Consider the following 144179-nt stretch of genomic DNA (forward strand, 5'->3'; position numbering starts at 1 on the left):
TGTAAAAGTAGCATGTTCCTCTCGCAGGTCAAAGTGAAAATAGGTAGTTTAGTAGTTCCTCTGGGTCAGTTCCCTACGGAAGAGTAGGGCCACACAATGACATCTCAGTGAAAAAGGTTGAACGCCACTGTAAAACCATTGTATTTCATAAGTTAATTGTGTAGTTTTTGTTGAACGTTAATACAAATATAGCCAAGTAGAGTATTACCCTCAGAAATGTATTATATTATAAGTTAATTCTTAGCACTGTAGCATGTTTATCTTTTTTGAAAATAAAACAACCTTGTGACTCCTATTCATGGGAACCACTGAGCTACACCCATTTGCAAAGCAAGATTACCACCTAGTGGCCGACTGTGTTATAGCAGTCCAGTTCCTCCTCAGTTGACGTTACTCTCTTGGTTTATGAACGCCTAACTAGGAAGAGATAACCAGATGTTCTAGTTTTCTCCCAGTTTTATCATGTGTTGGAAGCCTGCATGTTAACGCAGACCAGAGGTGTTTTTATGGAGGTCTGACTGGGGCATGAGTCCTCATCCCAGGGTGGGAGTGTTTTTGTTTAGTTAAACTCACTCACACCCTGGGCCCATGTCCAGCAGGATGACAGCACCAGCTCCCAGGGTTAAAGGATGGAATGAGGCGGAGGAATGATGGTGGGCTGAAATGAATCCCCTGTCGGCAGCCTCTGCTCTCGTATTGTTTTAAGAGGAGTCGTCTGTGTTCTTTGAAAATTATTTTCTGTTGTTGGAAATCAAGATTTTTGGGGTAACAGCTGGGTCTGATCCCAAATGTCATTACTTTGACCTTTTACACAGCTTGACATCTTATTGTTTGATAGCACTTTCTTCATGGATTAGATCAGCGATTCCCAACTGAGGAAAGCCCACCGCTTTGCCTATTAACTCATCTAATTCAACAAAACAAAATGCTGTGTAATATTACAATTTACATGGCAATACTAATAATACAATTGTGAGATGATGAGCTTTAATAAAGTGAACAGAAGTTAAATTGCTTAGCAAAAAGTAAAGGATAAACAGTTGACGTTAACTAAAAGTAAAAGGATAAGCAGTTGAAGTTAACTAAAGGATAAACAGCGGAGACCATGCATAATTCTACTTCCTCTTCCTGTTTGTCTTTCAACAACATCTGATCAACATGCCTTCATTGTGGATGTCAGAAACTGCAGCGAAGCTGAGAACATGCACATCTGCTTTCTGTTTACCCACATCATCTTGTCCAACAGGCATTCCTGGCTGAAAGGTGGTTCAAGGGTCTTTTCACATGAGCCTTTTAATGCTGGTTGGCATGATGAGTGGTTTTCCTTGTTAGTCATGGTTGCGGACTGTAGCTCAGCAAATGCCATCGATATGCAAGTGTCATCACTGAAGAAGTGCTCTCCGTCTATTTTCTCCGGTTTCTCCATCTACCATCACTTCATGCTGATTTTCTGCTTTTAATCAATTTCCACACTCTATCAGTAAACATGCTTTTTGGGTCACAGTATGAGCATTCCTCGCTTTGAGGACTCTTTGAGACAGCAGATACAATTGCCATAGTAGGATTTGCTCTTTTTACACATAGATTTCTTCATTTTTTTGTGTAATTGCATTGATAAAAGATAAAAGAATAGACTTTTAGGATATTGTCATTTAACAAGGCATGAGGCAAATGTAGCGTGATCTTAAACAAACAACAAACACTCACTAGGCTGTGCTTATCTTCAGTGGTCTTTATGTATAACTTCTTGACTCGTTCCTTTGGCTAAAAAGCCGAAGAAGCAGATGACAGTGTGCCTCTATGCTTCATGCTGCACGTGTGTAGACGAGTGATGTCCTTCACCTTACTTCCATCGTGGATGTCCGCGCATCACAGACTGCACAAAGCTGTCTTTCACCAGAAACACTGAACACTGTGCTGAACCATTGTGTCCAGCAAACATGTTTCTGTCTGGAATTGAGCATCTTTGAAACGGTGTTCAAAGGAAGAATGGCCTGACACACTCAGGGGCCAACATAATCGCAGCAGCACAAAGACATAAAATAGACTCCAAAATTGCTGTCGCCATTGTCACCGAGACATAATAAGCCTCGTAGAGAGAATGTCAGCTTTTATATTGTCAGCGCAAAAACCAAGGTCACTGGTGAAAGAACTCTTTGGTAAATAAACAAGAGTGATTTTACGATGTTTTAAGAAGTATTGCAGTGCTTAGTTATTTTGGCAGACGATGAGCAGGGGTTGAGAGGTCGGAAGGGTACTGATGGAGGCCCAGTGGTCAGCAGCACAGTATGAGGTTCAGTCTGTGTTTTTGGGGTGGTGAGTAGTGGTGAGCTTGTCTCTCTGCGATCCCATCAGCCCTGGGCTGAGCTCTTAATGCAGCCCTGACGCCTTGCTGGCGCAGGGGCCACGCTGCCTCACATCTGGAGCCAATTACCCTGGAGGGGCTGTGACAGAACCCCTCCTTCCACTGTCCAACGCAGCTCCACTTTTCACAACACCACTCTTTATTTTTTTGTCAGTCCCTCTTTCTTCTTATTTTCTCCCTTACCTTGCAAAAACACACACACTCTTCATTGAACGGGATTTATTTTAAAGTAATCAGCTGTTAAAGGAAGAGTATCAGGAGGCAATGGTAACTTTGAGATTGAATACACTCACCTTTATCACAATGCTGTTGTATGTCATCATCTCTCTCTCTCTCTCTCTCTCTCTCTCTCTCTCTCTCTCTCTCTCCATCTCTCCATTTCCTAATAAAGAAATGTCAAAAATACAATGTTAAAAAAAAGAGGAGTATGATCAGTTTGATCTGACAAAAACTTCTATGGCCTTCTCACTACACCGGGGTAGAATTTCTGCACAATATCACCATCTTAAGTCATGCTCTCCTGTGGTAGAGCCCTGGCAGTAAACACCACTTGTGAATATCGCACATTTAGTACCAAATCAGCTTTTACAGGTGTGATTTATGGAGTGCCTCTGCTCCCATGCAGGAGAGCCCCAGGGGTGTGTGTGTGTGTGTGTGTGTGTGTGTGTTTACATGTGTGGTTCAACATGTAGGTTTCTATACAGTCTTACCTGAGGAGAGGCTGGGGTCTTGTGACTGCAGGATGGGGGCTAGTTCTGCTGCAACCCAGTGACTGATGGATGTAATTGAGTTTGTGGTGGGGCAGGAGGCGTGGTGAGGGTGAATACTGGTCCCACAGGATTTCTCTCACCGGGGTCAAAAGAGTTGGGAATGGGCTTCGCCATATCTGGGCTATACACTCCTTTTCTGCGCTGCCCTGCTGGCCACTAATGCTTTGGTTCATTAACTGCAGCTATAGGGTGTACCTGGGCAGGGAGCCAGAGGATTGAGCTGTCCTGGGTTACACGGACATAAACTGGAGCATAGACTGTGAAGGGAACGGGGGAAACTACAGGTGGCTAAAATTAAGTCGTATAGCTCTGAAATATGGGAGGCTTTTGGTAGCTGGCCTTGTGCTTGTGTGCAATAAAATATTGTCATCTTGAGGCGATATATCAGAAGTATTCATGCCGCTGTGTGTATGTGTGTATGTGTGTGTGTGTGTTTTGGCATACACGTGGCTCTGTGTGTACATGTACACGTGTAGCCGACAAGTCTGTGTTCTCAGTTAGGTGTCTAGAGTCATGAGAAGTTGTTGCAGACTTCTCCCATGGGTACATAATTCAAGATTTGGCCACGACAAGCACTTACAGAGAGAAAGTTAAACAGGAATGAGGAGGAAGGGTTGCAGGGCCACAGAGTTGACAGACAGAGGATAGAAAAAAGCGGTGGACTGCAGGTACAAAGAAACAAAACAAATCATCCCGGACCGTAAAAGTGCCAGCTCTGGCTCCGGGGCTTTTTAAAGTTGATTCATCATAAGAGAGAGGCAAGCAAGGAGGATGAAAAGGGTGGGAAAACAGTAATTTAGCAGTCTTCTTCTGCCCTCTGCTGGATAATGATTCAAAATGCAAAATATCTTCTCATCAAATACGGTGAGCATTGGTCAACGCACGACTTCTCCCACATTAAGGCACACAAATACCATTAAAATACCGTGACGCTAAGGCATTGGGTTGCAAATAGTGAGATTGAACATACTAGTGTTTGCTCTTGTTGGTCGAGTGGACCGACAGCTCAAATTTCAGGTGCAAATGTTTCACTTTAACTCATCAGGTCCAACAGAAAATGCCAAACCTTTTCTGTGGATAGCTGTGAGTGTATTAACACTCCCCTATCTGCCTGCTTTATCATTACGACCTTCTCTGCTCAGAAAGGTCACGTCTGAGACGTTGTTTACAAGACAGTCTGTATCCCAGGGATGTGTAGGATCTGGGACCCGGGCTCTTTATTTATAACAGCTGGAGCAGAGAGATGTGGAGCGCTGACATTTGGCAGAGTGGGGTGAGAGGTCAAGTCTAACACCAATAAAGTGGGACTTTGATCATGGCATTTATGGATAGAGCAGGCACAGCACCCAGAGAGAGAGAGAGAGAGAGAAAGAGAGAGAGAGAGAGACACACACACAGAGAGAGAGAGAGGGAATGGCATTTAAAGGAGAAAAGAGAAAGGATAGCACTTAGTTTCCACTGCTCATTATTTCTTGCAACTCAGGATTTATTTCACATAGCAACTGGAATTTTTGTTTTTGTTTTTTTCCAATCAATCAATCTTTTGGTAAATATGTTAGGGGGAAAAAATGAAAAATGTCCATCACATTTTAGGACCAAACAAGACACTTGTTTTATCTGACCAAAAGCCCAAACTGCAAAACATTCAATTAACAAAGACAAAACAGACAAAAGCAAAAAAATCTTCACATGGTTGAAAAATTAATTAATTTCACTAAGCATGTCGGAACAAATCCAAACCATCAAAAGGGTTGTTCCTAATTTGTGATTGGCCAACTGCGTCTCCACAGCATTCAACGTGAACTCCCAGGATGAGAATCCTGTTGAAGGTAAATGCATCCTGGACAAAGTGATATAGACACAACTTCTCTTTGTCACACACAACCTTTGTCACTGTTTAAACTTTTTTTTAAATTTTTTTTTTTTTTTTACTAGAAATGAATTCTCCTTTAATTTCCTAAATGGATAAATCTGATCAGCTGCCTTCTGGGAGGGGATACACAATATATATTTAATTTAATTTTACAATACATTATTGTATTCACATACACCTTTTCAGCTCAAAAATGTCCCTCAAATGTTACCGTCAAATAGTATAGTAAAGTATGGGACAATATGTTAGTGGTAATAGGTCGTTAACAAAGAAAGCGTTCCTGTCAACGGCCACTAGAGGGCGGCATTTCCACACTCAGCACGGGACAGAGGAGCCATCCGATCGCAACCTTCAGCGAACGAAGTGATGCATGATGGTCAACGTAGTACCAGACCACTCTGTCTCAACCAGAGCTACAAACTCAGTCATGTGACACACCAAACCAACAGTGACAGGTTATGTATGTGCACGCCGCGTGACAAGTTTCTGCGGAACTTGTGCCTCCTCCTCTGCATGTGTGTGTGTGTCTGTGTGTGTGTGTCTGTGTGTGTAATGTGTGTTGTGGCTTCCTATTTACTGAAACTTCTTGAAACAAGTTCACGGCGCGCCAGAAGAGCAGCGCAGGTTAGATGAGCAGGTCCACGTTGAGTCAGGAGGGGCAACGAGGGGCAAAACTATGCATTCATGACGATATATGTGTGAGTCCGTGTTGTTATGAAGAAGGCGTGACATTTTTTTTTTTTTTTAAATATACCTTTTTGATATATTTATTTCGCTTTTTCAGTGTTATTATTTCCTTATTTCCGCGTGAGGCTAAACTAACTTAATCGAAATGAAGTTTAACGGATACTTGAAGCTTCGGATCGGCGAGGCGGTGGGACTGAAGCCGACAACCTTCTCGCTCCGCCACTCTGTCATCTTCAACAAAGCCTCCCCGGCCCTGGACCCCTACATGGTGGTGAAGGTGGACGACTTCAAGATCGGACAAACGGTCACCAAACAGAAAACCAACACGCCGACGTTCAACGAGGAGTTCTGCCTCAACGTGAACGACGGGAAACAAATCGAGGTGGCCGTTTTCCACGACACTCCGATCGGATACGATGACTTTGTGGCCAACTGCATCGTTCAGTTTGAGGACCTCATCAAAACCTCCAACACCGGAGAGACCTTCGAGGGATGGGTGAGTAAAAAGTGGAGCCTCAGCTGGGAAAACAATATGTAAACATGTTTTTTTTTTAATCTTTATTAGCCTAAGCATTGGGACTTGATTACTCTATTATTATAGAGCACATTTACCAATGAGTCCCCCTTGAGCCATCCCCACACACTACCCGGCCTACAGAGTACACAAGATGCACATTTGGGTTTGATCCATTTCATGCATACATTTTATTTGCCAGCTTAAGTTACTTTGCAGATTCAGATGTAATGTGACATATCATGTGCCATTCTGCAGCATGAGCATCTTTGTACTATACTTTAAGAAAGCTTTTCCTCTTTACACTGGTATTGTATACTTTTACTTGAGTATGTTTTCCACTTACTGTAAACTAGATCTGCAAGCAGGTATACTGGGTCCGAGCACCCTGATGTGACTCTGAACCAAAAGCCCACTGACCAGAAGTGACCCAGAGAACAGTGTCAATACATATAGGAAACAGGTGAAATAAATGGTCTGGGAACCTTGGCATGTGGCCCACTTTTCTCTATCTCTACCAATAAAGCCATGGGTTAATGACCTAATGGTTTTACTGGCCACAATCCTTGAGGAGTCAGGGCCTCAAATCCAATCTCATATTTTTTTAATCATATCTTTCTTTTCAGTTATTTCTCATCCAGGGACCGTTTGTATTTCCCCATATACCTTCTTAAAGAATACTATAAAACAGAATTGAGTTTCTCTCTATTGTAGTGTTCCCAATTAGAGCTGTGACACATGCTGAATAGTATTCAAGAGCAGGTTCAGGAAACAAAACATGCCATATAGCTCAGGGCGATGTTCACTACACGTGTCAGGGAACATTGCTCGTTGTTCCGCCTGAAACAATCAACACTGCCTTGTGTGCAGAAGCTCTGTGAAGGCTAACACCCTCACACATACTCACAGCGACACGTCTCAGTCTGGGCACTAAACACCGGACAGGGTGCTCTCTTGTCTTGCACTCATTGGCTTTGAAACTTTAACTCTGATCGTTGGTAAATGTGGTCTGGAACTATGCACTCCACTGCTGTTGCAGGGTGTTATGTTCTGCCGTACCACAATGTAGAAGTGCACAAACAGACACACATCACCTCAGCCTGCGCAGCATCTAAATAAAATTGCTCGTTAAACTGGAGTTTCCCTCCTCTTGCTTATTTTCATCATCTAGGACTATAAGCCCCTGCAGGTGTTGGAGAATGTAACCTGAGCCTGTTTGGACCCGGAGCAGACTCAGGTGGTGTCGACCATGTACCACAACACGCTCGTCACATGCAGAATTGTTTCTCAGAATTATCCTTCAGCCAACACAGCTTTCGTTAAAAAAAGAAGAAGAAAAAAAAAGGATCACCCTCATATTAGGCAGCAAAACACTTCATTTTACCAGAAAGAAGAAGTTGTGTTTCAGAAGTACATCAATTCAACAGCCTGTGCCAAAAGTTATTATAGTAAATGTAATGGGTACGATAATTAGTAACATTCTTAAAGTGAGTACACTTCAAATTATTTTTGAAATGTAAGATCCCACCACCAGACCTCACTGACCATCAAACGCTTCTGCGGTTCATCGCCTCACACATTTACATCGACTGTGCAACACAGGGTGGGAAAGTCTCAGTGGCAAAGAACATAATGTCAACCAGTAGTAAGTAATGTGCACCTAGCAGCATTCAGGACACTATAATCATACTTTGCTTTGACGTGGCAACAGAACAAAGTACAAAAAAGAGATTAAGAAATTAAAAAAACATGTAAATGCAACGAAAAGTTGATGTTTTGTTTGAGCAAGAGCTAAAAAACAAACATATTCAAGGCAGCTTTTGCACACATCTTCACCAAGACGCCCCCAGACGTTTAGGGGAAGTGGTGTGAAAGTGGAGCTGGGCTCGTAGTTTTCTCGAACAAGTAATTAGTTGCTTGAAGTTGTTTTCCGCTTGATCTGAACAGTTTTTTTTTTTAGCTTTGTAGCACAGAAGAAGTGCTCTGCTGGTTTGTTTCACATGTGTCTGAGGCACAAGCCTCCACACGCCCACACTGCTGTTTATCAGAGTCCCCACCTTCTGATCAGTGCTCAAGGGCTCACTGTGAAAATACTCTCGCTTGGCTCAAATCCAAATGTCTCTTTTCTCCCCCTCCTGTGCACACAGTCCAGTTTCAGGCACTTAAACCGTCGTTACTCATCTCCTTCTTTTAACTTTATTCGAACATTTTTGTCAGAAGTGACATCATGTGTCAGATATTCACCGTATGACATTTAGACACACAAGGCCAGTTTCCTTTGCCTCCCACCCGTCGACACTACGTTGACCCGTTCCTTTTGAGCTCTTTAATTTCACAATATGTTGTCAATAATCAATATGAGGGCATGTGTGGTGTTGGAGTTGTTTGTCAGACTTAAAGTAATGAAGTTCTTCTGAGATGCATTGAAACTGAAAGTAGGTTAAATATGGCAACTCAAGAAGCAAAGTGTGCTGCTTACTTGACTGGAAACTGGTTCTGTGCTAAAATTCATTCTTAAGTCAAGCCAAAGCCAATTTGGGATTTGGACGACAACCAATAACTTTTCCTCTATACGTATTAATATTGTTTTAAGAGAGCTTTGGAAAAAACCGGGACACTGTCCTTTAATCCTTTCGTATAGCTGAGTTGTTTCACCGGCAGAGAGAAGGTTCAGGAATGCATTGCAGCTCTTCAGCTCTTTCCTTGAGCTTGGCCAGACTAAGCAAAGAGGAAAAAGCCCAAAGATAGCACACATAGAGGAAGTCTTCACGGTGGAGTCAAACTTGCTGTCTAGACAGTACAATAAGAGACTGGATAAGAACAGGTAACCGAAAACAAAACAGTTTGAGGTGCGCGGAAATAAACTCACGAAATGAAAGTTTGACACTCAATGTGCCAATCGAGTTGCCACAATTGACACCTAATGTGTCACTGTTTTTTTTTGGGGCAGAAAGAACTTTCCAGGCGTGGGTGTATGTGTGGTATAAATAGAACCGATCTATATTTAAGTACAATGACCTAAGTTTCCCCTCAGTGGTTGCTGCAGGAAGTATCTCACTGTGTCTGCCCGTCACTGTCCATCCATAAGAAGACCTTCCTCTGTATGTCGGGCTTTTCAACGTCTACTCCAACATTTGCCAATCAGCACTCCCAGCTGAGCATCAGGTCATTACAACCTCGGCTACAAGCCCGACCTGCCAGACCTGCTTTGTTGCCTTTCAGCCACATTGTCCAAATTCCTCAGACATTACATGCACACTGAGGAATGCAAAACTATGCAGTGACGTATCTTCATTCTTCCTTTTGGAGACATGTCATATGCTATCTAATATGCTTGTTTTAGCTCCGCTATTATAACTAAACCACCAAAATCTGCTGTATTTCTGATTTGCTTTTTGTTTCATATAAAGGCGTTTTGGTTACATAGCATGATGAATTGGTCTTAATTGCGGTGGATGCCAATATCGGTCCATGCTGTTTCTGTTTGCTATTGGAGTGTGCAGAAATGTAATTGTGAGTTTGTGTGTCTGCAGATGGACTTGGAGCCAGAGGGCAAAGTTTACATTCATATTTCCCTCACTGGATCCTTCACTGATGGTAAGTTTTCTCCTGGAGACTGAAATGCAGCCCCTTGCAGAAACATCGCTATTGCACTTCTCCGCCTCTCGTACTTTTTCACACAATGTTGAACAGCGTTGACCATTTATATCTACTCAGTTTGTCATTCTCTTGACTTTTCTACTCTGTGAAATACTGCAGACTGTTTTGAATAGTTATCTGTGTGTTCATCTTTTAACCAATGTAGATGTAGCCATTTAAATTACACCAGTAAGAAGTGACTTTGCAGGTCTTTTGAAGCAGAAGTAGAAGAAGCTGGTTGCCACTTGGCCTCCATTAAGTTCTCTTTTTACCTGCTGAAATCATGCCTCAGCAGCCAAACCTTATGAAGCTCTAACATTTCATTTACCTGTTAAATATTTTCCAAATGCATTCATTTACAGCTTACACACAAAGGTCGTCCAGTTTCCCCATGATTTTTCATTTCACCAGCATTGTCTAAACTTTCAAAACCCCTCTGAAATAGCCTCTTTTTCCTTTTTTGGCCTCTGCAGGAATGTTTGTTTTCCACAAAAGCTACTAGCAGACTTTACAATTTACTCACCAAACTTTGGAGATAAGCTTTATGTAAATATGTTGAGTGTACATTCTGCATCCATTTTAAAAGTCCCTATTGTTGATAAATAAACTAGTTTCCTATTGTATGCTGGCCAACCTCAAGGGGTATGCGAGGAGCTGCAGAAACACTGAGCAACGAGAGCCAGCTGCCAAATATACAATAAAAACCAAACTCATGCGGATGCCAGGGAATGCTCCTTTCAGTAGAGCTAGGTGGTATGGTTGAAATTAATTAATTACTGATATGGATATACATGATCAAATGGACATTTTGTTCAAAATAAAGAATACTCATTAACATAATGTTTCATGCAATGAACTGCTCCACTGCTGCTTGTAACATCAGACAAAGTCTTTGGTCAAGTGAAACAAAAACGACAGAAAATATCCTGGCAGTCATTCATTTGCATCATGATAACACAGTATGTTTACATCGCTACGATACGATTCTACGGAAGGTTGATAAATAATATGTAATTATCGTGCTGCCTTGGTCAATATGCACTTTAAACTCTATTTTCATGCAAATATTTAAATAAAACAACTCGAAGATCTTTCTGGTTAGGGAAAGGCAACACATTAATGTTTATTTATTTGGATGTTTTACAGTAAGAAACTAAGCAGTTGTTCATATGATAGAATGTCTTCAGTGTACACAAACACTAACACGGTATTAATAATGTAAAGCCTCCTTCTCACACTTCTACCACACATGTCGTGTGCAGGGGGATGGCGGGGGCTCAGCAGGCAGGTTTCCGTAATGCATGCGGGGTTTTCCATCTCACAAATAGCTCGACTACACTTATTACGAGCTACAACCCATAGAGACAAACAATGCAATGTGCACAAGGTGATAGGATATGCACCTGCATTTGCACATAAGCGCACATAATATAGAGATATTAATTTGTTCCTTTAAAGAAACATGATAAAAGTTAATTTTTGTGTTTTTAAAGCCCTTATGGCATCTGGTCTAATAATTAGTGCATGGACTTGCATTTGTCACACACTCATTTTATATTTTAGCACAAACTTTTGCTCTCTTTTGTTTCTGTCAGATGACGCCGTAGTAAAACCGAAGAAGAGCTTCAAGCAGTTTACAAGGAAGAGACAAGGGGCCCTGAGACGCAGGATCCACCAGGTGAACGGACACAAGTTCATGTCCACTTTCCTTCGTCAGCCCACTTTCTGTTTCCACTGCAGAGAGTTCATCTGGTGAGAAAGTCGAGCTCGGACAAATCCCCACAGCCTGCACGTATCTGTGTGCACTGTAAACGGTAAACCTTTCTCTGTTTTGTAGGGGTGTTTTTGGAAAGCAGGGTTACCAGTGCCAAGGTGAGCAGACCTTATTTTCTCTTTCTGTCACAGGAACTTAAACACACAGACGTGACTTTGACACTGAGCTGTTGTTCTCTCTAGTGTGCACCTGTGTGGTTCACAAACGATGCCACCAGCATGTCGTCACTGTGTGTCCACGCATGAAGAAGCCAACAAAAGAACCGGTAAGAACTGCAAGAACTATTGTCACTACAGATCACAGATCGGTAACAAAGTAATCAGTGGTTTCAGACACTCAAGTATGTTTGTGCAGTTTGTGTGTTATACAGGATGGGCAAAAGATAACACACACATGCACACACACATCTGATTAACACCTGCAGTGGTACGCAGACTGCACAGGTTCCTGTTTCTGTGTTGATGGTCACTGAACTAGAACGCTATACTTTTCCACGCATGCTTGTTGTAGCATTTTCACATGTTTCTATAAATACATCTGTGCTTGTTATAGCATTGGAACATGCCATTTTTGCTACTATCTTGCTGAGCATTACAAGTTTCTCTTCCATTGGGACATTCAGAAAGAAGCAAATGCAGCAATAAACAGAAAGAACTATGACAAAAATAGAAACGTGCAGAAACATTTTTCACAATGCACCCAATGTGGCATTTTAAGCTTATTTCAAATATATACACACATGGTTGAAACTACTGCTGCAACACATAGGGGTCAGTTTACAGTATGTCTTCTCTCCACAGCCCATAAACCAAGGTTTCAGCATCAACGTCCCTCACATGTTCAACATCCACAACTTCAAGTCGCCCACCTTCTGTGACCACTGTGGCTCCCTGCTGTGGGGAATAGTCAGGCAGGGGCTGCACTGTAAAAGTAAGACTTGTGTCAACACTTGTCTCTCTAAATCCAATCTCAAATGTCCTAATTTGTCTATTATTGAGTGTTCCTGTCTGTCTGTGTGTTTTCTCTCTTCTTCAGTCTGTAAAATGAACGTTCACATCCGCTGCAAAGGCAACGTCGCTCCGAACTGTGGGGTCAACACTGTGGAACTGGCCAGTAAGCTGGCAGAGATGGGTCTGCAGGCTGGAGGACTCTCTAAACGCGACTCAGTGGTACGAATGCCGAGTCGAATCAGCGTTCATTTTACTTAAATGTGGCTTGATGAGGTGTTTTATGAGTGTACATTTACAAATGTAAGTACTTTTGCACTGACAGGCCAAAAATACAAGTCAGATGAGGGGACCAACTGACAGGAGGGAGAGTACGAGCACTCAGCAGCAGACTCCTCGACTGGGCATCTCAGACTTCACCTTCCTTCAAGTCCTTGGCAAGGGCAGTTTTGGCAAGGTGTGAATGACATAAGAGGATAACAAGAAATGCCCTCTGTAACGAAGTGATCAAGACCTGAGTGAACAATGAGGAAGATGGTAGAATTGGGAATATGATCAAGAGGCATTTCATTCAGAAATATTGAATAACTCTTTAAAAAATATTTTGTGACATGAAGCAATATCAGTTGTGAGTACAATAATACATTTACTTCAATAGATAAAGCTCATATTCTGATAAGATGTGCATCAAGGTGACGCTGAATTTGGAAAAACTTGTGAATTCTCACCTTTCCTACTGCATGTTGTATCTACAGGTGATGCTGGCGAGGTTAAACGGCAATGCTCAGGTGTTTGCGGTCAAGGTGTTGAAGAAGGACATCATTTTGCAGGACGATGATGTGGAGTGTACCATGACGGAAAAGAGGGTGCTGTCACTGGCCCGCTGCCACCCCTACCTCACACAGTTGTTCTGCTGCTTCCAGACGCCGGTCAGTACAGATTACGCACACACGCATTTGTATAACAATACATTAAGCTTTTATTGTGAGGGCAATCTGTGCATTTTGCAAATCAGCAGAGGTATTTTTTAATAGCAAGGTAGACCAAATAGTGTCTACCTTGCTTTCCAAATCAATGTTTCATATCAAGTTGTTGTGGTATAAATAAGTGTTGCTACTTGAGAAGAGCACCGTGTAACAAAGAGTGTGCAACTTTGCAGTAATATACAGTTTTCTTGTCTTAAAGGTATTTTGATAGTAGTTAACGTGCACGCAAGCACCTTGCAAAGATCATTTTCACCAAGTTGAAATACCTTGTGTGCCAGTTACTTTTCAGTATAGCACTTTTATAGTCACATGTGTATTTTTTTAGAATCTCATAACAATATATAAAATAAAACTCGTAATTTACAGTCCCTTCCTATGTTTTTATACGTATGCCTTACACAAGTCTTTATATCATCATTCTTCTGAGTGCTACAATACTTTGTTGGTCTTCATGTGGCATAGTTTCATTCTTACACATCCTCACACTATTATCAGGTCCATCAATAGGCAGAGTGCAGTGTATACAGTTGGTATGTGACGTGTAATTAGGACACAGCATTGTAATGCACACATTGGTCAGCAGATGGCAGCAGTTTCCCATTGCTGTGCTCTAGAAGATGTGAGAAAGTGAATTAGCTTGGCTGGCAGAGCTGTTCTTCCCAGCGGACAGGACACCACTAATCTGCTTTCATTGTTTGCATCGACACTGACCTACTTCACCTGGGATCAAAATAGAGTTGCACAAAATCAACTGGCTGATTCAAACAACCACAGAATAGCCTTTGCTCCACTACACATCATCTTTTACTTTTAGATGTCTCGTTGTCCTTTTTATGAGGATGTTGTCGATATGAATAACTTGTGTTGCGTCTGTGGTGAGGTGGAGTGGGCACTTTTTTTTTTTTTTTTCTTTTACCAAATGTTGCGTCCTTCCTGAAACAGCAATTCATCATCTTCTGCTCATCTTGACTATTACAAAGCTAATTACACCCTGTCTCACATTGCCAGACATTTAGCTCATCAAGTTGACAGAGGCTTGGAGAAAGTCTTGCAAAATACATTAGCTAGTTAAGTTAGAGGCAACCATTAATTGGCTTTAAATGCACACTCACAGAGGAAATGTCATCTGTGATTACTGTTTTAGAATCGTAATTTAATTGAAGTAACCGTATCAGTGAACCAGTTTTTTGAGAAAAGACGGTGTGCCTCGCATTTTTTAATTATACAACTCAATAGAGATGAACAACCAAGACACTATTCTAGTGTGGCGTTAACGATTTCCTCTACAGCTTCACAGCTACACCACACACAGTTCTGCACCACACACACTATTAAATGTTATGCATCTCGGGGGTAAATACCAGACCGCTCTAAACCGCAGAGCAGTTAATCGGAGTCAGCTGTTGCTGAATATCCTGATCTCTTCAGGGAGCTTAATGAGCAGATCTGTACATCACATTCTCCTGCACTGCTTATTTCCCCCCCAGGCTCTCATTTTTTAGATTACATATCGACCATAGCCTGTAATGAGAAAGGAAAGATTTATGGGTTTGATCAGTATTTCTTTTGCCTTACTGACTTTCAACATCAGTTAGTTGCACAGGAATCCATTAAACAGACGTGAAATGTATGAGAAGCAGAAATGTATCATCTTTTGAAACAATCTCGGCATGTCCATGGTCATGGGTCCTTGAACTGGATAATAACAAGGAGGCTAGCGGGGTTCGTATGCGCATGTGTAAATCTCATTCACTCTTTCTTTTGCAGGACCGTCTGTTCTTTGTGATGGAGTTTGTGAATGGTGGCGATCTTATGTTCCACATCCAGAAGTCCAGGAAGTTTGAAGAGCCGAGAGCACGTTTCTACACAGCAGAGATCACCTCCGCTCTCATGTTCCTGCACAGCAAAGGCATCATCTACAGGTCTGAATCAGAGAACACAAATCACACTGGGCTTTGCAGTGCCAAGTAAAGTACAACATATCAGTCCACTGAAAGGTCTCCAAACATTATGTAATAATGAGTCCTAAAATAGCATTTTTCTTTTTTTTTTACTTTTTCTTTTGCGTTTTCAACACATCAGAGCCATCCCTGACATCCAAATAAACAAACTAAAATAGCATTTTGAAGAATATAATATTAAATTAACTACAAAGAATCCTTGCCTCAAATTATTGGCATGACGCATTCTTTTTGGAAATAGGGAAATGTAGACATTGAATTGTTTCACCGAGATGATTGAATTGCTTTCTTGTTTTCAGACAATAAAATGTTGCAATTGCTGAATATTATTTAAAAAAAATCTTTATTAAAGGAGAACGCGACACATAAATCTAATTTTACTTCTCGAATAGAAATGGTCACAGCCTTCAAAAAACATCTCTATAAAGTCTTGCTGGATCTCATAACCCCTGATAATATAATCAGGTTTATATATAACGATTTGGGTTTGGAAACTACAAATTACTACAAATGGAAAAGATGTAGGCATTTATCAAACGGGGACAGTCTAACAACACTCTAAATTTGTATTATGGGCTTTTTAATATCCGTCATTTTTCAATCTTGACCCATATTAAGGACTTAATTCAGGATACTGCATCTTGTCCTCTGTTGCATCAATGTTGTCCATTTGTTTAATCCGTCTTTGGCGAATTTCAAATTCATGGGAGTGAAATACTATTTCTCTTGGATATTTAAAATGGACGTGTTAACTGTGCTTATCCAGACATGTTTTGCTCACTTCCCATTTCAGTTGAAACGTAAGTGCAGTTTTTGAAGTCATCAGTCATACTGAGTTTACAATGGTTTTATCTCAGCCTCTTCTCAAACTATTGTTATCCCTTCATTAATTTATTTATCACTAAAACACTCCAGGTAGTTTTTGCTTTACTTCCAGCCAAACACTTTTACTGTGCATCCAAATGTTCAATGTTAACTCATTGCCACCTGTATTTTCCTCAAGGCCCATGCCCTATAATGGCAAGCACAGTGTAACAACAGATTGACAGAGTTTATGCTGTAACATCATGGTTACAATTTTATTTTTGTGTGAAATTAACTTTAATTTTGTAACTTTTTTGTGTGTTTTATATGACACATTCTCCTATTCCAGCATCAGACATTTGAGTTAATGCTTTGAGACCTTTTTAAAATGCTGTTGCACGGGCAAGGAGTTGTGTGGCAGAGCTCGGGCTCCCTGCCAGTGCATGTTGACAGGAAAGGTGGCTTCATGTGAGCTAAATCCTGAGGTTCTATTTTGTGGTCCAAGTGTTTCAGCACCACTTAGCATGACTCTAGCTTAGGAGGCCGCACACAGTTTGCATGCTACAACTAAAATAACAAGCAGCTTGCGCATCAGGCCAGTGTAGGTAGAGCAGAGCTTATGCTGCCTCCTAAAATAAGTCAATGTGTTGTGTAATATACTTAACTAGATATCTCCCTCGATAAAATCTCTTTTAGCTTGTTGTGAAGTCGTGCTTTGAAGCTTTCGGTTGATTCAACTGCACGTTGCACGTTACCGTTCTCCTCGAAAAGAAGTTTAAAGATGTTGTTTTAAAGATCCTGTGGTTATTTATGACATACAATACATTAAGTTTTGTTTAGGACTTAATTTCAAACAGTCTGAACCCAGTGTGCTTGACTTTAATAGCGGTTTAGTGAGGAGAGTCTGCAGGAGGTGAACACATTGTCATGAACAGCTGTGCAATGTCATGCATTCCAGTACAAAAGCCCTGCAATAAACACTTTGTGAAACTGTTCAAGTTTAGTTTTGGTCCCCACCGCCATGTTACACAACAAACCATTTTTTAAATGCTTTAACTTGTGCTTTAATTAATCTTGTATATTAAGGCACTGCTACATTGTGATTAGTATCACCGTGGTATAAGCTTAAGTTGATGTTTATTTGTATAGATTTCAAAAGGCCTGATAGTTTATCCAGATGTGCTCTTACCCTGTAAAACCACACAAAAAAACATTACACCGTGTTTGTCAGACCTTCCTTTTCTCAACTGTATCTCTTATCCAGTTAGTTGTCCTTGCAGTGGGATAAAGTTCAGTACCTCAGTGTACATGTTTCCACTGTAGATACCAATCTGTCTGTCTGACCCACTTCCTATAGAAAGAGGCTCAAAGCTAAATGAGGTTTGTCTTTCCAGTGTGTTGAGGTGGGTAAAGGAGAACAAAAACACTCGTTGCAGTGTGTTATTTGCATAAAGTTGTTAAACCGACGAAATTAAACCAGGGTTAATTTCTCAGTGGACACATTCATACTGAAACATACACACCAATAGTACTTGAAGCCCTTTGGAGCATGAAAATGAACTGAGCAGAACTGCCCATATATCACAGACACCCACTCTAAACAAAACTTAATGTACTGGCCTCCACAGTTCTGTTATTCCTGGTGAACTAAGCACTTACATGCTCTTACTGTGGTCGTGTTGCATTAGCATCAGAGTTGCTCTTTTTCTGCGTGTTTGTAAGGCTGTGAGGGACAGTCACCATGAATATCTGAGTCACTGTTACACAATCGGTTTACCCTAGAGAAGAGCAAACCAGATTAATCCAACCAAACCAGTGTTGCTTGACCAGCCTGTTATTTTTTTCACCGTATTTGTCTGTTTGAGGAAGTCAGTCAGGATCCTTTTTTGTATGTTATTTTCTGCTAGAGAAAACAGGAAATTAAGTGATCTGTTCTTTTTAATTTGTATGCATCTCCCGGATTGTTCAGTTGTCTTCAGCATCAGCCCGTGCTATAACATAGTATCTTCTTTCCAGCCTGAAAAATGACCTTGCTTTTACAGTGGGTCACCTGGCCGTAGATTAGAGCTTAACTCCCGAGCCCACATTTAGAAGGTTTAATCTCACTGTTGGACGACAAAGCAACAGTTCACATGAACACAGAGGAGATTTTTCAAGAAGATACTTCCACTGATTTGACAATACATGCTATTTTCAATTTATTTTGAGTTATTATGATGAGAACTTGAAAAGTATAAGAAAACCAAAATGATTAACTTCTGCGGTTAAAGAAAATCAATGTTATTGATATACCTTCAAATCACACTTGATTTTAGAGGAAGACAACCAACATTGATAATTTTCCACATTGCAAAATGAATCAACAAAATAATCATCACTTTATCTTAATTTACTTCTAATGCATCTAATTACATCTGTAACCTGTAAGAATATGTTCCACCAAAAAACAATAGCTCAGGTTTTGTCTGAAAATATTGTTAGGAAGTCATCCGTCACTTTCTCCTGCTCGTTTCTTCCCTGCATATAACTAGAAACAATACCAACAAGGTGCATTGGAGACTGAGCACACACATTTTAGCAGCTGTTGGAGTCGAGTGGATTTTTGGTGGTTGATTTATTTCTGCTTGATAACAATGCCCAAAACAAATGTCTGATTTTCTTTTACTTTTTCTGTGTTTGTCTTTCAGGGATCTGAAATTGGACAATGTTCTTCTTGACAAAGACGGTCACTGTAAGCTGGCGGACTTTGGCATGTGCAAAGAGGGCATATTTGAAGGCGCAGCCACGGGAACTTTCTGTGGGACCCCAGACTACATAGCCCCCGAGGTCAGTTCCTACACCTGAACAAACATAACTTTAACGTAACGTACCTTTTTACACACACAGTTTGAGACCCATAACTACTCCTGCAGCCCAGGTTTTCTGAGTTCATCTGATGCAGTTCCAAGTCCCATCCTCTCTCCATCACACCACCTTACAATAAACAAACTCTGTGGTCACTGCCTGTAACTCCCTCCTGACTTACTGGAAGTCAGCATACTTGTGAGGTCAGACTGTGAAAGGCTCTGTAGACTTGACAAGTCCTGATCTCCTCATCAGAACGCACCTTTACAGACGTGCTTTGTTTTCATAATGAGGGATTAAGTGTGCCTCCTCAAGTTTGTGAGATGTTTCTCTGACCTTAACTGAGTGTGTCTGGATGTATGAAAGGGTTATTTGTTCTCCTCCGTGTAGCCTCACTGGCAACACGTCTACTTACTGAACCTCATGACGGGATTTTCGGTATGCTGTGAAGCTCTCTGTGCTGTGATGGTTAACTTGAATGGTATGCTGTGACATGTTTCCACAGATCCTGCAGGAGATGCTGTATGGGCCCTCTGTTGATTGGTGGGCTCTCGGGGTGCTCCTGTATGAGATGCTGTCGGGACACGCTCCCTTTGAGGCCGAAAATGAAGATGACCTCTTTGAATCCATCCTCAATGAAGACATTGTTTATGCGTCTTGGCTCAGCGCAGAGGCAGTAAATATACTCAAAGCTGTAAGTCCGCACCTTTTTTAAAAGGGTTCATCAACTTGTAGAAGTTGCCTGATGGATACAGCTGGATGAAAGCCAGCTTTTGCTGTAGTCTTTGTCGTTTGGCAGACATTTACCCTCCTCAAACTGCTGCTGGCTGACTTTTATCACAGCAGACAATTACAGGAAATGTTTATGAAGCTTTTTTTTAAACAGAAATACCGATAGTGGAAATAAATGAATTGCTCACTGGCCTTGTGAGAAAAAAGTCCCTGCATTACTGGACAGTGTAACATGATCCATCCGTGGGATATATTAAGATATCGAAGGTTGGAACAGGTTTGTTCTGGGTTTCTGTGATCAAGGTTTTCTATTTGTTGTCCTTCACACTGACTGACACTCTCTGATTGCCAAGTGACCATTGAGCTCTGCCAGCCAGCTGTTTGGCCCGGGTCTCTTACATAACTATATTAAGGCATGGTCCACTGCCCAGCCACAGCACCCGGGCTATAAATACAACGACACCTCCTCCCTTCTCTGCCCCCAGTTCTCCTCCTCTTATCCTTGTTGTCATTCCAACATGCTTCAGGAAGCATAGCACCGACCTCCCCTGGTGATGCGTTTCACTGCCAGTGTCACATGTTATGTAAAGATGAAGAGATTGAACGCCGCTGCACTATTTATACTGAGGGTTGATCCGTTGCTAGGTTCTCCTTGTTGCAATAAGCAAGTTCACGAAGTTCAGTTGAGTATGTTGACAATAATTACTTTTTTAAATAAGTGGAGTTTATTTTAGTGGTTTGTGTAAAGATGGTTTATAAACAGGTGGATGTTGATTATCAGATGAAGCTATAAATTAGGTCTGAAACTAATTATTACTTTCATCATTTAATGCATCAAATATCCAAAGACAGTATAAAATGCCCATTTCCTCACATTGCATTTTTTGTCCAACAAACACTCCAAAACCCAAATAAGTTTGATTTACATTGATATAAAATACCCCTATATTGCAGAAGCTGGAAGCAGCAAATTATTCATATTTTGGTTTATAGATGAATTATACATTTTCTGCCAGTTGGCTTATTGAACAATGGACTAAGGGTTTCAGCACTAGTTTCAGCATTTATTTCTGCTGGTGTAGTAGAGAATGGCCTCTTTATGTGCTAATGCTGACATGGCAGGTTTGGTGCTGAGGATGGCACAGCTGACATGTAGCCATGGAAAGATGGCCCCAAATTCAGTGCAATATATTTCCTCAAGTGTTGCAGTCTGTGAGCTCCTCAACTGATTGACCCCTGCTTGTTTGTCTCACACTCATTATTTCCACTTCAAGAGCCATACTGGTGTACTGGTGTAAAAAAAAGTTATATATATATTAACCCATTAACTCCAAATCAAGTCATCAAAGTCATGCTTGCAGCTGAAAATCGATGCAGATGAATACATAAGTATGAAACAGTTTCCTCCCCCAAAAAGATGTCTTTATTTTAACAGCCATATGTTACCTGTTGATGCAGGATTCAAGTTTCTGCAAATTAATTACGATGGTGGTCTTGCATCAATTGAGAAAAAAAGGACTAAACTATGCAAAGCCGTAAGCGGCAGGGTAGGGTACCTCTTTATCTCATTATCTCCCCTCGAGTACCGTTCCATCTTCGTCTGCATTTACGTCTCTCTAACTTCCTTTGTCTTTCTCTTTCTTTGTTTTTCTGAGGCATGTGGTGTCGTTGTCAGTTAACAGTGTTTTGAAACTGACATAGAAAGACCTATTGATTCTTCCGATGACCTCGGGTTAAGCTAGCCACTGTCACTATAGAGACGGCGGCCCGTCAGTTTGTTGCAGCATAATCTGAATGTCACCGCCAGCCCTTATGGGTGCACAGACTCCTCGTCAAGAGAGAACTTTCCAGAACGCATTTGTGTTTTCAGCTTCATCCCAGTGGCAAGTTAAAACAAAGTTTTTCAATTTTGAGTTTGTTTAGTTTGGACCTCTTTCACTGGATTTTACAACCACTACTCTGTTGCAGAGAAACAGACCATTGTTCTATTTCAACAACACCAGGAAGTTGAGACACCTTAGTTGCACTTGATTCAACCTAGCTGAACTCTCTTGTGGGAGGAGCCAGATACAGGGTGTGTTTGTTTTGTGTGAGTTGGGAGGCCAAGATTGCCTGGATGTCGTCCTGGCTGGAGTCCAGTTTGGCATTACTCTCCAAATAATCTGGTTTTGTCTAGTTGAATAACATGTGTCATATGTCCTCACTATGTACAGCTGATCTGCGGATTATTGATTGATGATTATTAATTGACAGATTTGTTTTTATTTTCTTATTTAATCTCTCTGAATTCATCCATCATTTGGTTTTCACAGCTCTTGACCAAAAACCCGGCCCGGCGTCTGGGCTGTGTGGCCTCAGAGGTTGGAGAGAGTGCTCTGACCAGCCACGCCTTCTTCACTGGCATCGATTGGGAGAAGCTGAATCGTAGAGAAATGGAGCCACCTTTTAAGCCCAGGATTGTAAGTGGCATGAATTACTTTATTGTTAGCATGATAGTGTGTGTGTGTATAAATGATAATGAGGACACTCGAGACATTACGTAGTGTTTGACTTTGTCCTCTCTTGTGGTTGTTACTAAAATCTTGCTGCAGATTAATAACTCTTTATTATTCCCCTCCAGAAAACACCAGAAGACGTCAACAACTTTGACCCCGATTTTACTCAGGAAGAGCCCACCCTCACGCCCATCGATGACCCTCTGTTGCCCTCCGTTAACCAGGACGAGTTTCGTAACTTCTCCTACACCTCACCTGAACTGCTGGAGAGCTAAGGTCTCCTCGTGGATCCAGCAGCCATCCTGCACGCTCACTCTTTTCAGTGTCTGTGGCTTTTTCTAAAACAGTTCCAAGTGGTACTTGCAGTATGATGCTGTTACATTCCCCAGAGACATGAAGGTGCCAATTGCCACGGAGGCAGTCAAACACATGCTCGACAAGAACTGGGGCTGGACCTGATGAACTCTTAAGTATTCCTATAATTCCCCAAAGAGTGGCATGTGACCATCTTTCAGAAAAGGACATTTAGTTTTGCGATTGGGACACATTCATTCAAGTGTCTGTGTGGAAATGGTTTATTTGACTTGTTGGTATGTTGTGAACTTGTTTGACAAAGGTGTACAACCTCAGTATTTTATTGTACATTTTGTTTTGGATGATTTTTGCTTCGAGTTACTTCAAATGAAGAAAGTACTTCTTCTTTTTTTTAGCACAATGGCGTACTGTTATATTTTTGCTCTCACGCTGTCCAGAGAAATAATGAGCCAGCCGGCCAGAGATTCCCAGAAAAGCCGAGCTGCCAGTTAAAACCTGGAAGAATTGAGCAGATTAAATAGTTTCTCAATGATGTGACCCTACTCTGGAAAAATACAAGTACTCACCGACACACACTCTGACTAAATGACAGTTAAAACAATCACAAGGATGATTTGTCGAAGTAGCTGCAGGCAGTTTCAAATAAAAGATGATGTTTATTTTGTGTTTATGTGTCAAACTCGTAAGAAAAACTTTGCATCAGTCTCAATGATTTTCCATGTAATCGAGGCATGTTGAGGATTATGCAACGTTTCATCTGGGGTGAAAGAAAGCTCTGTGGTGATTCATGGTGACTCGGATATCCAAAACTTTTGAAATTACGCCACACAGGGCCTGAAGAACAATACTAGTATGGTGTTTGCCAATTTCCATATTCAATTGAGTCTTGGTGTGTCTGAAGGTTTGACAAGAGTAACAGGAATCACTCCATCTGCTGCTCTCTGCTCACACACGTACACACATATTGCGCACACTCACTCTTTTCCTCTCAATAAATGGAGCCTTTGAAAGCTCTCCGGTCCGTGGGCAGACTGCCTGGGTAATGAGATTTCACACAGGGGCATTTTAAAACTTGCAAATTCCATAAAAGTTATTGAATACCCTCCTTGCTGAACACTTACACCACCCTCACTGTGAAAATAGTACGACTAGGAGGAGGTAGATGGGGAGAGAGAGAGAGAGAGAGAGAGAGAGAGAGAGAGAGAAAACTTAAAATGTAAAGTACAGTGTAACTTGGATCTCATCATGGTGGTGGCCTTCAACAGTTAATTTTGCCATCGCAGACCTAGAGACTAAACAGGAAACCACACAGCGTCATTACTGTTGCCTTCGATTGAAACAGGAAGACAATAATTATGCTTTTGGGACACAGAAGTGTGAATACAGTACAGTATGTGCTGTTGCTGACAATAACAAAAAGAAAAAAAAGACACTTGCATTGAAAAGTATATTGTGTTCCCTGTGCTTAGCTTTTAAAACGGAGATCAGCTCTTCCTGTTAGTTTCAAGGAGCAAGTCTTCAGGCTCCACATTACATCTGTTTATCTCCTCAACCCCATGTGATTGAATATTGTAAATTAGTGGCTTCAGATACAGAAATGCTTGTGTATAATCTGAAACTGGAAGCAGTGCTGCTATGTTTTTACAGCATAAAACCAGAGCTAATGCAAAGCTATATGTCTATTTATATCAAATAAGTGGAAATGGAGACCAATAACACAACTAAACTTTCCTAAGAAATCCTGTTGAACAGCATTTTTACTTTTAAATGTTTAACTTTTAAAAGTGCATTGAATTCAGGGATCTAATAGCATCCAACTAATCTTGTTAAAGCTTTCCTTAACAAAGATGGGCGGAGAGTTCTATACAAAGAATGGGACATTGTATTAAATTACTTGAGTTGTTTTTACCCATTACCTGTTTGGCAGCTTTCCTCAGGTAATGTCTGAATGAAAGGAAAGATTGAGGAGCGTTGTCTCAGCTTCTATTACTGAGACGTACTGATGGCTGCCAGCAGTGCCTCTTCACTGCTTGATTTAATCAGTGTTTGACCCTGCGGTCCTGCCTGTGTGATTGATACCCCGAAAAAGAGAAGAAGAAAAAATGACTCGGACGTTACCTAAGTGATTCCCTGTAGACATCTTAATGTTTCTTACTTGTTGGGCTTTTTGTGCAGCAATACAAAGGTCCAGAATCTAATCAGACGATGGCCATTGCAACAATAACGATGCAATCTTTCTTGTACATTTCAACATTTCTCTTTCAAATCATTGTGTTAATGTTGTTACACAGCACAGACTCTCATCAGTGTATTTTCATTGAACTCCCAAGACATAAGACAAGTTTGTGCCACAAAAACAATCTGCGTAGCTGTTCATAATTTTGCTCACTAGAAATATGTTACAATAATACAAATTTTACACCGTTTGCTATTGCAGAGATAACCGGCAGAGTTTGGTAGATTGACCAATAGTATAGAAAAGGGTGTGGCACCTTAGACAACTTCCAGACAATCGTAAAGTTAATCATAACAACTAAATAAACAAACATTATTTGATGCAATTGAGTAATCTTTACCACACAGGGTTGAATACAGACTCAGTCATTGCTGATGAAGCGCTGCTACTAGAGTGTAAGAAGCATATGAATCCCTGTATGATTTTCACTGAGTCACACTCTGGTTTACAGGCCTAAAACATAAACTCACAAGGTATAGCAAAGCTACTCATGACCTTTCTGGTCATGTATTTGTTTGTCAAATTCAGTCAAGGTCTGACACTTAAACACACTGAGGTGTTGTGCCACCCAGCCAGCAGGAAGTGACAAAGCTTTGCTTAAGTTTGTAATTTCCCACATGTAGCAAACTATGTGCCAAGTAAGAGGATGAATACCTGTTTGGAAATATAGCAAAGAGGACATTTAATGGGGAGTTAACCTTGCTGTGTTTTAAGAGGTTAGGAAATTAATTTCCTAATATTTTATATCTTATAGTGTGTCATGTTACGTATTAAGAGTTAAAAAAAAACAGTTTAGATTTGCCATTTAAAGAGTACTAAGTGAAAGCTTACAGCAGCAGTCGTCCCTGCAAACATGGCTTTTAATAGCAAAACACCCTCCAACCACAAATCTGGAGAAACATGATAGGGTTATTATTGTTAAATTAACACTAGACATAAACAGCACCCTTAGTTGAATCACACACTATAATCTACCTTTAGTCGAAAAGTACAGTTCATTTTTGGTTTGTTCTCGCTCCGCCAGGTTTTCTGTGCGCATCCTCGACGGAGACAAGCATGTGACTGCGCGCCCCCGCGGAGCCAGGGGAGGAGTGCCTCCAACCTAGCAGCGTGGCACTGTCTCCGAAGAAGAGCACACGAATGTGATGATTTTAGCGGATCAAAGCTTGACGCCTTTGACGAAATTCACACAGTGAGAACTCGTATGCGAAACGTTTGAGGATTTACGGATATTCACATCAGGACTTTGGTTTATTTCTCGACGGGCGCGGACACAGCTTGACACCGATAGAGAGACTCAACTCAGGTCCTTTCGTCCTGACATGGACACAGGAACTGTACCAGAAAAGAAAAGGTAACGTCGATGCTAACGTCGGGTAATGCTACGCAGCGGGCTATGGGGTTGTTTGGGAGCTGACTTAACAACTTTGGTGTTCAGTCGGGATGTGGTTGTGTGACATTATGCGCTTTATCTCGAGGTTCACTGCTAGTTTTGCGTGTTTGTTCGACAAAATGCGTCTGCTAACGACGCTATAATCGTTAGCAGACTGCTAACGTAGCTAGCTAGCTGCCAGAGAGCTCGAGCTGCTGACGTTAAACTGTTTACGTTAAACTGTTTACATACCAACATGTCTGTTTTATCAAATCTCCCTTGAAATTAAATGTGTCTTTCTCCGTTTTTGTTTTTTGATCTGTGTTGAGATCTCCTAAATATAATATCTACGTTGATTAAGTGTCTCACACATGTGTTATCTACAAATCCAACTTATACTAAACTATATAACTAATTATATAATAAGTGGTGCAGCTTGCGGTTTGTGTGTGAAGTGCCAGTTCAGTGATATGATCACGTGAGTAGTGGTGTGCGGTTTCTGATGAAATATTTAGGGTTTGATGAAGTTGGCCTTGGTTTGAATTTCTCTTTTCCTTTTCCTGGACTGGAAGCCGTTTATTATTTTATAGTTGACTAAGATAAACTACGTTATTATAATGTGTTTCAATAGAACATGGAAGAACTGCCATGTTCTATTGTAACTATTCTATTGGAAAATAGCCGGTTTCTTCACATTTCAATATACAGGACACGTTTGGGTAACGGCTACAACTTGCTTCTAATATTGATTAGTCTTTTGATTACTTCTTTAGTGTATACAATGTAAACACATTATGTTATCAGCGACCAAAAGTAATCTGACCAACAAGCCCAATACTCACACTTGATATTAATGAATATCTGTTCATGACAATCAAATAGATGTTTGTGGTCTGACTAATAATTGTACTTACTATGGTTTTGTTAAAACCATAGTAATGCATTAGTATTGACTTTAGAGTAGGATCAAGCACACTTGACTCTGCATCCAGCAGATTACTGAGGGCCTTTCTATCATTGACAGACAAACTAAATATGTGGATATGAAGTTATCCTAAGACTTTTGTACACAAAGCTTAATATTTGTAATATATCCGTCCTGGTTCCAGTTTGGTTGTACACTAACTGTACATATTAAGTTGGAGGGAAAGGTGGTTCCAATAGGAACAGCAGGTGCAAAACCCCCAAATCATCTGAAAATAAAGTCAGTCCTGAGAAACGAAATATATGTAGTAGAGGTGATCAACAGATGGTCAGCAGAGTCTTTATATCGGCAGGGAACATGGGGATCCTTTTGCTATCAGATGAGGGGGTGAAATAGCGGCAATGAAAACGTCACTCGAGTCCTGATGCAAAATAATTCTGTTGTCTTCTTCTTCATAGAGGAGGATGTGCTTTGCACCAAAGTTTCCTGTACAATTTCCTCACTGATTGGCATGGTGAAGTTGGTCTAAAATGAAATTGCAAGGTGTCCCAAAATGACCTTGTGTTAAAAAAGTTGGTAACGGAAGATGCCTTTTAAAAATTGTGAACTCAACATGGGTGCTAGTTGTTCCATAGAGCTTAAGTTTCATCCCCCATGCTAAAATCCTACTGAGGTGTTATTAAGATCTTGATAAGCGCTTGTTTAGTCTCAATAAATAGCTATACTGTATGTCATTTTTTAAAATCTTAGTAGAAATCAAGAGTTGTGGTCAGTTTGATGCAGTTTAAGCTGGTGTCTGTGAGGGGCCTTTGTGGTGTAATATCAGTCTCCTCTCTTAATCACGAGGGCGTCAATAGGAGTGGCCGAATGTGTGTTGCAATTCACTGCCTGGCAATTTGCAAGTTGCCCTGCTGTTCATTGTTCAAATACTTGTGTTCAGGCTAGTTAGAACTTGAAAATAAATTGGTGTCCCTTTGGTTGTATGTGCACATTTTATGAAAATAAGAAAATGTGCACTCAAGGCTTAAACCCCCCCAACAATCACACTGATGAATCTCTGCTTTCTATGGATGTTCATTAAAGTTGATTGAGCTATGTTTAAAAATGTAGATTATTTTTTTTTTTTACCAGCGAGCTATGTAAAGAAAAACAAGCAGTTTAAACTTTAATTGTGGCAACATTCTCGGGTTACGCTTTGCAGTAAGACGTTTAATGCCACATTTATCTGTGTAATGATGCATCTTTGTTCGCTCTTTTTATTAACGAATATGCCACTGTCATAATGGCTTTGACAAAGTGTTTTAAAAACAATGCTAGAAAGCAGGGATGATGCATTATGTCTTCAATATTCTGAACATTTAAAATTTGGAGTTAAATACATTTTCCATTGTCCTGATAAGTTGGACAATTCAACTATGTACTTTACTACTACAAAGGCATGTGTCCAAAATGTGCCCAAATAACATTTTAACTTTCTTTTTTTTTTTTGCCTTGAACTCGTTGACCATACCTAAATCTGGATTAATATTGGGATTTATGGCACGTTCCTTTTGAGTTTTCGGCTTATGGATGATACCACTGTCTGTCAACAAATAATGCTAACTATGAATAATGATAACTTTGAATTACCTTATGGTGCCAAATTCCTGCAAATAACTGTTTAAGAGATTCTGAAGAATAGACATTTTTTAATTTGCCTCATGTATTTTGAAAACTCTGAGCCACTATAGCTTTTTGGTAAACTGTAATGTAATTGGTCACGGGTTGAAAGGTGGTCAGCAATGTCGATGTTTAAAGTTCCAAAACTTTGATTCCCCCCTATCTTTCCCGTGTCAAAGGGGAAAACAAGCTTTAATGATTTTTATTTGGCTCCAATAAATCCTTTCCCTGCAAAATTTGATTTCTAGTCAGACGTAAAATAATCAAGCATTTATGAGTGTCTGCTATTTTAATATATATCACATTGTCATAGGTCAGTTTCTCCGAGGCAGTACGTTCCAAATATCCCTTTTCCGTTGAACACACTTCAGAGATGAAGCTTTGTGAATGATGACACATGGAAAGTCGAAGTAAGTAAAATACTTGATCAGTTGGATGCTGTACAATCCCTGTTGGCTGAGTCAGACTAGACGGAAGGTTATTAAAGTATTATTGTGTATGTTGCAGCACTTGTTGGATGAGTTGTAGTAGCCTTTGAGTTTTGTTGGCTAGGTGAATGAAATAATGTTGGTAATTTGAGTGTTTGCCAGGACCAGACCTCTCAGTGGAGACTTGTAGGCAAGAATCTTTTTTGAAAGTAGTAAATAATAATAATGATGGTCAACTTATTTATTAAGTTATATTGTATACGAGGACTACTTTATTTAAATATGTTGGTACTACACTAATGGCAACATCCATGAGAATTTCAGGTAGACCATTACTATGCTGTTCCCAAAAATGTTACACACTACATATATTAATATCATGCCACGGGTTCCTTTGTCTGTCAAGGTTTTACTTTCAGTGTTGCTTTGCTTTGCTTTGCATATTGGATGGAGGTTTTAGTGCTTGCCTGAACTGGATTGTATAATAGATAAGACAATGTTTACCGTGGCACTGCAAAGGATTGACAGACAGTGAGAATATTTCTCTAGCAAAATAGGTCAGCCTGTAGTGACATTATACACACGCAGCTCTGGTAGCATTCGCAAGGCCTATTTTCTTTTTATGCTGTGTTTTCCCAATAATCTCTAATCCTCTTCCTCACATCTGTTAACAATTTAAATAACATGTGTTGACATAATATAAGAATTCTTAAGAAATACAAAACAAGTCTAATTAAAGCTATCAGAACTGGACATGTGATTGTTTATTCAGTGAGGCATATCAAGCATAGGGCTGCTGGGCATTCATGACCATGTGCATTAATAGTGTTATGTAACGGTGGCTTCTCTGCTCGACTTTGTTTTAACGTCAAGGGAACTGTTTTGTTTTCATTGCATGGTTCATGTATAATACGTGTAAGCAGTTTTCTTTTACCCCTTAGTGGAAAACAACACTTCTTTATAATTAAGTATCACACACAGTACTGAAAAGGACCCAAAAGTAAGTGTTTGTATTAGACTTTATTCTTTAAACAATTGGATACTGTGTACAGATTTATGTTTTCAACTCAATCTGCTGTCTTTTGTGATCTGTATGTTTAAATAAGTAGAACTGATTTTACTGACTAAAATCCTCTATTGTAGTTATACACAGTGGCTCAGACACAGTCGTTTGTCATGTTGAATGCAAGATTCCCCCTGTATTCAGTGGAGGAGTATTGCAGTGGAATATTACAGCTAAACTTCATTTGAGCAGGATTTGCATAAAGTTGTCTGATACAATGTGTGTGCAGCCACTACAGAGGAAATCAATTTGTCTACAGGCCTGTACTAATCAATCACCTAGCCTCCAGTGAGACTACCGCTTATAACTAGGGATGGGTATCGTTTGGGTTTTTTCCGATCCCGGTGCTAAACCGATACTTTTAAAACGATACCGGTGCCTAAACTGTGCCTGAACTGATACTTTTTTTATTGCCAAGGAAATTCCTTTTCTTAAAATTGAACAATATATTAACTGTTTAAAGTATACTTTACATATAAATAAATAAATAAATAAATAAATACATGCAACACACTTGTCTTCAAACTACAGCTTCAAACCTTTTAACTTCAAACTATAAACAATATATATTTAAAAAAGAACAGACACAAGCATCAGGTGGCCTGATGGGATCGTGTGCAACAGAACTCAGACACTGTTGGATTCTACAAACTGCTGCTTTACTGGACTACACGTCATCATTAATATCAACTGGAGAGATTTGTTCCAACAAGCCGAGGACGGACGTTCAAAAGCTCGTGCTCGTGTCTCCAGCGATCTCTGTGTGTGCGCTGTGTGTGTGAGCGCTGGAAGCCCCGCCCCCTCTAGCCCCGCTCTGCATGCAGGCGGACAACAGAGAGTGGAGGAGTGAGCTCTGATCCGCGCTATTTTAATAGTATCGATACATCAAAATCCTATCGTTTTTAACGTACGGGTACCACGCTACCTTTTTAGTATCTATATACCGAGCAACATTACAGAGTAGTGTAAAAAAAAAAGTATTTAAATCGGCTCAGGCACCGGAGGAAAGCACCGAAATCTGCGTTGCTTTTCGGTCCGGTCGGTACCCAACCCTACTTATAACAGTGTGTGGGGTTTATCTGTCATTAGATCATCAGTAGCTTAGCCAGTGCACTTTCCCAGTGTCCCCTTTGTCAAATGGCTTGTTTGAATTTGTGATAGTTTCACCCTGTAATGATAAATTAATTTGCATGAATGCCGGTTGGAGGTAATTGTTGCAGTATGAGCCAAAAGTCAGATTATAAGAAAGGAAATGTGATTCTATACGGAAGTAGCATAACTCCCAAGATCAGCTTGCATGATGTCTGGATGTGTCCCGTGGAGTTGACATAAGATATTGTAAATATTTCCTAATTGTATTGCAAATGTGCAAACATGTGGGTGAGTGTATGCAGTTGTGGGTGTAATTGCAGTCTTGGTTGAAGCATGTTTATCTTACAGTACACATAAACTTACAAATCCCTGAGTGAAGGAAGGTTCTTGGCATATGGCCACCAAGAACCTCAGTTACACATATTTTGTCTCTGAGGCCATTTGTCATCAAATGGGAATTAAATGAGGAAGGAAAAGTATCCAGGAGAATTGTGGTTGGATTAAAAATAAATACTTACATTTTTTGTGTGTTTAAATTCCTATGTTTGAAAGTGGTTTCTATTTTGTGTTTGTTTTCTGCAGTTGAACACCCACCCTATAGTGCACCATTTGTGCTATGCGCAAACTGTTTTTGCACACACAAAATCCTCATATGTTTACAGACTCACAGATGTTTATCTCGGGTTTTAGGGTTGGCGCTGTCTAACAGATAAAGACCACACTGTAACTTTGTACCCAGAGGAGTTATTTATCTATATTTGATGGAAAGTTTAGCTCCCAAAGCATTCCCTTCTCCCTATGAAAGATCTGTCTGCAACCCTGCCAGATGATTTGATATGCGGGAGGGTGATTTCAGTCAGCCGGTCCATTTATTGTTGGAGAGCTTTAAATAACAACATAGCCTTGGTCAATGCTGTAAGTATATCACCGATCAATTTCAATTAGGTGTGCATTTCAAAGCCAAGGGCTTTTGAACTGCCATCTATTTTGTGGTGATGCTGCTTCAGTGTCATCTAAATGCTTTTGAGGTTATGGAGGTCGTGGTTCTGAGAGAGATAATGGCTGAAAGTCAGCAGCAGTCAGGTTGACTATTGTGATTATGTTGCACATTTAGATCATCTATTTATGTTAATGGTCATTATGAGAGATGAGTTTCCCATGTGCTCACCAATAAAAATAAAAACTCAAGCAGCGCTTTGCTTAAAAGCCAAGGTTGTTCCTTTGTTAGACATCAGTCAAATAAAGTGAATAAGGGAATTGTGTCCTTTTTAAAGGCTGCTGTTCTTCTCATTTTAAAATACTGCCATGTCTTAAGAACTTGTTTACATTGTGGTGAGAGTCCATTAGCCCGACTTTGGATAACTGCCTGGATAAATGGTTGATTTAATATGGGGTTAGGACAAGCAGTAAGAAGTTACGAGGCATGCTAATAGAAAAGCCAATGGAGAATATGACAGTTTGTTTGTCCTGGTATTGAAGGTGTCACTCATTCTGTGTTTGTGTGTGATCTCTGCGTTAGTGCCACTATGATCATTCTCTTCCCTGTAGATCCGTTCAGCCAGACTCATAAATGTCAGGGTGATTGGTGGTGTTGCATTGTAGCTTGGCTGTGCAGTGTGCACCAAGAGACAGACAGGAGAGTCCATGCCCTGCCTCCCAGCCAATCACTCTGAAGGGACGGGGCGGACTCCATGTTGTTTGGTCAACATCCAATAAGACGGTTGCAAATAGCCATTTATGTAAAGGAGTCTGACAGGGGTCCAGACGGAAGCTTGTCTGTGAGCTTGCTTGTTTGGACTCCAGCTGCTGCAGCCTCCCCAGTGACAGGACAGTGGCTGACCAGACACACTCAGTTGGGAAGGGGGGGGATGTCGGCTCTTGAAGTGTGTAGTGAACCCGTTTGTGGCATGGATTTGGCTGACCCACCACCTCTCTCCTGCAGGGTGAGCTCGGAGCGGAGGAAGGAGAAGTCGAGGGATGCGGCGCGATGCCGGCGTGGGAAGGAGTCGGAGGTGTTCTACGAGCTGGCACAGGAGCTGCCGCTGCCCCACAGCGTGAGCTCCAGCCTAGACAAGGCCTCGATCATGAGGCTCATCATCAGCTACCTGCGGATGAGAAAAGTGCTCAGCACTGGTCAGTATCTGTAGTTGTTGTACCTGTCAGTAGAGCATTTAGCTTACAGTGTGTATTTTCTTGTTACTTCTGGTCTCCCTTTGATAAACCCAATCAAAAGAATTTTAAAGGATCTTTTGGCGGAAAGAAATGACACCTTTAAACAAAGTGAAAGTGAGCACAGTTTTAGATGCAGAGGAAAACTTAACAAAACACTGCTAGATGGTTAAATACTGAGTCAGCTGATTAAGAAATTAACTCAGAAACAGATATGCTGTAGATCCCTTTGCAGATATACTGTAGTGTATTTTCTGTGTGTTGCAAGGTCCTGCCCTGCAAACATGTGCTTGTGACAACTTTTCATGTCAATTTCATGTCTTTCCCAACCTTCCTTTATCTCTCTCTCCTCTTCTCCTCCAGATGAGCCAATGACAGAGGAGGAAACTGAGCTTGAATCACAGCTAAACGGCTCCTACCTAAAGGCTTTGGAGGGCTTTCTTTTGGTCCTGTCGGAAGATGGAGATATGATATATCTCTCCGAGAATGTCAACAAGTGCCTCGGGCTGGCTCAGGTTGGTTTGAATTGACCTGCTGTGTGTGAACGTTAAAGAGATCATATATCAAATAGCATTAGATTTGTTGGGAAACGGAGTCAGAAGCAGAAAATGAAAAATGAAGGAAATAGTAGCACAATGTCCACCATGAGCAACTATAAACTGCTGCATGTACATGTACATGGTAACAGGACTGTCACTCTTTTCTCACACTCTGCTGCAGTTTGACTTGACTGGAAACAGTGTGTTTGACTTCATACATCCTTGCGACCAGGAAGAGCTGAGGGAGATGCTGGTCCACAAAACAGGTGAGGGATAACAACAACGAGTAGTGACACATTATAAGCCCTCACTAATGGGCAGAATCGGGCACACACTAGCATTCTGACAGGTCTGCCAGTGCTCCAATAGCCGGAAATCCAATTCACTCTTTGGCCCTGTGGCCATGTGGTTGTAAGAACAAGTTATTATTTCCCACTTCAGTCCAGAGGTCAAAGTGATTAGAGTTGACGAGTGTTGGACTCAAGCGACCTTTCACAGAGTACATCATTGGCACTTTTCCTATGTTGCTTGCACAACACATTTTAGAATGGCTTTGTGTCAATTGTTTTTATATAATTTCCAGTGAGTTAATTTAAGGTTTTCACTAGAACTTTTATGTGAAATGAATTTGACTAAAACACTTCAGTTCTTCCCTTTTTTTAAAAAAAAATGTACTTCAAAACATAATTTTATGCTATGCATTTTAGTCCACATTTGCTTTTCTGCTTGGCCTTTTAGACACAGAGCTATCTCAGCTACAACGGCAGGTAGCTCCACTTCCTTTATTTATCTTGCTGTTAAATGACCACAGTGCTTTATAGCCTTATGTATCCTCAAAATGCAAATGGGAACTCTTGGCAGTTGGCAGAAGTTTATGATGAAACACTGAATGAAAAGATAAAGTGGAGGCAGTGAACATCTCTTCCTGTTTTGTGATTTCAGGCTCCAAAAAGGCCAAGGAACCAAACACAGAGCGCAGCTTCTTCCTCCGAATGAAATGCACTCTCACCAGCAGGGGCCGCACTGTCAATGTCAAATCAGCAACATGGAAGGTAGGCGGAAGTGGGATCCGTGAGGTCAATTAAATGTCAGAAAATATATTATCCTTTTAATTCTACTAATTAATTAATTAATTTCTACAATATTTTAAAATACCATCAAATCATGAGTCACATGTAATGACCGTTTATTGTGTTAAATACCACTCCACACTCTCAGCCTGTAAGAGGACAAGTAAGCAGCTAGGAACATGTACTAGTAAAGACTTAAATGTGCTGATGTTAGAGTCATATCTGAAAAAGGTTGACCTGGAGGTGAAGAGTTAGAAAAACATGGATTTTTTTTTAGACAGATACAGACTGCATTGTAGTGCATGTCTACATCAGCAGTAATGTCTGATGTACAAAGGAAATAGACCATCATGATAGTCTTAAAACAAATTGAACCATTGTGTCTATTGATTGTTGGACATACATGGAGGAAACCTGCATTAGATGCAGCCATTACTTGAATAGGTTACTTGCATGAAAACGTGGAACTCAATTATATCAACAATCAAATATAATACACTTAAAACATCAGCTTTTAAATGTGAAGATAATGTATTTGTAAAACATGTAATCACAAGTTGAATAATTGGAAATAGTCAATATGTGTCGGTTAAATGTAATATTATTCTATCATAACTGATTTCACAGACACCCAAATTTAGTGGACATGCAGAGATACAATTTTACTTTATGTAAAGGAAAAATGGAGATGGAAGAATTATGCAACAGCTACCATTTATTTATTGATTTTCTTGTGACTCATAATTATGTGTCTGCTGCATTAGAAACATTTTACTCTGGAAATTATAATAAAATGTTATGACTGCCTGTTGTCGCGCTCTAGGTGCTCCACTGCTCGGGTCATGTCCGTGTATATGACACCCACACCGAGGAAACTCCCAACGGGACCAAGGAGCCACCTGTCCCCTACCTGGTTTTGATCTGTGACCCCATCCAACATCCCTCCAACATTGAGGTCCCTCTTGACACCAAGACTTTTCTCAGCCGCCATACAATGGACATGAAGTTCACGTATTGTGACGAAAGGTGAGGGTGCCCATCTGAGTGATTTATTAAGAAGCTCTACGTGGATTGATTGAGCTTCTTAAGCCATCTGTGGAGAGCCTGTGCTTTTACTGTTATTATTGCCAAAGCTCTCACTAGCATAGTCACACAGAGCCACCTAGTGTTCATTGTAGATACTACAGAAGCCTAGTATGCATGTCAGCAGAGGAATTGATAGATTTTGTTTTGCTTGTCCAGGATCACTGAGCTCATGGGTTATGATCCAGAGGACCTGTTGAATCGTTCTGCGTATGAGTACTATCATGCTCTGGACTCAGACCATCTTACCAAGACTCACCACAACTGTAAGCATGAAGAACAAGAGTGAATTCAATTAAAACTTTCATTTCAGCTGTTTTATTTTTATTTTTGCCAAGCCTTTAACCAAATGTCTAAATCTATCTTTTCTTAATTTCCTGTTTGTTTCTCTTTGCTCTTAGTGTTTGCAAAGGGCCAAGTCAGCACAGGCCAGTACCGGATGTTGGCCAAGAGAGGAGGCTTTGTGTGGGTGGAAACACAAGCCACTGTCATCTACAACAACAAGAACTCTCAGCCACAGTGTGTTGTCTGTGTCAACTTTGTGCTCAGGTACTATGAAAGCTCTTCAAAAAGTCATTGTTTTCAGAAGAGTTTTCTAACGCCAGTTTGTTGTTTTTTCTTGTGTGAAATGAGATAACTGAAGATCTGGCTTGTACAAAAAAAGATACATTACAGACTGTTTTTTTTTGTTATTTTTTTTGTGGTGGTATTTTCAGAGCCATTGCAAAATACTCAGTAAACTCAATCTCACGGCTGAATAACACTGTTACAGTGGCATCCAGGAGGAGAAACTGATATTGTCCCTGGAGCAGATCGAGGATGTGAAGTCAGTGAAAGAGGAAGAGGAGCAGCAGGATGAAGAAAAGGATGTGGTGGAGAGCAGCCAGCCTGTCCTGAAGGACGAGAAGAAAGGCCCAGAGCTGGATGTGATCAAGCGGTTCACGCCGGCACTAGAGGCCAAGCCTCTGGCTAGCCTGTATGACCAGCTGAAGGCAGAGCCAGAGGCCCTCACACTGCTGGCCCCAGCTGCTGGAGACGCAATCATCTCCCTGGACTTCAGCTGCCCTGGTTTGTGACCTCACAGCACCTAAACTTCTCCTCAGCAGAAATCCGAGTTTGAAACCATTCTTACCTCCCTTTGTCTTCCGGTACAGATTCAGAGATCCAGCTGCTGAAGGAGGTCCCTCTATACAATGATGTAATGCTTCCCTCCACCAGTGACAAGCTGGCGCTGCCTCTTTCCCCTCTGCCGCTCAGCGAGCCTCTCTGTGTCGCCACCAGCAGCTTCGAGGATGCCAACGCTAAGAGTTATGCTCCAGCCAGGCCCACCTCATCCACCAGCCACAACTCAGAGGTCAGACAGTCAATTGTTGTCATTTTGCACGTTAGACGATACACATTTTTCTTCACTTACTAATATGTTCTGAGAAGAGAATAACCGTTGACTTCTCTTTAGGCTGACGGTCCGCTGGGCTTTTGTTATCCCATGGACTCGGAGATGAGCTCAGATTTCAAACTAGACTTGGTCGAGAAGCTGTTTGCCATTGATACAGAGCCCAAGACCCCCTTCATCACACAGGTGATAATGCGGATTTAATTTCAGTTAAATCAAGTTAATTGTTGATATAATACAGAAAACAGACCTCTGTATTCTTATTAATTAAACATGTATTTCTCCCCTGAAGGCAATGGAAGACCTGGATCTGGAGATGTTAGCTCCCTACATCCCCATGGACGATGACTTCCAGCTGCGCAGTCTGAGCCCAGAAGAGTCTCTATCTTGTGGACCAGTCAAATCCCTTCAGAGTTCTCCAATCCATGTGCAACAGGACATTCAAAGCTATCCCAGCTCCCCATTCAGTGCACCAGGTAGTCGCACAACTTCCCCAGCACCACTTGCCGCCCCTCGTCCTGCCACCATCGTTGCTAAGAGGTAAAGCCTCTCAAGTGCTCCATATTTATTGCTTCATAAGGCTTGTTGGGTTCGCTCATCACTATTTCTGTGCCACAGGACCCCACAGCTGGACAAAGAAGTCTCGCTCAGGACCCTGGCAGCTCAAAATTCACAGCGCAAAAGAAAGCTGGGTGACATAAGAGAGATTATTGGACAGGTAAGTCATCAACAACCAATAATGGTTTATATAGATCTAGCTTTATATTTATAAATGGAGAATTTGAGTGTCTGTATTTGCTGATTTTCACAGGAAACGTTGCCCCGGGAACAAGTGGAGCAGGGCAAAAAGCTGAAGGCCTCAGAGTTGACCAGGACCATGCTTCTGCTGCCTTCAGGTGAATAAACTGGATTTGCAATAAAAAAAACTTAACTAACTCTTATAACTCTTAAATATCTTGTTCTTAGATTTGGCGCTTCGTCTGCTGGGAAGCACGGCAGAGGGCAGCAGTTCCATTGTCACCCTGCCACAGCTCACCAGCTACGACTGCGAGGTCAACGCCCCCTTGCAGGCTCGTCAGTCCCTACTGCAGGGAGAGGAGCTGCTCTGCGCTCTGGACCACGTCAATTCAATCTAAAATTAAAGGAGTCTGTGTTCACTGCTGGACTAGAGTGGACACTACAAGTTCTCCCTCATATTGTCACTCCCTTTCCAAGACCCCTAATCCTGCCCCACAGCCCTTATTTATGTAACTGTATGAGTTTGGTTGTAGTCTGGCTGATGTTTGTGCACCTCGTGATATCTGCAGCATTCCACCGTGGCAAACACCATAGCAGCATCTGGGTTTTGGTGCAAGGGATTCAGCGACATGAGATGTCCAATTTGTCTTTTCTTTTTTTTCATTTTGTTTTCTCTCTATTCCGGGGAATCTATCAGCACACAACGCCTCGACAGATGACCCCTTTTCCAGCAGGTCACCATAGATCCTGGCTCTACTGCCAGCAGTGTATTGTAAGCTTCAGTCGCACAATTTATATTTTCTTAAAAAGAAAAATATTACCAGCAATATATATTAAGCCTTTTTAAAGTCGTTTTAATGGGATTTGATCAATTTAATTTTTCCTCCCATACTTGTATGTTGTAGTACTCGTACCTAACAAGATGTCGTAAGTCCAGGTTAAGTATGAACATATTGTTTAGACCGTGGTTTGAATGTTATTTTCATTTAGCTATCCGTCTTTGACATAAATGCATTTAATTGTGTAGCAGTCCAGTACATGTCACTTTATTACTTTACTGTAAGTGTGTGTTACTGTACATATACCAGGGAAATTACTGTGTGGCTTCACAGCTTTGACTCTTACTCTCCTTTACTATGACATCTAAGAGTAAATGCTTCACTTTGTTTGCTTCTCATCATGGAGGATTGGCAAGTGAATTCATGTTTTGGTTTTTACTGTGTGTGACATACTCAAAACAGTTTTAAAATTAGTAGAATTTAATATTTTACTTGTGTGATCATCGTCATCATGGTAGCACTTTTGAGTTGTCAAACTTGTTTGCTCTGTTTAATGGTAGTAAGTTAATTACCATTGATCCATGCCATATTGTTGGGTCTCTTATGCTTCTTGTTGCCGTCCAACATTAAATGGCTTTAATAAAGTGCATCGTTTCAGGTTCAATTTACTTTAGAAACAATTCATTACATGCTACATGACTAGTTTTGCTACTTTACCAATGAAGAGGAAGGATTTTGTGGAGGTAGAAAACACATTTTGTTTATTGTATTCAATACCTGTGGAAACATGTGGATAAATACTGGACTGTTCATCCATTTTCTTAGGGGCTTGCAGGTTCACATTTAACAAAAGTCATCCAATACTAGAGCGCAATCTTACCCTAAAGCATGAACTAGTCATGTGACTGTCTGTCCCTCAGATTATCATGATGTTGAGAAATTAAATCATGCAGTCACTCTGTGCACTCTGGAGTCATTTGCAGTGGAAGCAACTTGTCTCCTCTCTGCACAACCATGGTGATTTTGTCACTGCTGCGGACGGCCTTGTAGAGCTCCTCTGAAGTGTTCACCTTCACGCCGTTAATCTCCACCACAATGTCTCCTGGTAGCATGCCAGCTCTGAAACAAGTATGACAGTACTGTGGGTTAGCGACATATCATACAAGTAAAATTCCTTGCCTACTGCAGTAAATCAACAATGTCCATGCAACCAGGGAAAAGCACCACCTCCAACACTGAAACTTCAAGAGGAAATAGGGATACTCCACCGCTCATCCAGATGCATAGTCGTTCGATCTGCTTACCTGTTGGCCGGTGAGCCCAAGATCACTTTGTGAATCATGATGCCATGTGTCACGTCTGGGAAGGATGGGTCTCTCAACTTCAACTCTACAATGATGCTGAAGCAAATGGGACCAATCAGAAACACATCTGGTTTTAGACACAGTGCTGCCAGCTCAGCTGTAACCACACTCCTGTTTAAATTGTGAAGCATTCACCTCGGCGTCAGTGTCAGCATCATGACACCAATGTACCGCCGCTTCGTATCTGATTCACCGAACCAAGTACCTTGAAGGAGATGCGCAAAAACAGGATGTGTAAAAAATAATGGATTTTATAAAAAAGAGAAAAGGTGGATGCTACAGAGATTATGGGAGACAGAAAGAGGGTGTGATGTGTAGCTTTTGATTCTTACTCTTCTTTTTTGCTGCTTGATCAAGAAAAAGTGTCACGCGATCAGATGGAATAGCAAAAGAGATCCCTGGAGTGACCTTCATGGTGTTTATACCAATGACTTCACCATCCTAATAACAGGAGACGCAACACATTCAGATAGCGTGTTGTGGCTGCCAAAAACATTTGCAGTATTAAACTAATGCAACTTTAATACAAAAATGAATGAGGTTCCTTGTAAGTTTACTGTTACTACATTAAACTAAAAAGAATATGCCTGGTCCAGTCAGGCATCACACACCAGGCAGAACAGGTTTGGTGACATTTGAATGTGATAATCAACAAGAAAACCAGCTAGTGACTCACCAAGTTAATTAGGGGACCTCCAGAATTTCCAAACTGCAAAAAAAATTGTTTACATGCTGCGTGAATATGAGACGGTGCTGAGGCACAGTGAACCCTCCACAAGCTGATTTTGTCCCCTGTTACATTGTTGTTTCTAACATGTATGTGGCTGTCTGTCCATCAGGCTAACTTGAAGTCAAAGCAACTATTTTTGTGTGTTAGATTTTGTGTACATAAATATCCTTTTAATAGAAATATTGCAGAATACTCACATCTATGGCTGCATCAGTCTGAATGTACTCCATGTTGGGATTGGACAGGCCCAGCTCCTTACCGCCTCTGTGTACTGAGCTCACGATTCCTGACGTGATTGTATTCCGTAAAGAGAACGGGCTTCCCATGGCTACCACGAACTCTCCTTGTCGAACATCAGACGACCGACCAAGGCTGAGCGTGGGTAACGGATTCTGGGATGGAGAGAAAGAGCAGTTCAACAGTACTTTCTTACAGCTCATTGGTAATTCATACTATCAAAAGAACAGAGCTTCCGATTTTATCAATGCCCTATCTTTCTTGCTGCAATGACCTGATCATGCAAGTGTACTGCTTTATTATCAAGATGCTTTATCATTCTGTTATTCTATCACTATCGCTTTTCAATGGGAAAAGAAGAAGACCATTCATTTTGCTATAGTGGCATTTCAGTAGACAGTATGAATCCCAGCCTTGTAATTTTCAGGCAAAAGATACACTATTTAACTGACAACACAAAAGTTCAATAGTCTGATGTATGTGATGACCATGAGACTGCTTTATATACTTTATATTGCACATTAAAGGGCACTTTTTGTCTTTTAACAGACACACAAGCTCTCTTCAGGAGATGTATCGCAAAGACCTAAATGCTCTACTGCGCAGTATGTTGAAAGTAATTTTAAATAAAATCACAAGAATAAAGTTTGAAGGTAATCTCATTAAAGTGGCATAACATGTTGCTAGTTTCTATCACATTGTAGGCTGGCGTGTTTTCCTCCTTTATTACAGAATTGTTTACATTACTAAAAAAAACATGGTTTTATTATGGTCGACCATTAGACATTCCCCTGTTTTAATGTTGCTGAAGAAATCACTTATTGGGTTATGTCTCTTAACTGTATTGACTTTTGTTTTCCAATTCTGTCAAAGTGATGAAATGTTGATAAGTCGGCTGGTTGCTTCCAAGCAAATGTGGATCCAGTGAGCTAAACAAATAAATGTACAGTTCATTTAGCAGAGATTGTTGTTGCTCACCCTCGCAGAGATTTTGATGGTGGCAATGTCTGCCACTGGATCAACATCTTGCACAGTGGCATTGTACATCTCTCCATTGGTGAGCTTCACTCTGACGCCTCTCTTGTTGGCCACAACATGAGCATTGGTTACAATGAGACCATCACTGCTAATGATGAAACCAGAGCCATTTGAAACTGGGACTTCTCTGCCTGAAAATGGGTGTCTATAAAACAGTAAGCAGTTGATCTTATTCAGCTTGAAAGCAAAATGTATTATTAAGAATAATCCGCACAGATGGGAAAACCAATATGTTATTTTAGCAATTGAGAAACAGGCATTTCAACAAGATTTGGTAAACAGGACCCACCTTAATCATCATGTTGTAAGATAATGTGCTTTAGTAGAAATACTTGTCATTCACAAACATTGGTATATAACTAGTCACAGTTTGCTTTATGTGATTTCAATGTATACTGTTTGAGTAACACTCATCAAAATAAGCTGTGCCATGATGATTATACAAAACAAACTTGGTGTAACAAATACAACAAATTAATTGATTTGACTCACCTCCCCACGATTTCAATGTAGACGACAGCTGGAGTGGATTTTTCGACTACATCAGCAATAAAGTTGTATTTATACCGGGGGCTGTCAGGTTTAAATGGAGAAGCACACTGAGCTGATGGCAGAATGAGTGCAAGAAACCGCCCGGATATCGAGGCTCTTCCGTCCTTCACCTCCTCATCTGTCTGACTGTCCAGAAGCGCCGCTCCACAGAGTCCCAAACCCACCGACACAGACTTGAGCAGAGGGGAGCTGCTGTTGTCCCGTCCACTGTTTCTGCCCCACTCCATCGAGGGCACCCTGTCCAGGCTCGTGCTTCTCTCTGCTCTCATGGGGCGACATATCACAACAGAGGACACCCGACTGGCTGTCCTCTCTGTCAAAGAGTTGAGTCCACGGCTCTGACACCGAGTGTGTCTCCTTAGTGCTGACAGAAAACACCTATTGAGAGGAGTTGCTGCCATGTTGCATCACTTCTGTTCCACCGATTCAAGAGTTTTTAGTCTGCTGAACAAAACAACACTTTATATTCAATTACATTTACAGATATAAATGTCCGTTTTGGATTAAATACAAGAGTCACACTGTTCATATACATAAAACTAATACCGCACGAATACGTGAATCCCAATGTTAACTACACCTGACAGACAGACAGCTACAGCTTAGAAATCAACAACCTTTAACCGGAAGTGTGACTTTGAGGTGCGCCTGCGCAGTACACTTCTTCTTCTTCTACGTTTTTCTTTGCACTTTAGACGCAACTTGTCGTATTCCTGCCCTCCACCGGACAAAAAATAAACAAATTTAGGAATTCAAATGTAAAAATGGTTCATAATAGATAGTAATATGGCTAATAAATTGCATAAAACAACTATTGAGGTTACCGCATATTTGAGCATTCAACTGCTTTCGACATTGTTTCTTTTCATCGTTTGTGGGGAACTATTTGTATATATTTATTTAACTTAATTAGTTATTAGATATTAATGAGGTAAGCTCCAGATCTTTTTTTCCCCAGTTAAATGTGTTTCTAAAATGTTTTAACACTTCCCTTTCGGGACTGTGAAAGGGTTACGCCCTGGGCGGAAGTGACGTTTAATGTTGGCAGTACGTCACAGGTTTCTAGCCAAACGCGGCGGTGATGACAAATTTGAAATTTGCGAGCTAGCGAGCTAGCGAGCTAACAAACGCCTCGAATGTATAGCGATCGTTTTTATTTTTCCTAGAAAGCATGGCGTCGTATCATAAGTTACTACATCATAGAACACCGTCGTTTGAATCTCCTGCAAAGGTGTTCGCTAAACTCAAGTTAAAAGTGCAGGGGAAAGGGATTTGCGCTGATTCGCCGATCACAGGCAATAAACCGCTGTGCAACGTCAGCGACAAACATGGAGCTGCTGTTTTTAAGTCACCGATGAAGAGAGCAGAGAGCACCTGGATGACCGAGGAGCTCACGGGGGACCAGAGGACTGGTTCCTATCACAACAAAGCACAGGCCTGGACTCTCTCGCCTATATCGAGTCCTCAGAAAACCTTCGAATATTCAGACATCAGCAAGCATGTGGAGGAAATGCCTCCCGTGACAGAGAGAGGACGTGGACACTCACCAAGAAAGAGAGCGTTCCTGGAGTCGACAGCTGTGTCTCACTCCTCTTCTCTGGTCAACAGAAAGCAGATCCGCACAGAGTTGCCTCAGATCAGAGACTCGGGTGGCTTCAAGGTAACCAGCAGGACTCCAGTAAAGGTACAGCCAGTGGAAGATGACTTTGAAAGCAGTGTGTTTGTGGAGGAGTGTGCTCCTCTGATGTCTCCAGCCTATATCTTCTCGCCCATGAGGGCGAGGTTAAAGAGACAACGTGAGCCGCAGGAGTTTAATAATGGCACCAGCAGCACAAAGGAGGTCAGCAATGGATCCAGAAGTCTGCCACAAGAAAGGAAAACCTCCAGGGCGTTCAGTGTGGACCCCAGCACATGCTTTGAGGGTGTGGGTCGTGTTGGAGGATTATCTGATGACCCATCCGAGGTGGACCAATTCACCCATAAACCTGTGATCCCATCACCAAGATCCATCACAATAAAACGTCAGATATTATTGCTGTTTTATTCTAAGTGAAACTATTTTCTTTATGTCATCATTAATGCGAACAAATGGACCGATTCCTCTTTGCTGTTTTGAACAGGTTGCTATGTTCCTGTGCAAAAATGTCCTCTAATGTCTCCATCAAAGATGTTTGCTTACATGAAGAGGAGGGAAAGTAAAACAAAGCAGCCGGAGGTTCATAAAGTCAGCAGCAGCACAAGGGATCTCTTTAATACAAGTGAGTGTGTTCTGAAGTGGACATATTTTATTCCAGGAGAGAGAAAAAAGTTTTAGCTGTGCATGTGTGTATATAGGCATTGTTTTCATTTGGATTTCTCTACATTAGGTTTGCATGACGCATAGTCGTGTTTTATGTTTTCATCTACTTTCTCCTCCATAGGTAATTTCCATCACAACATGGGTGAGATGGAGGACATTGCTTTTAGAAGTGTTCCAGAAAGTGTGGCTCCCGTCAACCGGTCCAGAGTCGAGTCAGCTGACAGCCAATCGGACTCAGATCCCTCTGAGGATGCTCTGAGCCTGGCTGTGTCCCCACAACCGGTGTTGTTTGAAGACTCGCTTTTACTCAATACGCCACGGATCTCCATACCGAAGAAGCAAGAGACTGTGTTCAAGCGAAATAAATGGCCCCAGAGCACAAAATTCCCAAGTGTGAGTGGAAACTTATTTTAAGATTATAACCTCTTGAATGCAAGAGGTATTAGAGTGCGATATTTGGGAAGATGCAAGTTTTTTTTATGTTGATTTATCATACAAAATCAGACCATTGGTCAATTAATTGTTTACATGTACATATTAGATAAAATACCTAATTTAAATGAATCCTAGTTGTCTTCTATTTGCTAATGTTGTCTATGGTTTCCTAATGTCCTCGTGTCTTTTCCGCTTTGGCAGGAGAGCGTGATTTATCTGAAAAAGTGGTTCCTGAGGAAGAATCACAAAGGCCTCTTTGTTGATGGAATCCACCAGTAAGTGTTTCTTGAGGGATCATGAACTGAAACAATGCACTCAAAGTTCATAATAACAGATTTTTTACTTTGTCTTTTCCACCCAGGGACGAAAAGATACCGTGGAACAGTAACATCATTGTGGACAGAGTTTCTAATAATGTTGTGAAGACTGTCACCGGCAAGGTTTACATCTTGGTTGACAAGATGAAGATGAGCCTTGACTCTGGTAAGACCGATTATGTGTGGGTAGAAATTTACCAATGAGAACATGTTTCACTTTGCCAGAAATAAGTGATAAATGCAACAAAGAAATGAAGAACGCTTGCACACATAACGTATGTTTATGTGACTAATGTGTGGATTAATGCTCTGTCCATGTACCTGGAACCCTGCAGGGTTACCCAATTGGCTTTTGAAGAAGTTTGCCAATGGGTTTCCTCCAGACTGGGAGGCCCTTTATGAGAAATTCCTGTCACAGTCCAGAGAGTAAGAATACTAATACCGTTCTGTTTATGCTGTTACAGATACAATACTCTTTTGTCTTTTGCTGGGGATGTTGAATATTTTAAAGCATGAGATGAAATGACCGTTTAGTGGTTGAAAATTATATTCTCAATGGTTAGTTATTTTTTTAAGACCTGACTTTTGTTGTGTTGCAGCGACTCCAGCAGAGAAACGGAAAGGAACAGTGAGGGGAGAGTTGTCATGTTGAAGTTGAAGACCAAATCTGAGGCATCCTCCATCATCGGCACTGTGAAGCGGCACAGGAAAACCGGTGGGTTCAAGTTAAATGCTTTCGCTAACAGCCTAACTTAATAGTCAGAACATGAATGTTCTCGGGCATGAATAATGGCGGCCTCCTACACCCGTTATTCTTTTGGTTGAGAGATCTTATTTTATTTCATTTTATTTTTTACCAGCTCTTTTTTTGGGCTTTCTGTTTGGGACATCATTTTAAAAGGAAGCGACGCAGCCCATTGGCCCATTTATATATTTACAGATGTATCCAGCCAGATGCTAATATCAGCATGCTTACAATGGTACTGCTAACTTGCTGATGTTAAGCAGGTATAGCGTTGACCATGTTATTCATACAAGTTAATGGGAATGTTATCTGTTTTTGTGTGTGCAAGTTTTGGACTTATTTCAATTTTGACCTTATGATGGTGCGAGACCTAAAGTCAGGGGATCAGCAAAGTTATTAAGATGTATCCTCTCGGGACCATGAATGTACTAAAGTTCACACAATCAAACTTTAAATTTGTGGTAGTACAACATTTATTAATTCATGTTTTGTAAGCTGTACTAAAGGACTGTTTTGCTACCCTGAACACTTCTTCTTCTCTCCCCTTCTGCAGATTCCTGTCTTTCTGCCTCCGTGTCTCGTCCCAATGTGTCCCGAAGTGGTCGCGTGATCAAGCCACCTCTGGAGTATTGGAAAGGAGGACGAGTCCTTCTGGATGCACACATGAATGTCACCATCCATGAATGTTACGATACCTCCATCTGCATCCCTGTAAGCACCTGATGTGGAGCTCATGAGTTGCATAATAATCTAATTTGTTTAACTATGTACAAACAATTGATATTTCTGATCAACGTGACCATGTTTAATTTCTGTATCTCACTTGAGGTGTCTAAAAGAGCGTCACAGAAACCTGCGCGTGTGCACCTGGCCTGCAGTGACGGTAAAGATAGTTTAGCTGGAGTCTTAGTATTGTGAGATAAGATACGAGGTGCATGCAGACAAACTGTCTTCTGTGTTTCCAGGCCGTCAGAAAAGTGAATCAGCCAGTGGCAAAGAAGGACCACTGAGGAGGGTCAAGGCTCCACTCCGCAAACGCAACAGCGCCAAAATGAAGCCTGAAAAGAAGCCCTCTTATTCACCTGAACCTCCTGTGGAGCCGCTTCACAGCCCAGAGGACTGGTCTGGCAGACAAACAAGATCCAGCCGAAGGGGTCCAACGGCAGAGAAAACATTGTATGTGGACACCGTCCCTCAAAAGCAAAGGGGACCTGGGAAGTCTTCAACAAAGAGGTCTAAAAAACAGACACAAGACATCACAAGTCCTTCAGTGAGTGTCTCGGGTAGCAAGCGGGCTGTCCCAGCACCCCCAGAATCTGATTATAAAAGATCAGCGTCATCGGATGATGGGGCCATTGGGAGAAAGAAGTCGGGGAAAGAAGTGCACAGAACGAGAGGCTGGAAAGGCCGTAACAAACCACGGCCAAGTTACGTATTTCCATCAAGTGAGTCAGAGCCCTCTGATGACAAAGAGGAGGAACTGTGGAAAAGAACCAGAATAACGCGAACAAAACATAAACAGATCCAACGCACCAAGTCAAAATCACCCACAAAGCCTTTGCCTACGTTAACACGGTCCAGCAAGAATAACCCCAAGGCAAACAAAGGCAACGCAGCGATTCCACAAGAGCCAGATGCGGATGAGTGGACGGAGGCGGAGCTTATGAAGCTACACGAGTACGTTTTGTAAACTACCTACAGAATGAGAAAGTATACTTTTGCATATTCTGGTATCATAACCTCACGGCCCACTGGTGTACATGTGCGCGTTGTGTTTTCTAGGGCTGTGTCCTACTATCCTAAGCACATGACAGGCTACTGGACAAAGGTGGCGAGGCTGGTGGGAACACGCTCTGCACAAGAGTGCCACTTCCAGCACACATCCCAGGGAACCTGTCTGACTCCTGCTAAGAGAGCGAAGAACCCCAAAAAGGAGAAGATGGAAGCACCAAAAGATCCAGGTAGAGAAGGCTTTTCGTCTGGGATGTAATTTCACCTTTTCTAAATCCACACCCCCAGATTGTATTCAGGTGACATCACTTGGGGCAATGTTTTCCGATTCTATCTGCCTGCTATCTTCTATATATTTTGTTATTCGTATATTCTGCACAGATCTGTTTCTGCGCTTGCATTAGTATTCTTATGCAAGAAAATAGTTGTATGTTCTAATGTGTGAAATGTGCTTTATGAAAAAGTTGACTTGGACACAGACTTTTCGTTTGTACAATTGGTAAAGTTCCACTTTAATTTGTGTGCAATATTAATGAAAGGGTTTGGCCCTTACGTATGATATTGAGAAGAAACTCAGATTAATTAATAAATCAGAGAGTGGACAAAATAGCACAAACTCCTTAATTCAATACAACCCAAACTACAGTCTGAAGCTGAACCTAGTTAAGTGTTAAACTCTCCTTTTTTCTGACAGATAATATTGTATATATTGTAGTTGTGATTTATTTGTGTTATTGTGTATAGTTTTTATATATATATATTTAAAAAAAAACTAGAATTATCTAAAAATAATAATAATTATGTAGGAAAAAAGAGGACGTGGTTAACTGCAGAGACTTGACGGCTGTTCTCTATGCAGTTCATCAGGTGATATCTGCCCGAAAGGGAACCTTAAAGAGAAAGCAGCAGGTGCGTCAGTTCCTGAAGACCATGCCCCGAGAAGACGTGGAGGACGGCTTCACCTCTGAGTACATGCAGAATAAACGCTTTGAGGTTTGTTTCTGTCTGTGTTTTCCAAAACATACTTTAATTAGTGATTATGACACCATACAGAATGATAATGATAACCGGTCCCTTCATGACTATCTTGATGCACAGATGCCCTCCTTGTGTCCGAGTGACCATGACTTCACATTGTCAGAAATGGAGCCACTGACACCCACGTCCACGCGTTTCCCCGAAGTGAAGACCCCTCAGTGTCTGCATATCACTCCTGGCATGATGGGTTCTCCAAACAGGTGAAGGATGTGGACTTCTGCGTTCTAGCTTGTAAGAAGTCGTCTCGGTACAATAAGTCACTTACTTTGTCTTGAATTCAAAAGGAGCAACAATGACAAGTACGTCTATCAACTCCAGAAGAGGATGGAAAAAAATCAGTTTAACGTCCTCAAACAGGCTCCTTCTTCAAAGGTACATATATATATATATTCATTTCTGAGATTCCTGTTATCTTGAAGCATGTGAATTACATTTTTTTTGTTGTTTCTTTCAGAACTTCACACCCTCGCCATCCATGAAACGAGCAATGAGAAAATGTGGTAACACAGGTAGGATTCCCCAGAGGGACAATATAACAAACAATATCAGTACAGCTAATACTAATTTGAAGTGTATAATGCTTGAATTTTATTAAGAGGTAGAGCTGTCTAACTTGATTTATATTATTGAGGCTGTAGTTGTATTACATTGTGAATGAGTTCTGTTTTTTTTCCACCACTGTATGGAGTTGCGTTTAGAATGATGGTCAGAAATAAGTTGAACACATTTCAAAAGCTGTACAATTCTTTCCTCTTTTTTTTTTTTTTGCTAGAAAATGACACCTTTCTCGTTTGGGAGATGTTCCCAGGAAACGATGGAGCGCTGTCTGAAAGCGGAGAGGAAGATTTTTACTTCTCAGACGACGACTGATTAGAGCTGAAATGTCCTATTGTTTGCAGTAACTAAAATCAATTCATGCCGTATCTGTAAATATCATTTTTCTTAAAAGCCATAGTCCCAAGAGTCAGTTGTTAATATTATTTTTAATAAACAGTCTGAAATTCGTATTGTAGTTATATTCTCTTTGTGTATATTATATATTTGCAGAGTTATCTATGTAAATGGTTCTCAACCTTTTTGCCCCGTGACCACTCAAAATGAAGCAATATTTTTCTAATAACCTAATCGCAGGTCATGGTGCTGCAGAAACTCCACCAAAGTAGGGTTTCCTTCTCAGGTTATTTCTTTTGAAGAATTTATTTTCTCACTCTGAGAATAGATTATTTACCATGTAGGCTTGGTTTAAAGTTGAGGACCACTGATCTGGAGCCAAACAATAGTGGAGATAAAAAATGTAACAAAATGACCTCCAAATTTCCCCGTCTTATTTTAGTGTCAAGTAGTACAAATACATTCTGAAACTGTGCACAATAAATGAATTAAGTCTTGCAAGTTCTTGTATTTTCTGCCATGATGAGTTTGATCATTTATGCCATACAATATTACTTTTGTTACGTTATACAGTTACTTCTTTGACACTTTGTATGACCATACTGTTACTTTAAAAAAATATAATTTCTTATGGCATAATGTTCTGTGACTTTTCATGATGTAATATAATATTTTGATTGTATATCGTGCTTTTCTGAATACTCAAAGACGCTTTACGTAGGAATCATTCACACACTGATGAGAGGAGCTACCGTGCAGGGTGCCACATCAGGATTATCAACCATTCATACACTGTATACATGTACTATACACTTACTTTTTATATTGCTTACTGCCCTATGATTTCTTCATGACAATTTTGCCAATTTTACTGCATTTGAAATTACAATGAAAATTGACAATTTTACTGCATTTGAAATTATATTTTGCATTCATGCATTTATATTTGAAATGTTTATGACAAACTTACAGCCACAACTTTTTTTCACGAAACTATGATTCTATGATTTTTATGACTATAATGATATTTAGTATGATAATACAATGTTTAAGATAGACTCATAAATACTTGGACCTGCTATACTATGACACTTGACATCTTTTAGACATATTACTGCGACTTTTTACAACATACTATACTATGAATTATTTTATGACAGTATTCCATGAGTTTTTTTCATATGTTTTTTTTTTTTTTTACATACTATGACATTTTATGATATATTATGACTATTTATGTAGTTGTATGTTCAGGACTTTCTGCTGTGCATCTCTTTACCATTTTATTTTATCTTAATAAAATCCAAATAATGAGAGAAAAAAAAATATTGGTTGCCGAGTTCAAGAAGCCACAAGGCTTCCCTACTTATCTCCGGAACCACATTGTTGTTTCACTTCATTTACATTGCTACAATACCGCATTTTCAGAGGGTTATAAGCAACATAAGGAGAAAAACCAACAATAAAAAAAAGAGGAAAAAACACAATAAGCAGAAAAACTAAATTAGTAGAAAGCAATCCAATTAAAAACAACAAATGCAGGTCACAAACAATTCACATTTCTTGGTGTTTTTGATTGGAAATGATTCATTATTGCTTGTGAAGTTAAATGACAAGTTATCTATATAAATATATTTATATATAAAAATAACTTTTTTATATATATATATATATATATATATATATATATATATATCTCTATCATGTTGACGGAACAAGCAGGATTTCGTCATGTCTAGTACTTCAACTTCACAACTATGAAATACAACTAATTTCTGTTTAGTAAATGTATACTGTTTGTCACATTTGATTAGGACAGTTTGGTGAAACACCATGTGGAAATAATACATTTTCTTCAGCACACTTTTTTGGATTGGGTGACAAAAACTAAACTGCATAAATGCCATAGGACTCAACTCATTTTAAAGTTTTCCAGTGGGTTTCCCCTCATATTTTTATTCAGACATATCATATCAGGGAAATATATAGAGCCTTCAAATGTGCTGAAAATAATTGATTAAAACCTGACAATCTGTTCTTGCAGACTGGAATATTTATTGGGTAAATGGCAACAGTTTGAGTTGTTGGGGATAGAATGGTCAATAGAGAGACATTGTTCACCAAGAGGATGATCATGGAAGCGATCATCACCTTATTTTAACTTTTTTGAGGTAAATTAATTAAAAATCAAAAACTGAAGTCTCTCACGTGGCATGAGTCAAGGTGATGCCACTGCCTTCAGGTTATGGCTGCATCGTTTGCCCTGTTGTTTGGGGTTTCTGCAGGACATGCTCGTGCACATTGGACCACTCAGCTCTGGTTAACGGGACCTTTGAGGACAGTCCGCGTGCCGGACTAACCCCGGTCCCCCCCGTCCACATCTCCCCAATGAAGACAAAGAAGAATGGCTGCTCGTGCTGCGTAACAATTTTAAATTTAGGTGGCTGAAATTTTCCGAATGAACGTGAACGACGATCACGTGCACGCGTGTCACGTGACTGCTGCGTCTATAACTGCCTGCCAGACGCCACAGCTGAGTTTCGACAACTGTATCAGCCGAGCACACCATGAACGCGCTGTGAGTGAGGCTTTCAAGTTCATAGTCGTGTATTTTACTGGAGAAAACCGGGGAAGAAAGTCTGATGACGCTGTTTGAACGCGACTTAGTAATGTGGCGCACTTTGTGTTTGTTCTTTTCACGGCTGTGATATATCTATCCAGGTCAGCCGTAGCTGCCAGCTAACATAGCAGGTTAAACAGTTCGCGTAACGTCAAGGCTGCTGTAAATAACAACGTGTCTCTTTTGTTATAAATGAAGAGTTGTCGTGTCTTTGTCTGCGGGTTGAGACGTGTGTGTGATTTGCCGTGACGTTGCTAAACCGGTTCATCGACTCTTTGTTTTGTTGTAACCCTGAGACGCATGGACGTACGGACATGTTTTGTTAAATATTTGTTCAGCTATTTCTATGCATATGTGCACGTGGTTTTTATTTTATTCTGCAATGTTTTGTTTGTCCTTCCACCAGGGTGACCTTCTCCATCCCCTTGTTGTTCAGCTCGTTGGTCTGGAGTGGATATCTGGAACAGGACCAAGATGTCTTGTGAGCAAATCCACTTTAAGAGCCTTTTCCATATGTCCCTCTCTTCATAAATCATGTTTGTGTCCCACCTTTAGTCAACCCTTTTTATGAAAGTTCAGGAATGTGAAGTGGAAATCTTTACAATATTCTTTGAAAAGGAATGTTGCAACTATTATCACTACAAGTTTGTTTTAGGGAACTATTACTTTGGTGACTTTTGTGTCCAAGTGTAGCTCCAAATCCAGTCCAAAAATCTGGTCCTGTGAAGTTTAATTTGTTTTTGAAAAATCTCAAACTGCAGTACAGAATTAAAAACACTTTAATAAACATTTAGAGTCTCTGGGTTGGTTAAAAATGGTCAAACTACTTTGTTTCTGAATGTTTGAATAATGGTTCAGTTAATCATAACACAACAAAGTCATCAATCCGTTGGTCAGTAGCTTTATATTCAGCGTCACAATGTTTGGTAAAGCGAAGCCTCCATTAGTGAAATGTAAATAAATGTTTAAATCTTTCCTCAGGATACCAGACGGCTGGACTCGTGCGGGTCGGGTTAACCCCACAGAGGAGCTGGAGCTGACCTTTGCCCTGAAGCAGCAAAACACTGACCTGCTGGAGGAAAAACTCAGACTTGTGTCAGACCCTGACTCTGCACAAAATGGTAGGGTCTTTCTTAATAATTGCCGGTAGTCTTCGCGTAACCCTACATATTTGGGATCTAAAACAATGTTAAACTGATGAGACAAAAGCCTTTCTAATAGTACATCCTGCACAGGTAAGCACCTCACCCTGGAGGAAGTGGCCTCCCTCGTGCGTCCCACTGATCTGACCCAGAAGGTGGTGCATCACTGGCTGCGGAGTCATGGGATCACAAACTGCCTGACTGTACGCACTCAGGACTTTTTACAGTGCACCATGACTGCAGAGTAAGCATATCCTTTTAGGCAACATTTGTTCTGCTTGTGTAACAGTAACTTGACACAGTGAAGACGCAAAAAAAAGAAAAGATTCTGCTCAAGTTCCCTCTTTGTGTAATCCGTGTATGATCTTATCACATGATGTAGTTCCCCTTTCTGTGGTTGTTGGCTAAAATCAATCTAGCATAAATCTCGTTTGTTTAAAACAAACAAAAAATAGCTTACCTGATAACATTGTTTTACTTACTGCCGGAAATGAAACAAAGCCACTCCTGGAGTATATTTAACTCTGCATACAAGCTAAGCCTGTGGTTGTGTTTTATTTTGTGCATTCAGGGTTGCAGAGAAGCTGCTTCCAGGGAGCAAGTTCCACCGTTACATCAGAGATGGCCTCTCTCTGGTGAGGTCTTCAGCGCCGTACTCTGTTCATGATGATGTTCACCAGCACCTGGACTTTGGTGAGACCCATTTCTAAAGGTGTAACCTGTTCAGCTCTCTATTTATGTTGAGATCTGTACATCTTTGCTGGGTGGATGACTTTTTTTTTCTCTTCTTTTTCCCCACAGTTGGAGGGCTTCACCGCCTCCCTGCTAAAGGGCAGGACCTCAGCAAAGCCTCGTCTAACAGGAAGCAGGCGCATCTAGGAGTGACTCCCTCCATCTTGAGGGAACGCTATAACCTCACAGCAACTGATGTGGGAACAGCTGAGACCAACAGCCAGGCTGTAGCTCAGGTGTGGCCAGCTCACACAATGTACACAACACAATAGCTCAGACACTATTCTAAACATCACTTGGTGCACTTTCTTACTTTAGCTAACTGTTTTCTCTTTCAGTTCCTGGAGCAGTACTTCAGCCCTGCAGACCTGACAGAGTTCATGGGCATGTATGGCAGAAGCTTCGAGCATCTGAGTAAGGTGGACAAGGTCGTAGGCACTCAGAAAACAGGAAAGGCCGGTATTGAGGCCAGTCTGGATGTCGAGTACATCATGAGCACAGGGGCAAACATCTCTACGTGGGTCTTCACCAATTCAGGTGACTTTGAATTTACTTTCTTTTCAGTTAAAAAGAATGGCAACATGTACAATTGCATTAAAATGTCAAAGTATCAGGTGTTGAGGTAAAATAGCATGAAGTAATACTCTTATTTTCTTAATGGTCCTTCAGGTCGTCATGAGTCTCAGGAGCCTTTCCTCCAGTGGATGCTTTTGCTCAGCAACATGTCGGACCTGCCCTGGGTTCACACCGTCAGCTACGGAGACGATGAAGACAGCCTGTCCACTGCATACATGATGCGCATCAACACAGAGTTCATGAAGGCTGGCGTCAGGGGAATCTCTTTGCTCTTTGCTTCTGGTCAGTAAGGAGGAAGTATGCTGAACCCATCCACATGACTTGCATGCAGCACACAGACATTAACCAACATCCCCAAACTACACTTGATATATATACTGTCAGCAAATTATGACTTTTAATGAGCTAATGAGCCTTTGTTTGTGTCAGTTGGTCTACAGGACAGTTACAGGCTTTTTGACATTGTCACTCTTGTTAAATGCAATGACTGCGACCTCTCACTAGTTTCTGGCTTTGTTTCTACTTTCATCTGGTTTGTTCAGCAAAAGAACACATTCCTGTTTTCAGTCGACACAAAAGACAATACGTCAACAAATTGGGACATTTTGACAACGGCCTGAAAGGGAGCAGACGGCGTAACCAAATGAGGCGCGTCAACTTACTGTGGCTTTGCTCCATTTTTATTGACGGCACATTATCACACTCGAACGTAAACATACCACTGTTGTTTTAAGTAAACACCTCAGCATGTTGGCACTGGAAAAACTAAACTTGAAATGCTGCAAGTGTCAGTAAAATCTGCTGCATACCTGCTACATAAACTATTGTTTCATCTTCAGGTGACAGCGGTGCAGGCTGCAAACATTTGGGTGGAGGCCAAAATTCCTTCAGGCCAAGTTTTCCTGCATCAAGGTAAAGCAGTTCTACATGAATGCACACAGGTTTCTGTGTGATGCGAGACACTATTGGCATAGGACTGCGGCAATTGACTCGTGTCTTGTATTGGTGTTATGGGAATCTACAAAGACGTGCATATTTTATTATGCATTCAATAATGGAAACAATTTATCAAAGAATTTATACTGCAGTAAGTTTAAATGTTGATTCAGTGCAACAGTTAGACATTTGTACGTCCTTCCAACCCCCTTCTTATGTGTTATGTCTTATAGCTAGTGCAGGTCTATTGTCAAAAGGTATGGGAAAGCATTAAACGTCTATTGCTCTAAGTCTATGCCCTGCCTCTCGTTCCCAGCCCATATGTGACGACAGTTGGAGGGACATCATTCAAGAACCCATTTAAGGTCACATATGAAGTTACAGATTACATCAGTGGAGGAGGATTCAGCAACGTCTTCAAGATGCCCGACTACCAGGTAATAATCCCGGGTCATCGGCTCTTATAGGCTCAGTTGGTGCCGTCGTTTATGCTGTGCATTTGTGTTCCTGCAGGCCAGTGCAGTCAATGGGTACCTGAAGGCTGTAGCAGCAACCCTTCCTCCTCAGTCATATTTCAATACCAGCGGCAGGGCCTATCCAGACATGGCTGCCCTGTCGGATAACTACTGGGTGGTCATCAACAGAGTACCTGTCCCCTGGGTGTCTGGAACCTCGGTAAAATGTCAAACTTGGTGATGTTTCTTATTGAATAGAGCATTACTCAATGTGACGGAACAGATAAAAAGCCATACAGTGACTATTATAATTCTCTTGTGAAAACGGAAAGGCACCGCAGTCATACAAAAACTATGTATCAAATCTAAACATGCAAGCAAGTTATTTACATTTTCACTGTCCAAAAAACATTTCTATGCAGTAGTTATCTATTAGTTTTAATGGCTCACTTTATTGCTTTTCTTCGTATCTCAACGATTGATCTCCCTTCCAGGCATCAACCCCTGTGGTTGGAGGCATACTGGCTCTGATCAATGACCAGCGGCTGCTAAAGGGCCTTCCTGCCCTGGGCTTCCTCAACCCTCGCCTCTACAAGCTCAAAGGACAAGCTCTGTTTGACGTAAGTTCTTACAGGAGTTCAATAGCTCAATCGTTATACAGTTGCCCCTTAAAGCTTATTTTCAGACTGGATTTATTTATTTTTTCGCAAAAAAAAAACATTTTTACTTAGTAGCCACTAAATTTGAGACACCTGTGTATTGAATCCTTTTGCAATTCAATACCAAAGTTCTGCCATAAATTCTACCTTTTTACCAAATTTTCAATGTTCAGTTTTTGTTCACGTGTTTTGTCAGAAATATGTAAATTGTATTATTGAGATGATAGTTAAAATAACTGTTGTAGTCGACTACATTATCCATTTATTAAGAGGTGCCTAAAAATGTGGTGGTCTCCCGATTTACAAGAACAATGGGGACAGAATATGGGGCAGAGTATTATAAATGCAGTTTGAACAGAGAAAATAAAATAACAGGAACCAAACTGAACGAGCCAATATAACTCAATTTGCAGTATTATCAATTATGTTTTGGTCCCCCTTTGCTACTGTAAGTTGAAGCAGTATGTTTGTACATTCATGACTGTATTATGTGAAAACCCTTTGTCAACATACCTTGTAGTCATGATCTGTTTCCTAAATGCTTTGCATCTCCAGGTGACGGAGGGCTGTCACCTGAGCTGTCTGGACGAACAGGTTCAGGGTAAAGGTTTTTGTGCTGCACCAGCATGGGATCCCGTTACAGGATGGGGGACACCAAACTACCCGGCACTGCTGGCGGCTCTGCTTGCAGAGTGAAAACCCACAGTGGTTGGTTTTCAGGAGTGAAACCATCAGAGTGGCGTCTGCTCTGGGAGCAGGTACTGTACACAAATCCAAAGGCAGGATGGAAAAATGCCTTCACTTTAGATGTATGCCGTTTCTTTTATTCAGTTAATTTGCAGTCAAACACTGCGTTATTCCAGCCTTCAGGATCGTTTTATCTTTTACTCTTATCAATACTCCAAAAGGCTGTTTCCTCAATTTTTTTAGATCAGGGATTGCGATGGTTTGGGATTTTTATTGCTACACTGCAGTTGCTGATTCCTGCTGTTCACTGCATTTTAACTGACCCAGATTTCTCTTAAACACACTTACAGGTAGCTTAGTGTTAACAGTGATCTTATGCCTTGAATTCATGCCGCTAGATACAGAGTAAGTCAAAGTGTGGGCTCTTAGACGTACACAGGGGCCTTTTTAAATAGGTTTTTATTTGAATACAGTGTTATGTTAAATTGACTGAAGAATCTTTATACCGGATGCAATATTTTTACCAGATCAGGCAGTCCAGCATAAAATTAGATAGGTTTGGTTTGCAGTAAGACTGAGATGGCCAAAGTGTATAATATTGATCTATTTTTGCCATACTCCTCGGCAGGGATGAGCTAGGCTCAAGTCAGTTTAATTTAATCACACATTACTATATTTGCATGCAATTTGGAAAAAGTGTGACGTATTTGAAATGAAACAGGAACACAGTTTGTGGCTTCAGATTACCAGGACCTTTTGAAACTTGATTTTACTTTTGTTTGTTACGGTTTGCTCTCTGGCTACAAACTAACCAAATGCACTGTAATGTGGGTTAAAAAAAAACATTCTGTTTTTCTACCCACCAGCATTGTTGCACTTGTCTTTAAACCATTGAAATCGGATGTATTTTAAGAGATTGCATTGTTTATTAAAGACCGCTGTTTACTTAGAAATGTCCGTTGATTGTTTAGGATGACTTGAGTATGAAGGCTGATCTGGATGCTTCAGGTTATAGAAATGCACCACATGCTTGTGCAAATTGAAAATGTAATGTAAATGTTTTTAAACAAACCTACCAAGCATTACCTAGTTCCTGTTTTTAATGAAAATATGAGTTGGGGCTGATATTGGTGTTAATACTGAAGTACAACTGGTACTTTTACTGATTGGAAAAATGGTAACATTTGAGATTGTAGCTGCCAAAATTAGGTCTTTTTTTCCTCTTAAAAAAGACCTTTAATTTCTAATGCAAATGTGACCCTCCCTGGCCTAATGTCAGACAGGAACAAAGAGTTGACGGTGTACTTGAACCATTGTTGCAATTTACCAGCTGTAAGATGTCACTTTGAAGCTGTTTAATTTAAGTTTTAAGACATGATACAATTGTTTATATATATATTTGCAGTGTGCTGAAAAATAAAAATCTGAATTTGTTTCACTTCATTGTTTCTCTAAGTAACCGAGCGAGGATGTACAGTGAAGTCCTTTAATCGAACTATTCTCTCAATGTTACCAGACAAGGAAATAAAGGGTGAATTACTTTAATCTATTATTGTACTGCTGAAGCAATCTCCAACACGGACATCCTAAATAAATATTAGCATTTCTAAACAAGTGTTCCCATAACCCTGTAAAAAAAAAAAACTGATGCTGAGTCAAATAGCCTCATCTTTCACGTTTTGAGCAGCATGAGTATTTTTATATTTAAATATTTGAAACATGAATTATATTAAGGCTGAGTTTTAATTGAGGACAGATGACACTTTTAGTGTTTGTAGTGCAAGGGAGAAAAACATTTTAATCGGTGACTGCTATTGAAAATCACATGGCTATTATCTACATGATTCTGATATTGCATTGTACAAAATGAATATATGCAAAGACCACCCAGACCCCTCTCGAAACACACTCTGATGAAGGGGAAAGGGAGTAAAAACAAACAGACCTAAGAGCTACAGGGACAATCAAACTACATACATTACCACAGAGCTTGTGTCAAACAGTGTACAATATGCACACTTGGGAAAAGTAGAAAATTGAAAAGGTGTCATCGCTGAGGATTGATGCAAATTTGACATATTGCAAAACCTTTTGAATGGCTTTGTTAAGGTATAAATATGCTTTAGGTGCAGATCCATGAATTAACATCTTCACAAGAAGAAAGCGTAAATTGTTCCATCCAGGTAGCGCCAAAGTAGGGTAGAGAAAGATGCCTGGGAGGGGGTGGGGAGGGGGGGGGTCGAGGTTCTCACGAGTTCCTTGTTCAAACCTCTGCAAGTTTATTAAAAAGTTCGAGAAAAGGTCATTTCTCAAAAACCTTTTATCTAGAGATAATACAAAGGGGGCTTCTTGTTTCACAAAGCAGGCCACAGGACAGTTTTTCAAGAAGCGGAGATACAGGTCAAGTCCTCCAGTGTAAGCTTACGTTGTTGTCGTTTCACTGGTTGTTTTTGGCTTTGGCGTGTGTGAGGATGTGAGACTTCAGGTTGGTTGACTGGGCAAATTTTTTGTTGCATCCATCAAAGGGGCACACATACGGACGGTCGCCAGTGTGAATACGCACATGTGTGCGCAAGTTAAAGTCCAGAGAGAAGCGCTTGCCACAGCCCTCAAATGTGCACTGGAGACGAGAGAGATCAAGTTAACGCTGCTACATGACTCACTGATATAATTTCAACTGCAGGTATCCACAAAGCAAATTGGGCAAAGCTTACATTTCAGGTATATACATATTCGTATCTTTCTTTTAAAGCACAGTCAAATGGTGCAGCTTTCCATAGAAGGAAAATAAAGTCTGACATGCCGAGAATAAAAAAAGGACTCACCTGGAAAGGTTTCTCTCCCGTGTGTACTAGTTGATGCCTCTTCAGTTTTGAACTCTCCACAAAGGCTTTGCCACACTCTGCACAGACGTGCACACGAGGCCCGTGGGTGTGCAAGTGCTTTCTCATCGCCGAGTTGTCCCTGAACATCTTGGTACATCCCTGAGCCGGAGAGAAACCAGATGAAGCTAATCAGTCAGGACATATTCAGTGTAGAGAATACGTGCATGTTCAAATAATAAAAACATACAATAGAACCGAGTAGGCTTCTGTTTATGTATGTTTACCATCTTTTTTTGCACAGTACTGTATAAGCTTGTGTAATAAAAACAGACCAATGCACTCACTTTATGTGGACAAGCTATCGTTCTGGGTGCATCGTCTTCTTTTACTTTTCGTGGCTTCATTCTGCACCAGAAATTGGTCACATCATTATAGACTGTTCACACAACTATCCACATTCCCAAAACAAACAGACAAACACTAAGATGTGTTTACTTAAAAAAAAAGATAAATAACTCCTGGTAAAACGTGTATGTGTAATGGGTCCACCCAGTCATTTAAATAAATATGTTGTATGAATCCATTTTCTTTGGCCCACTGAATTTGACTTGCCATCATTCAGCCGGAGTTAACATAAACATCCCTACCGTGCAAACTCTGCCAGCTGTTTGGGGTCTGAGAGGTCAATGCCTGGGATACCTCCAGGAGGAAGCTTCTTCCCCGTCATGTATTCAGAATAATCCGGAGGAGAGTTTTCCCCTGAGATTTGCTCCTCATGGTCTATGTCCTTCTTGTCGTCTGAATAGGAGGAACAGAGGTGTTGAAAATGAAAAGTAGAAGAACATGTGGAAATAATGGATTAAAGCCATTTAGAGATAAACATTTTATCATGACAACCCCTCATTAGTATTTCCTGCCACTGTTACTTATGTTCTACTAATATAAACACAAGACAGGAAATAAAGACTTGGGCTTGAATGAATGAATATATACTTTATTAATCCCCAAGGGGAAATTTGGTGTCGAGTAGCAGCCATTTACACAGAAAATAAGATAAGATATAAAAACAACAGGGATGAAAGATATAAGATATATACAATTATAAATACTAATAAAAATAAAAATAGCTGGATGAAAGAAAAAAGAACAGAGTATTAATTTAGGAATTAAATTAACTTAAACAGTAGAAGTGCAAGAGTGCAAGTATGTATGTGTAAATTAAGTGTGTGAGGTGTAAATAAAGGCCTGTATTAAGAACAAACATGTAATTGAACAAACGTGTTAATTGTTATATAATAGAAATAGTATGAAAAATAAAAAGGACTCAAAACTAATCTTTGCAAATAAGTGATACTTTTAAATATCTCCCTTTAATAAACTCGCTTTGAGTGAAATAGCACGGGAATATTCACACTAGGAATGTGTGACTGTTTACTTTAAACCATATAACGCTATTATTTAACTAAGCCCCGAGGATAATAAGACAAGTAACGTTAACTGTGCCAACGTCAAAGCTCTTGTACATTAAATACTCCTTTCCATGATGCATAGCACTAGCAAACAGAATAACTATTTTAGACCAAAGAGGTCTAGTTTCGCTGGAATCATAATACATTAAAAATAATGTGTACTAAGCTTCGGAAGTGTAAAATATGAGGAGTCCCTGAAGGCACCACCAGTCCCGTTGAACTGAACTGCGCCACAGCGGCCTAGCGGAGCCAGCTGCACTCGCTCCCACACTCGCCGCCATCTTCGTCGGCCAAATAAACGCCATTTTTTCGGGCCGCCATACTTTCTAGACCGGGGAAATATGGCGGCGCCCATCGACACATAAAACATGGCTTCCCATAAAAACAAAACATTTCAAATGGATTTAAAGTGGCTCAGAGTTGGGTAATAGTTTCTACTTTAGCGGAGGACAAGGCCCCAACTAGGCCCAGTCACACGGCACACAGGCTGAGAACAAAGCGAGGGGCCAGCTGGAGAGAATTCACTCAAGACTCTGCACTTACCCGATGCCCACATAGTCACTGAAAACTCGCCCTCCAAAGTCTTTATCTGGACCTGCTTCTGTTCCCACTTTCTGCCCATTTCTCCGCCGCTGAGGTAGCTCTTTTTGCCCGCTTTCTTCCCGCTTCCAGCCCTCTTCATCCGGCCTGTCGAAGAGCTTCTCCCGGCTACAGTAACAAGAGTCTGTTCGATATAGTCCTCCTCCACGGCAGGCACCGGGATGAGGATCTGGTCCTCATACCCGTCATCCGTGTGCAGTTCAGAGTCATCTTCGCCCACCACCTCCTCTCTCGTTTGCACCAAAATCACCTCTTGGTGCGAGTGCATGCAGTGTGGATCATCTGAGTCCAACGGCTGTAACGCGATCATCTGCTGGTGTTCACCGTCGTCTCCAACAATTGTGGTCTCGATTGTCTCTACTTCGATTTCATGCAGTTCCACTATTTCGGCTGGCATTTCTGACCCGTCCGTTTCTATGTACAGAGTATCCCCCGACGCCATGATGAATGTTGTATTTCCTCCTTCTTATACGCTATTTTTACACTCTCTCTTTTCCTCCTGTCTAAACTCAGCCTGCCTCCTCCCTCTCCTACAACAACTCTACACTACTGTACTGTACTCTCGTCGCCACAACGCTCTAGTTCTGAAGTCTCGCGTGATTTGGACCAGAGTAGTCTCTTTCAAATGGGAAACTCAAACCTATAACATCTTATTTCTTCAAACTTGGCCATAAAGATATTGACATGAATGTAAATGTATATGTGATCAATTATGTATATATATAAAGATTATTATAGTCATGTTAATCATAGCCTAACATGTAATATTACATTAATAGGTTATATAATAATAATGCTTCAAAATAATATGTCTAAAAAGTTAAGCTAACCATTACTTCGGCGTTTTAAAAAAACATTTGAGCTCCTTTCTTTGTTTATTTTACTCATTGCTTGGTTTATGGAATTTGAAAATTCAAATTTTCCTGAGACCATGTGACACATTCAAATTGCGGTTTTTGTCAGAGCCACAGTCCAAAACGCAAATATGTGACATACAATGATAACAGCTGCACATTCTCACATTTCAGAGGCTGGGACCAACACATAGCTTACTGTGCACTTACTGTGCTTGAAAAAGGATTTACGATTAACGATAGTAAACATTTGGATACCCTGTGCTCTATGGCAGGAATGGCAGGGAATATATGATCCTATATGTTTCACTTACAGCCTTCGATGTGTTAAAATGAGTAGTCCTATGTGGTCTTTTTTTAAATAGACTATTACTGTTGCAATAACTTTTGCATCCCTCTAAATACATAGGCCTAGAAGAACCATTGCTGTTTCTTGTGACAGAATGTAAAGATTCAGTTGTTTGCAATCTGGGGAGCAAAAGATTACGTAGCCTGCATATCGGCAGGCGCTCAGCTCGGGGGAGGAGTTTGTGATCACGCCTCACACCTGCAGCCCGCAACCAGTGAGTGGGTGTGTCCCGATACTGTTCAGGTTTGATGACACACTTAACGCCACAGAGTCGGTTGCCTCGGACAGAGACATGTTAGTCATGGGAAAGACAGGTGGAAGAGGCGACTTTGAATGGGTCTACAATGACCAGCCGCACACCTCAAGAAGAAAAGAAATTCTGGGTAAGATTTTATTTTAAAACTAATTAAAAAATCTTTGTAACCACTGACACATCTGCTGAGTTGAGTTCCTGGTTACTTTGGATACTATAGTTTAAGCGTAGCCCACACTTTCCCTCGCATTGTTTTAAGGTCAGAGCCGGTTAAACCTGTTTACTAGCTGTTGTTTAACGAGAAGCCCACAATGGATGCTTGAAAACATAGAAACTGACAAGACAAACAAACATTTGAGTGATTCACTTACATTGGGATGTAAGTTACTCCATTCGTTTAAAGCACAAGTACAACTTTAGTTATTCTAAGGTGATTATATAATATAAAGGTAATATAAGTACAGTATAATTTACATTACAATTTTGACTATAATTTTAAAACATTACATTTTTCTCACAATTTATTTTCTCACATTTCAACTCGAATTTCGAAGCTGTGTTATTTACAGTATTTTCATAACATTTTAAAGCAACAGTCAAAATAAAGAGGTAATATTTAGCAGCAATGGGAAATAAAGCAAAAGGTATGTTGTTAAAGTGAGTATCAGATACCAGACTTGAGTTTTGCTTGAAAAGCTATTACCTGTTCTTTTTATCAGTTATCATTTTCTCTTAAATCGAAGATAATACAAGCATATTGATAGCAGGTGCAGTTGACAATGCCTCAGGCTTGTAACGAGACACATTCCCTGTGCATGACAAAAACAGTTGCAGTGTTATGCATGAAGTGAGGAGAAAGAGAGTCGGGTCATCTGGGAGGATCTGTGAAAGTGTAGCCTTAATTCAACAAACCGCCTTGATCCATGAATGTTGTCAATAAATGATCAATGCAACAGCGTATTTGTCCAAACTGTCCATAATAAATATATATATATATATATATATATATACACACACACACTATGATCCTTCTTGTTTTCTCGCTTTTTAAAATATATCAAATCTGTATCAACAGAAGTCAGCTTTTGTAATCTAATCTATTATGTAATTTGATAGGAACAGTTTAGATGAACAAGATCTAAACCATGTTGACGTACATTTAATCCTGGCTTTGTCCAGCAGTCACATAGTTGCTCTAGTGTGAAAGAAGCTAATCCAGAAGGTCATGAAGGTGGTGATGGGTTGTTTGACACCACCAGGCTTTGAATTATTCAAATATTTTTTTCTTCTTTTAATTATCCTCTGCCTTGCCCTGACTGGAGAGGCAGAGGGACGTGAGTGTTCGGGGTCGTTGAACCTCACTTCCTTTTACATGATCATGTGGGATATTTTGATTGACAAGCGAGTTTATGTTGTATTGAATGGATCGTTGTTTGGCATGTCTGCAGCCTATTGTGACTCCATTTGCATGTCATAAACTTTATTTTACTAACGGCTAAAGTAGTGGTCAAGCAGATCATGATGCTCATTTTTAGCCAAAGTGGCTCTTTGTCATGAAGCGTGCAGTTTAATCTGAAATAACGTTTTAGTTGAAACTTATTAATTGATATGTACGTATGTGGCCATAAATGAAATAAGATGTCTCTCTGTAACATCGTGAAGATTAATCCATCCCATGATGGCTATACAGCTTTAAGGAGTTTAAACATTGTCTTTTATGATGTCTTGTTATTGATTTCACTTTTTGCCCGGTGGGTGGGCTACAATATCATAACTTGAAGATGGATAGCCCATAAACATGGCGATACATAGTATAGGGAATTCCTATTGGCTAAACATTCACAAAATAAGAAGGCTTTGGTCAGTAAAGGGGAGATCTACAAACAGTGAAACCAGGTTGACCCCATTTTGCATCTCATTATACAAGTGAGCTGAAAGAAAAGCCGGCCAAATTTGTGAGCAACTGCAACTGAAGCTATCTTCAGCTAATGCATGATGGGATATACTCCGTCACCCCTTTGATCCTGAATTCTGTCTGTAAGGTGTGACCAGTGTAATAAATCAGAAACCGCTGTCCTTATGAGATCATTATGTTGTACATGTCATATGAACTAAATCTAGCCCTTTTGTAATGGTGGCCGTTTTATTTCACTCAGTTTTATTTCCCCCAGCAAAACACCACCTCTGCCAATTAAAATGACTTTTGTCAGCAGGTCCTTCAGGAGAAGAGCTGGTTTCATACAACATGCTTGATTGTGTTCTTTGGGTTTCACAGTGATAAATTGAGATTAAATGCATACGATTGAGAGTGATCTGTCCTGCACAACAGCTTTTCCCATCTGGATTCATGGCAGATATTTCACTTTTATACATCCTACACAATCATATATATATTAATCAGTAACTTTTTCTCTTCCCTTTCACTTCTCTCATAAATCTACTGTCCCTTCTTTTCAGTTGGTTCCCTTTACTATGTTCCATTTTTCAACAACCTACCTTTTTTTTCTTCTTTCTTACCTTTAATCCTCTTTTGCTCTTCTTTCTACTTTTTTCTTTCCAGCAATCACCCCACTTCTGTCCACATCCCTTTCCATCCCTTTTTTTCCGCATTTTCTTTTTTTTGGGAGAGGGGGGGGTCCTGATCCAATGTGAGGTCCCAGGACAGGGATATCGTATGTGTAAAGATTGTAAGTCCCTCTGAGGCAAATTTGTGTTTCTGGGCTATACAAAATAAACTGAATTAAATTGTTTCCGTCCGCTTCTCTCCCAAGCCAAATATCCAGAGATCAAGTCTCTGATGGGTCCGGATCCCCAGCTGAAGTGGGTAGTGTCTGGCATGGTCCTGACCCAGCTCCTGGCCTGCTATCTGGTCCATGACCTCCCCTGGAAGTGGATCTTCTTCTGGGCTTACGCCTTCGGAGGCTGCATCAACCACTCCCTGACTCTGGCTATCCACGATATCTCTCATAACGTGGCCTTTGGCAACAAGCTGCCGAAGTGGAACCGCTGGTTTGCCATGTGGGCCAACCTGCCCATCGGGTTGCCTTACTCGGCCGCCTTTAAGAAATACCACATCGACCACCATCGATATCTTGGTGGGGACCAGCTGGATGTGGACATCCCCACAGACATTGAGGGATGGTTCTTCTGCACCCCGGCCAGGAAGGTCCTGTGGCTCTTCCTCCAGCCCTTATTCTACGCCATTCGCCCATTGGTGGTCAATCCTAAACCAGTGGGTCAGCTGGAGATCCTAAATGCAGCTGTTCAGCTCATAGCAGACATCATGATCTACCATCTATGGGGGCTGAAGCCCATTGTTTACCTCATTGCAGGTTCTATCCTGTGTATGGGACTGCATCCCATCTCTGGACATTTCATAGCTGAGCATTACATGTTCCTGAAGGGACACGAGACATATTCCTACTATGGAGCACTGAATCTGATCACCTTCAACGTTGGGTATCACATGGAGCACCATGACTTCCCGAGCATACCTGGCAGCAAACTACCTCAGGTGAGACTGTGTTCTTGTGATAAATCATGGATTCATTTCCAACTTTGGACTCAAGTACTTCTTTTGAGGTTGTGAGGGATTTTCTCTCAAGGTGTGGGCAGATAAGACGGAGCCCCTCCTGTCTTTCAGAACCTAAGTGCTATATATCAAATTGTTTTCCTATCAACTGCAAATATTTATCAGATGAAAGGCCGGGCTCTGTAATTGATTAACTGCTGCTTCTCTTGCAACATCAGAGCATGAGGAGCTCCAAAGTGAGATGCCTGCCTTTTGACTCAGCGGGCAGCTAATTTTATTAAATGTTTTTGCTTAAGTTTGTTTACTGTTTATGAACTATCAAGCAATACATTTTCAGGATTTCTTTTGAAATCATTCTGCGCTTAAACCGCAGTACATTAGTATCATGCTCTGTCAACTGTGATCACTGTGGTCCAAACTGTGTTTGATGGTTTTGTCAGAGAGTCCTTTGAGAGAAACTGTGTAATGTGTTTTCCTATTGAACAAAGCAGTGACATATTTACTTTTATCAGTCTTTGTATCTAATTTCCGTAGTGAAATCAATTTTAAAATGTACCCTGAGGTGCTTCTCACATGCATTTACAATCATATTTTAGATGCCATGTCTATATTTCACATATAGTCGATCAACAATTAACATTCTTTTTTTTGGCAGGTAAAGCAAATAGCAGCAGAGTATTACAACTCCCTGCCTCAACACACTTCCTGGATTCGGGTATTGTGGGACTTTGTGTTCGACGACAGCATCGGACCATATGCCAGAATCAAACGGGAGTACAAGCTAAGCAAGCAGGAATAGTACTGTGACTGATTATGTTTCCCTTTGAACAGAAATATGAATTTCAGTGGTTAAATATGTAGGGACCCATATGAAATATCATTATCCTACTATTCCCATTATATTCCCTTTTTGTAGTGTGTGGTTGTCACTGTTAGTAAATTGTCTAACAGCTTAACTGTCCTACTTGAGATACTCAAAGGCAGATGAATGGACACATTTCAGTTGCATACATTCAAAGTGCTTGCCAATGGGAAGAGTAAAATACAGCCAGTTGGTTTCCTCACCTCACTATTTATTCATGCTTCTATTCCTGCTATAAGCAGATGGCCCGTTGTCGTGAGACTGTAATGACATTTCCTTGTATCCAGAAGGCACTGAGAAAGGCAAAATAATGATGAAAAGCTAATATTTCAACACAAATGTAATCCTAATTTCTGTAGGAAACGGCCATACGCGATCTCATGAAGTTTAACAGAAATGGCACTAACTCTTTTGTTTCCTGCCTGCACGCGTTACTGTACGTCTTCTAAATTTATGAATGTGAGAATCGAGGCTCTCAAAGCCTCTCAGATTACTTATTACAATTTAAAATATCTTTTAAAGCAGTGCTGTGGGGGAAAATAAACATTGGAATTTACCCTTTAGTAAGAAGAGCCGTTTCTTCAGTGATGCTGAAGTCATGAATTTAAAGACAGTTTTACCAAACTTGTATTTACCACATAGCTATTGTATTGTAAATTGTTTCACTTAACTTAATCCGAGTGTTGTGATTGATAAGCGTGACCTTTGTTGTTTCTATTTAAATGACTGTACTATGAATAAAAATATATTTAAGAAGAAACTACTGTAAAGAATATGACTTTGTGGTTGATTTTACATTTCCTTTCCTTTCCATGTAAACTTTCCACACAAACCACAAGGGACCGCACACAGAGCAGAGTAATGTGTAGATGGTTGACACGTTTGTTGACACATTGTTGTTTGAATGAATTTACTTTCAGCTTTTTAAATTAGAACGTAGTTGAGAGCGGACAGAGTGGATAGAATGCAACAACCAATATTCAACCAAATCCTTCCTGCAAAGACACATTTAGCTACCATCACATTGGCCTACTATTCACTTTCTGCACATTCTTATCTGGTAAGATTTGCATATCGCCATCGAACTCCCCCCCCTTCTTTTTTTTAACATTGCTACCATCATCAAGTTCAACATTTCATATATAGAAAGGGGAGTCTTCATGGAAACAAACCACATTAATAAATGTACCACCATTTGTATCTTTTCATTTTTTTCTTTTTCAAAATCAAATCAAAAAACATTCATAGAAATGGGGATTTCATGCATACTTGGGAGGTTCACAAAGTATAGGATGTAGTACTACATTGTTTTATATCTAGGTAAAACCAGGTGGCACATTTACAGTTATCGGCCTGTTTTGTGAATAATCCCCAAGTTTCAATGATCTTGCACATTTGAACAGGTAGAGAGAAACTTGAACCTCGGTCACACTGGAGTTGTGTATAATGTGATCGTGTGTTATCGGATCAATGCCAAACATGAATTGCTCATTTGCGATGTGTTAAGTCTCGGATGTGGCAGAAAGAGGTATTTTAAGTAGCTAAGTGTGGTTAAAACCGTAAGATGTTTTTCAACATGTCTGGAGAGAAAATATATCATACGCAACACCAGTATGAACAAGGTCCAAAAAGTTGTTTTTGTTTTTTAAAATATGCCAGTCGAGGGCAGGTGAGTCTGCATCGCCATTATGCCCTCTTGTGCTTGTTATTATGAAATAGTTAGGGATAAACTAAACAAACAATAATAGAAAATAGAAAAGGCTGACATAAATGGTGTGCAAGATTCCTTTCTCCTTCTATAATATCAATAAAATACTCATTGTCATCAACAGCATCATCATTATCACCACAGTTTTTTAAATAATAAAACAGTAAAAACTTAGAAAACAAAAATATTTTCTTCTTAAGACGTGGACTGAACAGAACAAAGAGCTGCAACACTGGGCTGACTGAGTCTATCGGTGCACAGAGAGGACCACAACACCAAACTCAGCACGAATGTCCGTCCATCTCTCAATTCATCGTTTAGTATATTTTTCATCCTCTGTTTGAGTTCGTCAGTCCTTTAATCTTCCTTCAAGCATCATTCTGCTCTCATTCTGCTCCCCTGTCTCATCAACCCCTCTCTCTGTTTCTCTCTTCCATTTTCGCTGTCCAGCAGACTCAAATGTTGGCACAACATCTCTGCAACTTGCATCGTGAGGTCACAGAAACATTGAGAGAACATTCCCCTGGTCCTCGTGTCTGTGCATCTGCATGTCCGTCCTCCTCTTGCTCTCCTCCTACTGTTGCTCAGATGAGATTAGGATGTACCGATTCTGCCGATTTCTTGTCTGATGGCTGCAACAAAAAAAACACGTTTTAGAGAATGAAAATATTCAGCAGCAACAACTTCGCACCCATACTTTGCCAATTATGTATTTGTTTGTATCAAATGTTTAAACACATTGAAATTGCAATGAATGATTACTGGTTTTGACAAGCTTCCTTTTTTTTTATTACTCAAACTACTGCAGTAGCAGCCAGTGAGTCATAAAAACACTGAGTGAGAAAAGCTGCTGATGCAACTGGCCTGGAGCCGGTCCTGCCAGCTGCCATGGCCCTGCTTTCTCCTCCCACTGCCCCTGGGATGCCCCTCCTCTCTACCTCCTTCTGCTTAATGGATCGTGGCTATCTGGATCATGGACCATGCCTACTACTCATTATATGAATAATTTCTGTCACATTCATTGAATGTGCTGTAACTCCGTTACGTTATTCATTCTGGCCACATGACATCTACTGCTTCTGTCCATCCGGGGAGAGGGATCCTCCTCTGTTGCTCTCCCTCAGGTTTCTTCCCCTTTTTTCCCTGTGAAAGGGTTTTTACTATCTTTATTGGGGGAGTTTTTCCTGATCCGATGTGAGGTCCCGGGACAGGGATGTCATGTGTGCAGATTGTAAAGCCCTCCGAGGCAAACTTGTATTTGTGATGTTGGGCTATAGAAAATAAACTGAATTGAATTGAATTGAAAAAAGATTAACGATTAAACATGCATTGTGCTTCCGGATACAACAATGAACTTTGCTTACCATTTATGATTTCATCTTTCACTTTATGCAACTCACGTACAACTTCATCCAAAATTTCCTGCAAAACAAGACCTTCTTGTGAGTTCAACAACAGAGAGTTAGTACAACAGTTCATCTAAAAAGGACAAACCCATGTGATCCCTTACTTTAATTAAACACATGTCAATGATACCAACCTGTTTCATTCTGTCAAATTCTGTGTCTGATTCACTAGTGCTGCCGATGGGTCTCACTCTGCCACACACAAAAATAAACTGCAGATGAGAATTACACACTCGCCCACATATTCAAGGATTACGTCCTGTTAAATGTATTTTTTGTTAACGTAACCACAGTTTAGACAATTCTTCTTAAATCAATATTTAATTTTTGTTACTTGTATCAGTGCTTAAAATACAAAGGATGATATTTATGTTTAAAAACCCCAGTGGTTAATTCTAGAGGTTTTCTATTTCATATTCATACACAGTCCCTTTACTCCTCTTATCTACAGACCTGGACACCAGCGAGGACTTGTCTGCCGAGTTGGACCGTTCCCATGGCTTCTTCAGAGCATCTGGAAAAGAGAAAAGAATAAATAACATTAAAACAAACAACTCTGAAACAGTAAGCTGTAATGCAGAGCAGAATATATCTTAAAACCTGTAGTTTTACCGGACTAATGTATCTTTGCTATGCAATAATTGGTGTTGAGTAATAACTAATTGTAACAGAGTTTTGTAATTTAACTACAAATATTACAGTAACTGAGAAGAAAATTGTAATGTCTGTTACTAATCAAAATGTTAGTGATTACAAAGCGGTTACATCTGAATATATTTATATTGGCAAACTATTCATAAAAGTTTGACAGTAGTCAGTGTTGAATAATGGTTACACTGCCCTGTTTAAGTGAATGTTTTTAGGACTTTTCAGCGTAATTTCCCAGTTTAAAGTATTTGTTAGAAAAGTAATTAAAAAGTAATCAAATGCAACGAATTACATGAATTAAAAATAGTTATATTACTAGTAATCTAACTAGTAATCTGTAAACTATTACATTCCTAAAATAACCTTCCCAACACCGACACTAATCGGGTGAGATGTTTGTGTCGTACCTGTTGAGTTCTGCTGACCCGGCCCTCTACCACCAGAGTCGTCCTGCAGGAGGGAGAGAAATTAATGATCACGACACAATTGTAAATAAACTTTACTGTACGTTTCCCAATAACGTTAAATTCAAGATCACATTTTGAAGGAATAGTTCAATAATTAAGGAAAGCTAGCCTTCCTCTGTCAGAATTTGAGAAGTCATTTGCTGGACTATTTCTGTGTGGAAATAAATTGTGTAGCACATGACCCCCATGACAACTCCAACATGAGTGATTTTGTTTCCTCTGGGCAGAGACAGGCTAGCTGTTTGCTGCTGGCTCCAGCGTCACATTCAACAGACATATGGCATCAATCTTCTCATCTCACACTAACATGAACAATTTGCCAAAATGTTGAACTATTTCTGGTAAAAGACTTACTTCATCAGGTTTCTCTGAAGCTTTCCGTCTGTGAGAGGGAGAAATGAGTAAATGAGCAAAAAGTGAGATAAACATACACATTTCAGTAACTGGTACAGCAATATTGAGACGTGCATTACAAACCAGTAAAAGAGCTGATTTCCTTTCTAAGATAAACATTTACTGCAAGTAAAGCAGAACCAGGAAGTTCAATATGACTGAGAGAACAGGTATTTTTACATATTTCATATCTCGTTCATGATCAACTAAAGGCAAAGGTGACGTGTGTTTGTGTAGCTGTTTCACCTGCGAGCTAGTAAGGCATTCATCTCCTGCATTAGTCCCTCCCCACCCCCTCCACTGCCACCACTAGACCGGTTGGAGTCACTTTTGCCACTAGACCCGGGCGGACTGCTCTCATCCTGAAAAACACATAATAAAATGGGTTGCCGTTTTATTGCGGTGGGGATGAATGCGCTCTTTGTCTCCTTCACCCTCACAATCTTGCAAATAAGATGGCTTCAACAATGAACTACTGATAACAAAAAACCAGAAGGACTGGATCTGTATCTCCTGAGCTAGCTTTAGCCATGGAGGCTCACCCTTTGCACTTTACGTAGTTTGGCTCCAGCCAGTGCTGCAGCCAGTCCTGAGGGTTGCTGGGCACCGGGCGGACCCCCTGGAGGCCCTCCACCAGTAGGTAGTGGAGGGGGCATGGGTGGGGGCACCGCCATTGGGGGTGGTGGACCCGGTGGCGGTGGACCCGGTGGCGGTGGGGGGGCTGGAGGACCCGCCATGGGTGCTGGAACTGTTGCTGGAGGAGGCGCCACAGAAAGCATAGATGGGTGACCTGCAGAGACAGGGGGGCCTGGGAGGGGCACAATTCAATATTAGTTAATGCTATATGGGTTGGTTGACCTTTTTTACCCCTTGGAAGGTTGTAAGAAGACCGTCTGTTGAATGATATATGTATATATGTATAACTAACACCTAACAACTGCTTACAAGATAGCTGGCCACTGGGCCTCATTTGTGCAAAAAATGGAAATGATGGAACTTGAAGAATTCCCGGGGAGTGTGATATTGGTTGTTTGGTAAATTGGCTAATTATATACAGTTAAATAACGTTTTTTTATATATATATTTTTTTTTTTCACTTTACAGGCAGCCATTGATTACATTTAATTTGAGTGTGTTATGAAAGTTACATTATTGTCTCAGGGTGATACAGTTGCAAATGGGTTCAGTTTTGAAAACTCCACCTTGGTTGTTCAGTAACTGCATGTGGGAACCACAAATATCTGAACTATGCACACTATCCCTTTACAACGAAGTCTGCAACATCGCTTGTGAAAGTGACTGCGGCAGCCAAATAAAACAATAAAAACGAATCCTTGGATGTAATGATGAGAAGAGCTTTTAGAACTGCCTGTAACTGAGTAACCATGTGACAATAATGTTACTTTGCCAATGAAATAAGGTGTGACGGACAGATCAAACACAGTGTGTAATGAACTGTAATGAATCCAATTTGATCTGCTTTCACAGTCCGAATAGATCTCACCAGAGAACATAGGTGAAAAAAACAGTGCGGTTTTGAGTGGAGGTGGACTATTGTTGTATTGCGTGCATATGATACACGTGTGTTTTTCATGCTCTCATGAGGCATTGTTGTTGAGGTGCATGTGAAAATAAACTCCCTGACACGTGACCCACCTCACAGACACACATACTCACATTCACACACACACTCACACATATACACACATACATATACACACACAAGTATCATCCCACTGCTGAGAGACTACCTCCTCCTCTCTCCTCCTCATACTTACTGCTGCTGAACATGGGGGTCTGCTGGGGGACTGGGGAGGGGGTCTTCTTGGGCGAGCCCCCGTCAGACATGGCAGTGTAAGAGGGGGGCGAGGAGGAGGAGGAGGAGGAAGTGTTGGTGGGGGGCTGGGCCTGCTGGTGGTACACCTGTTGCTGTTGTTGTTGCGGATGCAGTTGCTGCTGAGGGTGGAAGGTGGATGGGTATTGGGGCAGGTGGATGGGGGCGGTGCCTGGGGCTGTCTGACCTATCAGAGAAGGCAGGGGGACGGGCTCGCAGTACTGCGGGGTGAGTGGCAGATGCTGAGAATGAGGAGAGTAGGGGCCGTCTGGCTGGCCGTTGGAGTGAGGGTGGGGCTGGTGCTGGGGCTGGTGTTGGGGGTACTGGTGATGGCCCGTCACAACGTTTGGGTCAAGAGGTGGGGGCTTCATTCTAGTGCTCAGAGGTGGGAGGGGGTGAGCCAAAGGGAGTGCGGGCTGTTGCGGTTGTTGCGGTTGTTGGGGATGTTGGGGATGTTGGGGATGTTGGGGTTGTTGGGGCTGTTGGGGCAAACTCTGCTTCACAGGCATGGCCATCATAACTGGAGGGGAAGCGGAAGGGGCCATTTGGGCGTACATTTGCTGCAAATGGGAGGCGGACCAGGTGCCGTGTTTTGGGGGGAGCGTGATGTCTTGTTGCTGCAGTTGTTGTTGAAGGTGTAGGTGGCGGGCTGCTGTGGGAGGAGACAGGGGTATATGACGGACCTGTCGGCCCAGGGTGGTCACTCCTGCCCCGACTGGGGAAAAGGCTGAGGCGAGTGAGGTGGAGAGCTGGGAGGAGAGCTGGGCTCTCTCCCTAGCAGCCCCCACCTCTTTCTCCTGAGAGGGAGAGGAGGAGGCGGTGGAGGGAGGAGAGGAGGAGGAGGCCACACGGACGTAGGAGGGTGGCAGTGTGCTAGCTCTGTACTGTCTGTACTCAGGAGGGGTGTTTGGGTGGGTGGGAGGAGTGGACACTTTATATTGGAGAGTGGAAACGACTGTGACGGGCAGAGAGAGAAAGACAGAGAGAGGAGAGACAGGAAGAGGAGATGCAGACGAAGAGGAGGACGAAGGAGGGCAACAAACAAAGGAAAACAGAAAAGAGAAAAACGTGAGAAGAATGAAAAGCAAACAACTGAGCAACCAAGCAAGTAAAGATGAGAAAATCAGGAGCAATTCAAAAAACGGAAGCCAATAGCAAATAAGAAATAATCAAAATATCTATAACAAAATAATATATAAAAGAACAAGCAGCAGAATGCAACATGACTGAGCCATGATCAGAAAGCATATGGCACTCCCCCCCCAACAGTAGCTGGAAGAAAGAGATGGCAGTAGAGCATGTTGCAGGGACAGGGGGTAACTGGTATCGCCACCGACAGCAGGGACAGAGGAGGATGTTGAAGTCTGAATGTATATTTAAGGGGCAGACTTGAACATTTATATGTGCGCATGGATAAAAAAAGCATAAGGGCATACAGACTGGGGAGTAGTGATTGAAACTATAAGGCAGGAAACACCAACACAAACCACACTGGGAAAGACTGTTTACCTAAGGATCCTATTGTATCAGGGTCTGGAATCACTGGTATTTAGTAATAATAAAACCACCTATTTAATGTAACGTGTGGTCTGCCTGAGCAAACACTGATAACTTACCTCATGAAAACAAAACACACGAAAAATACACAAAGCAGAGCAAATATCATTTGCTCCTTAGCGAGGTGGTTTACTGACAGCTGAAGTGTGCGCATGATTTTTTTTTATCTAAAAAGCTTGTGTAGCTAGGAGAATATCATATGCAGCCCTCGATTCATTTCGGTCGCCAGAGCCGGTTGTGTGAGTGAGTGTGTGTGTGTGTGTTTATATAGCTGGGTGTGGGTGTTTGCTTTAGCCTCACCTGATCCCGACGTTCGTCGCTCCCTCTCCTTGTGCGCCTGCATCTGATGTTGCTCCATCATCCTATGAAGCGGAAGCATGTCACTGCTTTTTGGTTTCAATAAACTAAGCCTGATTTGTAGTTGTGTGTAGTCGCTGTCCTTCCATTAAGATCTTTAAGAAGGGGTTTGATAGGGATCATAGTGCCACAGACTTAGAAGAAGCAGCAGATAGCAGCAGCAAAGAGGACGAAGACGCTTTGTTTTGAATTTTCATCTAAAGTGTCTTCTTCCATTCGCTCAGAATCTTAATATCATAAGTATTACTTCTCTGTGCAACGACAGCTTTATGTGCGCTCATGTATACAGCAGATATAAATTGTACCTTCTCTGTGCCTCGCTTTCCTCTGAGGAGGGCCCATTTTGGCGTTGGACGACTGGACCTGAAAGACACAAAAGGGAGAAGAAAAAAAAAAATCAACCACGGAAAAACAAAGCAGTCTTTCAATCAATCCACACATCAGTCATCATCTGTACTACAAATTAATATATGCATCATAGCCACAGCTCTCCTTGTATGTTATAATGTCTTTTAAATCTTTTACTTTTTTTAATAATTATAGTGCTAAAACAGTTAATAGACAAAAATCGTGAGGTCATTGATTAAGCATATGCATGTTTTATCATTGTAAACCGAATATGTTTGTTGGTTAACAAAAGCAACCGTGTGCAAATTGCAATGGTCAACATAAATAACATGCTGATATTTGACGGATGGCTCGTCATTAAATGCAAGTTTCTATGTTGCGTGTCAACACCCAGTCAAGTCCTCCTATCCCTTTAAACCTTCTCTCATTCGCTTCATTTATTCTCCTAGGGCGACTGTGGCTCAGTGGTGAGCAGGGTCGTCCTTCAATCCAGAGGATCGGCGGCTCGATCCCTGGCTCCGCTAGCCCATGTTGTTGTGTCCTTGAGCAAGACACTTAACGCTAAATTGCTCCTGTAGCTGCGCCTACGCTGTTTGAATGGTTGATAATCCTGATGTGGCACCTTGCATGGTAGCTCCTCTCATCAGTGTGTGAATGATGTCATGTAGTGTTAAAGCGCTTTGAGTGGTCAGAAGACTAGAAAAGCGTTGTACGGGTCCTTCCTGCTCTTTTTTTGTCTTCTCTCCCTTCAATATTATGCAGCTGTAGTTTGTTATATTTTAAATGTTCCTATTTTAAAGCATGAAAATGCACGAGTAGCTTAGTTTTTGAAAACTATATTCTGCGCCTTTATAGTCAGTCCCTCTATCCCTTTGCAACATGTAGATGTGTTGTGCCTCTCCTTCTGTTTTCACTGTAGGATTTAGATCAGATGTAAACATGTGTGTAACATCTCTGTCTTTGTAAAAATATGTGTGAGACCACTCATGAGTAATCATGAGACACATTTCCATCTGTAAACAAGCCCTCAAAATGATCATCGTTTTAAATAAAATAGTCCCAGTAGCAAGAGCAAGAAGAGACGCTGTGTTTACTGAATAACCAGACCACAGCAGGCCTCATGTGAGGAACTGTGACTTTGCCCCGGAGAGCCAACAAACTCTTTATAATGTTATTTGCTCAACATGTTGCCAGCCACAGGAAATTAAAGTCTAAACCTCAGCAGGAAAGCCTCTAAGCGAGAGGAAGAAACTGAAATATATAACAGGGGAATATCATGTAAATACATCTAACTTACTTTAAGTGGACAAAATACATGGGATTGGTGAGCAATACAGTTCTGTCAACAAAAGATAACTTATCAGCATTGAAGTCACTCTGTCAACATTGTTTAGAGAAGTTGCCAAATTATCAGCATCTTTATTTAGCATCTCAGTTAAGCACTTTGCTTGTTGACCAACTACAGGCCGTCTTCAGCCCCCCCGCTGAGTGACGAAGTTAGAGCCTCATTCTGGGACGGCTATTAACGGGGAGCAACAGGCACAGCACTTATCATATTTCACCAGAATACCAGTCATTAAACTTCAACGCCCGATGTGACATCAAGGACACCCATGGGTGATATTTCCAGTCGCTGTGTCTGGAGCACAGGTGGGTGGGGCGTCAGGGGCAGAGCTGTGGCTTCAAACGGTAGTTTGAAAAGCTCTGTATGGATCTCAGCGAGGAGTGTGAAGTGAATTGTTAGACCCTTGTTGTACCAAATGTAATGCTCGCCTTTTAATTGACTCTTTTGTGTTTTTGGATTCCATGAAATTTTGCAGCAAACGTGTCCTTTTAGGGCACGATTATGAAGGGTTTTGGCTAAAATATGACTCCTTTTGTTAACTTTTATGCAGGTTAGTGTATTGAAAGTAGTTGACAGGAAACTGACAAGCTAATAACAATAAAATACAAATGTTATATATCCACACACTACAAAGGGAAATAGTTCCAGTCCACTGAGACAAATGTGCATTCTCAGCTATAAAAACTAAATTGACTTGGCTCCAAACTCTCATCGTGTGCATTTTGTTTTCTTTCCTCAGGCAGTAACAGGCTAAATAAGATAACTGCAGGTATCACTTGCTGATAATGACATACTTCAATTTATTCTGCCTCAGCTGACCTGGTTAATGGATTTGTTTTGGTGCTATAACGAGAGGCGCGGAAAAAAGAAGTGACACCTGGAAGACGTCTTGTTTGCTTTGCCCCTCGAGCTCTACTTGTTAGCTCATGGTAATTATACGCTCTGCTGCCAAAGCTGCACATTAAATTGAGCAAATATTCTGAGCAGGACACTGAAATAATAACTGTTTACTTTGATCAGTCTTCATTAAGCTCTCTAGATCAGCAATCCGGATCTTGAAGAAGCTTTCATATCACAATGAATGTGAAGCTAAATAGGAGTTGATACTAATATTCTGTGACACCTTACAAGCTTTGTAAATACAGGCCTTCTGTTTAAGTATCAGCATGCCCCTCTCCCTTTATTATGTTTGCACCCGCAGCTATATTTGTTGCAGAAACATAAATATACAAATACAGGAAAAACTATTTGCAGCATGCACCTGCAGCCTCTCTGGTCAGCAACTTCTGCATTAATTATTCAGGTGAAACTTCAGAGATTCACTCTTAAAACACAATGTACCTTTCTGCAGACATGCACGCAGTAGACGTGAAGGAGACAATTATCACCCCGTGTGGTGCTGTCCTGCATGTGTATCCGTGCATAAGTGTGTTTCTACTGCTGACGTGGTGCATGGTCTACGTCGCCCGCTGTTGCCATGGTGAAGGGAGAACAGGAAGCCCAGTGGGAGGAGAGGGCCTGATCAGACTTGTATGCATTTTATGGGTGCTTAGGAGACCAATGTATGTGTGTAGTTGTATTAATATGTGATTAAAGGAAAATCAATTATTACTCCTTCTTGCACTCCCCGCAATCTTTCTTTAAACACTCACAAGGTCACACAATTAAAAAATGATGGATTACTAACGTCAGGCTCCCCAGAAGCAGCATGAATGAAACACAAACAAACGGATGGGCAGAATCACTTTGCCAAAGTGTTATCTGACTTTTATTCTGATTCGTCTCTGGATTCTGCTCTGTGGATGTTACCCATGGTTACTGAGATATAAACTACCATTCTTCATTAAAGAATCGCTTGCTGTGAGCAGATTCATTGTTGATCTCTACAAAGCATTTTCAGGCTCCCCTTCCCTGTCAGGCGTGTACAAAACAATCATTTAAAAAAACGCTTTTTCTTCTCTTCAATATATCAATATAACAGTTACAGGCTAATTTAAATAGAAAGGTTTTGCTACTAAAAGTTCCACAGCAACAAAGGTTGAGAACCATTGTTTTCTAATTCAACAATGCATTGTATTTCTTAAGTTTATTAGTCTGTTCATGTAAAATCTTAATCTAAAAAGTAGAAAAAAGTAGAGGTGTAAATAGAACAATATTTCCAGCTCAAATGTTGCGAAGAAAAAGTATACAAGTAGCATAAAATGGAAGTACTCCAGTGAAGTAAATGTACCACCAAATTGCACCATTGTAAGCAACACAATGCATGATTACCAATTCCCCCAAATAAACAATCTCTTCTTCATTGTGAGAAAATAACTGAAGCTCAACTTCATGCACACGTTCCTCTCTACCTGGACACTTACTGAGGAGGATGATGGCTGAAGAAACCCTTCTGAGGACACCAGGTGAAATCTCTGGAGGCAGCATGATTTTTCCACAGCTTACTACTTTTTATGTAACTACGCTACTTCTTCCAGCAAGAAGCAGCATAAACAATGTACTTAAGTCAAAACGTTTGCCGTGCATGACGAGGCCCATGATCCCACATCCAAATGCACCCAAAAAAAGAACGGCTGCTATGTGAGCACGGTGGGCTACGACATTAAGGCTCCACATTGGGATATTTTAGCCACCACTGGGAGGGTCACAAGGATGGGATGACACCGCAGTTAAACACTCACAGATATTCTCTCTCAATATCTTATGCACACACACACGCGCACACACACACACACACACACACACACACACACACACACACACACACACACACACACACACACACACACACACACTTATAAGTAGCTTGTAACTAGAGCTGGTCAGACGGTATTCAGTAAACCAAGAGTAGACGCGAGTTTGGCTTCAAATTTGCTGTCAATGTATATATTTTTTTAAATACATGTCTTTAATCACATGCTGTACTAAGTTATGTTTTAATCTTAAAAGCACTGAAGATGAATGTATTGAAATGAAGATTTAAACGCATGTTTAAATGAAGACACATTTCAGTCAGTAATAAACCAGCTGCTGATATTACTGTTATTGTTTGGTGTGGTGTGCAGAGTGCATGCAGTACATGGTATTAACCAGCAGAGGTTAGTACAGCTTAGTTAAGTAGGTACACTTCATAGGGTTTGTATATTGCAGTGCATTGAATTAATGTGGACATGTTGTCAACAATTTAGATTATTGTGTTGTTTGAATGTATTGCTGCAATATTGCCTGTACAGCCTGTAGTTTCACAGGGTAGAGTTTGATGATGAAGTATCCATTGATAAAGACCGTCTCCGTAGTCAAAACAAACTGAAAACACACGACTATGTGGATTATTTGCTTGTGGTTACCTGACATTCCTATGAGAGCAAAAATAGATTTAAACTGTTCACAGATGACGGTTCAAGTCAGCAAGTCGTAATTTGAACCAAACGGCAGGTTTCCAACACCAGCTTATGATTCAAGAACCTCAACCTCTCATTTCTCTACTGTGACAAGCTATTTCATTAAAAGCTTTCTCAGAAAAACCTCACTGCCTGCACGGAAGTCAAATACAAATGTGGACCTCACTATAAAAAGGTAACTTTATAATGGCATAGATTAAGTGTGGTTGAAATAGAAAACAAATGGATTTAAAGCATATATTGTGACTCCGTACCTCCGCAGTCAGGTGAGCTGAGGACGTTGAGGGCGAACAGCATGGCGTTGGAGAAAGTGGTGGCCTCCTCCTTACTGGCAAAGTTCAGCCCATAAACCTGGCGGGCGTCACGCCACTGATGGAAGGTTGGGGTGGCCTGATTGTATTTCAGTCCCTTCACTATGGAGTAGTTGATCACCACCTTCAGAAGGGGAAGGACAATTAAGCTGTGCATTAAAATGTTACGTAGATTTGATAATTACGTTGATGCGCATCTCGTCACTCGTCACAAGGAACACATTTCACTCAATGTACGCATACGTTCCAATCCATTGAGAAAGGGGGAAGAAACACATTTTATTGTAATACAACCTCAAAACATAAGGGCTCAACCGTTAAATAATTCCAAATGGAAAACCTGTGAAAACTGTCATTCATTTGCTAAAAGTAAAGTCACATAAGAGTTTTCGTGGTGACGAGTTTCCAACTCTGAAACTCTGATATATCCAACTCTATGTAGGTGCCTGAAAACAACAAATATGAAAGCCTCACATCAGTCAAAGACCATGTAATTGAATCCCAATAGCTCTGAAATCAGTGCATCAGAAATATTCATTTATTTCTTGCGCGTCTCACCTGCTGGTCCTGCAGTTTGACGCCCACCACTCTGAAGGTGTTGTTGGCAGTGTTGTGGTAGATGTTGATGCGACTGAAGCCCTGCTGCCCGGGCTTGATGGGCACCCACTTCTTACTGGCATCGTCATAGACCATCACAGAGGCCCGCGCCTGGCAGATACTCTGTTCACTGATGGAAGAGAGAGAGGACACAAGAAGAGTCCCGGTAAATATTGTGACATTGTTCTGCGAATGTGGAGAGAAACAGAGAGATCAACTTGATTTCATCGAAAGAGGCTTTCATGAGAAACTAAGTTGAGCAATGAAAGCTAATAGGTCGGAAAATAACTGAGTGGGCACCGGGAAGGATTCAGTTCCCAATAGTAGAGAAGATTAGATTATAGAGATGCTTCACTGCCCTCTGACTGTTGACCAGAATAGTGTAAATGTGATGGAGGTCTATGAAGTGAAACCAATGAATCAGACTCAGTGTATAATCATCTGGTTAGTTGAGGGGTCCCTGAGGAGCCACACCTTTCTGCAGTCACCACATTAGGAGTAACACACTGCCACTGTAGATGCCTGACATCAGTGTGTGTGCCGAGGAGAGGGTGGGTTGCCATTTTTAAAAGCTATAAAGACGACCTCAACCTTAAACCGAACTCTGGAAAAGTTGGCCTTTACTGTGGTGTGGTGGCACCAGTACAGCACATGAAGAAGTGTTTAGAGGCATCACTGCAGACGGCTGTGTGTAATGTGTCGGGTAATAATACACTGTGTTAAAAACCCCAGTGTTTGATCAGCAAACGTATCGCCAGCTGGAGGCTCAATTGGTAAAAAAACAACAAATGAAAAGTGACACACAAGGACACAGATACGAGGACGCATTAAACAATTGTGTTCACAACCACAGAGCTGAAAGGGAATTCCTTCACTAAAAAGACACATGGCCATTGACTTATGTGGCAAATTCACAAATCACATCACAAGAATGACCACATACCATGCGTGTCATGTGACTGCTGTTGTGACCTTAGCACCGTATGCGCCTGAAGGTGAACACACATCACGGCAGGTGGAGAGGAGACGAGGACCTGCAGAGGTGAGGTTCACTCGCAGAACCCGTGAAGTGACTAAACGCTTCTCTAATTTTCACTTTCAACACCTCAGCTCTGCGTCAGTCCTCACATTAGCAGCCTGATGGAGTGAGGGCCAAGAAAAGCAAACTGAAGAGCTTTGTTGATGTGTTCACTGGCTGTCGAGTTATTCCAGAAACTTAATCTCTGCAATAGTTCATGTAAGGTGACATGTAAATTCAGACATTGCAGCAGCAAAAGGAAATATGATCATGTGGAAAAAGAGCCGGACTATAAGCGGGCAGCTTCACAGAATGTGTTAGGGCTGTAAATAACATTCATTATCTGCCAATTATTTTCTTAATCAACCAATAAATAGTTTAATCTATGAAATGCCATAAAGTAGTGAAACAACATCGGTCACGACTTTAGAGCCCAAAATGATGTCTTCAAATTTCTTGATTTGTCTGACCAACACTTGAAAAAAAAACAAAGATAGTTAATTACTATCATACATCGAATGTACATATAATGTACTAGGTTGTGTCTCCTTGATCAACAAATTGATTAACTGACTAATTGTTGCAGCTTTAACATTTTAAATGTCATATAACTGGATATAGTTGTCTTGTTATTTAGTACAATTCCAAAAAGGAAAAAGTATTGAGTGCTATAGACTCCTTACTAAACAATAATACTTGAGCATTGGGAATGACACACTGGACATGCCTGACCCTGTTAGAGAGGTTTCCCAGCAGCAACACAGTATAAGTTATGAGGCCGAAAGAAAAAAAGCCAGAATTTGTGACAAGAACCAAAAGTATGATTCATTGTTCTAATTGTCGAGAGCCAGAAGTGAATGAGCTTACACAGTGTAATGGTATACCACTAGCAATTTAGTACAATTACATTCACATTAATGAGGAAGCAGAAACATGAGGTTGTCTTTCACAGCGACTATCAGGTGCTGGGATTTGTTTCCAAGTCCCCGAGGACGGCAGTAACATTCAAAAGCCAACATGTGACCACCCCTCTTCTGAAAAACCTTTCCTTTGAGGCGCAATAATCTGCAGGAGGAAGACAACCGACACCTGAGAGACCCCCCCCCCCCCCCCCCCCCCCCCCCCCCCCCCCCCCCCCCCTCCGACCGATCACATGGTTCAGTCCCAGCCGGCTTCCTCTCGCTTGTCCTGTCCATCATCTGCTCTTCAGTTCCATTACGGTCGTCTGAATGGCCTCAAATAACTCAGTGAAGAGATGGTGTTGCTTCTATTGGCTTCGTTTGAACCCTGAATACCTGAAGTTTACTCTTGGAGTGTATTTTGAATGAATTCCCATCAAATCGACAGTACAAGGTAGAATATTCAGAATAAAAACACGTTACGTGTTTTTTAAATTTTAATCGAAAAATCTTTCCATGATGACAACATCAGAGTTGAATAACCTGTTTGACACGTAAAGAGGTTTATTTCCGTGCTACGGTATCGGACGGAAACTCTGAGAATAAACTGCATGGTGATGTCATGTCGTTCCTCAGGGAGAAGCCTTAAAGCTCACTTGACAGATGGATTTCAGCAACTACTCCCCCGATTATAACCTCCCTGCCTCTGTCAAATATCCATCATTCCACACTGCACAACTGCTGTCTGGTTAACCAGCAGCAATATCATATCAAAGCTATCACAACACAATGTATTCATGACAATGATTTGAGCAGAGAGGCATTGTGTAGACGGTTAAATGTCACAAGGCAGTAAGACAAAAGTAAATCTCGATGTAGATGCTGATCTTAGCTGGAAAATGGTTACACAATAAATTTCCTCCACCCAGGGACAAACAGGAACTCCTAAATCAAACAGGAAACCCATTTGTCTTTTACACAAACAGATGTGAACGCAAAGCTCCTCAAATACATTCAAAAATGTAATCGGATCTCAACAAATCACAAAAATCCTGTTTTCACAGCTCTGACACTGACTGACCCTAATGCAAATGTAAGCTTACTCCTACAAGATACGGAAATACAAATAATAAACAATTGTCCTTTCCTGTGGAAATAATAATCAATTTCATTACTGAGGCTGCAGGATATGGAAATCTGAAAAGTTCACTGCCTCGACATTTGAGGAGAACCTCCCATTCGGAATGCAAAACCATGAGCAATAACTACAGACATCATGTTTCCTACATCTCTAAATAAGTTGAACAGACTCTCTAATCACATAACTAACACTCCTCTCCACTTCAGAGACCCAACAGACCACCAGAGGCTCTCTGGGAAAAGACAGGGAGGGAAAGAGGGAGGTGGCTGCATCTCTGAGATGGATCTTCTTACAAAAACAGGCCCTATTTCTGGAGCAGTTTGGGCCAGAGGGATGGAGTGCCTCCAGCTTGAAGCTGACTGATTTAGTTCTTAGTACGTATTAGTTCTTTAGTTCTTTAGTACGTATTAGAGTGCGTTGTCAATCAACACATCATGGGATGTAGATCTAAGTGAGACCACTTCTCCTGAACTGAAGCGCTGAGCTACTTCTTCACAGAGCAGCTAAGCTAATTTCTCACCACTTCTGACAGTGTGCTAAATGCTTCTGTGTGTACTTACTGAGGGCGGTGCACTGTCATAGGTCAGATGACAAAGAGGAGACAAGGCACAATAGGGCACATGATAGCTGCTTCACATCACAGCTGCTGCAACTGACTAAAACATAGAAATGCAATCCAGTTTTAGGGCCAACGCTTCATACTTGTTGGATTTTCAGCTGTAAAAAAGGGCTGACTGATGACAGAGATGAGAGGCAAAGGAAACTAGGCGACGATGTGTTTATGACCAAAGGATAGCGGGTGATAATCTGAAAAAGGTCAGCTATTGCTGAACATCACAATCAGTGACATTAAAATAACATGATGAACCAAACTGAATGTTCATAACAGGATGAACTAAAGGTCAAATTAAAAGGACAAGAAAACATGATTTTAAAGATATGAACTACAAAAAAAGACAATTTTTTTTCCGTGATAAGATTAGTTATTGATGACGAGACAGAAATTCATCCTTCAGTCTTCATCCGGCTATAGATCGTTTTCACAGCAGACATTTTGACTTGTCAAAGCAGGAAGGGAAAACATGAACTGACCCGGTAGTGAGAATCCACAATACCAATGCACTGGAACTGATTAAGTTGCAACTTAAAGTAAACTAATAAAACCTAAACAATGAGTTAATTTAAAAAAAGACACAAAAAAGCTTCGTAGAGCTGATGGGAACTGCAGAGTCAGGTGGTATTTCTCAGCGGGTTCATCACCACATGTGACCTCTTTGTTAATATAAATATATTGATTACAGCCGCTCTAAGCAGTTGAGAGCTGGAATACACTACAGCTGATCATTGGCCGCTTCAATCCTTTCAGGATTAAAGCCTGCTTGTATTTTCCCCTCTTGTGAATTCTATAGACTACATCTTTAAAAATGCATAAGCACTTCCCCACTACCAGCTCATAAATATAAAAAGAGACATACTGTATGTTTCTCATAGCACGCTAACAGGCTAATCAGAGCACAGGGTTGTTTCTTTGCTATTAGCTGACAATATATTTGTATTGTTGCATAAAAAAATGCATGTATTCTGAATTTAATGTGGTAGTCTGGTTCTTAAAAAGCATCACATTAACTTGATGTAGCCCACAGCTCTTATCATTTCACCTTGTTTTTGTTGGACTTAGCAGATTTCTCAGTTGAAGGCTGAATAACATTCACCTCAAAAGGCAGCCCGAGAAGAAAGAAAGACGAGGAGCTCAGAGAGAGAAAGAGATGAGAAGAGGGTATAGAGAAAAACAAGAGCAGAGAGGATATGAAGGCTTCTGCCACACTGAGCGCTTCCTCATGTCAAGTAAGCCTCATAGGCGAGTGGTGAAAAGGAGGCCACATTCCCAGGCTTTTGAATTAAGCACTTCCCTGAACACATGGTAAGACATATGTGCCCCTCCCTCACCTCACCCTCCTCCACACAAATCCCATTCACTCACTCACTCACACACACAAAGTGTCACGGCTGTGTGTTTTCAGTCCATTAACAGACATTCCACGTGCTGGAATACTGCCTGTCTACTATAGTTTCATGTCTCCATCATTATTAGCTCAGTAGATGTATTTAAGCTGGGGAAGTGTTTCCTTGGCACACTGAGAGAGTGGGTCGGGGTGGTGTGGTGTATGTGGCATTCTCTCTAGGTAGCACCCGAGGGCAGAGCGTCTGTTATTATGGCAATTAGCTATTGTCGCTCGGGTAATTGTGTCACCCCGCTGGTTCACAGTGGAAGGCACCCGAACCGGCTCGAACAAATGCTGACTCATTCAACACATCCTTGCACGGTCGGCTTGTGACAGCATTTTAGATTTGTTGATGAAATTGAAATGTTAAATACACGACCAGAGGCTTCCAAAGCTGTGGAGAAGAGCTGAACCATCGATACAGAAGTGGTGCAGTAGTAAATCCTTGAATTTTACTTGACTGGTGCAACTAGATTAGCTTTGCTCTTGTGGTCATGCAGCAGCTCCACTCAAACAAGGTCAACTATTTTTTCAAAGATAAAAGAATGATCTAATTGCACATTGCATTTCTGTATGTTTTTAGTATTTTGGGGGCCATGTTATCGCTTTCTGTGACAGTACAGAGATGAGAGGAAACTACATAAAACAAAGGTCATATGCCACAGGAGGCCTCGCCATTTCTGTGCTCTAGTTAGTTGATCAGTTTTCTCTATTAATAAAGATACAACCACTTCCTGTGTGTCTGTGTACTGTAGACACAGCAGCAGAGAAGTTGCAAAACAGTTATTGTTGGGTTTTGCGCGATAACTATTTTTCAATAAGTAATGCTTTGATGAGATCACATATAGTCTGTGTTGGAGAAGTTGCATTTCCTTAACACAGTAAGCTGTAAGCTACTAAATACAATAGACGTCCAGCTAAACCAGGCCAATGGAAGAGTTTCATTTTCAAACTGCATGCGGAAACAGAAAGGAAGCTTTTCCGAGATCCTTTGGCAGTGAATCAGAGTTGGAAAATGAAAAAAAATCCTCCAAAAACCAAACCTTTTTGCTTGAAATAATATGCCTTTAGAGGCACCGTCTGCATATAAATCTGGTTCATTATACGGGAGCTATCAGTGAGTTATCAGTGAGTTATCAGGGAGTTCTGGCACACACCATGTAACCAGCTTTATTAATAATCTTTCATGTCTCATCTCAACTAGCTAATTGGGAAAAATGAACGGCTAAAATAATGAGAGGAGAACTGATAGTTTGATAGATGCAAAACAAAATATAATGTTTTTCATCTGTCACATCAGATTTACAGACAAAACAAAACCTGATTATTTACTGCAACTTAGAGGTGCAGCAGTCGATCTGCACAGCTGGTGACAACCTCACATAACCAATTCATCAATTCATTTCATGCTAATTAAGTAGCTTAAAAAAAACTCATAACCTCCTGTACAATTAACGCAAGCTGAGAGAGACTAAAGCATCCGGAGAGGCTTCCTGTGCAGCAGGAGTAATAATTACATCGTTTTATGCATCCCTGGTCGGTGCTGCAGATAATAGAGACATGCAGTCAGTGGCAGGGAGGGTTTATAACTCAATCTGAGGTTTGGTAAACAAACAATGGCATCCTCAGGTAGATGTGTTAATCTCAGCACAGCAATATGCTGCCAAATCTGACTATTTGGGTTTATCCTGGACACAATAGGAGATGATAACCGTCCCAATAACCTTTCGGTCTACCGTGAAATGTAAAGCAAAAACAGCTTCAACTCATAGCCTCTTCTTGCTGAGAGTGAGGGCTCTATAATGTCCTGCCACTCTTATTCAACAGGAACAGAAATACTTAATTATACACCCACACACAGTATATGATGGTACCCATACTGTACGCACACAACAATTACAGTCACTGATATTTTTAGTGAAGGGCCTTAATAGGGCAACAGAAACAGACATAAACATGTTTGTCATTTTATACTTGTAAACCTCACTGACATAATCTTAAAACCAAATCTGTCTTAATTTGCATTTTTCGTATACTTTAACTTGCTATTTTAGAAATAGTGCGTTACCACTGACAAGTATAGGCAAAATGCAGTACACTGTGAGCACCCGGACGGATGCCCTTACAACCATGTTTGAACATTTTAATTGGTCCTCATAAAGATAGCAATACCAGCGTGCTCACACACCCACATTGATTGATTACTGTGCATGGATTTGGTGAGTTGTCTGTTATTATTCTGTCACCATGATGATTATAGCCTCCTGGGCATTTAAGGGCACAGCAAAGCTGCCCCGCCTGTGTATAGTATAGATGGGGGTGTATACGTTTATAGTATGACTGCCTGTGTGTGTGTGTGAGTGTGTGTTGGGGTCCAGCTGACGGAGGGAAGAAGTCTAACTACTTGGATTAGAGACAGAGCCTGGCAGGCAGATCATTACCTCACTGCAGTCTTAAATCTAAATTAACTGGGACTTAACTCTCGTACAAGACCTCTAATCTGCTCCATGGGGAAAGTACTGTTAACGGGCCCACGAAGGGAACGAAGCCTGCGGGAACTAAAAGCAGCACAAGCCAACTTTATTGCTGAGAAAGAGTGTGAAGATTGTTCATTTGTAAGTGAGCAAACTAAACGCAGTTAGCTTGTTTGAAAGAAACAGCAAGAAGCGGCATCAAGGCCAGATTTCAAGGCTTGAAGTTTAATTGCTGCTTGGGATGTAACACTTGCTCCTGAACTACAGTATATGGAACACAGTAATTAAAACTACAGACGAGACACTTGCAGTCATATAGGGTTATTATTAAAGTCCTGTCTTCAGTTACATTGTCTTTTGTTATTTTAGTTTTTTGTTGGTCAAGCCACCACTTTGATCAATATTTAATGAACTATAGGTCGGATTGCCTTGACATTTGGTACAAAGACTGATATCCCCCTGAGGATGAATTGTATAGTATCCTTAACATTTTCTCCAGTGCCATCATTTGCGAAAAATCTCCCACCAGCTGCACTTTGCTAAATAGAAGATAATAGCAAGCTTACACGCTAAAGATGTGGTGAACCTGGTAATTATACCTGCTCGTCATCAGCATGTTGCCGTTGTGAGAATGTTGCCTAGTCTTGATGCTAAGCTAAGCTAAGTGGCTGCTGTTACATATCTACTGTGGTAGCAGTAGATATTGGAGAGTGGTAGCAATTCTCATTTAACTCTCAGTAACAAAGCAAATAAGCAACAAAAATAGGTAAATTATGTATACTACATTTTTTAAGGCAATGCAACAACTATAGTAAAATCAGCATGAAAAACAAAATCACTACGTGCAATTGTTCAGCTGCTAACAACTTACAACTTGACTACACTCAAAAGAGTGCAACAATGACCTACTTTCTTTCATACAAAGCCCCATTCTACATTGTATTTCTACTGTAATTATGGATATGTATGAGATGTTCTATGTGGGGTATTAATATTGAACATTGAAGCAATGTCCTTTCATAGTCACCACAATAGTGAGGATTCGATACTTTCAAATTAAGCTTTAAGGGCATAAACTATCTCCATCTCCTCCACTAATGCATCACATTTCCACTAACTATTATATACAGCAGTTCAGATTCTCATAATCTATGCAGCATCATCCAAGCGGCAACATGTCCAGATTGTGATAACTGTACTAAGCCATAGTGTGTTTATCTAACCCCTGACTCAATGATACGCAACTACTGTGTAATACTGCAGAAAGAGCTACAATTAAGCCCCAAAGAGGAGAGGGGGAGAGAGACAAAGATAGAGAGCGAGAGAGAGAGAGAGAGAGACAGGCAAAAAAAGAGACAGAGAAAGACAAAAATAGAGAGAGACAAAGAGAGATAGAGAGAGACAGGGGCAGAAAGCGAGAGAGCAGAGTAATGGTATTAATGCAAACCGCATTAATGTACTTAGACAAAAAAAGAGGGACAGAAAGAGAGACAAAGAAAGAGACAGGGACAGACACAAAGAGAGAGAGAGAGAGAGAGAGAGAGACAAAGAAAAACAAGAGAGAGAGAGAGAGCGAGAGAGAGCGACAAAGAAAGACAAAGAGAGAGAGAGAGACAAAGAGACAGGGACAGAAAGCAAGAGAGCAGAGTAATGGTATTAATGCAAACCGCATTAATGTACTTATGTTCTTAGCTAAACGTCCCAGTTGTGTGCTAAAAGCTCAACCTCATGCCGTGATGTATCAGTTTGCGGTGGTGCTGAATTTACTTCACACACAACACAGTGCCTGAGTATGCGTGACCTATATTCAGCATTTTCTTGACTGTGTGATGGAAATGTGGTACAATATGTACGAAAATACATTTTAGCGACCGATTACTAGGCGTACCGAACAAAACATGAAAGAATAGTCAGCCACATGCATGTTCACTAAAATACACTGAATATTTGTCGACGATATAGTACATTTACTTAATAGTGTCATTCTGTTCTTCCGTGTTGTATTTCTGTTACTGCCACTGTGGTTTGGGGGATAAAGATAACAACCTGTATCATGGCGTGTGCAGCTTTTTTTCTTCTGAAATATCAATTGAAAAGAGGCTTATAGATAACAGGAAAGGAATGTCTCACGTTTTTTGTCTAATCCATTGAATTACATATCTGAAAACTTCTTCGGTATATATCAATGTATCTCCCTATTTTGTAAATAAGACACCGTTGTGCTAATTCTGGTGTAATACCGAATCCACAGTGAAAGTCTTGCTTACGTTTATATATATATATATATATATATATATATATATATATATAAATAAACACGTTTGCAATTTGTCTTTCGTTTGTCTAGAAAATTCTAAATGAACATTTTAGTCAAACTGTTCTTTGTTGTTGTGCTAGCAATAGTAATGGAAGTTAGATTTGGTTCAGAGCTATGGAATTTTAATAATCCATCTTTGCTCAATACATCTTCGCCTTTCTTCCCCCCAAGTGTGCAGAGACTACAGTTTTTTAACCTAAAAAGATATTTGTTATTTTATCAGCCATGGGACGAAGGTATTTATCGGCGAGCGGTTTGGGCTGAAATAGGTCAAAATATCCCTAAAAATGAACAATGTTTTTTTCTGAAATCTACAAAAAATGAAATGTGAAGTAATAAAGTGTGATTTAGTTTGTTTGTTATTGTATCTGGATATCTGAAGCAGGCTAAAGTCCCCATGCTGCCTCCAAAGGGTTTAAGGCAGGTTCTGGTGTCCCGCAAGTTCAGATTAGTTTTAAGCAGCAGCTGCACAAACTGTACACATAAAACCTCATTGTCCTTTATTTTTAAACCCCCCATTCTCTCCCTCATGATAATAAGACAGCCAACAGTGTTGCTTGATCCTACTTCTCTTTTGGGACAGCAGCGGCGACCAAACCTCCCTCCTCTCTCCTCCTCCTCATCAATCCGGCCAGCAGAAAACAGAGGAAAAAGGAGAAGGGCACTGGCCCGAAAGACTGCCATTTTAGCCAGAAGCCATGCTGTCTTCAATACTTGTGTGAATTAAACATGTATGGAGCGCTTAGAGCACTGCTATTCAGAGATGCTCTATGTGAGGCTGCCGAGTGTTGAGAATAAAGGAGCTGCTCGGTGTTCGCACAGTGGGCTGCATCTCTCTGGCAGCATCTCTGGCTTTGACTGAAAAGATGCAATCGGGCGGGAGAAAAGAAAGAAAAAGAGGATCATCAAAACTGATCAGTCACAACTTCTGACACTTAACTCCAACAAAGAGCAGTTTTTGTTGTAGTTTTGTGCCAAATAAAATGTTTCCATGCACACAATAACGAATCCAAAATAACCTAAATTCTCTAAACAACATTTTTTTTAGGCCAGATTAAGATTACAGATTAGTATTTTGGCTGTGATTAAACAACAGGGAAAGATTTGTCCATCTGTGTTTCTTGCACACAATGATCGAACCAAAATACCAGACAAGTGTTTGTATCCTGAATCACAACTCTCTCCATTTCAGTCACCACAAAATGTTTCCATCTCCCTTTTCTTTTTGTTTACTTGCTGCCTTTGACATTTCACTTCCATCACTCATCCCTGACATATTCTGGAAGTAGAAACGACCACACACACACACAAGTGTCGGTACAAACCTGGCGGCGATGTGGCTGTAAAACAACCCTGAGTCACTGACACTCTGGGGGAGGCAGTAACGAAGCACTTGGAGCCGATGTATGTCCATTTTGGTAAACAGGAAAACAACAGCAGCAGCGCTTTGTCTATGGCAAGAACTCCCTCCTGTGCTGCTCCGCTACCTTGAACAACTGGAACTCATTACTCTGCTGAGAGCCTGACACATCAATTACAAAAATAAAACAAAAACATCCACTTTAAAAACATCCCTCAGATCTGGATTTGTGTACTGCTGCATTTGCTATGATGATATATCCAGCAACAAAGAGATGACTGAGGGACAGACTGCCAGAGATGAAGTCACTGACCAGCCTGTTGTCTGACAGATGAGTGTGTGTGTGTGTGAGATTGAACCTCTGTGCTATTGTCATACTGTCAGCCCAAGGGAGATTACCTCATATCCCTCTCAACCAGCATTTACCCCCCTCCACACACACAAATATTTAGTGAGTGTGTGTGTGTGGGGGGGGGGGGAGGGACTAGAGCCTGCTGTTGCACTAGCCCCCTAGTATTAAGCACAGCCTGCATGAGCAACCAGCGGTCCATACTGTGGCCAGCTTCTATCGATTGGTTGCGATGCCCCTCGCCTCAGAGGACTCATGTAGTGGGTGAATTTGTGCAACACACATTAACTGGAAGAGGTGTTCGTGCTAAATGCTCATTAACATCCACTGAGTAATTGACTTACTCAAACGCTCAATCAGAATTTGACGCACAAGAGAACGATTTTGGAAGTCATCAGATGTATCGTTGGCTACAGGGATTTGTCCCGACTGTGGACCAGATTAATTAAAAACAGAAGTAGTCGCTGTAGTTTGTTTTGAGCGCTGAGGCTCTTCGGTCAGTCCACCACTTTGTTCCAGAGTGAAATATCTATTGGATGGACGCAATCATGCCATGACACATATCTATGTATTGATGTGCCCTGACTTTTCCTCCAGCGCCACCATGAGGTTAAAATGTGTCTAAACCTATTGAATAAATTGCTATGAAGTTTGGTGAAACCCATGACTTCATTTAGCACCACCACCATGTTATAATTTAGCTCCAAGCGCCTTAGTACAATCTAACAGAGCAGCTGATGTGTCTCTGTAAACTTCTTTATTGATATCGATATGAGCTTAATTCAGTTGCGTTTGGGCTGTAATCAAAACACCACATGGAATACTGGAATCAGAGTTGTCTCTTAAAACTAGAAGTGATGTTTCTTCCTCTGGCAACGACCAGAACATGATCAGATACAATGAATATGATCAAAATATGCAATACATACACCCATTAAGGCAACACACACACACACAGACAGAGTCCCAGGACTGACAGTAATCCAGTGTGAGGATGAAAGAACATTACTTTTTGAACTTTGACCTCTTTGGTTCACTGGCCTCCACTCCAACAGCTGCCCTCATACGCCGCAGTGACAGCAAACAACACAGACCGCCATGGGGCGTGACAGCACAAGATGCCACTCGTGATTGGTTAAATGAGGGTCACAGTCAATGATTGGTCGAGCAGGAGAGTCAGTGAATAAGGATTTTTTCACAGTAAAGCCTGTGCCAGGCGGCATTACTGTTGGTGCCCAGCTGGACTGCAGGGCATTTCTGTGGCAGGCCGGGCAAATGTTTGTCGCGCCAAGAGGAGTGTACTCTGCCTGCTCTCTAACGGTTAAAAAATGATAACAACTAAACTGTTGCGGGGCAAGTGATCACACTGGATGTGTATATGTGGATGTTTCTCCATGACCATTATAGATAAAGACAATATAAACAACTTATCTACTACGTTATCAGTTGTATACTTGAAACTCATTCAGTTATGAAGCATTTTTTCACAGTTTAGAGTTAGAATTTGGTCACGTGAAGAAATATAATGAATAGATATGTGGGTCTAACAACAAAATTAAATACAAAGCTGGAAGAAGTACAAATTCAAAAGATCTCAACTTTGTCCAGATAGTGTCTCTAAAGATAACTTTAATTCTCTAAGAGCTTTTTTTTGGTTGAACAGACAGTTCCTGGGAAATACTCCACACATTGAGAAATGCACCTCAATCCCAATGGAAGCTGATAAATAAACATACACACGACTGCAACAGCACTGTATGTCAGAAATGTATCTCAGTGATCAAATTCAAGTCTTTACAGAAACATTTTTCCCCCCCAAAAAATATTCTGAAAAACAAAAAGCTTCATAGACAGATGTTTTAAGACAAAGAGACAAAATGTATTTCCTCGTGGTTTGTTCATATATTAATATCTGTCATACAGAAAATGTCGTTCCTAGTGTGATGATCTCACCTCAAATCTCTAATATCTAATATTGATGATGTTAACAATATGTTGTTGGTGCATATTGCGTTACTATAAAACGACCTGAACACTTTCATCTGGTCAAATTGTTTGGCTCTGAGAACAGAAAAGTCGCGAAAAAAGGTCTGTTCTGATTGCATTCCTAAAATATTTAATCAAAAATGAAAGGGGTTGCTAAAAAAAAAGATAATTAATGTGGATATGATGGTTCAGCAGGAAGAGGCATGTATTGTTCATGACCGTGACCCAGTACAGTCAAAGCATCTCTCCCCATATTGGGTTTCATATCAATATAGAGCATCAATATATTGAATGAGACTCAAGGATTATTTGACAAATGGTTGATTATGAATCATGGTCTTAATATAAGGAGATCATTTTGCGGTATCATATCCACAGCCAGCAGCAGTAAAGCCTCCCAGAGGGAAATCAGCATGTTGACCCCTTTAACAACATCACTTATTCATGACATATCTCTGCTGATGCCAATTGGCCCTCAGGCTAATTGTCATGAACATACAGTACAATATGGATAGCAACCCCCACTTCTTCGCACACCCCTCCCCCAGCCCTGCTTCTCCCTCCACCTTCCTCAGCGCTCTCCAGTCCCGTCACTAATCCTGATCCTTAAAGGGAAACACATCTTCATAGGATGCACAGGCGGATACACCAGTGGTACGAAATGACAGAAGGAATACAAGACTTTCCATATTTGATACATTTCTGTGACTGTCAGAGTAGTATCTCCTGCAGATTTACTGATGTGTTTTGCTGGATTTCTCAACGGAAATGCCTGGAGGATGAACAGCAACAACTGACACCTAAATGGGAAGAAATCCCGATGATGGCTTGAGATGAAGAGTTGAGCAGAGTGGGTTTTCAGAAACCTGCTAGTGGCAACTTCAAGGTCCTGCTTTGTAATAAAATGTGTCAGTGTGAGCATTGCCTCATGAATGATGAACATACCGTGAGAGAGAGGTCTTCCCTCTCTGTACTGTACTTTACAGTAGATTACTAGAGTGCAAGCGGTCAAGCGTAAATCTCTGATGTTATCTCCTCTGCCCCACTCGGCTCCACATCTGTATTTGAGCTCCAACAAATCACCACATCCCGCTGTAATCTGCCAAGGCCATATTATACAGAGTCTCCTCGTATCATCTGGCTTTTGATAGTCTCACTCAAGTAGCCATTCAGAGATTAGTGTTCTCTATCCTGTTCTTCCTGTCTTTCTTTCTCACACATGCAACGAGTCCAATGGGATCTGTTCTGTGAACCACAGACAGCAGCTGAGCGGACACACTGACAGACAGAGAGAAAGTCCTTACTTCTTCCCAGGAAAAGACTGAACCAATGAAAGATTGCTAAAGGGTAACCAATCAGGCGTCCCTGCAAACAGCTGGCTCCAGAGAAAACACAGAGGGGTGGAAAGAAAGAAGGAGACGAGTGGAGTTTTTCCTCTCCCATTTTCCTCGCTTTCTCTCCAACTTAAGCGAGTTGAATTGTTATATAAAACAGCAAGTAGAGCTGCAACGATGTTCAGAATGATACAGAAAGCAAAGCGTGTTTTCCTGCAAACAATCTTACAAATGCTGTTTGAAGAAGCAAACTGATTCTCTGGTCTGAAAGATGAGCCAGGCTTTAAACAGAAGCACTAGAGACACCCCAGAGCCATGTTTTCCCTTTAATCACACCAACCCAAAAGCACAGACGAACTCAACAAGATACAGAGGAAGAGGTGAGGAAGAGGAGTCACATCCGCTTACCCAAAGTCGTCCAGGGAATACATGTTGCTGAAGAAGACAGTCCAGTCTTCAGGCAAAAGGATGAAAGGAGGAATAAATGGGGAGATTATGGAGGAGAGGGGGAAGTGTCAGCCTGAGCCGAGAGAGAGGTTCACATGCTGTCTGATGCTGAAGCAAACCCGAGCTTTCCCCTTCTTCACATCCTCTGTGAACGCTCCATAAAAATCCTCTCCGCCAACAGAGCAGACATAAGACTGAGACACGGAGAGAGTGGGAGGGAAGGAGTGAGCGAGAGATGAGTGTTGCAACAGAGTAAGGGAATGTAAGAGAGAGAGACGAACATGTGACCAGAGCAGACCAGTCACCTCTCTCCGCTCCGAGGATTGTGGAGTGCCGTCTTTCAACCTCCAAGGAATCTTTTCCACTGGATGAAAATTACATGTTAGCCTATATGGGAAACAAAAGTGCTTTCACAATCCGCCCTTCTATAGCATGGCAAATTCAGCTTTAAATAGAATCTAAAGGGAATGTTTGAAGGTGCATGTGAGCTAACCTCTAATCCCCAATTAACTATGGGGTGGGGAAACACACAGTAATACACTACACTTCATTCATTCAATATCTGTCATAAAGGGACACAACTTTCCACCTCAAAATGAAGTGCACTGTAGGAGTAGATGTAATGATTAGTTTTATATCTTAGCAACAAAGGCTTGAATTCATCTTGTGTAACATTTGCAGTTTCCTTGTGGCTTTATCAGAATTTATCCTCAACCCGGTGGTCCATCTGGCTGAAGCAAACTTAGATAAAGCCTCTTTGCCACAGCGAGACGAGGTGTGGGAAACAAACAAAGGGCAATGTAGTACACTAAAAGATTAGGGGGGCTTAATGAGGTTTAGAAAATGGCAAGAAACATGCAACAGACCCTGGAAGGTCAGTGAAATACAACCAAATCTTATTTTTTTCAAAAACAGAGCTTGTATAGACTACATGGAGGAGCATGCATCAAAAACGTGGAGCGGTTAACGCTGCAGAAGCTCATGTATGTACGACCAAGGCCAAATTGTAAACTGTGTAAATGTGTACGGGGTACAACTAGTAAGCTGAATCAGAACCACAGAACATACAGTACAATGTTAGAACGGGGATGAAATGCAGCTAAACCTCGCTTAGCTGTAAAAGCTTTTCACAGGGTGGTGGGGTCATCTGATACAGCCTGTTTCACCTCCATCAAGCAGACACATGATGCAGATCATCAAACAACACAAAGCTTTGTATAATGTATGGGATATATAGAGAAGGAACATTAAAGTATGATGCATGAGTTTAATGGCGTGTGGTGTAAACATGATAAGTGCAGAGCAGACAATGAAAAGAGAGAGTGAGAGAGATCTGTTTTTACTTTAGCAGAACATCTGCATTACTCTCAGTGGTCTGAGGAGGCACAACTAAATAATTCACATGTGAAATACTGGATTTGATAAATAAACATATAGTACTGCCTTGGATATTTTTCATTTTCCTTCCATGAATCTTCTTGCAACCCTTCAAAGTCTTGTTTTAACCCCTTAGGACCGACTGATCTAGAAACATATGCAACTATAAAATCTGTATTCTCTTTGTGAATCTACACTCACTTGACCGCTACACTTTTGTAAAGCACAATGTAATAATCTACACTATACTACACCGCTACAGGAGGTTGACAAAACAGATTAAATACTCTTTCCCGTGGTTTAGTGGCATCCAGCGGTGTGGTTGCAGATTGCAACCAGCTGAAGACCCCTCTGCTAACTCCTCCATTTCAAAGACTGCAGTAACGTGAGAGGCCAAGTGCAAAACCATGGTAACGCCGTTTGCCTCGCTCTGAGGCCATCCATACCATAATAACACTAAAAGGAACAAAAGCAGTACTGTGGTTTTGCACTCGGTGGCTGAAATTACTGCAGTTACACAAGTGTGTCGGAGACCTACGGTGGCCTTTAGGTAACCGAAACACGCAAAAGGCTCTCTCTAGACCAGGGGTGTCAAACATACGGCCCACGGGCCGGATCCGGCCCTCCAGGGGGTCCAGTCCGGCGCACGGGATAATTGTTAAAATTGTCGGGGGAAAGAAATAAAATAGCTGAGCCTGGACCTCAGACCACTGATCCTCTGATTGTAAGATGGGCATGCTAACCATTGACCCACAGTCGCAATTGATTGGACCACTGACATTACTCAAAAATATTGCCCAACTGCGAGAGAATCTGCAGAGGAGAGCCCAGGCAGATAAACAGTGGGCTGATGTCTGAATTTTTGGTCTTTATGTTCCTAGTTTATTGTAGAAAGACCTTACAATAGGGTTTATAATCCAAAAAGCTTCATCAATGATTTAAACATAGAGAAATATTGTTGTTATTATGCTATGATTTTACTGGTCCGGCCCACTTGAGATCAAAATGGGCAGCATGTGGCCCCTTAACTAAATTGAGTGTGACACCCCTACTCTAGACCCTTGTTTGGTTTGTCTGATCTGGGCTACTGTAGAAACATGGCGGTGCAACACGGCTTACTCCGTGAAGAGGACCAGATTCTTAGTTTCAAGTGAATATACACTTCAGAAATTGTTTACATAGTGTTTAATCAGAAAGTGTCAGATTGAAGGTTAAAGATGTAGCATTGCAGTGGATCTATTTACAGAAACAGAATCAAATATCATATGTTTTCTTCTGTGTAAAATAACCTGAAAATAAGAATTGTTTTTGTTGCCTTAGAATCCGTTTATATCCACATACGGTTCCTCTTCACAAAGCCGGTCACCATGTTTGTACAGAAGCCCAGAAGGGACAAATCAAACACCGGCTATTGGTCACTGTAGTTCTACTGCAGGCTTAGCACACAGGAGAAGATTCAGTTTCACCGCTAGTTGCTGCCAAATCCTTGACAATAGACCTTTAAGTTTTGCCAGTTTTAGACTATTTAATTCAAGCAAAGTTATGTTTATACTTTGGCTTCTTTTGTTAAAAAGCCAGATGTGTGCAGATTCTTACAGAAAGACATGTTTTGTTCTGAAATCCAGGCATCATATCAGTACAAAGATCTGTGAACAGTCCCCAGACCAATGTACTTCCTTTACCCTGCCCCTACCTGCTCTCCCTGAAGGACTGTTTCCCTGGAGGAACCCTGGAGAATGTGAGTGTTGTGGTCAGCTGATCAGCTCGGAGGGCGGCAGCAGCCTGCAGTAAGATGCATAACTCAGCGTTTTCCCTTCCAGTCGCTGCACTCGCTCATTCTACCTTTCCTGGGATGAATCACCACAGCGAGCAGCTTCAGAAATCATCCTGCATTAATAGTACAGGACGGACGCCTTCGCTTTTTGCCCTCTTCCCCCGTTTCTCTCACAACCCACTCTATAAAACACACACACACACACACACACACACACACACACACACACACACACTAACAAGGAGAACAGTGAGGAAGCATCGCATAATAAAACCACTACTGTTCCTGGACTAAAAATAACTAAGCTACACTCACACGGACATGCACGTACACATTCATAACCCTTACATAAATGCAGCAATGGAAGCAGTGACGCTGAACAAATGATCTCATTGAATTAGATCTTCTTCTCCTCTCCTCTGCAAAAAGAAGAGCCAGGTCACCTTGTTGTTGCTTTGTGGGGATATAAGACTTCCCTTTTGGGCTTGAATCAAAGAGCAGATCTGCCTCTGGCAACAACAAACGCACAGGATGGGACGCAAGCAGCACAGCTTTACAGAAAAGAGGAAACAGTGCGTTCATCCAACTGGACTGGAAGATATGAATCTTACATGTTTACGGCCTGAGAGCAAAACAGTTCAGCTACTGCTTTGAGTTGTTATGGGAAGAGGCTCGTTATTTAGGATCAGGAATACTTCACTAGATATCCAGATGTGAGAGCACCCATGGCTTTCTCTTTTTACCGTTATTCCCTTTCTCTCTCCTGAAGCAAGCAGCACCACATACTACACACCCAGACAGTCTCACACGCACGCGCACAAACACCGGTAGCTACAGCAAAAAGGAAAGCGAGTGCACGGTGTCTGAGGAGAGCCTCATAAATCTGAAGCCATAAAACAGAATGGTGCAGGCTGCAGCTACGGAGACACTGAGGAGTCAAACTAAAGGCAGCAGGGGGGAAATATAAAAGGACTGTTTCATAAATAGAACAAAACAGAAAGACTCTGCTGCCAGAGAAGATTTTGCCTTGCGCGCATTCTGCATACCAACATAAGCAGGGAAAGGCTCAAAATAACACTGACATCCTTGGGTATACAATGAGGATTTACACAGCAGATACATTTCCCATAGACTGGGTATGTGCCTGTGTGGATCCGTCATGGAGTAAGTAGGCTTATGTAGGTGTCTGTGAGGAGGGGGGGGGGGGTAGAGGGTCTGATAACCTGCCTGGCAACCACCAGAATAAACACCCTCCTCCTCCTCCTCCAGCGATGGATATATGCACCCTCACTTATCCTATTTCCATCCTCCTACAGCCCGGCCCATCGGTCACATTCAGCGTTTTATTTCAACCAGGTGAAACACACGATGCTGTCGCTTCCATGGCAACATGATTCTGGCTCAAATCCTGCACTCACTGGGCGGGTCCGGCGGTGGAAACAGAGGGCGAACAGAGGGGGGAGCAGCCCGATTGATGAACATTAACCGCCGTGTGTGTTGGGAGTGAACAGCGAATGGTAACGGACGCCTCTTTGGGAGCCGAGGCCCGGTGGGTGGGCCCCTGGGTGCTCACAATACTGTCTCTACAAGGACAGAATGAGACCATAAGATGCTGCAGTTCTCCACTACATTACCGGCCGTTGAATATTCTCGCAAGATAAATGTATAAATGCAGACGGAGGGCCGGAGGCTTGGTGTCGGTGCGCATCTGTCATGACGCGTCAAACAGAGCGCGTGGTGCTGGCCGCCGCTTACCTCATTCTCTCGTCTTTTATTCAACCGCAGATGATGGCACTGATGAGGCTGACTAAAAAGAGCCACCGGTCCTGCTTATTGTTCTGTAAACACAGTCTGGGAGGCTTGAATATCAGCCCGCCCGCTTTCCACTTTGTGTCCCTTATGCGCGTCTGTAGCGACAATACAGGCGGATGATGAGCGGTGTTGCAGACACGCTAAGCGAGGACACGAGCGCCTTCTCCCATCCGCTTTGTGCTCCGTTGTCTCTGCTCTCCACGCGCGCCGCTGCGTATCCTTAAGTCCATGTTCAGCCGGGGCTCGTGCTCGGTAGAAGACGGTGAACGGTGGTCTTCAGCCGCCGCTTCCCTCATGCCATAGCTTCTTCCCATTCGGAGTGTTTTGGTGAGGTGGAGTGATTTTGGGGGAAATGCTAATGCTGCTGCGTGCAGAGGGAGACAGAAGGGGGGCGCAGACCGGCTCAATGCTGCCCATTAGCGGCGAAGACGCACACGTGCAGCCCACTGACGCCCCGAGATCACCAGTATGAGGACAAGTATAATGTTATGGTGGTCAGAGCAAGCGCACTCTGCTGTAGGCAGATGCCCATACAATTCATGTTTCACTATATGTTCTTTTATATATATATATATATATATATATATATATATATATATATATATATATATATATATATATATATGGAAATATAAACCTTGCAAGATCAATTACATGATATGTATACATAACATCTCTGAGATTTTGATCAATCTTCGTCTTAAAATAAAGATTAGGTACAATAAAAAAATGATAAAGAGGAAAATACAAGACACAGTCAGAGGAATTTCACGTTGCATTTACTTTCAGACATTGTTAAAAGTTCACTGGTATTCTGCAGCCCCAGGTGTTGAATGGTAAAGCAAATCCTGTTAAGAGTGCCGGCCAATATCACTGCTGTTAGATTTGGGTGTTTTTTCCTGATAACACAACTCCAACAATCAGTCAACCATCAGGCTTTCTAAACAACACCAACATGCCTCATATCAGCGGCAGTTATGGTGATACTAAATCTGCTGAACCCATCAACAGTATCTGGTATATTCATGCATGTCTGTGTGTGTAATATTGGCTTCGTGTTGACAGTAAGACGAGGGGTGTGACGCACAGAAGGTGTACGGACAGAACACAGCTGGGAACATTGAACACAGACGTCATCGGTTCGTGAAAAGCTCCGGTGAGCTCTAAATGGTAATTTGCTTGTTTTATTGTGCAGGTAAATATACCTGCTGTATGTTCATCATTCTGAAGCAGTGCATTATTATAGAATAAAAAACACTCAAGAAGGTTCAGTTCAGTTAAATAACTTGATGGTGCGCAACTGAGGAGCACATCAGACGTAAACAGTTACAGTGTAATGGTCTCATCCTTCTCCTTTCAAAACGGATCCCGGTGCAGTAAAATGCAGATGGATGCAGATTTAAAAGGCTTCACATCGTTGAAAAAACAACAACACAAGAAACAGGCTTGCTTTTCGTTTTCCTTGCACCTCGAGGCAAAGGCAAGACAACAACCCCTTCCAAAGATCTGAAAACGCTTTAAACACTGTATCAGCTACATCTTGCTCATTAGCTGCTTCACGCCTCTTAGTAAATTTACACATATGGGACTAAACAGGGATGTTTTTCAGGGGGAAACTCAAAGGAACTGAAATTGGAAGTGAAGGATTTCACTTTTAATCAATAAATAATAGGAAAGGTGCCTTTTTTAAGACGTGGAAGCACAAAAACATAGAACGTGTTCAGATAAAAAAAAAAAAGTTAAAATCCTAACTCTAATGTTCATTGCCCTTAAAAGGACAATAGTTTCAAATGGTGGGTAACATCACTATCATCTAGCTGAACCTTTCTGCATCTAATTATCATCAAGCTTGTATTGGTAGTTTTCATTCAGAATTAGTCAATGCAAATACATCAATAATGGTTAGACAACAGTTGAATCTGATATTAACCGTGGTTGATACCTCTCTGTATGCTTTAGTGAGCTGTGTTTGGGCTCGTTCTGAGATGTCAATGTTAATAAAAGAGACGAGTTCTGCTTTACTAGTGCTTTCCTGAGTTGTTAAATACAAAATACACAAAAGTTCAACAATTAGAAAATCCCTCTGTTCTTTCTTTCCGTACACAGGTTTTGTTCCACTGCTCTTGGATCTCCAGCACAGTGATGAACCTCTGCAGTTCATCATCTGTGGCCGAGTGTACACAACACAAGAACAGTGAAACTCTGCAGATGCAGTCAGAAAGTCAGAGCCTTTGGTTCTGTTTAGTTGGATTTGAGCCGTTTGTTTTGCTTTGACTCATGCCACTGGTGACTTGGCTACAGTATGTGAGAGAGATTTATTTCTTTACATAAAAGGAAAAGGTGACATATTCAGGATTATTGTATTTCAAGCAACTGCACAAAACACCTCCAACAGTTCCTCTCATTTAGGATCTGAGAGCAGATCAGGAAGAAAACCTTGAGTTCCTCTTCTGTCAATTCACTTCAGTTCAGCAGATCCACCCTTTTTTTAGCTTATGAGTTAATTTAAGTTCGGTTTGGTTCAGTTTAGTGCAGTTCAGTTCAGTTTGCTTCGTCTGGGCTTCAGGTCCCAGCAGCAGTAATAAAACAACAGTGTCTGTTTCTGCCGCCTCGCTCAGACTATCCTCCACTGCATCACGCTCATGTCCTTCCCTCCAGTTGACACCAGGTAGCCGTCGTCATACAGGAAGGTCACATTGGTCACGTGACTGCTGTGGCCACCGTACACGTGGCTGGGAGCCTGAAAGGAAGACAAAAAATGTTATAGATAGATAGATAGATAGATAGATAGATAGATAGATAGATAGATAGATAGATAGATAGATAGATACTTTATTAATCCCCAAGGGGAAATTTCTTGTCATAGTAGCGTCGTACAACTTGAAGATACAAATAAACACACAAGATAAAAGATCAAATATATAAAGAAGCAACAGGGATGAAAGATATATACAAATAAAAAAAAAAAACAAGTAAAATATAAACATATATCTATATCTAAATATACACAAACGAATAGAATACAACTAACTGGAATGAAATATATTTACAGCCGCAGAGTATATTCATTAATTAAATGTAAACAATATTAAATGTAAAAAATATTAAAGCAAATTAAATGTAAACAATAGATAGTGCAAAGGATGCAAAGTATGTATGTGAACTGTAATAGTATACACGTATACAGTGATGAATTAATCCACAGAGGATCTAGATATATTTTTTGGGGCTTTTTCTTTATTAGATAGACATGGGTACATCATGGTACCTTCGTACATGGCGCAACCCGCTCTACCCAGAAGCCACCAGGGTGCCCCAGTACACTGTATCTTACCCTGAACTGTGAACAGGGGTACGAGAATAGGTGGACCTTCCCAAAGTCGTCTCCGGTAACCAGAAGGCTTTGATCACTGGACCTGCAGACGGCGTTGATGTCGGTGCCATCTGAGCCGTCGGGCCACAAGCCTGAGGAGCAGAGAGGGCACAGAGACGTCAATTGGTGGGACATTAAAACATAAACGCTCACCTAAAGAGGACAGGGAAGGAGCCTTCACTTACCAAAGACATGGAAGCCCAGAGTGCAGGTGTGGGTGACCCACTCAATGTCTCTGGTGGTCTCCACACTGACCACCTGTTTACACACTGATGGGGTCCCTGGGGAAACACACAAGCCAAACACACATGTTTTAATATAACTCAAGGGTGCTGCTACAAAAAGTGTAATAGAGAACTACTGTAGATTTGAAACCAATGTTTAAGGGGTCCACATCCACTCTTCGATATACTATACAGGGATTTCCTGCTATTCGTCCCTCTCCTTTGCTGTGCTGCCATCAGTGTGACAGTTTGACAAAGCGGAGCCACACACACACACACACAGACACACACACACAGACAGGCCACAGCCAGGTGAAGTCTGTGCTTCGACTCATTTGCTTGTTGCCGGGGAGAGGAGGCGCCAACTTTGAATAGTGTGTTAACAAACAGCAACCAACAATGCCACAGAGCGTACCATCAAAACAGCAAAGACGACAGTGGTCATACTTACAATACAGTATCTCATAGTCCCCTGAGTTGGACACCAGGTACTGGGAGTCCACTGACCAGTCCAGATGGGTGATGAAACTAGAGTGGCCCTGAGATTTGATACAAAAGGACCAAGTTAGATCATTTACCTTCACAGGCACTTCCCTGTGTTCCTGCAGTAAAGGCAATATGATGCGTCAAGCACCAGAAAAATAAAAATAAAATATGCATTTGATTTGATATCGCAGCCCTTAATCATTATGTTATGTATCTGCAGCGCTGTATGACTCAGCTTATGTCCTTTGTTCTTTTACAGCTTCTGCATCCACACACAGTGAGGACAGAGTGTACAGAGCGGAGGCCCAAATATAGAGCTGAGGAGGGAACTAAATATAAAGATGACGCTGGGTGGAGCTAAAAATAACGGAGTTACGGAAGAGGCGGGACGGTAAATACAGGTGCTCACCGAGCACTTCCCCACTCGGCTGTACTTCCTCCCGTTTTCCGCCACGGCGTAGATATAGATGTAGTTGTCGTGTGAACCGACGGCCAAGAAGTTACCATCTAAAAAAAGAAGGAGAAAAGACAGGATGATTATTGTGCTGTAAATTTCCAAATAACGAAAAGGAAAAGAGACGGTAAGAACATACCTGGCCCGTAGCACACGACAGACAGCTGCTCATTCCCGTCTGTGTGCACGGCGACCAGATCCTTGGAGTCAGAGTCCAGCACGAGCCACCTGCAGGAGCAAACAGGCTCTTTGAGATCTGCTGTCTACAAATGACTGTCATGGAAACACTATATTTCTTTACTGAGTTTTGGTGAAGGGGTGATCCTTACCTGCCAGTCTGGGTTCCTATGGCAACCACAGCTCCAGATGGATGGAAGCCTGCTGATTGGGCAGCATCCTGTCAGAAACAGGAAGCGTACATTTAGTCCCGCCCCTTCTTAAAAATGTGTTTTCTGATTAAAACAAATAGTTGCACTGAAACCGACCAAAATAGAAAATAAAACTAATACACCTTAATAAACACAAAGAAATAACACAAACAAATCAACACAACAGGCCTAACAACCTAAATATATAACAAAATATTTAAAAGATCAAATACAAATATATAAATACATTTGAAAAAAAGGATTCCTACTTCATATATTAAAATTATTTTCATTATTATATAGAACACATTGATGGCCTCTCATGGTAATTATGAAAAGTAAATACTCTAAGTTTTACACTTTGTGTTCTTTTTAATCAAATACAAACTTGTTACCAGCCTTCCGCTTCAATACACCTTTCCCATCTCACAAAATGGTTTTAATGATAATATTTATATTTGCAATATAATAGTAAATAATGCAATAATAGTACAATACAGTTTTTGTGTTCTTTATAGTTACTTAATTTGGATGTTTACATAAACATTCTGCAGAGTGAAGCTCAGGGTTGGAGACTAAAAGGCAGATTTAAGTTAATTTAAGGTTGTTTTCATGTACATTTAAATTGCTAAATGTGCAGTTCTTGTTCTTGATCAAATAAATAGTGGCCGTTGTGTGCTGTGTAATTCCCATGACCGCCCCCAGGGTGGCAGTGTGGGCTAAACTTACTTCCATACTCTTGGTCCAGATGAGCTGATGGGAACTTGAGTCCCACAGGCAGACCTGCCTGTCATAGCCACAGGTGAGGAACTGAGGCTTGCAGGGGTGGACAGCCAAACCCCACAACTCATCCGTGTGACCCTGGAGAAGGGGGGAGAGTTTTCTTCTTTCAATTCTATTCATTCTTGCTACAACATCACAGCCTTTTAAATGAAACCTTCTTCAATTTGAGAGACCAAATAATGAATGGATGAATCAAAAAAATAACTGTCAGATTAATCAATCGTAAAAAATAGTCGTTGGCTGCAGTGTTAGTGTATTAAGACGCTTTTATCTACCTGCGTAATAGGCATGAACTCTCCATCCAAACTGCCTTGCAAAACAAAGTGTTTCGTGGTCCCGATGAGCACAGTCTCCCCTCGGCCCTCTGCGATGGTCCTGATTGGACCAAACAGCTCAGGCACCTGTGGAGGAAATACGATCATCATGTAAACCATCCGTTTACATTTTGCCAGATTCAATATCAATTTATCTTTTACTGCATAAGATGGTCTCCGTAGAGCAAATAAGACATGAGTGGTCCATAATAATCACCATTATAAATATCCATGAATCTTACTGAGAGCACAAACTCATCTCGGCCTCTGTAATATTTATGATATGGTGCAGCGTTCAGAATGCAAAGCCTGCCGCCTCGGGCAAGAGAGCAATTTCTGGCTAATATAAGCCAGCTACTTTAAAAGGAGCTGGATATGCAGTTTAGCATTTTATTGAAACATATTAACAGAATGTGGTAATATCAAATCAGATCATTAGGATGCTGTAGAGCTTGAAAGCTAAACATGAACAAAACCCAGGCATAATTGAAATAAAATACTTCTTAAAAGTATGATTTATGCATTTTAAAGTCTTTATTTTTCCCCAAGCAGCCTTGAAATATTGATGAACTTTTCCTCACCTCCACTGTTTGTATCTGCTGGTAGCTACCGTCCCAGGAGATGAGCCTGCGGTCTTTACCTCCAGAAACCAGCGTGCCGTTCCTCAGCATGCACAGAGCGAAGATGCTGCCCTCGTGAGCTGCTTGGAGGACGTGGCTGATACGATTAGTGCCTGTGTGACGCGACCAGACGAGATGGATGAAAAGGTTCAGTTGGAGACAGACGGACATAAAGGTCGAGTGCTTGATTATGCAGATTCAGACAGACAGACAGAGTGATCGATAGATAAGTCAGAGACACTAAGTACAAAGAAAAGTTCAACAATTTAAATAAAACGTGCCTTTTCCCCACACCAGGATGTTCCCACTTGAATCTCCTGTGATGGCGTCTCCATTTTCTGCAAAGGTCACGCACAATACAAACTTAGGCTTCTCCTGTTTCTGCAAGAAACACAAGTAACACACATATGGTTTAATTTTTCTCCCATTGATGATCTTTTTATAGCTATAAGTGGGATATCATACCACAGACTGTTATGATTGCATCTGTGCCTCTATATCAAACATGATTGCTTCACAGTATTGACATACCATGTGGTTGTCTCACCTCAAACAGTCCTTGCTTCTTGACCAGCACGCCTTTCTCCAGGTTCCAGAAATATAGATGGGACTTGCCGCAGGTCACTACGATGTTGCTGTCTGTCGGGTGAAAGTCTGCAGCAAACACCGACTCGTTGGAGCACTGAGGAGAAACACATAAAACATCTACATTTACACCCAAATGATTTGAGCAGCATCTCAGGTTATGTCTGAATTAAAGAACATGCACACACACCTTGACCTCAGCCAGTCGGTCCTCTCTCTGCCAGTCCCAGACCGAGAGGACGTGGTCATTGGAGTCGTCTACGACACACAATGTATTCCCTCCATTCTGACGCACAGAAAAAGACACAACGCCATGTTTATTCACTGACTAAATGGAAACACAGCACAGACAGAAATTGCCCTGAACTCCTTGTTAAGTGTGTTGGTGGTGTTTCCTCACCGACTTGGAGAAAGCCAGGCAGACCAAGGCTCGGTCGAAGAAGCCTGCGCCTAGAATATGGAGTGTGTTGAGGCTAACAGAGTCCCACACACGCACATGAGGAGCCAGCTGCTACCAGGAACAACACACACACACAAGCACAGGAGAGGTGCACCATCAGTATGATGCAATGTGAGGAATTCATTGATCATATAAGTTATGAATTTCAACTTCTCAGTCTGTTTATTAAGCAGAATTGCCTGAACCAGCTGGGTAAAACATCATTTCTTAAATAAAACAGCAAAACTCCTCACTCTACTAATAAATCAGATGTTGAATACTAAAGTGATGAAACATCAACCTCACTTACTTTTCCATCCGAAGAGGTGCCCGCCACCTGACCGGTTGCTATGGTGATTTTATCAGGGTGGACAGCCAGGCTGGTGAAGAGGAAGACGTGAAAACATTTGAAAGCCTTTTCAACATCAAAAGGGCAGCTTGAATAAAGATTAGCAACGTGCTCGCACAACATGAAAGGAGGCTTTTAAAGCTGTGAATACGATATTCACTTAGCTACCACACACTGTCTGTACTAATGTGAGGCGGAATTTAAATGGATTGAGATGAATTTATCCCCTTTTGGGTACGGCGGTGTAGCAGCATCATAGCATGTGTGGAGCTTGAACACTTTGTCTTCAAAGGAGTACGAATTAGTTGTCAATCCATCCTTTGGTCTGTAATCCAAAGTGTTCATTATTAATTTGAACCTTTATTAACCCCAAAGTTACCCCTCACTGTTATACACACTGTCACGCTTGTGCACAAATGCCTCATGCCAAGACACACCAACCCTTTACTTTACTTTCCCTCATTATAGTTACTCTGCACGTACTACGCATCAAGAAAAGAAAGAATTCTACGGCCTGTGAGGATTGTAGAAATGCTGTGTGTCAACTCTAGCAAGGAAACGAGATGAAAGGTAAGATGACAGATGTGATATGAAACGGCAGTAGATGACCAAAGTGTCACCTCAGGTTATAATCCACCGTAATAATCCCCAGGTGCCTCTCACCATTTGATGTCATCCGTGTGTCCGGTGTAGTGTCGCTGCAGCTGCTCGTCCACGTTGAACAGGACGACCACGGAGGCGATGAAGTACACCGTTTCTCCAGTGGGCAACAAGTAAAGATTGGAGCGACAGTCTCGGCCGCGGTAACCATAACTGGACATCAAAGAAGGTCAAGGAATAAAACAGAAAAGGAATCCAAAGTAAGTAGGTTTTTTTTTTGACAAACGTCCCCCTCTTAAAGCTTTTTGCTTCTGAAGATTTGCTGCTTTTTTGTGTTCTTTGATCGTAAATTGAATATATTTTGGTTTTAGACTGCACACTTTAAAGACAACAGTGTGGGAACTGTGCAACAGTGATTTTTCTGATGTTTCATAGACCAAGAGAAGAATCTAGAAAAAAATCTGCAAAGTAATTGTTAATGAAAATGTGTTTGTTGCAGGACAGAAAAGTGAAGTATCTATTTGCTCACACTAACAAGCAGTTGTTACATTTAGCAATATTATTATTAACTGGTATTTAACATGAAGTTAAGAAATAACAAAAACACATTATAATGCATTCAAATGACTAACATTGTGTGCATGTGTCTACTCTTATCTGTACTCTAGTAGTTCATTGAATACATATAAGAAATTGCAGCCCACATATATTTCTGTGTGTGTGTGCGTTTGTGTTCATCTCTCCTCAGATTTAACCTTTTCTTTGTCTCCCTTGCGGCTCGTCTGAACAACACACTACATTCATTCTTTCATCCACAAATGATTGAGAGAAACCACAAAATGAAACAAAAGTAAAAATAAAAGAGCCCAAGAGGAGCTGCTGACTGGTTGTGCCTCAGCCGGCGGGCTGTGTGCAGGTTATTGCAGACTGCAGGCTGCAGAGCGATGAGCCCGTTTCCAACTGCGGCAGCACCACACGGGGAAAATGAACATCTGAGCAGATCTACTCTGACAAGCAGGGAGAGAGGAGACGACACATGTGTCAGCTTCCTCTCTCAACTACATCACAGCACAATCTGGATTTACTCTCCTCAGAAGATTACTTTTCAAATCTTTCCAAAATCACAAGCAGGACTTCTTGTTTCCTCAGAAAATCCTTTGGGCAAAACAAAGATGATGTATGAAAGAGATAGAAAAGGATACACCCAGTCCAGTTTGAGTTTGTTGCTGGGAAGGTCGGCTCTGGCCTCCAGGCAGTAGCCGTCCACCTGGTCTTTGGGCATGTACATGGTGATGGGACGACCTTTCAAGAACATTTTCACATAACCTTCCTCTAGAAAAACAGAAAAGATCAGTCAGTGAGATAGCATTTAGGAAAACACAGATGTGAACGGTGCAATCATGTCAGTACAACATAAAATAAAAAATGACAAGTATGCAAAAAGCACAGACATGACACTGAAGCATAATACAATATGTTATTATGATATGAATGACAAGGGTGACAATGTTGATGATGGAGTGATGGGATTAGAGGGTAATGGAGAGTTGTGATAGGATTTCTTTGCTATGAAATGGACTCAATTAAAGACAACAAATGACAGAATTTGCAAACAAACAAATTAGCTTTTTAACTGACTTTATTAGTCATTTCAAATACATTCTTATGACAACAAAGAGCGCAAAATAGACTGCAAACACTTTCAACACTCATAAATATTCAGCTCACAGCAGATGTTAACCAACATAAAATGCAGACACAAGCAGAGCAATGAAAATGTTATGAAAAAAAAAAAAAGATCCAAGCTTATAAGCGGAGATAATGAGAAATCCTCAGCAATTTATAATGGAAAAGAATATCATGCAGAAAACATTAAGGGAACCAAAACAAACAAAATGAACGATTAATGACCAGAAACGTTTTTTGTTAATGCTCATTGGAATAAAATATTAAAATATAAGATAACATAATGGATTTTGGATACGTTTTTTATTAGGGGATGCTCCAAAAAAAACCCTGCCATCTCTTTGCAACTTCTTTGATATGAGAGGACACGTGGGACGCACCCACTATATGGTGTTTTTCATGGTATTCTGATATGAAAGCATGAATTTGCTCTGTACTGAGCGGCTGGGGCACATTGCAGCTTGATAACTGGAATAAACACATTGATATCTAGGAAAGTGAGAGTTGCTATTCTGTGTTTCAGGACTTGATTATCTAGTAACAAATCTGGAAGTACTGACTGGGAGACTTGATGGGGCTGCGATAACTGGGTGTATCAAGGGAAGAGTACGATGACAAACTCCCTGACTTTTTTAACTGGAGGTTAAAACTCGGGGGTTTCCTGACCGGTGGCACCCTGCCAGCACCACCCTTTCTGGCCATGTCTGCTTTGCTGCTTTCTGAGGTTTGTTGGGGGCCGGTGGCTGAGCGGGATGTTACAGACGAAGCAGCGGGGCTGCCACTGGTCCCCTTCCGTTTGGCAGAGCGGCTGAGGCAAAGCTGTACTGTGACTATAATGTAGACGGCGGGGGGAAAAGAGCAGAGGAGCCCATGATGGAGAGGAGTGGTGGAGGTTGTCAAAGCCGGTTGGGTGGAAGGGGCCAAACGGGGACAAATGGGGACCAGCAGGGCGAAGGAGCAAGAAACGTAAAGAGTGGAGGAGGTTGGTGGGATAAGTTAGACAGATGTAATGGCTGTTTATTGTGTCACACTTATTACATTAAACTGGTAAAACACATAAAGGAAAGCGAGGAAACTGACTCCTATTATAAACCACCTGCATGTTAAATGTGACGATCAAACACTGGGATTTTAAGTTTGGGGTTAATTAAGTAAAACCTCCCACCCACTGTCTCATCAGTAAGATCCTGCCTCACTGGTCTAAATCAGTGGTTCTCAAGCTAAGGGTCAGGACCGAAGCAAGAGGTCACAAGGTTAACCTGAGAGTTGTGAGATGATTAAAAGGGGCAGGACAGAACAACATTAATATTTTGATGCACACATTCATGTAGATTCTAGCTAGCTAGTGTAATTTAGAGTCTCTTGGTCATAAATGGAGAGTAACATTTCCAATAATAAATGACTACTCAATAAATACAATATTTACTTGGGCTTTAATGATGCTTTTCTTTCCAGAAAATCCTCATTTACCCTTCGATCAACAATATTTCACATAGTTATTTCCAGGAAATATTTTAGGAAATGCTCGTTTTGTTTTGTCCTCTAATAACTATTCAGAGGAAACAAATTGAGAGGTTTAGGGGAATAAATCCCTCTTAGATTAAACCGTAAAATGTACTGTATGACACCTGTGACAGAGGGGATGCAAGCAGACACCGATTCCTCTTAAAGGGCCACTGGTCTAGATGCTTTCAGTGGTAAAATGCTCAGATTATCTTTAAATAATAATAATAATAATAAATGATCCCGTTAAGAGAATGGCTAACAACAATATGTCTGGGACGAAATAAGCTTTAACTCCAGTCATTTCGTTAAATGCTTGGCAGCTTTGTGAACTTGCTGAAGGTTACTACACACAAACATCCGACACTTCAGGCCATGTGAGAAAACTACAAGCAGTTAAATCAACCAGACTTCAACAGGAACTACCCACAGAACACGAGACTGAATGTGTTTGTAATGCAAATATTCATTTAGAGGGCTGTAAATATAATAAGAGCAGCGGCAAATCTACTAAATCACAGAACAGAGGAGTCTAGTGTTCGCAGAATAACTCAAAGCGGCTGTGAGGAAGCGAGTGTCAGAAATATTTGTGTTGTTACTATGGTGACAGAAACTAAATGCCTACGAGCAAAAGTGAGGCTGCGAGCAAACACACACACACGGTTGGTAAAGCAGCGGCTTCAACCGCAGTTAAACAACTAGTGTGGAGACACACATGTGCAAACACTGCAATCATTCTGACGTGGCTCTCAGTGGAGGTTAGGCAGGATTCATGTGTGCGTGTGTGTGTGTGTGTGTGTGTGTGTGTGTGTCTGAAGACAATAAAAGGAATGTAACTTTCACACACGCACACACACTTTGTCAACCCACTCCTGCCCCTGTCTGGACAGCTCTCTGATCATTACACCGAAGGGAACCTCTAAAGTTTTGGATATCAGAATGTTTAGGAAGAGACATCCAAACAAGATACAAATTCAAATGATAAAATAATAGACCTTATTTTATCCTTAGCTTCTGCACTGCAGCTCAGAGCAGAGGGGATGCATGTCCAGAGACCAAAACAAATCATCTGCAGTGTTCAGAGAGCTGTGTGGGCCGGGGGCTTTGGGCTAGGGGAGGGGGGAGCCTACCTTTGCAGTGGGTCACACGTCGCATCCCTTGTAAAGGTCACAGAGAAAGACACAAGAACCAGGTGAGGGTTGGCATGGCTTCCTCACTTCCTGGTCTGTCCTAATATGAGTGCACTTCCTGTTTCCTGGTGTTAACGAATAGCTCCCACTGTCCTGAATGCTCTTAACGAATCAGTGCTTCTTCCTTAATGGTGCTCATTTTGGCATGATGGTGTCAAACCTTCTGCTGCCATGTGAGGGATTACATTTGCTTGCTGTTTTTTTTTCTTTGTTTAACAATCTACAAAGCAAAAAAAAAAAATGCAGATTTTTTATCGAGCAATTTTCTTTTTTTTCTAACTTTTCTTGACAAAGTGAAAGTAAAAAAAAAAACGACCAAATATACTTGTCTTGCAGCCCATTTAGCTGAATCAAAATGAACCACTTTGCATGTAATCACTTGCAGGTAAGCATTATATTGGAAGAATTTATTGCTGCAATTATCATTTGTATTGATTAACTTTCATCTCGTGGCAGTTTATGGCCCTGGTGCGGCCCTGATCCTGCTTTGCAGGATGATCTATAATGATTTAAAATGTCCAGCAACAGCAGGGCACAGTGGTGATGATTAACCCTGTAGTAATCTGATGGTTTCAGTTTGAAAATATCCAAAGAACATGTATTAGTATGTTTTATATGTATTTGCTATAATTAGATTTCAAGTTTAAAGAAAAAACAAATACTAAAGTAGTTTGTTTGATGAAGTGGGTCAGTGAGCTGTACATTTTGTTTGGATGCAGCCTGAACTGAAGAGAACTGAAGCAGGTGTGAAAAACAACAGTTCAATTGACACAAAAATCAATATCATGCTGGAGAGGGAAATTCTGATCAATACTGATTTATTTCATTTTCAGTCCATCATCTTGTTACTGTGTGTTTCCTGCTTTCTAATGTGAGATGACCTACTCATCTTGTGTGTAGTTCTGGAAACACAATACACTCAGAATGTAATGGATGGCTTTTGATTCTCTTTGTTGTATTTCTCCTACTTCACAAATATCACATAAACTACTGAAAATATATTAAATATCTGCCATGAAAAAGAGAAATTGTGAGCTAATGCTATCTTACTGAGGTTGCATGGTGCTGTGTTTAGAAAAATCTCCACAAGAAAACCCCAATGTGAATATAATTTCCTAATGCTTTCAAAAAATGTTTTTTTAGCCTTGCATATGTGGTAGTAGATCTCACTGCAGTTAGATAATCCATGAGGCTACATGTATGTGTTTCATATCAAATTTAATTTAATTTGGAAAGCTCTAGGAAGTTTGCGCTGCTAGCTACAATATAATATTGTACGTTTTTGCACGACTCCACATCTCCTCAGTCTCTACACATCAGAGGTTATGACATTCATTGACCCATGGTCAGAATGAGAGTAAAAGATCCAAACACAAAAGTATCGGAATAATATTTTATCGTACACGACTGAAGTTCAATTTAAACAGTGAAACAATTAGATATTAAAAAAACAAAGATGAATGGAGGTTTGGATGTGAAGATGTAGTAATGGATGAAGTGGATGGGTTACTTGTGAAGGATACGATCATGGGAATGAACATGTGCAACCATCATAGATGTCAGGCTGCTGAGCCATGACCGTGCCTCTAGATCTTACCTGCATTGAACACTGGATCCCTCTGTTTGCTGCAAAGTAAATGAGTAAACAGACAGCTGTCATTCAGCATCCTGCCTACAGATAAGCCATTGTATGTTTTTGATTTGAAAGTGTTTCATAAGCAAAATCAGCATCTTTTCTGGTGTGTTAAACTCGAAGACGAATGTGTGAGCCACTAAGTGGGCAATGTGGATTTTAAGAGGCGTTTGTGTTACCCGTCACTTCTTTTGCCGCTGGAATTGCTGCCGGTGGATCCGGCACGAGTTCGGTTGCCCTTGGAGTCGCCCGAATCTTTACGCGTAAGAGTTCCCACATGTTCGTTTGAGTTGGCTCTCCTCACAGTGCTGCGGCGAGTGGAAGGTGGACAGAGGCAAAAAGAAAAATAGGTCATAAAACTACCCGACGCTGCTTTCCTAAAACTGCTCGGTGGTAAAGTTTTCAGGCCAGAAATAACTTTTGAAAGCATCTACAAGAAAGATTTATTCATTTCATAATTCAGCTCAGGGTTGATTTAATATTGCTTCACATATAAAAAAAAGAAAGAAGTCTTAAACTTTGAGACTTTGCAGCAGTGTATGAAATAATTTGAACCAAAGCAAAAGAGACACAAATACATGTGGATATTATTTGTTTCCCAACACTTACACACAATAAAATGTCAGTCCAGACTTGTGCAAATCTGCATATTGGATGTGCAGACAGCCTGCCCATTTCTAACAATGAAAAGGCTCCATCAGCAATCCAATAGCCAGTAGGCCAGTCACCTAATCCACCCTAGGGGAGACAAGTCTATTCAAATCCTAAAACTGGCCGGTGGCCGTTATCCCTTCTGGAGAGCCGGTGTGTGTTTATTCAGTAAAGAGCAGAATAGAAACTGTTGTTTGCTGTGTTATCCCACGAGGAATCATAGTAATTGGGCCACAGGGCATTGGGGAAGGCTGTTGTGTGTGTGCCAACACTGATGCGACTGTGACCAATCTGCAGTTTAGACTAATCCCAGACAAACACTTTAAACAACACAAATAAAGAACGACGCCTTAAACAACAAAAAGTGAATATTAGCAACGAGGGAAGTGTCACAATTATCATGCAACGTGGAGATGATTTAATAACGGAATATAATGGTTAGCATGCATCGGAGCTGCGATGCAGCGATGATGTTATATCGTGACGAGTGACATACTGTCACTTGGTGATCCTCTCACCTGAGGGGCAGGTAGAGAAATCTGGTAGAGCGAGACAGAGAGAGCAAACTGGACGGATTTGCAGGACATCACATTGAAGGTGGACAGGACATAAACAGGATAAAACATCATAGTAGGAAAGGACGCGTGATCAGAGAGAGAGAGACAGCACAAGAGGGCGGACAAGCAGGAGAGGGAAGATGGGACAGACAAACACAATACGTAAAGATAAACAGACGACTGGTTCACTCAAGCATTACATCTATACTAATCAAAAATATCTTTGAAGAGGATTGAGCTTTTCACAGAAAGGAAACTGCTGCAATTTAACGTCAAGAGGATGCCCTTAAGACGTTTTATATTCTGTGTAGGTCAAAATTCAAACCCTCTATTCAGCACAGCAGTAAACATAGTCATTCATTAGCTTCATTTAAATCCAAGCAGACATTGAGGTCATGTGCTTTGTATTTGGCTGTGAATATTGAGGTGTGAACAACCTGGAAGAAATGTACAACATTTACGAATGGGTATATTATTGGCTCACTCCAGTATTTGTCGTAACGTAAAGGCCAATAAATAAATGAAAAAACTAAAGTTTCCCTATTCATCCACTAGAATAGGTTCTAGTAATTGTGGAAAAGGCTACGAAACAGGACAAAAGTATTTAGATCCGAAAAAGAAAAAAAAATGTAGCACAAATTTACTTGCTGGCTATGACCCTGTCGACAAGTGAAAAACTAGTGCTAAAGAAATAAGTGAAAAATGAAATACACGTATAAGCAATCATGAAGTAGAAAGAACTTGAAAGGAAATACACAAGACAAAACAGAAATAAAATCCACATACTGAAAATCAAGGAAACAAGGCGACAAGGAAGTCAACAGCTGCTTGGATTGGAGCTGGTCTCTGCTGCCTGCTGAGCTTCATCTGATTATGGTAATCTCATCCAGACATGGGAAACGGCTATTATTTCCCTGACAGACAAGATTGATAACCTGTGCTCCACGTGCATGTATAAACACAAGAAGCCGAGATGACACTACCGTTTCTCTGTTTATCACACTTGTTAAATGTCAGTCGCTTTGGCTGATAAAAAGCCAGATGTGTGAAGATGTATGGCTTGAATGATCCGACATGGCACAGACAGACAGGACTGAAACATGTCTCGAGCCAAATAAAATGTCTGGGAAGACATGTGATACATGCAGAACCTCATAACCTGGCGTACATGCAGCTGTATCTGGATTTAACACACGTAGAACAGTGTTGTAAAGGTTCAATAAAGCAACACTACAATTAAACACCACATAGACGTTTATACCAGACACTCGACTTGACAGAAAATAATGCAATAGATAAAGTACAATAGAATAATATACAACAGGCTACATACATATAATTTGCACACTTAATTCGGCAGCATTCTTTTTTCTTTTCCTCACCTCTTGCTGGCTGAAGTGCTGCTGTCCTTCCTCGATCCGGATCCAGATGGGGAGGGCAGAGTCCCGCTGCCTTTCTTTGGTAGGATGGTCCCGTTGTTTACCGTGGGCCGCAGCGGCAGGGTGGCAATCATTGGCCGGGCTGCAAGGAAAAGGACAACAACTGGCATGTTCAGAATAAAAAGCTGGACACAGGACCAGTAGCAGGTCATATACTCTGATATACTCTGCTGTTTCAAATATTTTGATAATTAGTGAGATGAGGTAAACATTGGTGTACTAGGAAGGTAGGTGTAGTGTAAAGCCTCCCAGCATGCACTGGGGGACCAGGTGTATTTACATGACTTTCTATTTATGCATTTTCTACAACATGACTAGTATTATTGGGTTTAAAGTGTCCCTACAGTTATCACAAGCAAATATGGTTAGAACGCAAGTCATAACATTTTTTATTGGCCACAATAATCACATACAAAAATGAAAAGATATTTATATTAAAAACAAACATGATCAACACAAGACAAGGTTTTATACTATGAACTATACTTTGTCCACCTTCTGCCATACAAATGTGTAATTAATGAGTCATCCCAGTGTTCTGTTCACTTGAGTGCAGAGTAGGAGGAAACGCTCTCTTCGTCATAAACAATTAAATTGAAGCTTGATGCTTGATCTAATTTTACTTGATGCATAATGTAATAATTATTGTTGCAGCCTTAAATACTACACATATAAAATACTCCCTCCGCAATGATATCATGCTCTTCAGTGAGAGTTTGAAGAGAAATAGCTGCACAGTGTTATAGAGAATCATATGAGATTACACCAGAGAAATCCTAAATGTAATGCAAATTCACACTGTGTTTTTTCTCTCTCTGTTTATTGAGAATATTGTTCTGTTTCAATCACATTTCCATACAGATGATATATAAGGCGGTTTGACAACACAAACGGGACACACACACATGGCAAGCCTAAGAATAACAAATTCAAGCTCTATCTGCAGTTATACATATTTAATAGACCCCTTTTCATCCAGCAGACAGACATATACGCACACACACACACACACATATACACACACACACACACACACACACACACACACACACACACACACACACACACACACACACACACACACATTGTCTTTCATGTAGTAATTACGCAGCTGGGGTAAACTGAGGTTGTAATTTTGTTAGCATGTTCAAAAAGATGAATGTGTGTGTTTACGTGTGTCCATGATTGTCTATTCGCAGTGTGTGTTAAGGGCTAAGCTTTTTAAAACAGATTACTGTGCTTCAGTAGAGGGGATCAGGCTGCTGAATCCCTGCAGCTAAAAGTGGAGAACAATAAGAGAAAGCAGCTCTGAGTCCGAGTCATCCTTCAGCTCCCGAATCAAATCAAACTAAAACTGCATTTGTTCAGTCACCCCAGAGACTGGAACTCTAGCAGCAGCTCAGAATCATAATCGGTTTCTGTTTCATCATAAAAAGGCACGATGTCCAGCTGATTTCGCATGCAGTGCTTTCTTATTCCTTGATGAAGTGCTGTATTTATTTTACTTTCCGCTTCCTACATTCCTCAGAGAGAAGATGAGAACAGGCTGCATTCAGCCGAGTGATATTAATTGGATTTTTGTTCCCAGTTAATAATTAAGAGTTGTGTCTTTTACTTGTAAAAGTTGTTGTTTCAACTCTAACTTAATGGAACAGTTTGACATTTTGGGAAATATCCTTATTCACCTTCTTGCTGAGAGTTATAGTAGAAGATTGATACAACTCATGCCAGTCGGTTCAATATAAGCCAACAGCTGGTTAGCTTAGCTTAGCACAAAGACTGGAAGCAAGGGCAAACTGTTACATTTTTCAGAAGGAATACATTTGAAATGCATTGACAACAGCTCCTTCTTGTTGAATAGAGAAAATGATGTTGAGGGGGATTGTCCTTTAACAGAAAGGTTTCATACACAGAGCTAAACACAAAACATGTGCTTTGCAGCTTTTTTACACTAAATTGTGACATTTCATTGATGACTTGAAATAATCAATTTACTAGTAGATTATATGCACTGCAGACAAAGTTCCCCTGGTTGACAATACATCTTTTTTCTTTTCTTTTTCAGACCGATCACAGTCATTGACCTCAAGCAGTGCAGTGTGGAAAGTAGCAGTGTGTTGGAATACTACACTGTTTACACAACACAACACTAGCAGGCAGTGACTGAAATGTGCCTTTTGTAAACACACCACCAAGCCTGGTTAGTGCAGACAGACTTCACACTCAGCCTACCTGGCTTCTCAACATTGATGTCTGCTGATGGAGACTTTCTCATCAAAGCAGCGCCTACACACACGACGCACAGCATGTTTAACGACACAACACAGTCCAGGGGGAGGGAGGACAAGATGAAGAGGAAGGAAATAAGATGGATTTAAAAGGAAATGAGACATCATCAGGAAAGAGAGAGAACAAAGTGAAAAAGGAGAAAAAGGCTACCAGCAAAAACATGTCAGCCAGAACAGCTGATCCCGTTTCTGAAGAGGAAACGGAAAAAGACATAAAAAAAAAGCATGCCTATGTATGTGTGTTACCTTTGGTGGGTCCTCTGCGTAAGCCCATGGCCTGCTGCTCCTCAGACACGTTGAGCCTTCGCACCACGTCGGCCAGAGCCGACTTCAGCAGCTGGATCTCATCCTCCTGCATCTGGACCCTCTGCTCCAGGGAGGCGATGCGGTCGGTGACCTCCATACTGCTGGCTGCTGACGCACTGTCATCTGAGGAAACACGGGGAGCTCGTGTCAGAGATGAGGACAATGTCACAACACCAGCAGGCAGTGGTCTTTTATATCATATCAAATACGAGTCAGCTAGTGCTGGAAGAGTTGTTAATATCATGTTCTCTTGAAAGCAATAGTTCCACATTTTGGGAAATATATAGGAAAACATTGATACCACTCATGTTTGAGTTATGTTCTATATGAAGCTACAACCAGAAGATGGTTGGAAGATAGCATCAAACGGTTTATTGGTAACATCCTTTTTTGATAGGTTTATTTTGTCTTTCTCTTTAACAATCACATTGTAAGGATAATTGCCATAAAATGCTCCTGTTTAGTGAAAACAATGTTGACAGTGTTTGTGTAAAAATTAATATAGGGAGGTATATTATCATCCCATGAAAAGCATCCCAAAATGTTGGGGTCCTAGGTTCTACTATTAACTGTTTGTAAACCTTTAACTTTCATTGTATGCAGATGGAGACAAAAAGGATAGAAAAAGAAAAGTGCAAAGCCTTGGATGGAGCTTAAACAGCAAACTCCTTTCAAACCATGAGCTGACTTTTCTGCTTTAATATTTTCAGACTCTTTGCGAAAGCTATTGTCTATATGGTTCAAAGAGCTTATCTCTTCAAACTTTTATACATGATCTTGTTAGTTTAAGCTCAAAGAACAGACGGACATTAACCAACATAACATGTTATTTTCACCTCTCCACCTGACACCCGATAGAGGCCAAGCACAGGCCATCAGGGTCCACTTTATTTATGATCACACACACACACACACACACACACACACACACACACACACACACACACACACACACACACACACACACACACACACACACACACACACACACAAGACTTTGATGTCACAGTGGCTTGATGAAATATTAATGTAAATCACTGCTGTGTTTCCCTGCCGACTTGTAATAACAGTCTGATGCATTATGCATTAGTGAGCAGGCATCTGGTGATTAGGCAGATCTGCAGTCTGTGGTCCTTCCGAGAATCTGAGCTGAACCTCGACTGCCTGGTAACATTATGGAAATCTGACGGAGCTCTTGGCTTCTGTAAAATATATTCTTTAACAATGCAGTACAACAATCAACACGCGGAATCTGTGAAATATCTGAATTTCTGGTGTAAACAAAGTGGTGTGATGAGCCTCTGAGTCTGTGTGATAAACAAACGCTGCTCAGGGGATTCAGCACATCCCTGACCAGAGCCTCTCTTCAAATATGTGCTAGTAGATTAAAAGATCCTTCCAGAGCGCATGGTATTTCTATTACCAACATAATTGTAATCATTGCTGCAATGACACACTTGGGACACAAGGCATAACAACTTAATAGAACATAAAACCATGAAAGTAATATGATGTTCTCAACAGCAAAGGTGTTTTATCATTTATCAAGTGTAATACAGATGTTTGTTGCTCGTCTCACGTGACAAAATATGAATGTACAGTAGATTAGGCCAAAAACTACTTCAATCAAGGCAAATACATTTTTTAAATAATTATTTAGTCAAATTTGTAATCGCCGCAAAAATGTCTCAACAAATCTGAGCATATTCAGGTGGAAAACATTCATTTCTTTATGTGTAAATAATAATTGAAATGATGAGGAACGTGAGGAACTTTTTATGCATCAAAACAAGTATCCAGTGTATAAGTGTATAATCCCACAAGGTCCAATGAAGTCATTTTAATTTAATTGGCAGAACATGCCGAAGAGGCAATTTCACAAATTTGTTTATGAGTAGATGAATCCCATTAGTGAGCAAAATCCTCATGAGTGTTTGCTGGTTATGAAGGGTTTTAGTCGGGGGGGACCCTCAAAGAGACAGGATGGTAAATTGGTGCATTAAGCAGATGGGACACTTGATGCTTGTAGCCGAAAATAGAAATATGAGCAGATTCAGAACAGACATTACTGTTACACAGGAGCACACCCGCTATAGTGTACATGTATACACACATATTATACACACACAACGCTGCCCCTTTAGTCACTGTCACAGCCATTACTGGTGTCTTCCTGTGATTAATAGCTTGTTGGACACAAAATGAACGATTTCACAGACACACTGCGTCACATTGATAATAAGTGAGATTCATAATGAAAACTCCACATCTGGACGAACGGAGGCCGTTGCATAATTTAATACAATGCACTTCAAACAGTGAAGTGTAATATGCTCATAATTCACATTTCTACAATAAGGAAAACGCTTTTTTTGTGTGCCATAACACCAATCTTGCTTCATCTGAACACACACAGCCTTTTCCAGAGGATCTTAATAACTTTCTGCTCACCTGAGACGCTCTCTCGGAAGCAGTCCTTGTTTATCGCATGCGAACGTGATCGAATATCCAGAGATGAAGATGCCCCCCTAACACAGAATCAGCGTTATTAAAGGACTATATTTCAAAAAGCAAATATCCTCATTAGAATGTTGTTCAAACGAGGATTATATATCATCTTCTAGACATCTGATAAACTCAGACTTCACAACCAAATATAACCACGTTTTCTCTAGGATAAAGCCGGCGCAGCATCGGGGATGTCAAGGACCAAGCTGTTACTTTAGAAATGGTGACATCATCTGTGAGACCACAGAGCATTAGGTGTGGAGAGGAGCGCAATATAATATCTGAACTGTGACATCATCAGTGAGCAAAAACAACAGCGTCTATTATCTGTTCAGCATCTGTTGTGGGTCTGCTCCCAACACGGACACAATGAGAGCATGATACCAGTCACTGAGGTACAATGACTGGCTGTCACGGCCATGATTCCCCTGCTCTGCGCTGACATCCTCCGTCTGTCACCCTGCTGAACCCTTCTGGGTGCAAGTTAACACCCCTTAATGCGTTCACAAGCAAGACGGACATCAGAAAAGGTCAGTCGGAGCATGCGTTCAGTGTTTCATACAGACAAATGTGTGTTGATTGATAATGGTGTTACACTCATGTGACCGCAGCACAGCCCTGTGTCAGCTGCATTGGCTCTTCATGTGACAGCACTCTCTTGGGCTCAGGTCACTAGATCTCTGTCCAGAGAGTGAGAATCAGTAAGGTGTCAATCTTCATTTAATAACAAATCCATCAACCACATACACCACCGGACACTCGCGTCGCGCTTCCATCCCCACCAAAGCAGATGATTACACCCCACCAGTCTCCTCTCGCTCCGTTGCTCCATTCACACCTGTCAGCCGACTGCTTTAAATTACTTCATTTCTTTCAGTCTCCTGCAGCTTCTCTCTGGATGTCTTTTTCTGTCCTCAATATGTGGCTGGGCCACAAATCTGAGACGGATCCCCTGAGTCGCTCTAATGCATCGTGGCACGCTGCTCCCCATTACGTTCCTCTGCAAGGCAATGTCATTTTGGCAGGACCACCTGCCGGCTTGTCCATCACTTCAGCTAGGGACTCAATGAAGGGCAAATAGAAAACAGGCAGTCTCCTCAGCTCATTTTTAACCACTCCCCCCCACGTTCATCTCCACCTTATTTCTGAGTCATTTACTGACCTCATTGTCATCAATAATGAACACTGAAGCGTGCACACATGCTCTGACCCATTTACCCTCTCCTGCACTCGCAACCGCAAAGATCAATAAACTGAAGGAGTAAAAGGATTAAAACAGTCCAGGGTAAATGCTTCTGATCGGTGCTCTCGTGTTTTGAGTAATGCATGGCAACCTCATGTATAAAATATCTTCTGCAGCCCTGTGTTGATCTGAGCCGTCTGGCTTTCTAGCTGACTCACTCCGTCACTGGAGCATTTACAGACATGCACTTCCAATACCATATAAAAACACACAAGGATGTGAATATACACACTCAAGGAATACAAGAAAATTACATTAAGGAAATTTCCTCTGAGGAAACGTCATGATACCAGCTGTCTAACCATGTGTTCCACTAGCAATCCACTGACAACCAGTGATTGATGTCTATTTTCTTTTCTCTCAGCAGTGCAGAGAGGCGTAACAACAAAGCTCAATTTACTTGATGGAAAGTTCAGCGGCCAGGTTAAGCTACGGCCACAATGGGTGGTTTTACAAAACCACAACCAGAAAATCAACACATCAAAGAAACACGAGGCTGCAGGAAACGGCCTGTCACAACATTATGACAACAATTCCTGTTTTTCAGAGACTGACACCACACTGCTGGCACACCTACATCTACTTTGTGGAGTCAGATGGCAGACAGCACTTTGCCAACTGGTTTTAATTTCCATACATGAATGCACACGGCCAGGTGGTGAGCTGCCATGGTGACAGTTCAGCTGCAGCATATTACGTTTTCAGGAAAGTCATTTCTCCCAAGACCAATGAGTCACACTTGACAACCTGACTCCAGTCTGAGGCTGACTTAATGGAAGTCCGGACTCAATCATAACCAAGTGGCATGTAAGATTAAATTTGATGCCAGGAGGTAACGGATGTAATGATTTAGAGACAGGCAGGGGAAATATGGAGTCAGAGATGAATAAGAGTAAATGCAGGCGGGGCAGAGAAATGAAGCAAGAGTCTACAGACATGCTATCAGCACGGTGGGGCTGGAGTTATGCATGGCAGTGCTTTGAGCTAACGCCTAGGATGCTAACATACGTTTGGCATATTGTTTACCAAGTTCATCATCTGAGGTTAGCATGTTAGCAGGCTAACATATGCTAATAAACACCGTGCAGACAGCTGAGGATTGTCACTACATCTGCAGTTAAAGTATTGGACACATTTTTACAAGATGACGGCGCTAGAGGAAAAGCAAATGATCACTTAAGTTATTACAATTCATCCACTGGGGACCATGAATGTGTGTACCATATGTCAGAGCAATCCATTAAATCGTCAAGCCATACCACTCAAAGCCACACATGTCAACGCCCTCGTGACGCTAGAGGAAAGGTCACCAAGCCATTAGGATGCATCCTCATCAGGGCCATGAATCTCTTTCTGATTGCAATCCATTGAGTGGTTATTGAGATATTTGAGTCTGGACCAATGTGGTGGACTGGCCGACAGAGACACATTGCTAGCATGGCTAAAAAGCAAATATAACATAAATGTGTGTGCTGCTGAATGGCACATTTCAGAGTTATTCAGATATAAGGCAGAGTACTAGGCATGAAAAATGCCATGCCTGAAATTGCAGCATTTAGGAAATCGGAGTCTGCCTCCGGTATGACTGAAATCGTCCATCATCATCCAGTGAAAAATTGCAAAAACAAATGAGTTAGAGATTGGAGGAAGAATTGAGAAAGAGAATAATGGAGGAGAAAATGCACGAGGACGAAAATAGTTACTTAAATGAAGTGTCTTCAATCCTGTGTGTCACCTGCAGCGAGCAGCAGATGACCAGATGAGGTGTATTAGTTTATAAACTGTCCAGATTAGGGAGACAGACGGTTGGTTTACAAGCTGCCTCTCATGGCTCTTGCTGGACCGAGGCTTAGGAGCTATAAATACACAGAGGTGGATCAGAGGAGGGGAAGCCCTCACACACGACCCGAGGGAAGACTGCAGAGGAGAGAAAAAAAGGGAGAACGATGGTGTGTGTCAGGGTCAAAGAGGAGCGTGAAGAGAGGCCAAATGACCCCCACGAGAGACCCAACTGTCCTTGTTCGAACCCGTTAAACCCTTCCTTCCTCCCATCAGCTCCATCTTTCCTGGGGTCAAACTCAGGCCAAATGGGAGACCACTCCACCCCCTTGCTCGCTCTGATTCCCACACAAAGCATTGACACTTACACACATACACTTGTAAAACCACTGAGCAGAATATGGCTGAGTGGATGATCAGATGATGCAACAAACGCCATCACCTTTCCAAGTCTGAATTTGTATTTTGCCACAAAAAGAAAGAGATAAGGGGGAAAAAATAAATAGAAAGACATTGCCCATTGAGGCAGAATACCTCTTCCTTAACTCAAACACATACTGTATACACACCACTATCCCAACACCCTGCTTTAACACACACACACACACACACACACACACACACACACACACACACACACACACGCACACACACACACACAAGAAGGTGTTCACAGTGTGGCAGAAGGATTATGTTGGATATGTGGAGCAGATCTTGCTCAAAGCTAGTGATCCCGAAACTCAGAGACTCTAATCTTAGCACAAGCTTGATTTGTATTCCCTCGCTCTTTCTCTCCGTCTGCAACCCCTTTCACCTCTCCCACTATTTGTCTGTCTCCCTCTCTCTCAGGAAACTGTGGTGAGAAAAAGAGTCGCTGAAGGATTACACTTAAAAGAGGACTTTGCAGTCAAATATCTTTATTGTCTTTGTCTAATATTTATCCCCAGTTTCTCTTTCTCTCGTCTACGTTGCTTGAATGAAAAAGTATCTTATCGGCTCAGTAGGTCATGCAGACGTCAGAGCGTGGGATTATTTGGAAAATTGAAACACTAAACTGTAGCTGAAGCATCCTCGTTGTGGTTCTAGAAAAATGGACAGCCATAAGAATTATATTGACTTTTCTACAATATACAAAATAGATAATGTTATGAAAGGGGTTTTGGAGGATAGTTTAACACTATGAACATTTCTAAAATAATGAATCTAAATCGTAATCGCTTAAATATTTTAATGAAATCAAACTCAGTTTGAGTCTGCCATTCCCATGCTGGATTCATAATATCTTCACATGCACGAGGGATTCACAGAGAATAATGCAACAGTAACCGTGACACAGTTCGGGCTTTAATCTCCCTGCATGCAGAAAAGGGCAACGCCTGAAAAGGCCTCTAAATCACTTTTATTCCTCAGGTCGTCAGACAGGCGCATGGTGACAGAAATAAATATCCTGAATTGTTTATTCACTATAAAAATAATAAATCATACTAAGTCAAAAAGAAAATCACCAGAATTTCCAGACTAGTAGTTGAACGGGAATTAAAATTCTATAATTTACAGTATATAGTTCTCATATAAACATATAATTGAACTATTTGAGTTAGGATCGGCCCAATAGTTGATCTGAATCGATGCATCTCTACTCAGAAGAACAACAACATGATAAACTCTATGACACCTCTGTCGCAAATAGAACAAACTAAGAGAATTGACAATAATGCAGCATACAGCTGTTTGCTGTGTCTTTTCAGAGAAGAAACAGAGTACAGAACACCAGTCATGCTGGGTAGTGAGGCTCCAAGTTCTGACAAAGGCCTCTTTCTCAGTCTAAAACAGGGCTTTGTCCCGCAGTGACAAACAACCAGGAAGGAACAGGAGGCAGGACTCATGTCCAATCCAGTGTGTGTGTGTGTGTGTGTGTGTGTGTTTCCATCCAGTAATAGTGTTGTTTCCATGATGTGAGGATGGCCTCACACACACACAGATAGCGCTGTGATAGAGCATGTGTGCCAGAGACTGTCAGCATCCTAAACATCGGCCAATCGTATATCTGCCATCTGGTCGTGAACATACAGGCTGGCAGCAGACGGATTGAGAAATTATTTAAACGTTCTCGTTAGATTTTTAGTGCGTCTCTACTCCCACATTTTACCTTCCAATGTTCTCACACTGGAGTTTTTTTGTGATTGTTTACTATTCTCTGTTCTGGCTTTCCACTCAACCAGTCACGTCTGCTTTTACATAAACATAGATTTGACATCCCCCAGAAAACCCACCCGCCCGTCACATCCAGCTATATTTAGCTTGAGTGAGCCATAAACCTCACAGGGCCACATCCATACATTTCCGTTGCTCTCTGTGGTGACGGTGGACAGTTGTCCAATCAAGCAGACAGTAATTTTTTTAAGTATTCTGCTTTGCTCAGTTATAAAATGAAATATTTCCGCGAGTGCCGCAATATTTATAAAATCATTGTTCATTTATTGTTTTTTGGTACTGCGTGTTCCCATCATTATATATGATCTAGCTCTGTCTTCTCTACTACAGTAAACATGCAAACAAGACAAGAAGAGTCAGACCTGCTGGCTGTGCACATGTCCCATTAATATCTGCAACAGTCTTTGTTTTGTTTTGTGTGTCTCTGTGCGCTATAAATATATTCTCATTTTAATTTGGAAGAAAGTGAAAGAACAGATGAGCATTTATTTTTATTGTTTCTATAATTTATTTCAAGTATATTTTAACTTGTAAATCTGAGCAGCTGCTTGTTTTTGCTCTTTTCACTATTTCTGGCTGAATAACCTTCACTTTAAAAAAGGTCCTTGCTCGAGAACAAAATGTGACATTTGCCACTAATGTTTATGATGAAAGATTTCTGAAAACACAATGCACTGGAACTATTTAAGTTAAAGCATATTGTAAGACACAAAAATGCGACCTGTAACAACAAAGCTGGCCATTCAAACCAATAAGTAATTAGTTAAAGCATGGACTTTTGCTTTAACCTCTCATTGAAGTTGACAAATTGACAACAATATCGGGGCAAACAAATCAATAATCATGTCCATCCTCTTTCCTCTCATCTCTGCAGCTGTGTTTTTCATGAATCTATTTTTAATGGAATTTCTAATGGGATTCTCCTCTTTTCCCTGTCCATCTGTTATAGCCCGGCTGAACACATGCAACGGGGGATACACACACAAACACACACATATGCAGAGTCGGGGCTTTCCCCTCGGTTCCTCCATTAACAGCAGGTGTAAGAGACCAATTAGGGTGCTGGGCAGCCTCTGAGAGCTGCACCGTGGGCGCCGAGAGGTTAATTATTTCTGCTCAAATCACAACTGGCCAAATGAAATCCTGACCAGGATTTAGAGATGAGAGCGACCAAATCAGTGGGCCGTGAACTTCGGCCCACTGGAGACAATGTGCTGATGGAGAGGATTACCATAAATATAATCGAGTCCACACTCACCTTGACACAGTAATTGAATTGATCATTAATTAATCAGAAACAGTTTGGTGGCTTGCTGTGGGATTAAAGCAGAGATTTATGTAAAGACATTCAAATGCACAGATATGCATGTGCACACATTAATGTGGACGCAAATACCTGCGCTCATGCAGACTCACACTGATGATCTGGGCTGGGTATTATTTGCATACTAATTTGTAAAAAAAAAAAAAACAAAAAAATCACAATATGAATCCCTCTTTTCTTGTGTCTCCCTGATTTCACAGAATAGTTTGATGATACTTTGTGCAGCAAGCTGAGACTAAAAATATCAGCATCTCCGTGGGATTCTGCCGATTTGTGTGATTTATTACTTGTCACCATTCCCCGCAGGTAGAGGTCAACGCTCTTCTGAACACATTTAGTGTTCCCATGTAGTGTCGAAGCATCCAACCAAACAACTCTGTTTCTGGCTCTTTCAAGGCATTTTTACCCATCCGTGACATCCTGTTTAAGGACTCATGCAGCCTCCGTGTCTCCTCTGCTGACCTTGTTATGTTTTGCACACACGTACACATAGAGTAAACTTTAAGAAGGCCAAATACACACACATACAAAAGACACACACACATACAGCACCAGAGAGTGCTTCCCCCTTTCATGTTTGACTGCCAGAAGCAGGGTCAGTCTATATTTAGCACAGGAACTCACACACACTCCTGCTTTACATGCCTGATTGTTTTAGTGGGTCATGAGGATGAGGCTGCATCAATGTGTGTCAGTGGAGGAAAAGACAAGATAGATAGAGAGAGAGAGAGAGAAAGAGAGAGAGAGAGAGAGAGAGAGAGAGAGAGAGAGAGAGAGAGAGAGAATACTCAACAAATGGTATCTTCTGCCCGTTGGCGCACCAAGAGGCTGTTTCCATGAGTTTGCTAACTCTGACCTTGTTTCTGAATAAGACTTAAGTTTAATGTGATACATAAGACTTTTGTAAAGTAAGAGCAGAAATTATTGTATATTGAGTTCTTTCAGGTGCAGTTAACCAACGTACAAAAGTGCAATTGACAGCAAACATATATATATATATATATATATATATATATATATATATGAAATGTCTTCACAAAAGGAAGAAAGTCCCTCTGACAACAGAGTATCATGATACTGGTGCCAGAACATTGATCAACAGATTTGATACATTGTAAGACCGATCATTTGTCACCTAATAGCAATTTAACGCTTCTTAAATGTAAAGATCTGCGGTTTAGGAAACTCAGTATCTCACTTAGTCAACGACAACTAGGGCTCTGTGAAGTTATAAATGGCTTTTAAATGGTAATTAAAATAACCATTAGTTGCAGTTCTAAACATTATGTATATCATAATATTTTTGCTTGGGAAGCAGATTATGAAAATGAACATGATTACTCATTCACTCAGCCTAGGTTTATTCACTGGCATTGCTCTGCATGAATGCAGCCTTGATGCTGGACAGCGACAGTAAATCATTACTTTTACATTTCTGCTAAAATACCAAATCGTTTGACCCTGGCTTAGTATGATGCTGGCTAATGGTCCTCTTCTATGCAGAAACAAATTATTCTATTCACATATGATCCTTCCATATAAACAGCATGTATCTATTGAATGCCTCAAGTGTTTCAGGCACATGAAGAGAGCAGGATACCAGTGCCGTGGACACCGAACTGCTTTCGTTACGCAAATGCCATCATTTGTCAACTGGCAGCGAGGACAGCCAGGGCCCTGTGCTGGCTCCCATAGATCACACTCACACACACACACACGCACACACACACAGCTTGACTGTCCTGCAGCACAATCTGCTGTTTTTGACAACACACCAAAGGGCAGCAGACGCAGGGTATCGGCTGCAAGCCTGCTGCACACACTGAATATAGTTGTAACATGTCCAAGTTGAATGAGCACGCACTGACACTGTGTGTAACAGTAAATAAACAGTATCATGAAAGGGAAAGCGAAAGTGTAAAGCGAGCCCTTATCAGGAGAAAGGGTAGAACGACTTTGAGGGAGATACGGAGTTGAGGGGGTAGTGTGACTCGTGACCACGGAGGCCCAAACCAAACTAGCCGCTCAATATCTGACAGCCTGGAGATTTAAAAAGAAAAAAGAGAAGCACTCTAATCTCCACTCGGGGCACTCGCACAAGATCAAACAAAGAGCGTGAGAGAGTCTGACGTAGAGATGAGGCCGAAGAGAAAACAGAAGGAGCTTGAGAGAGGCCGAAAGGGAGGCGAAAAAAAGATATCCAGCGACATTGAGTGAGGATGGAGAGAGATGAAAAGAAAAAGGGCGAGTGGTGTGTGCTCTCACTGACACTGCAGTGGAAAATCAATGTCAACCTTTAAATGAATCAGCGGTAGTGGATGAGCAATCCCATTCAGGTCGATATTTATTAAACTGCTTCATGTTACAGTTACAGATGAATAATGGTAGAGAGACACATCGTTTCCTTCTCCCGTCTCTCACCCGTTTCTCTATTGATATTTTGTGCAGTTGCATGTGGAGGAAATATCAGAGTGCAGGTCAGCTTGCCAGCAGGCTTTACTAGGTATTGATAGATAATGTAAAAGAGCTAAGCCACTGTCGGTGAGGTGGGTGCTGTGCCAGTGTGCCTGAAGTGTGAGTGTGGCGCACAGGGATAAAAGGATGTTTGATCGGGAGCTGTATTTAGATATTAACAGAGTTTCTTATAAACACATCAGGAGCGTTAGGTGCTTCAGGAGCTAATGAATGAGACATTACATTAACTTGTGATTTTACACTAATGATTGTGACACATTTCACATGCTCTACATAATTGGCAATCAAAGGAAAGCCTTTCAAAAGTGTTTAGACATCAACTTATGGAGATTCAAAGTTGCTCAAGATCACAACTGAAACGACTTGACAATTAATTCATTAATTAGTCAACTGACAGAAAATATATGAGCCATCATATATTTATCAAGAAACAAAAGTAGGAGTCTACAGCAATGCTACCAGCTCTGTATACCTTATTAATATATACCTGTATATCTGTATACCTTAAAAAGTACTTATAAACTACAAATACATATGAATTGAGCAAATAGGGAAACACATAGTTGATAGATTAAAGAACATCTATGAAAGTTGAAATGTTACGCTATTGTCCCTTGGTGATACATTTGCAGTTTAAAAACACTCATTAGTGGTACATTCAAGGATGCTCCTACATCTGCCTACATCTGAGTGTCAAAAAAACATTAATTTCAGGCTATAAAATCAAAGCCAGAAGATGAGCAATAAGCAGGCAGGACAATGAAGTAAAAATACCATATGAATTTGGTTGCTTAATATATACAAGTTGATTTTCAAAGGAACACAGGAAATACAATCCCAGTGATGGAAGCTCTGGATAACGGTTGGTGGCCATGTAACAGCAGGCAAAGAAGATAAAACAACCAACCAGGATGGCCCTTTAACGTGGTGTTAACATCAAATGGAAGCTTTACTTTCTGAGAAGGTCTCTGAACAACAGACTAATTCGATCAAAAACTGCCCTCTTCTCCACGACCGGTAGATTCCAAATGTGATTAAACGGATAAATTGCTTCTCTGAAGGATTCGCTTCCTTCATCAGCCGTAATCAGCATGTGACTCTGGGTGTCTGAGTGTGTAATGGGGCTAATTTTCAGTTAGCTTGAGCTATCCCCGACCTCCTGAGGACAAAGCATGCAGCATGCGCGTGTTCCTGCAGTTTAGCTGACCTAGTCTTTGAACATTAGTCTGGTTGGATGCTCCACAACACACGAGCCGAGAGAGAGAGGGAGAGGAAGAGGAAGAGGCGAATAAATGACATCACTTTTGCTTTGAGTGGATCTGGGTTCAGCTGGGCGGCAGCAGCAGCGCAATATGATATAACTTTGGCCTACAGGCCCTGCGCACACGCACACACACACACACACACACACACACACACACACACACACACACACACACACACACACACACACAGGTCCTGCAGATGTCCCATCGCTGTAGCTCATATACACTCACCATCTTAACTGGGCTCACCCAATAAGCATTCTGTTGGAACAACGAACAAGACGGTGTGTGTGTGTGTGTGTGTGTGTGTGTGTGTGTGTGTGTGTGTGTGTGTGTGTGTGTGTGTGTGTGTGTGTGTGTGTGTGTAAAGAGAGAGAGAGAGCAGGGGGTTGGAAAATCCCTGGCAACAGCAGCTAAGCAGCGCTTGTTATTTCATCGACTTTCTCTCAGAGAGGAAACATGACATTGTAAAGGATTACAAACCACCTCGCAGGCTTTCCCTCTGGTTGCTGGTCATGACATGGCAAGAAGTACAGGGGGGAATCGTAACATAAATAAGGATTGGGCAAACAGGTTGACGAATGCAGATTGAGTGGACAAAGTGTTGTTTGAATTCCAGTCCAGATTTAAAGACACAAACACTGAGCCTGGAGGGCGACGCATACAGCAATGCGTCTGCCACCATGCTGTAATATGTGGGAATGTAGAAGGTCAGTCATTTCTTCATTCCTCATCTCCATTTGCTATCCTGGTACTGTACAACACCCGCTGCACCGGTTTTTAAGTTGTTATCCTTGGCGTTATCAGCACTTTGCTCATTCCACAGGAGTGCAACACGTGAGAATGAAGGGTGCATACCAACTTCTTTGGGTTATCAGATAACACACTTATTATTGTAGCATATGGGATGGTGGCTCCGCTTGCTAGCATGCAAACCATGAGCTGGATTCAAGCTAATGCCTCATTATTCCTGTTTCCTGTTCTGCATACCGTCAGAAATAAAGCTGTGTATTCAGTCACTTATGGACTCAATGTACAAAGAGAAGGTGCAGTAAAGAATCATATGTCTCTTTTCTACATTGAATATATAAAATTGTACAGACATCTTTCAGTTTTTATGTGTATCTGAACAATAAGCTTCTCTTACTCATCCTTGCTCTGTCTGCATTTCCTCCTTTGTGATTGCTATAACTTTAATGAGGGACCTCCATACGGGATAGAAGCTTTTAACTGGATTCGCCTCATCAGTGATTCGTGAAAGTAGTGAGGTACCCAGTATCCATGGTGTAATTTCACATCTGCGATTTCCTCAGACAATTGTCTTCCCTCATCCCATCGACTGCTAGTGCTTACACAGCACAATAAATATTATTGATTTTTTCATTATCCACTAATGGCAATCACGTTACTCCTTCATGCTTCAACAATGATGGCTTGCCCTCACTATCCACCAGAACAGCCACTACAATCACTAAGTACACACTGAAAAATATTAGATGTGCATTTCTCTATCTGAGGAATATATATTAAATGCTATCTTTCTTTAGCTGTTTCAGTGGAGCTACAAATCTGCATTACAGCTTTGTTTAAAGTCCCTTTGCCAGAGTCTCTATCAGAGATGCCAGTTATTGTGTTGGGGATAATCCCCTTTGTGGAGGGGGTTCACTAACTGTAGTTCATCAGTATGCAGGCAGAGAGGTTAGCATCAAACAAAACAACACACTCCTATAAAAACAAAACATAATTGGAAAGAAAAATCCTCCCAAATCTAAATCCCTAAAATCCTTCTGGCACATTGGACTGAGATACACTGATTCAGCATTGTAGGACCTCTTTTGAAGCATGTAGTCTAGTAGTTTTGGTATTTCTTAATATTAGGAGATACATCTTACATACGGATTTAGTAGTAACTAACTAGTAAGAGCTTCTTGGAAATAAATCCTAAACTGATGTCATACTGATGTGTCATGCTGCTTCTCTTCTTCCCTGAGTCACCCTCTCCACCCGTAACATTCACAGCCTGAAGTATGGTTTCTTCCTCTGCCAGCAAATAAATTACATTAGTGCAGCAAAGCAACACAAGCAATAATGTCCTGTTCTGTTCTGTGTCATTCAGCAAGCTGATCACAATCAGCAAATACAGCAGAAATATATTCATAACATACCCCTCATCAAATCAAGCAGAACCATGTAATCAGGGCAGCTGCTGTGAGCAAAGGACTGTTCCTCATCCTCCCTCCGTCTTTGTTTATTAGCTCGCTTGATGGCTGCTGGCTCACATAGACTGTTGACTTTATTCTGGCCTTGATTCCAGATACTTCTGGTTAATTCTACAGTGTGTTTTTACGTAAATGCCCCTCTGGAGTTGGATATTTAAATATTCACCAAAGTCAACATGTTATCAAATAAAATAGTGTGTTAAAATACATACAAATATAAAAAGGCTGAACTCCTTTTCCCCAAAGCTGGAGCTAAAATAGCTCTCATGTCTGCAACACACACACACACACACACACACACACACACACACACACACACACACACACACACACACACACACACACACACACACACACACACACACACACACACACACACACACACACACACACACATATCTACGTGGTGTCAAGTTTAGCCGGTCAGCTGGTGACATGTCAAGTCCAGAGAAACAACATGCAGCCGAGGTAATGGAGGGGATGGGGGAGGATTAGTTAGTTTTACCGTTGCAGAACTGTAGCAGTGATGAGGTGTCATACAAGCTGCTGTAGCTGGAAAACCCGTCCTCCATTCTCAACCTCTGCTGCGCTCCTCTGTGCTGCCTCCGTTATCCACAGCTCCTTCGCTCTCCTCTTTCTCTCTCTCCTCTCCCTCTCCGGTGACTCCCCTCTGTTAGTTTATCGTTCACTTGGCGTCCGAGGCGCTCCTTCCATTCACTCTGCACAGGTCAGGCTCCCTGGGTGAGTCACCATGGCAACCCATTCACTCCGATTATGTCATGTGAACTCCAACCCTTCTTCCTTTCCACCCCCTTCTCACAAAAAAAAAGTCCTGAACTACAGCGGAGAACACTCCCTGCTGAAGAATGACTGCACCGGACCGCCGGAGAGACAGAAGTTAAGAGGCTGCTGATGGTTTTGTTTCCTCCTGCGTGTCCTCTCCTCCTTCGTGTCCTTGTTTCCTCTCCTGTTCTCCTCTTGTCCTTCTGTCTTCCGCAGAGGCAGCTGTGTGTCGTTAGCTCTCGCTGATCTCCAGCAGAAAAACAGCTTTAAGAGGGCTTGAGCTGAGAGCGCAGGCTCTGGCATCGGCAGTTACTGTGTGTGTGTGTGTAAATGTGTGTGTGTCAGAGGCAGTGTGTGTGTGTGTGTGTGTGAGTGTTTAGATAATGCTCGGGACAGCCCAGCCTTCCCCTGTCGCACAGTGTGAGCGAGTCAGAGCACAGGGGGCTGGGCCTGGTGGTGAGATCCTCCTCCTCTCAACTTGCGGGAGAGGAGGAGAGGAAAAGAGAAGGGAGGAAAGGATAAAAGCGGTGAGGAGAGAGGACAGAAAGAGACAGGGGGGTAAAGGAAACCATATATTAGGTATATTAGGAAGGTAGGTTAGAAGAACAGAGTGTTGGGCCAAAAGATGAGAAGAGAAAAGGGGACAGGACAATGTAGGATAAGAAAGAAAGTAGATGGAGGAGAAAAGGTTAGGACAGGAATGGAGGAGTGGACAGAAGAGGTTAGGAAAGGAGAGGACAAAAGAGGTAAGGTAAAAGGAAAAAAGGAAAGGAGAGGAGATTCACTCATCATAAGCGATCGTCTGCTGTTCCTGCACTTAATGACCCATCGCTTCTGCACTGGTGGGAAGTTCTTTTAAACGAGATCTTGTATTGTCTGTTCTGTATTGTGTGTAGTTTTTTTATAATTGATGTGTTTGTGTAGTGCTTGGCTTACCCTGGCTGCATACATAATGTTCCCTAGTGGGGCAATAAAGCTGAAGTCAACTGAAAGTATAAGGTGTAGCGGATGTGAAAAATGCACAAATGAAGGAAACCAAACAAAGGATTAGTTACAAAAATGACTAAAGCACTCAGTCAATATATAGAAGTTACTAGAGTTACCATTAATGTACTGCTTTTACACACACACACACACATACGGTTTGTAACGATATGGAGTCACATGGGGACACACCATAACAAACCACACTGTCACATCTTCTTTGGCATTCCCGCAGCCAAACATTGGAAACACGTCCGCTGTGGCTAAACGCGGTTATCGTTCAGTCCTCTGTCCGTCTTATCTGCCATGCTGCAGACTGCACAGAGGCAGTGGGATCCTTGAAACAAGGACAAGAGGGGGAGAGAATGAAAGGGAGACTAGGGGATTGAGGAATGAGAGAAATAAATGGGATAGAGGGGGAGGGGGATGGAGAAGTAAAAGAGAGTGCTTGAGGAGGGTGGGTGGTACAAAGAGAAGGACCAAATTAAAAAGTGAGCAGGGTGGGAGTTTTGTGGGGAGAAAAGGGGGAGACCCTAAAAAAAAAATGGAATTCTAACTGGGGTTTTTTGTATGTGTACGTGGGAGGGGGGCTCTTTGCATTATTTATAATCCAAGCTAGCAGGGAAAAAGAGAAGCCTAAAGAGTCCGTGGCCTATATTCATGTGTGAAACATTCCCCCCTTTCTTGCTAGATTACAAGACAGAATAACACAAAGGCAGTGATGCTCTGAAGACAGCATGAAGGGATACATGTGTTTCTCTCAGTGTTGCATAGTAGCACAGCAGGTGTGATATAATTTGTCCGTATGAAGCTCTTTCTGTGCATAAAATCAAGTTCAAAGGTGAGTCGGCTAGTTTTGACCCTTACAGGAAAATGAAAGCGATGCAGTGAAGCACCTTCTAAAGGTTGACCACTTTATGTTTCAAGGCCTCCATGTTTTTGACCTCAGCTCTTGTATTCTCTCCCTCTTCTCCCTCGGGAACCCACTCTGCTTCACTTATTATTACACAACAACATCAAGCCCCTACCACACTCCAGGATTATGTGGAAAAACACAAGGTGTTCTTTGTACACCAATGTTGCAACTGAACACTGTACTAGTTGTTTAAACAAATGACAAGGGTATTACATTTCAAAACACACCTACATGAATATGTGCTGACCTTTACACCAGTTGTACACGATGCTCTTTTTCTGCAACTGAAAGTGTGTAAATGCATTAAGGCCTTTGCATTTATTTTGATGATCTCAATCATACTTCAGATGTTTTTAACCACCAAAAGGCCACACAGCATCCAGTGTTTTGATTCAGATACAGAAAGGAATGTCATACAGTTCATCTCCCAGAGTCCAAGCAACACACACTGTAAACATCCTTTGTGTTTTTGTTCGGAAGACCTTCGAGTCAGACTGGTGTTTAGTCTGAAGGGGTTCAGATTATTGCTAATCTCATTCTGGGGCAGATTTGGGATCTAGATTAGGGACAGGTCTGGTTTTTGTGTGTCTGTCTCTCTGCTCATATGCTCACGTGAGAAGAGGAATATATTCCCTACAAAATCCCCCCCATGGGTCCCTGAACCCCACCTACCCTGCGGGTGGCAGGTGGTGGAACCGCTGCTGCTTCACCACCCCTCCCCTCCCCACTCCTCCCCATTGTTCCCCCCTTCCACCACCCATCAGTGACTCCAGAGGGTGCATATACACACACACACAATATAAACAGGATAGAGCTGTGCAGAGAGTGAGGATATCAGTCACACTTCAACTTGCAAATACTGCAACATGCACTTTGTCTTTACAGTTTTGGTTCACTTCCACAGCTCTCGTAGCATTATTTTCGAGATGGTGGAGACCAAAAACAGAACTAAAAGAGACTAAATAGTTGAACTTAAATTCAGCATCAACATGACTACAAATGTATAATAATGTTGCTTTATAACTGCTAGATGTGTAAGCCACTGTTTGCCAACAAGTTCACCATATCAACGGAAAAGGTGATGATCCATTCCCACACAAATTGCAGGAATAACCTCTTAAACGTTCCCACTGGCTCCATTTTTTTATAAAATTTGTTGCAGGACGAAGCCTTTTGTATTTAAAATGATAATGGCTTCCAATGTTTCCATATGCAGTATGTCAGGCTGAACTTGAGGTAAATGTGTATAAAATTATGCTTAATCTGTAACTTCCATATGTTGGAAAACGCAAATATCTGGTACTTTCTTTAGTGTGATGAATGCTTGTTGTAAATGTAAGACAGCTTCAGGGGAAATCAATAAAAAAAATCAAGAGTGAGTGCATGCATATCTTACTATAATACATCTGACAGAGGTGCAGTGTCTTGCTCAAGACACCAGAGCATCTGAGCAAGGCCTCCCATCAGGGTCCATTGCTTTCTCACCTGCCTTCTGACTCTGTTTTTACAGCTGTGGCTCTCTAAGCACTTGAAGGTCAAATTCAAACTGAGCCGGTTGTTCATTTCTTTTTTTTCAACCACAAAAGAGAAAAGAAACTGCTGACATTTCTTTTATCCACAGATGATCAGTCAGTCTGTCAGTGGCCCAGGATTATAAACAATCAAATCCAGAGCTGAGGATGAAACAAGGTCAATCCTCTCTGTGATCCAGCCACCATCTGTGTGCCTGTCCTTGTTATTGGGCTGTTTTGTGACTTAATCCAACCTGTGGTCTTAATAATTCATAGGAACATTGAATTAAAATCAAAGCCAGGGGACTCGTGAATATATTTACAGCCTGTCAAACTGGACAGCTAAAGCCTGGATGCACACCTGTATGAAAGTGTTTCAAGAAGTTGTGTGAAGGTTTGCTCTAACTAGTTAAACATTACAGATAGTACTAGATAGGCAGGGAGCAAAAGTTACCCAATAAAAGTGCATGCCAAGGCGCGGTGGATGAACCAATAGGAAAGAGTGGTACAAGTGATATCTTATCATTTATTTCATGAGTTCAACAGTCTGGTCAGTATGCCAACTCACTGTCTCACAGTGCAAGTAACAATGACAGACTGCAGGGCTCATACTAAATTTAGATCCACAACTTTTGTGTTAACAAAGCCGTGTAGCTCTATGGATGACAATTTGTCACAACAAACAACTTGTCTCAACAACTATTGAAAGGTAGTCCACTTTGGTGGAAGAAGTATTCAGTATGTAACAAAGTACATTTGACTAAATATATTTTGTATTCCATCTCGTTATAATGAAAGTTAAATTATGTGTTACATCTATTGTATACTCTGAAAACCTGTCTTACTTCTATATTTTGTTGTCTAAAGTATATCTTTATTCTTAATACTTGTCCAACTTTCTCTATTAGGAGCATTAAGGTTATATATGTTGTTATCGTATCCTACCTTAGGCTTTGGTCAATAAAAGAAGACTAATTCTCACAGCGTGACAGTTTGACATCTCATATCAGCAGCTGGGATATTGATGCACCTAGAGGGCGAGAAGAGGCCAGACCGGCAGAGGATGTAATACCGTCTGTGACTGACTGAGGCTCACTCGTTCTAATACCTTTCTGGACAGGAGAGCAGAGATAGATTGAATGTGAGAGGTGAGACTAAATCCGCTTAGTGACTGCTGAAAATACATAATTTTCCCACCTGCTGGAGAAAATAGCCTGTCATTTCTAACACACACTTTTCAGGAGAGGCGTGGAGTCCAGCTGAAACC

General features: G+C 41.3%; 9 protein-coding genes across 11 annotated transcripts; 5 read left to right on the forward strand and 4 right to left on the reverse strand.

Moving 5' to 3' along the window:
• Positions 1–5689: 5689 nt before the first annotated feature.
• On the forward strand, positions 5690–23361 carry prkcha (protein kinase C, eta, a). Its single transcript, XM_079222718.1, has 14 exons — positions 5690–6191; positions 9743–9806; positions 11444–11600; positions 11686–11720; positions 11805–11887; positions 12423–12552; positions 12658–12791; positions 12895–13026; positions 13325–13498; positions 15323–15477; positions 19008–19146; positions 19670–19858; positions 22209–22355; positions 22517–23361. Exons 1-14 carry the CDS (start codon positions 5841–5843, stop codon positions 22664–22666), a joined length of 2040 nt encoding a protein of 679 aa, XP_079078844.1. The 5' UTR covers positions 5690–5840; the 3' UTR covers positions 22667–23361.
• Positions 23362–26068: 2707 nt separating this feature from the next.
• hif1aa (hypoxia inducible factor 1 subunit alpha a) lies at positions 26069–39899 on the forward strand. Its single transcript, XM_079230996.1, has 15 exons — positions 26069–26296; positions 33424–33614; positions 34014–34165; positions 34371–34455; positions 35132–35241; positions 36083–36285; positions 36502–36608; positions 36744–36891; positions 37115–37410; positions 37497–37696; positions 37799–37921; positions 38028–38275; positions 38354–38453; positions 38547–38631; positions 38702–39899. Exons 1-15 carry the CDS (start codon positions 26265–26267, stop codon positions 38869–38871), a joined length of 2250 nt encoding a protein of 749 aa, XP_079087122.1. The 5' UTR covers positions 26069–26264; the 3' UTR covers positions 38872–39899.
• Positions 39900–39997: 98 nt separating this feature from the next.
• LOC306733327 (serine protease HTRA2, mitochondrial-like) lies at positions 39998–43742 on the reverse strand. Its single transcript, XM_079214549.1, has 8 exons — positions 43114–43742; positions 42562–42766; positions 41544–41738; positions 41293–41325; positions 40949–41057; positions 40752–40821; positions 40557–40652; positions 39998–40371 (listed from the first exon to the last, which is right to left on the reverse strand). The coding sequence occupies exons 1-8, from the start codon at positions 43572–43574 to the stop codon at positions 40206–40208; spliced, it is 1335 nt and encodes a 444-aa protein (XP_079070675.1). The 5' UTR covers positions 43575–43742; the 3' UTR covers positions 39998–40205.
• Positions 43743–44344: 602 nt separating this feature from the next.
• Positions 44345–51255, forward strand: mis18bp1 (MIS18 binding protein 1; the record flags this gene model as incomplete). Its single annotated transcript, XM_079229202.1, has 16 exons — positions 44345–45194; positions 45294–45431; positions 45594–45865; positions 46109–46182; positions 46269–46390; positions 46560–46650; positions 46824–46939; positions 47523–47680; positions 47798–47852; positions 47935–48646; positions 48752–48930; positions 49560–49693; positions 49799–49938; positions 50023–50110; positions 50193–50247; positions 50511–51255. 16 exons carry the CDS (start codon positions 44345–44347, stop codon positions 50606–50608), a joined length of 3282 nt encoding a protein of 1093 aa, XP_079085328.1. The 3' UTR covers positions 50609–51255.
• A 1941-nt stretch (positions 51256–53196) lies between these two features.
• Positions 53197–59865, forward strand: tpp1 (tripeptidyl peptidase I; the record flags this gene model as incomplete). Its single annotated transcript, XM_079229213.1, has 12 exons — positions 53197–53207; positions 54231–54370; positions 54485–54635; positions 54963–55084; positions 55193–55359; positions 55462–55660; positions 55793–55981; positions 56539–56611; positions 56952–57072; positions 57149–57310; positions 57585–57710; positions 58305–59865. The coding sequence occupies 12 exons, from the start codon at positions 53197–53199 to the stop codon at positions 58443–58445; spliced, it is 1602 nt and encodes a 533-aa protein (XP_079085339.1). The 3' UTR covers positions 58446–59865.
• Positions 59866–60166: 301 nt separating this feature from the next.
• Positions 60167–63806, reverse strand: yy1a (YY1 transcription factor a). The gene is made up of 5 exons (XM_079216772.1): positions 63274–63806; positions 61909–62059; positions 61606–61666; positions 61262–61420; positions 60167–61056 (listed from the first exon to the last, which is right to left on the reverse strand). The coding sequence occupies exons 1-5, from the start codon at positions 63770–63772 to the stop codon at positions 60874–60876; spliced, it is 1053 nt and encodes a 350-aa protein (XP_079072898.1). The 5' UTR covers positions 63773–63806; the 3' UTR covers positions 60167–60873.
• Positions 63807–64825: 1019 nt separating this feature from the next.
• degs2 (delta(4)-desaturase, sphingolipid 2) lies at positions 64826–69933 on the forward strand (the record flags this gene model as incomplete). Its single annotated transcript, XM_079215346.1, has 3 exons — positions 64826–64916; positions 67558–68300; positions 68974–69933. 3 exons carry the CDS (start codon positions 64826–64828, stop codon positions 69115–69117), a joined length of 978 nt encoding a protein of 325 aa, XP_079071472.1. The 3' UTR covers positions 69118–69933.
• Positions 69934–70076: 143 nt separating this feature from the next.
• evla (Enah/Vasp-like a) lies at positions 70077–94818 on the reverse strand (the record flags this gene model as incomplete). Its single annotated transcript, XM_079228504.1, has 14 exons — positions 70077–71520; positions 72253–72310; positions 72429–72486; positions 72748–72808; positions 73350–73392; positions 73764–73791; positions 74049–74164; positions 74345–74610; positions 75581–76591; positions 77494–77555; positions 77856–77913; positions 82899–83079; positions 83514–83682; positions 94730–94818. The coding sequence occupies 14 exons, from the start codon at positions 94816–94818 to the stop codon at positions 71483–71485; spliced, it is 2238 nt and encodes a 745-aa protein (XP_079084630.1). The 3' UTR covers positions 70077–71482.
• Positions 94819–106139: 11321 nt separating this feature from the next.
• On the reverse strand, positions 106140–139290 carry eml1 (EMAP like 1; the record flags this gene model as incomplete). Of its 3 annotated transcripts, XM_079231992.1 has the most annotated exons (24): positions 106140–106583; positions 107178–107308; positions 107402–107497; positions 107892–107979; positions 108336–108433; positions 108520–108608; positions 108710–108777; positions 109478–109609; positions 109807–109932; positions 110427–110578; positions 110747–110846; positions 111013–111147; positions 111241–111336; positions 111451–111561; positions 111800–111869; positions 112502–112651; positions 113641–113770; positions 116758–116784; positions 118415–118443; positions 118630–118758; positions 119620–119667; positions 121041–121179; positions 123632–123814; positions 139224–139290. In XM_079231992.1, 24 exons carry the CDS (start codon positions 139288–139290, stop codon positions 106458–106460), a joined length of 2520 nt encoding a protein of 839 aa, XP_079088118.1. In that variant the 3' UTR covers positions 106140–106457. The 3 variants fall into 3 exon arrangements, with proteins under 3 accessions (XP_079088118.1, XP_079088119.1, XP_079088120.1); XM_079231993.1 differs by lacking the exon at positions 119620–119667; XM_079231994.1 differs by lacking the exons at positions 116758–116784; positions 119620–119667.
• Positions 139291–144179: the final 4889 nt, after the last annotated feature.

Source organism: Taurulus bubalis, assembly GCF_910589615.1.
Source record: "Taurulus bubalis genome assembly, chromosome: 1".
NCBI lineage: Eukaryota > Metazoa > Chordata > Actinopteri > Perciformes > Cottidae > Taurulus > Taurulus bubalis.

Coding starts and splice junctions, on each gene's coding strand:
- LOC306733327 (XM_079214549.1), bottom strand. CDS start 43,574: ATGGCAGCAACTCCTCTCAATAGGTGTTTTCTGTCAGCACTAAGGAGA. Junction 41,326..41,543: donor AGACTGATGCAGCCATAGAT/GTGAGTATTCTG, acceptor TTTTTTTTGCAG/TTTGGAAATTCTGGAGGTCC. Junction 40,822..40,948: donor TCAAGCAGCAAAAAAGAAGA/GTAAGAATCAAA, acceptor ATCTCCTTCAAG/GTACTTGGTTCGGTGAATCA.
- hif1aa (XM_079230996.1), top strand. CDS start 26,265: ATGGACACAGGAACTGTACCAGAAAAGAAAAG. Junction 36,286..36,501: donor TTCACGTATTGTGACGAAAG/GTGAGGGTGCCC, acceptor TTGCTTGTCCAG/GATCACTGAGCTCATGGGTT. Junction 38,632..38,701: donor CATGCTTCTGCTGCCTTCAG/GTGAATAAACTG, acceptor TCTTGTTCTTAG/ATTTGGCGCTTCGTCTGCTG.
- prkcha (XM_079222718.1), top strand. CDS start 5,841: ATGAAGTTTAACGGATACTTGAAGCTTCGGATCGGCGAGGCGGTGGGA. Junction 9,807..11,443: donor CACTGGATCCTTCACTGATG/GTAAGTTTTCTC, acceptor TGTTTCTGTCAG/ATGACGCCGTAGTAAAACCG. Junction 19,859..22,208: donor CAGTAAATATACTCAAAGCT/GTAAGTCCGCAC, acceptor TGGTTTTCACAG/CTCTTGACCAAAAACCCGGC.
- yy1a (XM_079216772.1), bottom strand. CDS start 63,772: ATGGCGTCGGGGGATACTCTGTACATAGAAACGGACGGGTCAGAAATG. Junction 62,060..63,273: donor AGTGACTATGTGGGCATCGG/GTAAGTGCAGAG, acceptor CCTCCTATTCAG/ACGACAAGAAGGACATAGAC. Junction 61,057..61,261: donor CGGGAGAGAAACCTTTCCAG/GTGAGTCCTTTT, acceptor TCTCGTCTCCAG/TGCACATTTGAGGGCTGTGG.